The sequence below is a fragment of the Hibiscus syriacus genome, unplaced genomic scaffold (genome assembly GCF_006381635.1).
Source record: "Hibiscus syriacus cultivar Baekdansim isolate YM2019G1 unplaced genomic scaffold, ASM638163v2 tig00004355_pilon, whole genome shotgun sequence".
Classification (NCBI taxonomy): Eukaryota; Viridiplantae; Streptophyta; class Magnoliopsida; order Malvales; family Malvaceae; genus Hibiscus; species Hibiscus syriacus.
The window spans coordinates 962,492-1,106,670 of NW_024062011.1; the positions used below are offsets into that span (position 1 = coordinate 962,492).

Sequence of the window (144,179 nt, forward strand, 5' to 3'; positions counted from 1 at the left end):
CAATCTCACATTGCTAAGAAACATAGAAGCGTATCACAACTAACTTCTATAAATAATAGAGGTAATTTGGCATTCAAAATCATGGAGCCTTTTGGTGAGCATTGAGTGAACTATTCTTTCACTTCAATCAAGCTCGAATTTTAGGCTTCAATCGAGCTTCTAATTTTTATTTGAGTTCAAGCCTTTTTGAGTTCAAGTTTCAATATTATATTTCGAGTATGAGTTGAACTTGATAATTTTTAGCTTGTGAGTTTTGAGTTGAGCTTACTTTTAAAGTTTTCAAGTTCGAGTCGAGCTCAGCAATACTCGAGTTCGACTTGGCTCGTTAACAAACGACGTTGTTTGGTTTAATTTTTTTAAAAAAAAAACAAAAATCCCGGTTTTTTCCGGTTTTCAGCCGATCCTGTTCGAACGGTTTAACGGTTTTGGCCGGTTCACTAATAGCGGTTCAACCGGTTTAGATTAAACCGGAATAAACAACGATTCCCGATTGAACCGGCCGATCCGATTTTCAAAACAGAGCCTTTTTTTTCCAAACCCGAATTAGACTCTTTCTACATGAAGTCGACAAAAAGGAATGGTTTCCAAGTAAATAGCGTGTTAATTACTTTCTGCAGGTTGATAGCTTTAAGATAAGATTGTTGATGCTCTTTTGATATTTTGTTGATCAGACTCGGATTTCTACCGACACTAAATGAGAGATCAGAGGCTGTCGGAGTTTGATCGGTGAGTTTTGTTCCGAGAGTATTAATATTTCGTTTTCTCTTATTATAGTTTAGTGTTCATAAGTTACGATTTTCATTCTCTTTATACAACTGAGCTCTTATTCAATTTATAATTTTTTTATTATCACTCTTTGTTTGTTTCAATTAATTCTCACCGGTTCATTGAATTTTCAAATATTTTGATACAAAATAATCGATTCAATTAGACCAACAATCCACTCACGTGCTCCATATCCATACCTAACAATAAAAGCTTTCTCAAACCTATACCCCAACTTTGAAGTTATGAATTGGCTGCCACGTAAATATGTTGTTATATCCAATGTCTTTTCATGATATTGGTAATGTTGCTTGTATATTAGATCATCCCAATATGATGTTCGAATTTTGAATTTAGTCTTTATATTCTAGCTTGCATAATATGTAATGTTGATCCAATTTAGAAGAAAAAGATCTAGAAAATCAAGACAAAATAACACAAATTAATTGTCCTTTTATTTCCAGGTGAAAAAATAAGAGGAAAAAGGAAACACACTTGGTAACAATAGTTTCTATTATATCTCCCTCACAGTACAAACCTACAGAGCTTTCGACATCATATACCCTACTTTTTGCACGAACTTCACCTTCAGCTGATTGTCCCCCGGAGTTTACATATTGTTCTGCCGCTTGCATTTCGACCCTACAGCTTTTTCTCAGATGTACGGTGAAAGCACGCACGACACAGAGACCAAAACTTTACGATAGCATCTGATTGACTTCGAAAACATTATTGATGATCGTCTTGATGAAGACTGGAGAATGCCCCCAGCTTGAAAACCAGTAGTCTTCCCAAATATACAAGGATCCAGCATATGCTTCTGATATAGGCAACCTCAGATGAACAAAATACAATTCCAAACACTTTACAACAGTATGACTCCGATGTCCCGAAACAAACATGCTGGCACCCAACAGATAAGAAAGGGTACAGTTCAAATTCTGTACGATGGACATAATTTCGGTAAAAACTAAATTAAAACTGATATTAATAATCAACTTACACCGAACCTGTTCTAACAGACCCAATTCAATAAACTAAGCCAATTTCGGCCCTGATGTCTGTTCTGACCAACTTTTGCACAGCAATAGTTAAAAGCAATACAGGTAAGTTAGCCACTCACCTGCTCCCAGAAGTCAATAAAGTCACCTGCCCTGAACCACTCTATAATTCAGTACCAAGTCTTCAGGTTTCTTCCAAATGTAAGCCCGCACAGTAGCTAAGCTCATGTCTGGAGATAAGACCTGGAACATAAAGTAGCAATCGAATGACTGGTCATCACAGCAGGATTGAAGTTGAACTAAACAAGTCGGAATGAAAAATTTTAGTATGTTGATTTGAAACATCACACGGTAAGAGGAAAATGATGAAATAAACTATAGCTTTGAAAAAGGGATCAAGGCTCTTAAGCTGATGGCAGGATAAAATCTAATATGTGATTTACTTGCCTGATTATTGCATAAAATCTCAACAGAAGGCCGAAGCTTTGTCCTAGGTTTCAATCCAGATCGAAAAGATCCATCTCCAATAGCTGAATGCTGCAATTGTCCTCCAAGTGTAGGAACAAATGACCCACCAGTATTTGCGGTATCAATTGGTTTGTCAAGCACCATCTTTTCTATGACATAATTAACAACCTACATAACCGTATAGGAGAGAACATACATTACAATAGGAAAAAATAAAATATTGATATACAAATACTGTATAGGACAAACTGTTCAGCATTAATATACATTGCTAGCAAACAAGCCCTCAAGAAAGCTAATACAGAAAACTATTCAAATTTGTTGATGTATTGTGTCAGCTAAAACAACGTAAAGATACTATCGATGTATATGTATCCTAAAATAGTATTTTCATTAACTAAACATTCTTTTAGCCCTTTTGCAGTCCATGAGCATGAAACAGATTCTAGGGTACTAACCCAGTCGATCTAAATTTTTATAGAATCAAACATTTGCTACTTTCTATAATCACATGTAATGCTAAAAAAGGACCCACAGAAATACCAAACAGGCATACCTTATGTATTCTCAATATACGAGGTGCACTTAACTTCCCTTGAGTGAGGATCTGAACAGCAGTACCTTCACATGGATGAAGGTAGAAGCTGCACCTGAAAATAAACATATTGAAAATACTATCAACATTTTATACTAATAACATAATATTGATATATTGCCACAAATCTAACGGTACTGATATTGAGCTTGAAATCAGGATAATTGCAGAATTCTGACTAGGTCATCATGCACCTTCCAAGCTGATAATACTCATCAAAGGGAGTGTAAAACCTTAGGAACAGTTAAAGAGAGACCCAGACCTCTTCGGTTTTGATAAAATTTTGACTTAGGTTTATTACTCCATTTGTCCTTTAAATAAGGATAAAAATGTTCAACAAAGGAAATAAATTAACTAAAATAAAATCATATTGGGAAACCTATGAAATCAACTGAAATAGAACCGCAATTGAGAAACTTAGGCCTTGATTAGAGAACCAAAATTAGTGCCCTTTCCTAACATTGCCTCAGCACATGTATGCAGTTCCTCCAAAACTTGTTACTTAACATTAAATTAAGCAAAGGAAAGTTTAATGAGGTCACAGAAGTTACTTGGTGTTTTCTCGTGGTGGTAACCGATTGTTTAAAACACAATCCAAAACCCACCAAGGGAAGTCCTTTTCATCCTCAGTTCCATCCAATTCAGTAATTTTCTTTCTCCAAGGACCTCCTTGGGAACCCTGAGTGATAATTGATGGAGGGGAACCTGTGGAAAACTCAAAAGGAGGGTGGACCACGGAGTCATTTTCAGCATTTCCATCTACCTCAATTCTTGGATGAACAAGAATTCTTGCAGTACTATCTTTTCCTGATAAAACATCTCCATTAGCTGAAGCCTGGGAACCAAGTCTTTGCCTTCTTTTGGTCAGCCAATGAGCCAACAGACCTTTAAGGGTTTCACGAGCTAGATTAACCTGTAAAGACAAGTCAACACCAGATGCACATTATAATCAAAGGGTTCTTGAACCACTTCTCACAGGTATATATGTCTTGATTGTCAAAATCAATAGAAAAAAAATTAAAACCTTATCATCCTCAGGCTTGCCAATTATGTTTAGATCAGCAGAATACATCTCCGCAGAAAAGCATTGGGGTGTGTCTAAATGAACAGACAAGCTTCCAAGACGGGTATCCACCGTGAACCATGCCGGAATGCTTACCTAGATTGGTTTCGAAAAGATAAAAAGTAAATTCCTTGAGAACGGAAGTATTGTCTTCAACTGATATAATTTCAAATGAGCAGCTATCTCACCATCTCAAACAACTGCTCTTTTTTCTCGTCAAATGAAACCTGGACAGTGAAATTGAAAGAATAGATAAATACATTCAATAAATAATATAACCATATATACGCAAGTGTCTACGTGTACCAAATTTGTAAGTGAAGCAAAGTGCAAGCCAATTCTACTCAATGAACAAGGACAGAAAAAGGAAACAAAACCTAGTTCACCTGTCCATAGTCCTCGATCACAACACCCCTGGTTATCTCCCAGAGCTTTACGGAACCAGCAGTATCCTGTCAAAGAATAATAATAATAATAATAATGATAGTAGTAGTAATAATAATTTCCCCAAAAAAATATCTTTGAAACCACAAATATGAGTACAACCATATTTACCTTAGTCAATACATGCCTTCTGTTATTTAAAATTTCATGCTGAACTATTGCTGGAGTTCCAGGAATGGAAAAGATTGGTTCTTTATAAACTGCAGCCTGAATAAATGACAACGGCAGCACAGGAAAGGGATAAGAGAAAATGTTACAACAAATTCCAGACATTCAAACTTTGAAGAGGTATCAATAACAAAGCACATTTTGATTATGAAAATAAAACCCAATATTTGTTTTTTCCCTTGGGGTTAGGTGAGTGAAGAACAAATGAATAGAACCACTAACAACTAAATGAGCAGGAAAAATTCACAACAATTAAAGTGTATAAAGAAAAGAAATGCTACTACAATGCAGAGTTCGTATATTTCATGATACTTGACACAAATTAATAAACAAGAGAAAAGAAGGATGCATGATACAAAAGTTATTATGGAACAAGGTGATTGCAGTAAACAATAACATACAAACATATATATTATTTAATCCACATCTTACAGAAGCACACAAATTATACTTACAGGGGTAGACCCTTCTAAGGAAATTCTCGCCCTTGAAAAAGATAAGTTTCCAGCCAAGAACGAACCACCTCTTTGAAAGACCTTCTGAGGATTTTGTCCTTCAGCAGGCCATCTATGAACTGAAGAATCTGTCGTTGCAACCCATATACTATCATCATGCAATGCCAACTGCAAAATTGGGTGTTCCTTTGTGCAAAGCAAAAGACTCTCTCTTGTTGTCAAGTCTGTCAAATATAACTAAAGCACGTGCAAAAAGTAAGTGCAAGTTGAGAGTTAAAGGTAGTTATTGGAAGTTACGTACAAGGATGTCAAGAATTGCCAAGATCACATGGTAAAAAGGCTTGGAAATATTGCATTTGTTTGATATCAGAATGATTCAGACACTAAGTCTTAACATTACCTTTCTTTGAGCTTAAGTTGCAGCATTTTATTTGTTTTCTGTTTCATTCATTTTAGAATGACATACATTCGCAGATAGTTTCATAAGAATTTGATGCTAGGAACCATATTTAACTTTTTTTTATAAGACGGAAACATATTTACTTGAGTTTGTTTTATTTTATTAGGTTTTTATTCATTGCCTAGGAGTAGTTTAAGTCAATTTTGGAGTTTCCTACTAATCCATGTCTTTGTAGGAAAATTATCTACAGATGAGCATGATCTAATTTTTTTTATAGAAATAGGGAAGGCCTCATTAAAAAACCCCTTCTTGACCTCCATGTTACTACAATAACATGAAGGTATTGGAAGGAGGAAAAGAGTGCCTTGAAATTTATTAATATCAGAATAATACAAAGCCTTATCCTAGGTAGCTTCTGTTACAACATAAGACTTAAGAATCCCACAAAGAACATAAATAATCATCTGAATAGCAGAACTACCTAACTTATACCCTATTAATCATCCTATACCTTCTTTAGCTAATGTATTAGCTTCACAATTAGCAGCTCTCAAAATATGCCTAACAATAACATTTCTACTCTCCACTACGGCAGGAATGTCTTCCACCAAAGACTGGAACATAGGAGTACATAAAGCTGGATTTTTAATCCATTTCAGAGCAGTTAGGGAATCCAATTCGAGGATGACCCTTGGAAATGAAGCCAAAGCTTTCTCGTCCATAAATAACAACCCTCTTTTGATAGCCAACAACTCTGCAAGAATAGGAGGGCCACCCCCAATTTTCTCAGAAAACGAACCATGTTGCAGCCCTTCAGAATCCCTTATCAAGCCACCTATGCCTCCTTTATCCCAGTCCTTGGACATCGCACCATCAACATTTAACTTAACTAAACCTGAGGGGGGAGGAATCCAGCAGGTGGAAGAAAGACTACCCTTCTTCCTTCTTACCCCCAAATCAGCAAGTCTAACATCACCCACAAGAGAATCGAAGTGGATCTGAACATCTTTAAATCTCGCAACAAACCATGATGCAATCCTAAAACGAACAAGGAAGAACAATAACGGACCATCCACCTTTCCTTTCCCAAAAATAATTTCATTTCTGCACTTCCAAATCGACCACAACACCGCCCTAAGGATGAACTTCCAAATGGTGGAGTTCGGGACTAGATCATCCCAAACAATTATGAAATCCGACAGTGTCCGAGGAGCAACAAAAGATACATTCCATGATGATAAGAATCTACTCCACAAACACCTTACAACCTCGCAATGTACAAAAATATGAGAAACCGATTTCACACACTTACCGCACAACGGACAAGAGGAGTCTTCAATTCCTATTACTCCTCGCTTTATTAATTCCTCTCTAACTGCCACTCTCTGGTGAGCAGCCTGCCAGACAAAGGTTTCCACCCTTGGAGGAGCAACCCCTGCCCATACAATGCTGTCCCAAATGCCTTCATATACCTCATTACCAGCCCAATCAAAACAACACTTAACACAAGATTTAGCTGAAAAACAGCCCTCCCCATTCCCTGTCCAAACCCAGCAGTCTTCTTGCAAGGATGATAGAGATGTAGTATTCAACAAGGACATAAGCTGCAACCACTGTTCAACCTCCCAGTCCACTAGATTCCTTCTCAATCTTATATCCCAACAACACCCGGAAGGAGAATTGTCTCTAAATTTTGCAACTTTACCATCTTTATTCATTGATAGAGCAAAAATCCTAGGGAACCTAACTTTTAAAGGAATCGAAACCAACCAAGAATCCTGCCAAAATTGCACTGACTCACCGTTCCCCATCTTCAAACATAAGTTCTTCCTCAGACAGTCCCCGAAATCATCATCAAAAAAGAAATTGTTTAAAATTCCCTTCCAAATCCAAGAAGCCCGAGAGGACAATGAGTTCGCAGTCAAGAACGAATTAAATTCAATATTATACACACAACAAACCACCTTTTTCCACCACGAGTCCTCCGTAGCAAATTTTCATACCCATTTACCCAAAAGAGCTCTATTTAGAAGCATCAAATTCGGAATTCCCAATCCCCCCAACCTCTTCGACTTGCAAACCAGTTTCCAATTCACCCAATGAATATTCCTCTTCTCAGACGAACCCCCCGAAAGGAAGGCAGCCATAATTGAATTCAATTCCTTCACCACACCCACTGGAATTCTAAAAAGAGAAAGAAAATATGTGGGAAGAGAACACGACTGACTTTACTAAAACTGCCCTTCTAGCTAGAGATAGGGAATTAACCTTCCAACTAGTCAATTTTGAATGAAATCTTTGAACAATTGGCTCCCATAAGGTTGCAGAATTCCTCTTGGACCCCAACGGTAAACCTAAGTAATCTGTTGGAAAAAGACCCACTGAACAACCGATTTCATTAGCCCAGCCTGCTAACACGTCCGGTTCAACATTAATACCAAAGATTTTACTATTAGATAAATTCAATTGCAAACCCATCAACAATTCAAAAATTAGCAACACCCTTCTAACATTCTTCAAGTCTCGGACAGAAGCCTTACTAAAGATAATCTGGTCATTCGCAAATTGCAAATGTGACAGCATAAATAACCTCTCTTGATTTCCTAACTCGAAGCCTGAAAATAGTCTTTTTTTCCACTGCTTTAGCCAGCATCAAATGTAGCAACTCTCCAACCAAATTAAACAACATTGGAGATAACTAGCAGCCCTGTCGAAGTCCTCGTAATGTTTGAAATTTTTCTGTAGGTGTCCCATTAACTAAAACTGAAATTGTTGTTATAGACACGCATTGATTAATCCAAGAAGACCACTTAACCCCAAACCCCATCTTACACATTATTTTCATCAAAATAGACTAATCTACCGAATCATATGCTCTTTTAAAATCTACTTTGAACACTACCCCCTTCAAACCCTTTTTCCTCCAATAGTCGATACCCTCATTTGCAATAAACGAACAATCCATAATTTGTCTCCCCGGAATAAATGCAAATTGTGAGGGGCTTATTATTTCATTAACGCAAAGACTCAACCTTCTAGCTAGTACCTTAGATAGGATTTTATATAACCCTCCAACAAGGCTAATAGGCCTAAAATCTTATAGCCCCTCCGAATTCACTCTCTTAGGAATAAGAGAGATAAAAGAATGATTCACCTCCGAGTCTCATTCCTTCCCTTAGTGAAACTCCCTAAAAAACACCACCAAGTCCTCTTTTAAATTCCCCCAATTAAAAACCCCAAATTCAAACCATCGGGGCCAGGTGCTTTGTTGCTATCCGAATGAGCAATTGCATCCCATATTTCCTCTTCCGAAAATGTATTTTCAAGAACCCTGTTTTGATCTATTGAGAGTCTTAAAAACTCAAAATCCAAATCTTCAACAACCAAGGTATCCTTTTGATTAAACACCCCACCCCTTTAAAGAAATCCTCCATTGAGTTCTTGATTAAAATAGGATCCGAAATAACATCACTGTTTACTTTTAGAGTATTAATCTTGTTCATCCTTCCTCTAGCTCCTGCACTTTGGTGGAAAAATCTTGTATTCATATCTCCTTCCAAGCTCCACTTCATTCTTGATTTCTGATGCCAAATCGATTCTTCTTTCTTATACAAATCCCATAATTCTTTCTTCGCTTCCACTAAATGCTTCATAGACACCGATGAACTACCTTGTTGCAAATCCAATTCCATCATCTGAACAACTTATGAGAACTATAAGAACTGTTAACCAACCCTTGTCCTAATGCTTAGGTGTGAAGCCAAGATCACTTATTATTCGTCTTATCTCTAATTACCAACCTTGAATACTTCCAATAAATCCAAATACCACTAATATAAATTCGTTATCGAATTAAATCCTTAAACCTTAATTTACCAGTTACAAATACTGCTAAAATTATCAGCATAGCCCAGGATTATCTTTCTATATCTTTTATTAGTTCCATCCAATATCAACCTATACAAATAATTAGAACCCTAATTATTCTAATAATTTACAATCCATTAATCTCAATAAATCCTAAAATACTATAAGCCAATTGCCCTGTATCAACACAGGTTTCTTGGAAAATTCTACGTCAAAGCATTCGCAAAACGATAAAGAATTATGCTGATAAGGTTTGGTATGAATATGTACTCACAGAACGATCTCTACTACCACCACTATAAACATGAGTAAACGTCGGGGTGCTTGCAAGTGCCCAAACAGAATCTGTATGCACAGCATATGAATGCACGCAACGCTGCTGACCAAGATCCCATAGTCTACAGCATAAAATTATAACAATTTAAAAGGCAAGTTCTTTTCTTTTTTTATTGTTGAAAATTACATGTGGTTATGCAACAGTGAAAATCGCACATACCTGATCATGGAATCAGAGGAGCCCGATAAACAATACCTGGGAGAATACAAAATGTCTATCAAACTTTTCACCAATATAATAAATAAATAACAGAAGAACATAGAGAGAAACAAATAAAAGGATTCGCCAAAAGTCGATCAAGGGAAGAACCTAATATGGTCAAATAAGCATACACCCCAATTTGACTTAACTTACAAAACAAAAGTGAACATTTACACATGAAGCCATGATATGGTTTAGACTTTAGTCTCTACACTCATTGTTCTCAAAATATTTTGCAGCATAGGACTGCTGAAAAGGGGGAAATTTTTTTTTCTGAATTTCCAAAATTTTCCTGCCAACTAGTTTCCCCACTGCTACACAAGTGTTCAGCAGTTACAAGAGAAAATAATCAGATGAACATAGCGCATCTTCTAAGGCAAACTAAAGCACCATAATTGTAAGGCCTCCAACTAAATCAAGCTAATACTATATTAAAGACTATGGATCTAAAAATTCATATAGCAACCTGCCAGTAGAATCCAGAAGCAGAGCCCTAACATTGTCCGTATGCCCTCTCAACTTCATAGTCTTCGAGCCTGTTCTCGGGTCCCAAACACGCACAACCTATATAAATTGTGAAAGGTAACTAAAATTGCAACTGAAATTGATAGGAAAAACAAATGACCAACAAAACAAAGGGCATGACCATCTCTGGCAATATGTCATAGGGGGGGAGAAACATGATATTTTCATAAAATCTGACTTCAGAAAGAAGCAAAACTTACCTTCTCAGTTCCACCAGATACAAGAAGGGATCCACTATCATTCATTGCTAATGCATAGACCGACTCTTTATGGCCTTTGGCAGCAATGGGGACATATCCATGACATTGAGTTGTGTGAGCAGTAAGACCGTTATTCGAGCTAATTGTTCGCAAACTTGATATGGGTAATGAATTTGAAGAACCACTGATACCATTGGAACAATCATCTTCCATTAAATCACTAGACTTTGAGACTGGAGTGACTGAAGCTTCAATATCCCATACAAAAACCTCCCCCCCAAGCCCCCCGGAGGCAACCACATTTTTCTAAAATATTAAAAAAGAATCAGAAAGTGACTTCTATTTCTATAATATTAAAAATCAAGCCTTGATGGACAACTTAAGCAGCCAAATTAAACATGAAACGAAATTAGCAATATTACATTGACATGAGCATTTCATCCATGCAGCTAATAAAATCCAAAGAAAATTTGATATAGGAATCAAATTACATTTTTTTCAGCTGCAGCTAGACATGTAACATAGTCCGAGTGTTGGCGAAGTGTCCTGATACAAGTCCCATCAGCCAAGCAATTCCATGTCTGGCGTATCACATGGAAAGAACACTTGTTTAACAAATTAAAAAGAGAACAGCTACATGTCATATACCAATTAATAAAAACCTTCAAAGTGGTGTCTGATGAGCAGGAAACAAGTGTATTTTCACCGGCAATTACAGTATCATTTACCTGCACAAAGAAATTCTCAATCATAATTTACACAATTACAGGGATGTACGTTATATAAGATAATTAGATGGTGAATTTAACAAAGTGAAGTAAAAGAAGACAAAAATACTCTCAACATTCAAATTGACTATAAATGTAATTGAAGTGCAACATGAATACTTGCTCTAGGTGTTACTTTTGGTGAGCAGGTGGGTTAATAAGATAATCATATTGATAATAAATCAAGATACTTGCATTGTAGCATACCAACAGATTAATAATTAAATTATCATATCCTTCCAACAAAAAGTTAGCAATAAAAAGAAACTGTCTAAAGTATAGTGGTCATGCAGATGCTCAGAGAAAAAAAAGAAGGTACCCAATCAACATGTGACTCAAATGTAGCAGAACAAGTGGCAGCATCTTCTCCCAGTGCCCATCTCTTAAGAGTGCCATCACGGCTTCCAGTGAAGAGATAGTTGCACCCATTAGAGACAGATGACTTTAGCACAGCCAAACAATTTATGCCAGCAGAATGCTGCAAATATATATACACATATCAAAGTAGAGAAACATCAGCGCCTAGATTCAACACCCAAAATAAAGTGATACAATGATGAACTAGTCTACAATTCAAGATAATTACTTTTATAATTGAGAATATAAAGCAAATCACAAGCAAAGTTATCCAAGCTTATTGTGAACATGATGGCCCTATATTAATGTATAATGATAGAAGTATGGATAATATAAAGAATTAGTTACTGGAAACACATACCATTACTTCTACAGCATCTAGGGTTCCTCAAACAATGTGATATCTTACACTTGGAACAACCTAGCCCTTCCCTCTTTTGCTAAGATACAATTTTTTTTTGGGTGAATTATGGCCAATCCAAAGGATAAAAAGCATTCAATAATGAGACTAGAAAAGCTGTATCTTGGAAAAGGATGTTTGCAAGCTCCAAACCCAAATAGATTTCAGATACAGTAAGTTTATCATCATAGAAGATATACAATAAGAAGAATTTCTTACTCAATTTGATGAAAAACACATATAGCAATGAATTGTAAACCTAAACATGTAAAGGAAAAAGAAATAAAAAATACTTAAATGACTATTCTATGGATCATTATAAGTTTGAGAGCCTCCTTCAGGAATGCATACAATTAAAGAAATATATAAATAAAATATAGAAAGATTTTGTTTATTATATTAGGTTTGCTTTACTCTATTATAAGTAATAAAAACACAGCAAAAAACAGAGAACAGAATGAAGCAGCAGAAGTGGTGCACTTGTCGCCTTCTCCAAAAACTTCAAAAGCAAGTGCCTTAGAAAGCTTCCCGTTCCTCGCTCCGCCCCTAACTCTAGAGACGTTTTTCATGCGCTCATAAGCGCTCTGGGTCTTAGGCGCACCTAGATGCGCATTTTAAAACTAAGTAAACACCGATAATAAAAAAAAGCAACATCACAGTGAAAAACACAAATAAACAATTAGAATCCTAATAACATGAGTATTCAAATTCCTCAAGATTTCCAAATACCGAGGAAGCCATATTGTTCACTTCAAAAGGGAAAATAATTATATGCAGAAAATACAAAAAGATTAAAAAAAGAGAGGAAAACATACACACACAGAGAGACACACAAAAAAACTTCACCTTTGTGTCATCAGAATCATTCAATACATATGTCAGCCTCTTTTCTTTACGTGGGCGGCTAGAATTAGAATTGTTCCCAGCACTGGGCACTCGATGCATTGCAGCCAGTGACCCCTAGATAAAAAGTGAAATGAAAAATATATATGTCATTGCCCCCTAAATATTTGAATATCAAAAGGATATATTAAGTAAGAATATCCAGCATCATGCAATAAAAAATCATCAACAATAAAAATAATAATAATAATAATAATATATAACTATTGAAATTTACCAAAGAATACAGAATTATCTACCATTTTAAAAATAAAAATCTTTCCACGTGATTTTGCAGAAACTGATTGAATATACACAATTAAACTCTCATTAAAATCATGTTTCAACTAAAAACGCAAGTATTGCAACTAAAATTTGAATTCTGCTCTTAATCGAACATGATTTCTAAAATTGCGATGAACCCGATGAAAATTCAGCCAAAACTTAACCAAAGTTTTCAAACAAGATAAATTAGCATTAAAAAAATCATACGTATAAGCAAGCTATCCGCAAAAAAGGAAAATCTAACCAAAAATAAGTCAACTAAAGAAATACACAGATAAGCAAACCAAAAAATATGGCAGAGAGCTCGTGAATTCAATGATCGGAGGAAAAAACAAAATGAGAAAAAAAAAAGTGAGGAGACTAAACTTTGAACTTACCGAGACAGTAGTTTGAAGAAGAAATCGAGGGTCGATTGAAATTAAACAGTGATAATAAGGGAGAGCTTAATTAAACCCTAGAATATTTTAGTGCGTCTCGGAATTTGATTATTTTATTTATTTATTTCGTTTGCGTTGAAAGAGCTATGAGCAGAAGAAACAGAGATTTAGGCGAAGAGATGATCATTAAATAAATAAATAAATTGAGGAGGAAAAAAAATACTCTTCTCGTAAAAACTGAACTTGAAAGTCAAAAGTGGAAGGTGGGGAAAAATAGGAGTGGGAATGGTTTATCGGTGTTGTGGAAAAACAGGTCCAACGACGCCGTTTAAGAAACCTCAAGACTTTTTGTAGGAGATAATTACTATACATGTTTCATGCCCCGCCCGAGGATTTCGATTAGTAATGCTGATCTTCAAAGTGTTAATTAAAAAGGCTAAAGTATACTTATGATTTTTTAAGTATAGGGTATTATTTTGTTGAGTACTTCAATTATTAAAAGTTATAAAATTATCATTTAATTATAGAGTTTTATTCTTTTGAGTTTTTCGACTATTAAAAATTATAAAATAATTAACCAACTATTGATATATTCCAAAATCATTATTTTTGGTTAAAAATTAAAGACAATTTAAATTGGATATTAACTTATTAACTAGAAGACCATGAAATTTGATCATAGAATCTCAAGCGGTTATATAGCTAAAATGATTTTGAGATTAATTTTTATCATATCTCATTTAGCATGTTAACGTCTAACTCAAACGAGCGTCAATTTATTAACAAAAAATGAAAAAAAAATAGAAAATATAAACAGTCAGATGATCATTTTGTAACTTTAAATAATTAGGGGACTCGATAATTTAATAGTCTATAGTCAAAGGATCATTTTGTAACTTTTGATAATTTGAGACTCAACAAAACAATATTTTATAGTCAATTGACTATTTGTGAACATTATCCTAATTAAAAACAAGTAGGTAAAATAAATAGGAGTAAACTAAATATATAGTAATTAGGGTCAACCCTAGGCCCGAGCAGGAGAGGAGCCCGCCCATAACCTAAAAATTAAAGATATTCTTATTATAATATTTTTTTTCTTAATTTTTGGTAATAAATTTTAAAAAATATTAAATAAAATAATAGTACCTATAAATTTATTAAAGTATCAATTGTTGTTGTTGTATTTTTATATTAACATTAATAAACTATATTAACATTAATAAACTGTTTAACTTTCTATAAAATTCTAATTCAATATTTTTTTCTCAAAATTAAAAAAAAATCAATTAATTTTGTATTTCATATTTCATAGTTCCTCTAAAAATTATTACTCTCACTATTTAATTTCTCATATTTATCACAAATACAAAGTCACAATTATTTATCATCAACTGTAATGCTTAAATCATATTGAAGATTTTTCTTAAAATTATAGGTATATCATGTTTTCAAATTATTTCTTTTGATTTTTATATATTCTCATATTCTATATTAAATCATTCTTTTATTTTCAAATGTTATGTTACATATTGAGAAAAATATGTTGAAAATCATTGATGTTGACACTATCATCGATGATTTTGCATAAAAAATACTTGAATGCAATATTTTTAATAAGTATTTGTATGCTTAAATATGTTTTTTGACATTTTTGTTATTGTAATGAATTATTTTTTGTTTAATTTAATAAAAAATAATAAAAAATTATATTACATTTTTTAATTTCTTTTAAATTAGAGGTCATTTTTTTTATTTTCCTATCGAACCAAAAAAATAGTTAGGACCGACCCTGATAGTCATTACCTATTTCTATAGTTTAGTTTTGGTTAACTAAATATTTATTTTTCAAAACCATATTCGATATTTGTAGACAACCGTTTTTGATCGGGTTTTATATCATTATAATTTATTTATTATTATTATTAATATATATTTTTCATTTTTTTGTTTATAGGTCCAACAAGGATCCAACCACCACCATTATCTCATAACTTCACCCCACTATTCCACTAAACCACTACCCCACAATATGCGCCCACCTAAAACTTCCACTTCATAACTTGGAATATCCAAAGCAGTGGGATATATAAGTAAACCCCAGGTCATATTTGTTAGGGGGGAAGGGGGAATATGCACAAAGGAAAAGCACAAACGGGGGATCGGGGAAAAACGAAAAGAAAAACAAGGGAGCGAGAGAGAGATCAATTGGTTTTTCACACTCTCGACTTATAGTTTTTTCTTGGAACGAAGAGAGTGGAAGAGCGGCGGCAGTACCGGTGCAATGGCCTGGCCACGGCGTCGAAGCCTTTTCCACAGAAACCGCATCCGATCTCTGGTTAGCATGCACCTCCACCTCCGCCATCACCAGAGCTCTTTTACTACAGTCGTTGAGGATTTTGCTACCAGTAAAGATTCAGTTTTCCATGTTCCGAGTAGCGGAGGAAAGTTAGATTGTGATATATGGAGTTCGATAAATGCTGAATTATTTTATGGATGCAGTAATACCAGCTCCAAATTTGCAAACGTTGAAGCTGTTTTTGCATCCCACTCGATATCTGTCTATTGCACTAGTGGAGGCTTGAACCGGCAAAGAACTGGGATTACTGATGCAGTTGTTGCTGCTCGCGTTCTAAATGCTACTCTTGTTCCAAAGTTGGACCAAAAATCCTTTTGGAAGGATGCCAGTAACCTCTCAGAGATCTTTTATGTTGACTGGTTCATATCATCTTTATCAAAAGATGTTGAAATCATAAAGCAAGCTTCCTAAAAGGAAAGGGAAGAGTTGGACTCCATACACCATGTGTGTTCCAAGGAAATGTAGTAGAGAGGCCATTTCATGCGAAAAGAAGATCGAATCCACGTTCACGACGTCAAAACGAAACTTCCCGTGAAATTTCGGCTCGAATAGTGACTGGCGATGAGCATTGCTAGCCCTTGAAAAGTGGAGCTGAGGCGAGCACTTGTCTGTGTTCATTTCGTGGAGAGGGAGGAGAAATAAACCAAATTGAAATTTGGTTTTCAAAACACGTGCACTGTTATAATTTCCAACAGTGTAACATGTTGGTCTTGAATTCCTAAGGGCCAAATTGTTGTTTCAGTCCTTCCAGGTTTGGATAAATTTCATTTGTTTTCTTGAAGTCATTCCTCATTGTGATTTGGCCCCTTAACTTTATTTTTTTTGCAGTTCATCTTTAGTATCAATTTAACCCATCAATTTTAATTTATTTCAATTTAGTCCTTTAAATTTTTAGTTGTTATTTTTTTCTTTTTAAGTTTAACATTTTTAATCTTAGTTATTTTTTCCTTTTAATTTTTGTGTATTTTATTTATTTATTTGTTCTTTCTTATTTTTTTTATTACCCTTAAAATCTAACATTTTTGACTTTTTAGAAATTTCATTCGATCAAAGGTAGGTACTTCGAATCGGGTAATTTAATTTTTTTTATTTTCACAATTAAAGACAACCGAAAAATTAATTGGTACCGAAAGGGCGGTACAAGGGTGCTAATCCTTCCTTGACCGTAACCGACTCCCGAACCCGACGTATTTCTGGTATAACGCAGATCAGGTAAGAAATAGGGTATCCGATCAACCCATTTAAAATAAGTGGTCGGTGGCGACTCCAATCCACATTTTTCAAGTCGAAGCCCAATTCTGGGGCCTAACCGAAAGACGGTTACAACAGCTTGGCGACTCCGCTGGGGACAGGTAAGTGAGTCAGACCAAAATTAATTTTCGGTTGTCTTTTTATGCGAAAATTTTAATTTTAAATTTATTTATTCGATTCTAATTATTTATCTTTGATCATTTTTCAAATAAATAGTTGTACTGACATTTTGTTCAATGATTTCAGATTTTTGAAAAGTTTCTATCTCTGGCTCTATACCCGAGCCCCGGACCCTATTTAAGTGGGGGTGAAAGCGACGCCTTCGTGTGAATTTATTCTCCGTATGGGCCTAGCAAGTAACCTTCGGGATTCATATACCTTATGTCTTCGTGTGAATTTATTCTCCGTATGGGCCTAAGGGAATGTATCCTCCCGAGTTTAACTTAGTCCATACAAGCCTGTGATGGGTTTAGGACTAAGGGTCTGGTAAGCCCAAGGGGGCACCAGAAAGGATAACTCGGGTACCTTTTTTTTAGAACCTAAACCGGGAGACTACAATGAGTTAGAGCCCACCCCAAAACCTCATTCCAAACCCTAGGATGCCGGAATTATTTCCTACTTTACTTTCTGTTCAAAGCATGTGAACTAGAAATTTATGCGGTTAGAACTTGTTCAAAATCAACTTGTGGGATATAGATCATGTTCGGGTAGGAATAATAAGCATGTGAGGTAGATATCATGTGGGGTAGGACTTTCATTTTTATGATCATTTTTTATTATTTTTCACATCACTAACTCTTTTCATCTTTCTTCTATTTTATTTATTTTCATCACTTGCATTATTCAAAAGAGGTCATTGATCCACTAAAACGTGTTTGTTAAAACTCGAATAGTCTGAATCCATGGACAAAGGTGTTGTAATACAAGAGATGAAAATACAGAGGATAGTCTATAAGGCGACTATGTGTCACATTCAATCCAAAAGATGTGGTGCCTACAATTGAAGAGTATATCACTCTGTTGCATTATAAAGAACTCAGAATGAACCGGGTCTACATCAAGCGCAATGAAAGCTTATCTTTGAAGAACTGACTGACAGAGGTTGCAGGGGCAAGATGAAGGTTATGTATCTCGGAAGTCCCTTTGAACACAACAATGTCAAAATGATAGCTGAAATTAGAGACCATTGCTGGCGAATTCAAGAAACAGATTAATGAACTTCACATAGTTCCTATCAATTAAGGGTCCAATGACGAATTCGTTGACACAAGTAAATGCTCGAGATGCGATCATTCGAGACTTCTTGGACCAGTACAAAAAACAACTCAACATTTTCACTGTTCATCCAGAGAGGCCGGAGCGATTCGACAGGTTATTCAACCGATGAAAGACGAAAGCAGAAGACTAGTCAACATGTCAGAAGCTGTCAGGATATTTTTATCTCTTAAAAGATAAAACATTTTTGTCCCCAATAAGGATTATTCATAATAACAATCATATTCTTGGATCAATGCCTCGAACATTTCATGCACATTCTTGCATTTTTTGCATCTTCATCTACATTTTTAAGCATTTTCATAAACATGAAATTAAATCACGGAGGATTCGATGAAGTGGTCTTAACCACATTACACCACATGGAAGCAAGATTTTAATAATTAAAGAAAAACTGAAATCAGTACAGGGGGAGCTGGATCAGCTGATTGTAGGACTAAGCCTGCCAGGATGATCTGAGAAAATAGTACCCATCTCCTAAGGGCTACAATGTTGAAGCTGTTGCCACATAAGGATTCCCAAACATTCTTCTGGAAAACTGTAAGGCGCTTGCCGAAGAAGGGGGCATGGCATATACCATTTGCACTTAGAGGACTGTTTGTTTGAACACATCTTTTAAACGATTGAATTCATGGTACTTCTAAGGTGGAGCAATTGAACAATTTTAATCTTTAGTTCTTTGAATATTAAATGAATTAAGGATTCTTTAATTCTTCAAGAATTATAGATTTTTGACATATGGCAAGATTAGACCTTTCTTACCCTGTCTCAAACCTAGAATAAAACACATTGATTCTTTACCCAAAATCATGGTATTTGAACATGAGCATTCTTCCAAGACATAATTTGGGGCATCTCGCCGGGAGCCTGAACATTGAGACATGTTGGGAGCAAGGAGCAGAAAAAACAATTCATTTGAAATAATTCTATCATGCGTTAATTGCACTGTTTTCATGTGAATATAATTAATCCTGAAAATCTATCCCCCTGGGGATACCTCTTCTGTGAAGACTTCCATGTATGAGATGATGAACGGCTTTCTTTCTTTATCCCTTCACAACAGAGAATATATCCCTTCTCTTCTGTGAAGACTTCCATGTATGAGATGATGAACGGCTTTCTTCTTTATCCCTTCACAACAGGAGAAAATATATATCCCTTGTGTCCCCTTTTGAGCCTATAGTATTTTTCTTCTGATTCAACCCTAACCAAGGATCACCCTCCATACTGGGGGGGAAAGGTGGAGAAAACATGCTCGCATGAGTAAAGACATTGATTTAGATGAGATACCGAAAGGTGAACCAAATGCCAAGTGCGAATATTCAATAAGAAGCAAAAAAGGAAAAAAGAAAAGAAAAAAGAAAAAACAAAAAAGGAAAAAACAAAAGAAAAAAGAAAGAACAAAGATCAAAAAGAAAAGGGGACAAAAAGCACATGCAAAGATTCCCTAAAGACAAATGGTACATCAAGCTTCAAACTCTGAGATTGATCAAGCACAATCATTCCCGAATCACTGAATCACTTCACTCGAAGATCATAGAGCATCAAGAAAGAGAAACATTTTGAGCAAGATTGAAGGCATCAGAATGAATTGATCCTTGGTTCAACACCCTGAAACACTTGTTTGATCCTATTTATCCTTTTCTTTCATAACCATGAACCCTGGCCTACATTACGTGCCTTAAAAGTCCCTTCTAATCATACATGGATTTCTAAACAGAATAGGCTATTTTCAGATTTCATCCCGCCCATCAGGATTAATCTTTGTTTGCAAAAAACAATGTAATTAATGCATGGTAGAGAAAAATAACAAAGGGGGGTTCAAGACGTAAATCCTGAATAACATCTTGAAACCAAAGGAGGGTTCGAGTTGAAAACCTAAAAAGGCGACTTGAATATAAAATTATGCAAACTGAGGCATTCACGCTAATTCCTTGATAAGGCATCGTACAATCCGAGTGTGACAACGAAGGTTGGGAGTCAGAGAACACTTCCGGCAGAGAAGCATGCAAGCTACCCCATCAAACCTTTGAACATCAAATGTCAAACCATTGAGCATCAAATGGACAAAAATACCAAATCTTTGACCAAACACAATAACCTGAGACTTTTTATCCTTTCTTTGCTTGACCATTTCCCAAAGATAGCTTTGATCTTGGCACTAGTCAAATAGCTATAATTCATTGAAGGATTAACATTGTAATTAATTCTTTGATATCCGATGAACTCTAGTTTTATGATTCGTCTCAATTGTAAAACCGTGAAAGTGACAATATTTTCAAAATTTTGGACCAAACATCTTTCAAAACTCTTTTTGATATTTTCAGAACTTTGAAAATAAAAGAAAAAAAAACATTTTCAAACAAGACAGTCTCTCTAGAGTGGATCTTGGTAAATGACATGTGACTCTTAGACACAAAACTCATGCTCAGAATCAATGCTAAAGTAAGAAATGAGGAACATTTGGGGCATCTTTGAAGATTCAACATCAAATATTGGGGCATTTTTTATATTGCGACATCATTTGGGGATTCAACATCCTAATGCAAATTATCAGACCTTTTTCAGGAGATAAAATATAACCAATTCATGTTACATGCATATTATGCATACATTTTAGAACATCATATTATCATTTTTTTTCCCACATACATAATTTTTGCAGCTTTTACAGTCAAGTTTCGACTTCAAGACGAATGATACTCGATTCAAAGCACTTTAAGATTGATGTTGGTTGCTTAACTCAGCAGCAAGAAGCTACACTTCAACCAATTTGACATATTGAAAGATCGACAGATCTTAGAGTCAACTTCAGGTGAGTTCGAGAGCTAATTCAGAACCAATCCAGTTCACATTTTCAAGTTGGATGTCAACTTCACGACGAAGGATATCCAATTCCTGGCTTAACTTCACGGCGAAGGGGCTACCCACGGTTTCAACTTCACAACGAAGGGAATCGTGCTCACCATTGTCTCTCTTGAGACAGTTTCCCTGAAACGAATCCTATCTCTTTCAAGACAACTTCTCTTGAAGCATCATCTGAATCGTTACACTCAGCTCAGGCACATACTTGGGCTGGTCGAGAAGATTTCTCAAATCAAAAAGAATGTGCACATCAGATTTGAACTTTGAAGAATTTGAGATCAGGGATCAGAACTTGAAGATTCCAGAACTAATATTTCAGAAAAGCAACCGAGATTGAGATTTCTCCTGTGCCAAAAATAACATATGTTGCATATGCATTTGAGGCATACCTAAGAGCATTGCATCCATCTCATCACATATATGCATAACTTTTTCAGGTTTTCGCTAGAGTCAATTTCAACTCCGCAGCGAAGGAAATTGGACTCGAAGCGACACAATTTGCTCGAGAGTAGATTTCAACTTCACGACGAAGGATATCTAGCTCGAAGCCAAACTTCACAATAAAGGGGTCTCCACGGTTTCAATTCACGGCGAAGGGATTGTCCACGACGGAGGGTATCGTGTCACTCCAGACAACGCAAGTTCAACTTCACGACGAAGGGACCGCTGGTTGTCAATAAATAACTTCCCAATTGCAGAGCCAATTTCAACTTCACAGCGAAGGATATTGGACTCAAGACAACGCAAGTTCAACTTCACGACGAAGGGACCGTTGGTTGTCAATAAACAACTTCCCAATTTCATAGCGAAGGATATTGGACTCCAAACAACGCAAGTTCAACTTCACGACGAAGGGACCGCTGGTTGTCAATAAATAACTTCCCAATTTCAGAGCCAATTTCAACTTCACAGCGAATGATATTGGACTCCAGACAACGCAAGTTCAACTTCACGACGAAGGGACCGCTGGTTGTCAACAAACAACTTCTCAATTTTAGAGCCAATTTCAACTTCACGACGAATGATATTGGACTCCAGACAACGCAAGTTCAACTTCACGACGGGACGCTGGTTGTCAACAAACAATTTCCCAATTTCAGAGCCAATTTCAACTTCACAGCGAAGGATTGGATGAGACAACACAAGTCAACTTCACAACGAAAGGACGGCTGGTTGTCAATAAACAATTTCCCGGTTCCAGAGCCAATTTCAACTCACGACGGAGGATATTGGACTCGGAACATACTGGATTTCAACTTCACGACGAATGATATCCATTATCAGGCTCAACTTCACGACGAAGGGGCCACATGCGGTTTCAACTTCACGACGAAGGGAATCGTGCACACAAGCAACATCCATCTCTAGATTGGATTTCAACTTCACGAAGAAGGATATCCAATTACAGGATCAACTTCACAACGAAGGATCCATCCACGATTTCAACTTCACGACGAAGGATATCGTGTTCATAGCTCAAGTCGAGAAGGGCTATCTGACAACCAAAGACCTGACGAGTTCGATTTCATTCAGCTCGAAGGCAGCGATGAACTACTTTCTGGAAGAATTTTCAAGACGAAATTTTTTCAGCTCGAAGGCAGCGATGAAACTACTTTCTGGAAGAATTTTCAAGACGAAATTTTTAAACCGAGAAGAAGACAAAGGCCCAATTCCAGGAAGCTCAATCACATTTGAGAAGACCGGACAAAAACTGGTTGTCTTTTTCGTCTTTGCCCTATTCTTGTTAACACAAGAATGTGTAAAGAGGGGCAGCTGTAGACAACCGTTTTTGATCGGGTTTTATATCATTATAATTTATTTATTATTATTATTAATATATATTTTTCATTTTTTTGTTTATAGGTCCAACAAGGATCCAACCACCACCATTATCTCATAACTTCACCCCACTATTCCACTAAACCACTACCCCACAATATGCGCCCACCTAAAACTTCCACTTCATAACTTGGAATATCCAAAGCAGTGGGATATATAAGTAAACCCCAGGTCATATTTGTTAGGGGGGAGGGGGGAATATGCACAAAGGAAAAGCACAAACGGGGGATCGGGGAAAAACGAAAAGAAAAACAAGGGAGCGAGAGAGAGATCAATTGGTTTTTCACACTCTCGACTTATAGTTTTTTCTTGGAACGAAGAGAGTGGAAGAGCGGCGGCAGTACCGGTGCAATGGCCTGGCCACGGCGTCGAAGCCTTTTCCACAGAAACCGCATCTGATCTCTGGTTAGCATGCACCTCCACCTCCGCCATCACCAGAGCTCTTTTACTACAGTCGTTGAGGATTTTGCTACCAGTAAAGATTCAGTTTTCCATGTTCCGAGTAGCGGAGGAAAGTTAGATTGTGATATATGGAGTTCGATAAATGCTGAATTATTTTATGGATGCAGTAATACCAGCTCCAAATTTGCAAACGTTGAAGCTGTTTTTGCATCCCACTCGATATCTGTCTATTGCACTAGTGGAGGCTTGAACCGGCAAAGAACTGGGATTACTGATGCAGTTGTTGCTGCTCGCGTTCTAAATGCTACTCTTGTTCCAAAGTTGGACCAAAAATCCTTTTGGAAGGATGCCAGTAACCTCTCAGAGATCTTTTATGTTGACTGGTTCATATCATCTTTATCAAAAGATGTTGAAATCATAAAGCAGCTTCCTAAAAGGAAAGGGAAGAGTTGGACTCCATACACCATGTGTTCCAAGGAAATGTAGTAGAGGCCATTTCATGCGAAAGAAGATCGAATCCACGTTCACGACGTCAAAACGAAACTTTCCCGTGAAATTTCGGCTCGAATAGTGACTGGCGATGAGCATTGCTAGCCCTTGAAAAGTGGAGCTGAGGCGAGCACTTGTCTGTGTTCATTTCGTGGAGAGGGAGGAGAAATAACCAAATTGAAATTTGGTTTTCAAAACGTGCACTGTTATAATTTCCAACAGTGTAACATGTTGTCTTGAATTCCTAAGGGCCAAATTGTTGTTTCAGTCCTTCCAGGTTTGGATAAATTCATTTGTTTTCTTGAAGTCATTCCTCATTGTGATTTGGCCCCTTAAATTTATTTTTTTGCAGTTCATCTTTAGTATCAATTTAACCCATCAATTTTAATTTATTTCAATTTAGTCCTTTAAATTTTTAGTTGTTATTTTTTTCTTTTTAAGTTTAACATTTTTAATCTTAGTTATTTTTTCCTTTTAATTTTTGTGTATTTTATTTATTTATTTGTTCTTTCTTATTTTTTTTATTACCCTTAAAATCTAACATTTTTGACTTTTTAGAAATTTCATTCGATCAAAGGTAGGTACTTCGAATCGGGTAATTTAATTTTTTTTATTTTCACAATTAAAGACAACCGAAAAATTAATTGGTACCGAAAGGGCGGTACAAGGGTGCTAATCCTTCCTTGACCGTAACCGACTCCCGAACCCGACGTATTTCTGGTATAACGCAGATCAGGTAAGAAATAGGGTATCCGATCAACCCATTTAAAATAAGTGGTCGGTGGCGACTCCAATCCACATTTTTCAAGTCGAAGCCCAATTCTGGGGCCTAACCGAAAGACGGTTACAACAATATTACATTTTAATTTGTTTTGATAATTCATCATTGAAAGAATTAATAGCGATGCTTATAATTTAACGTAAGGTAATATTATGTCATCATTGAAAAAATAAAGATAAATTACATAAATGATCATTAATATTGGAATTAATTTTTATTTTCCATTGAAATTTTAAAAGTAACATATTGATAATTAATGTTATCAATTTGTAACAAAATGATCACTTCACCATTATCCCACTAAATTGATGATGTAACAATGTTAATAAAAAAGTTAATATTTAATTTTATCTTTAAATTACTCTAAATTACTATTAAAATATCAAATAAATTATTAAACAATAATTTTATATCTAATTTAACATCCTCGTATTTCTTTCTTCGTCATCTCTCCCACTTCATTAACGCTGAAACCGAAACGCAGTCATCTACTACTTAAAAAATAAAACCCATCCAAATAGAAGAAAAATAAATAAAAACAACTTTATGACTAGTTTTTTTCTAATGGAAACAACTTTTAGAAATTTAAATAAAAGTAACTTTTTGTGTAATTTTCTATGATGGGTTATATTTTTAAATTAATAATTTTTAGTAGTTTATTTAAATATTTATATAAATATAAATATAAATATATAATTGATTGAGAACGTAGAATTTATTCAATACTAATTCGGTTAATCACTTAATATTTAGATTAGACACATTCGAATTTAACGGATATTAAATCCGAATAACAGAGCAAAAAGTACAAATAAAAGGCGATGAACTAGGGCAGAATGCGAAACACACATTTTGGGGATGAGGATAATGACGCCAGACAGAATAGTGATTATCCTGTAGGCTAGCTCCGACAGACGATTCACAAGAGAAAATTCGCCCAAAAACCAGAGAAAATGTCTCTAGGGTTTAATAAAATATTATAAAATCAAAGCTGTCAAAAAGCAGTCCACAAGCCGGACTGTTATAGCAAAAAAATCGTCTTTATTCGAATTTTGCCAAAAATAGCAAAATCCCGAAAATCACTCTAAATTGAAATTCGAAATAAAATAAGCAATCTCCCAAAAATCCGGCCTAAATCGGATTTAAATTGACTTCCTAATTAACAATCGAAATATTACCATAAATAGTAAAAAATAACTAAATCTAGTGATTCGGAGGGGAAAACGGCAGAATTTGAGGTTGAAAAAAAGGCCACATGGAGCGTAGCTCAATGTGGAGAGCGTGCGCGTCGAAAAGAGCTTTCCGGATTGGGGTCTTATGCGCGATTCTGACACCTGTAGCCAAAGTTATGGCCAAAAGACTGAAACATACTCAAAACGACCCCAATGAGGAACATGTCACAATCAATTCCCGCCTTTGCGCTGATCTGCCAACTCATGGGTATCTCAGCGCCATCAACGTGCAATCTGACAGCTCAGCATCATCTGTCTCGGATCCCCCTGCATCAGATAATAACGCCATCAATGAATGGCCATGTTTTCTGCTTCACGCCTTAGGGATTCAAACAATTCTGACGACAGGTAACGCTCACCGGTACCGGGGGGAAAATTACCTGAGAAAAAACAAAGAACAAGCTCAAGAATCAGGAAAATTAACCAACAACACATTCCAGGATTTCAAAAGAATTATATTTGTTGATGGGTGATACAAGCTTGTGATGTGATGAAAACTATGCAAGTTACCCGGATAATTTCGAGAATTATCATAACCCATTGGAGATATGAAGATGGAGAAGGGAATGCAACTCACAACTATAAGTTTGCCAATATTTTCTGGCCTCTTTGCCAACTTAAATGCAGCTGCTGCAGCAGCACCAGATGATAAACCAACCTGTCAAGATCGATTCATTTTGAGCAAACAAATAAGGAAACACTAAGAACAAGTGATTGAGACTGGTCGTAAGAATCGATTAACGATTATGAACATACCAGCAAACCTTCTTTCAAGGCTAGCAGTTTAGCAGTTTCAACGGCCACTTCACCAGATATCTAACAAGTTACATACGGCAGGAAGTATAAATATACAGGATAATCAATGGATCAGATGATGCTTTTGAGGCTTACCTGGACAACTTCATCGGGAGGCCAACATCCAAAACACCAGGGATAATAGAAGCACCAATTCCTTGGATCAGATGAGGGCCTTTCACATGCATGGAACAGGCAATATCAAAAGAGGTTGAGTGGTTGACAATGGCAGCAAAAAGGTAGACAAGATTAATGCAAGGTTAAAAGAACTTGAAAAACTTACCAGGTTTTCCACCATTCAACAATGGACCTTCGGCGGGTTCAACACCATATACCTATATGTATAGGAAAGAATAATTTTTTCTTACTAACATAAAAACCAGACATTTGCTTTTGTTGTCTGAATTTGAGTCTCAAATGGGGAGCAAACCTTGATATCTGAGTTTTTCTCTTTGAGGAATTTCCCTGTACCTATGATTGTATCACCAGTTCCTACGCCTGCAACCAGTACATCAACTTTCCCTTCCGAGTCTCTCCATATCTCCGGACCGGTGGTTTCATAATGAATCTTAAACAAAGAATTCAGTACTTGTTTTATACATCACCTCATGAGACATTAGAAATGCTATAACACTAGAGATGCTACCTCTGGATTGGCAGGGTTTTGGAATTGCTGTAGCATGTAACCATTAGGTATATCCCTCAGTATCTCATTAGCCTTGTCTATTACAGCCTGAATGCCCTTGGTTGGGTTTGTGAGGTAAACCTCGGATCCGAAAGCTCGAAGAATGATTCTCCTTTCGATGCTCACAGAAGCTGGCATTGTGACAACAACTTTGTAACCCATGGCAGCCCCAATGAAAGCCAATCCAATGCCGGATTACCACTGGTTGGCTCGATGAGGACACTCTTTAGCCAATATTATTTTATATGTGCAGAACAAATGGTAAGTTCATTAGCATTAACCAGAAAGCTAAACCGATTAAAGCATCTTCGAATACGATACTATACCTTCCCTGGTGTAATCAAGCCCTTGTCTTCTGCATCTTTAATCATACTATAAGCAACCTTGTGGATCAATAAAACAACGACAAAAGGTGTTAATTTGCAAGCAACAGTTTGCCAAGATTATGTGAAGAATATGCAAATCGAATGTAAATAAAAAGGCATATATTTAACGTCATCCATTTATACAATTCCAGAAACATATTCAATGACCACATGCTTATATATAAATATATGTTTAACATTAATACATTTCCAAAAACATATGGCCAAAAATCACAGGTTAATGTAAATGATTAGCATCGATTAATCTTGAGCTATTAGTTGGCTATCTTGTCCTTAATGATAGCAGGATATAATGTAAAACAAATCGTTTATGACAAAATAATGATAAAACAACCATGAATTTTAATATTTTCTATTTTTGTAAATTAGAAGTGAAGTGATTGTTGGGCCGAAAAGATTCGGTTTTCACAGGGTTAAGTGGCTGAGTTTAACAACTCATTTTTTGTTTGGGTTCAAAATACAAATTACACTGAACAGCATAGCACATGGTAATCAACATATAATAGATTCACGTAAATAAAGTTTTGGATTAATGATAGTGCACCACTAAACAGATCTAACATGAAACAGATAATGAATCTAATCCCCTACACCCGGTCTGGGAGTTATGATAGAATCTAGACGGTCACATATCGTATACAGAAGTTCTTTTCATATTTAAAACGTAGTTCAAATCCATTTCAGTAAATAAGAACCATGTAACGGTAAAATAATAAAATAACCATAAGAAAAATTCATGCGGTAAATATACCGAGATATCAACGTCGAAAAACAAAATATCAGTAACACAAATACGTGAATATAGTAGTAAAAACATGTATCACTAAAGTATAACAAAAATGGCATACATAAATATATAGTGGTACAAAAGTGAGGAGAAACCAGTTCTTCTGATGTCGGTCTGCTAGCCTACTGTCTCGTACTATCAAAAAAGTTAAAAATTAAACAATGAGCTAAAAAACCCAGCATGCTCCTTGCGGTGTATAAAACATACAGATAAAATACTTCGATAAAAGTCTATTTGTAAAATATGTTTTGAAAACATGAACACTACCCCCATCCAATCATCAGAATGTGTAGGTTCCCCTGAACCACACATTCACCTTATACTGATATCGTAAGGGCCCGCGATAAGGACTTACCTTGTGCACAAAGTAGAGGAGCTTGCGATAATGTTTTACAAGTCATAGACTAAGCTTGAGATACTTCCTCCAATCATATCCCCAATGACAGTAAATATGCATGTGTTTGAGTGAAAACGATGATTTCATACTTTAAAACATGAAATCATGATATTTTCCAGAATTAGATACAAAAATACGGTAACCAGATGTCATGTTGAAAATATAGCGTAAATTAGATATCATGCAGTCATAATATTTAATATAATAAGAAATTTAAATAATTCAGACAAATAGTTCAAAATAGTACTGTAAACACCAATAAGAACATACCTGAATCAGTCTGAGAAGCTGGGTATGGTAGCCTACTCTCGGGTTTGCCTATCATGATCGACGATAGCGCTAGATGCTATAAGTCGGAAAAACTGTATTAAAATCTTAACATAATAAATAATAAACTTTAATTCAACTATTTATAGAAACCTACAAATAACCCTCGAAGAACGTGGACTGTACGAATATGCTAGACGAGAAGCATCAGACCTAGTTAGCCCTCAGTCAGTGAAATCAAAATTACCTTCATAAAAATATAATTCTAGATCAATTTCATAATCAAATCCCAAATAAAAATGCAGAAATGCTAAAAATACTAAGAATTTTCGGATTAACAAGCTCAATTCGGGGCTTTCGGATAAGAATTTAGCGAAACCGATCGCAAAATCTGGCTCAGGACGTAGAAAAATGTCAAGAGAGTGATTTTTGGAAAAAAGTTAACGCCAGTCAACGATCAACGACAGTGGTAAACAATCAACGGTTCGGTTCAACTCGGCTCGGTTCAACTTGACTCGATTGGGCCGATTCGGTACACAGGTCAGGTCAGATGCAGATACGGATGGGACGGGTCAGATTGAGTCAACGGTCAACTAGACAATGGATGATCCCCAAGCACGACGGAGATGCGTGAGGGGTCTTTTTTGGCCAAAAAATCACTGAAAATTTTCTAAAGTTGTATTAAAGCGTTTTAAGACACTTTCCTAGCTCGGTTCACAATTGTGAACGGCGAAGAATCCAATTACGCTTCGTTGGAAAATTTTTTGAGTTTTGCTCGGAATTTAACTAAAAATCTATTTTAGTCTCGAATTTAACCGTAATTTTAATTTAATCCTTGAGATTAAATTAGGGGAGAAAATTGGAATCGGGGTGTGACAAGAAAGTAAATTAAACATAAATATAGCATGAAACATCTAAGGATTAAGATATGATTTACATATCACAAGTCGAATAATAATCATACTTATAACTATGTTTGCATAAAAGATTTTTATAATGGAGTCGTGTACAAGAGATGTCATTACAAATAGAGATAAATTATATATATAACTAATAATTCACGTATATGTGTACTATCATATTGGAGATTTATAACTAATAATAATAATATATATATAATCATAATTAATAGTGGTACATGTGTATCATTGATCGAGATCGTATAACTAATAATTCACGTATATGTGTACTATCATATTGGAGATTTATAACTAATAATTCATTTATATACGTATATTTATTATATATGAATATTCACAAATAGGTTTATACGCATAGGTGTAGAGATATACACCTTAAGACAAGTAATTACATAGAGATCAAACAAAATATTCACCATAATCATCTTATTAGTTTAAGGGTATTTTAGTTAATTATTAAGGTTTCATGTCGGTTTCTAAGATTTTGGTGGTCATGGGCGAATAAAAAATTTAGGCCCTTAATCAAAGATTTAAAAGTTTGTATTTGTATTTTCGGTCTCGTTGTTTTTATCGCTATTGCAGACATAACAGAGGATATTGCAGTCATTGCAAGTATCGTGGTTATGGATTTTTAATAACATTACTATTATAGACATGATAATCGTGGATATTACAGTTTTGGGTGATGTTGTTACCACTGCATAATAACAAGTGTTGAAAAAAAAAATTTAAGGGTAGCTTCATAATAACAAGTATTGAAAAAAAATGAGTCACTAATAACAAATATTAAAAAAAGTAAATTTTAATAGTATATTCATAATAAAAAAATATTAAAAAAATTATAATAAAAAGTATTGAAAAAATTAGACTCATAACAACAAATAAATATTAGAAAAAATTGAATTTTAAAAGCATTCCTCTAATAACAAATATTGAAAAAAAAATGGACCTTTGATAACAAGTATTGAAAAATTGGACATTTAATAACAAATGTTAGAAAAAGATATTGATAAAAATTAGACACTTATACAAATATTAGAAAAAATAAATTATAAGAGTAAGCCCCTAATAAAAATATTAGAAAAACTAAATTCATAGTAATAGATATTGAAAAAATTGAACCTTAATAACAAATATTAAAAACAATTAAACTCTATAATTATTATAAAACTATCAATACATTATAAAAATTTTGGGCCTTAAATATGTGCCCTCCTTCTACTCAGACCCAGATATAGCCTTGCAACGTTTTAGATTTTGAGTTCTAATAAAATGCCTTATTAGTATTTTAATCATTGTCAAAATTTATATAACTTAAAAGTTCAATTAATAAGTTGCGGGAGTATTTTGATCTTTATAGCACAAGTACTTTAAATTAGCTTCAAGAGATCATTTTGGGTGGCTTAGGTATCCTAAATAGGTCTTTTGGGCCACACTAGCTTAAAAAATCAATTTTTTTGGCCCAATAGGGCACCTGCCTAAATTATTTAGCCTATTAGGACACCTCAAAAATTAATTTGGGATTTAATGCATTTTCTACAGTCTAGGGTGAACTCGTCACGTCCATAAGATATAATTTTTATATTTCGGGTCCAATATTTTAATGTTTCCTGTGGAACTTGTCACCTTGAAGTGAGGAGTTCTATTAAAAAGTTATTATTTTTTAGATTATTATGTGAATTTATTATTGGACGAAAAAAATTCACTAGAACTCGTCATGTCGAGGTGACGAGTTCAGTTAGATTTTTTTTTGCTCTCCAAAATGTGGTAGATTATGTTGAAAAGAACAATAAACTATGAACATTAGATTTGACATTCAGAAATGCACATTAAGAAGAAGAAAAACTACAAATTTAATACATTAAAATAATGACGTAAATAGGACTAGCCTTACAAACACCATAAACATTAAATAAAATCATTAACATAGCAATATTGATTAAGAAAATTTAATCTTCGTAATCAGTAGACTCGTCAGAGGTAAGATTAAGTTCTTCAATTTCCCATTCTTTTTGTCGTTCATGTACGAATAGGAGTCATGCTTCTGGGTCTCCATAATCTATATTTTTTCTTGGTCATTTGTCTGTGTTGGTCGGATATTTGAGCTGGAAGCAACATCTTCAATGGTACGGGCAAGGTCGAGATCATCAAACCCTACAAACAAATCAACATTAGAGAAATAGTGATAGTAATATGTCTCAATCATTTTAACAAGGTCTACATCATTGCTTAGATGAAACCTCATGCATGGCAGTAGAAATCTATAATATGGAGTACAAGCATATGGAGTACACGTGGACTGTTGGAGAAGGGGCTTAGATGAAAAATGGGAAACAATCATTCTATATCTATTTGGAATGATTATTGGCTCCCGACAATAAGGCAACATTGTGTTGCATCCTCTCAAATAGACACGATTGAGAGGGTCTCAGATTTATTAGATGAGAGGTCAAAAACTTGGAAGGTGGATCTAATACGACGACGGATTTTCAATGAGGAATAAGAGTTGATTGTGGGGATTCCAATCTCTGGAATCAATCAGGAAGATGTATGGGTTTGGGATGGAGAACAAATTGGTTTATTTAGCGTGAGAAGTGCTTATCAGTTGTTGCGGAGTACTGACAACGTTTCCTAAGATGAAGCAGCAATGCTTAAATATATATGGGAATGTGTATGCCAACGTAAAGTCAACTTACAAATTTGGAAATTCTTGTTTAATTACATACCGACAAACATCAATCTTTTTCAAAAGAGAATCACAAATAATCAATTCTGTGCAAAATGTCCATTGGCTATTGAAAATGGGGTGCATATAGTTAGAGATTGTCCTTTAGCATACCAAGTGTGGCAGGCGTTGGGGTTTTACTGCCCCCCCATATAGCAATTGTTGATTTTACATAATGGTTGTCGTGGTTATTTAAGCAGACTCAGTCAACAAAACACTCAATTATTATGGTAGCCATTTGGGCCTTATGGTTTACCAGAAACAAATACATTTATCAGGGACAAATTACAACGAAAGAAGAGTTAATTACCTTCATTCACGCCCAGTGTTTAGAGTACTCAAAGGCGAATGCATGTTTGCAGGTCTCAGTGTTACACTCTGAGGAGCGATGGAAACTGCCAGTCGCTCCAGCAGTTAAATTCAACTTCAATGCTCGGAATTCTCAACAATTAAAAGAAGCTTGTTCAGGGGTCGTAATTAGGCATAATGAAGGATTTATATTAGGTGCTTGCAGAATATTGAGTTTAAATGTTACCTCGACTTTTATGGCTGAAGCGAAGGCTGCTGTACTTGCGGTGGAGCTAGCGGAGGATCTCGGATTTCGGTGCATTAATGTTGAAGGATATTCCAAAACGGTGACTAATAAATTAAAATCGGAGGAAACTGATTTCTCTGTTGAAAATTGGCGGCATCGAAAGTTGGCCAAACTTTCGGTGATTTTTGGTGCAATAAGTTGGCAACTGAAATTGTTGAAAAATAGGATGGTAAAATTTCTCAATTAGTCCATGTACTTTAAGATATTTATAAGATTAATTTTTAAGCTTTAAGTATAAATACCCTAACCCATTTAGTTTCAAAATCATCCCAAATCATTTTAACTTTCTCCCAATACTATACTAGAGAATTTATAAAGTTTTCTTGAGAGTTGTTTTCTCCTTTTTATCAAAAGAAAATTGTCATTGTTTTCTCCTTGGTAGATCGATAGAAGTTGTAATTCATATTTTCTCATAGTGAAATTCTTCTATCTTTGCCCGTGGTTTTTACCCTATATTATTTAGGGGGTTTCCACGTAAAATTTGTGTATTCTTTATCTTCATATTTATTTTCTCAAATTATCTGTTGCGATTTCGCTCTATCCGATAGTCGAATTCCGCAACAATTGGTATCAAGAGTCAGATTAGAGTGTGTAATGTCTACTTATTGTCTTTATGGTTGCCACCAAAAGGTGGATCTTCCAACATAAGAAAGTAAAAAGGTATTACCCATTCTTTGAAGGTTCCAGAGAACTATATACGATAGTAAAATAGTGGGAGCTATTCCTATTAGAAGCTATGGAAACGAAATTTGATATTGAAAATTTCAATGGGAGAAATTTCTTATTGTGGAAATTGAAGATGAATGTCATCCTGAGGAAAGACGGTTGTCTAGCAGCTATCAGTGAAAGGCCGGTAGATTTCACAGATGACAAATAATGGATAGAAATGGACGGGAATGCTATGGCAAACTTTCATCTAGCATTAGCAGGTGAAGTATTGTCAAGCATCGAGGAGAAGAAGACAGCTAAGGAGATATGAGATCATCTCACCAAACTGTACGAGACCACGTCGGTGCACAATAAAATTTTCATTAAGAGGAAATTGTACACTCTCCGGATTACAGAATCTACTTCAGTGACGGAGCACTTAAACACACTGAACACTTTATTTTCTCAGCTTACATCTTTAAGATGTACAATAGGAGAAAAAAAGCGTGTTGAACTTCTACTTCAAAGTTTACCTAATTCGTATGATAATCTCATCATCAACTTGACAAACAATAATGTCACCAGTCTAGTCTTCGATGACGTTGCAGCCGCTGTTCTACAAGAAGAAAATCGGCGCAAGAACAAGGAAGACAGACAAGTAAATCTGCAACAAGTAGAAGCGTTGACAACGATGATAGGGAGATCAACAGAAGTGGTCAAAGTAACAGTCACAAATATCGTATATCAAAGTCGAGAAGCAAAAAGAATTTAAAGTGCTACAACTGTGGAAAGAATGGTCACTTGAAGAAGGATTGTTGGAGTCTAGGCAAAAACTCTAATCCACAAGGCAATACCGCAACCACTTCAGAAGATGGAGATGCTCTATGTTGTGAAACGTTTACCACCATGGAAGGTAGAAAAAGATTTGTAGATATATGTCTCATTGATTCGGGAGCAACATATCACATGACCTCAAGAAGAGAATGGTTCCATCATTATGAACCTGTCTTAGAAGGATCTGTGTATAGTTGCAATGATCATGCCTTAGAGATCGTTGGCATAGGAACCATCAAATTGAAGATGTATGATAGAACAATTAAAGTTGTTCAAGAGGTGCCTGAAGAAAAATTTATTATCCTACGGATTGTTGGATAATAATGCAAGCAAGATTGAAACACGGAAAGGAATCGTTAAAGTGTTACGTGGAGCACTTGTGGCGATGAAAGGCGAAAAGATAGCAGCAAACGTGTACATGCTGAAGGGAGAGATTTTTCTAGAAGCAGAAGCCTCTGTTGCCTCATGTAGTTCAGATTCTGCAATGCTATGGCATCAGATACTTGGACACATATCAGAACAAGGAATGAAAGTCATTGTGGAGCAAAAGCTACTTCTAGGCTTAACAAAGGTATCACTTACTTTGTGTGAGCATTGTATAACAAGTAAGCATCACCGGTTGAAATTCAACATGTCAAATTCTAGAGGCAAAAGTGTTCTAGAATTGGTTCATTCTGACGAATGACAAGCACCAATTATATCCCTAGGCGGAGCAATATACTTTGTCTCATTTATTGATGACTACTCCAGGAGATGTTGGGTGTACCCACTATTAAGAATAAGTCAGACGTGTTTTCAACTTTCAAAAACTTCAAAGCGTGGGTTGAACTTGATTCTTGAAATAAGATCAAGTGTTTCAGAACATATAATGAAGGATAATACACAAGTGAAAATTTTTGATGACTTTTACAGGAAATAAGGCGTCAAAAGATAGTTCACAGTGGCGAACACTCCTCAATAAAATGGAGTGGCAGAGCGGATGAACAGAACCTTGTTAGAAAGAACAAGAGCAATCTTGAGGGCTACATGCATAGAAATAGCATTTTGGGTAGAAGCATTCAATATCACCTGTTATTTGGTGAATCGAGCTTTATCAACTACAATAGAGATGAAGACACCAATGGAGATGTGGACTGGTAAACCAACTGATTATTCAAACCTCCATGTATTTGGAAATATAGTGTACGTAATGTACAACTCCCAATAAATTTCAAAGTTGGATCCAAAATCCAGGAAATGCAAATTCTTGGGGTATGTTAATGGTGTAAAGGGGTATCGCTTGTGGGATCCCACTGGCCGCAAAGTGATCATCAATAGGGATGTTATCTTTGCAGAAGATAAACTACAAAGAAAAGAAAAAGATGGTAGCGCTGAAAAGTTAGAGACTACACAGATACATATGGAAAAAGAAGTTGAACAAGGAGATTCTTCTGAAGCAGAACCAACACATTATGAACAAGAACAAGTGAGTTCTGAAGCTCCAACAACTTATCAATCAGATCTTGTGAGAAGACGTCCCAATTGGCACTCAGATTATGTTATAGAAGGAAATATTGCATAATATCTTTTAACAGAGGATAGTGAGCCATGAACATACCAAGAGGCAATAAACAACTCATATGCTTCACTATGGATGATGGCGATGCAAAAAAGAAATTGAAGCCCTTCATAAAAATAATACATGAGACCTTATGCCACTACCACAAGGAAGGAAGCCAATTGATAACAAATGGTCTTCAAAATCAAGCGAAATGGTAACGATTAAGTTGAGAGGTATCGTGCAAGACTGGTGGTCAAAGGATATGCTAAAAAAGAAGGTATTGATTTCAATGAAATCTTTTCTCCTTTGGTTTGACTAACAACAGTTCGAGTAGTCTTGGCAATGTGTGCTACATTGAACTTACATCTAGAGTAGCTAGATGTTAAAACAACTTTTCTTCATGGAAATCTTGAAGAATAGATTTATATACTCCAGCCTGAAGGTTTTGAAGAAAAAGAAAAGAAGAACTTGGTTTGCAGGTTGAAAAAAATCTCTGTACGGTCTAAAGCAGGCGCCGAGGTGTTGGTATAAGAGATTTGATTCCTTCATTATATGCCTTGGATACAACAGACTTAATGCAGACCCTTGTGCTTATTTCAAGAGGTTTAGTGATAACGATTTTGGTATATTGTTGTTGTATGTGGATGACATGTTGGTTGCAATACCCAACAAAGATCATATTAAAGAATTGAAGGCACAATTGGCTAGAGAATTTGAAATGAAGGACTTGAGATCAGCAAACAAGATTATAGGGATGCAAATTGACCGAGACAAAAGTAATAGGAAGATTTGGCTTTTATAAAAGAATTACTTGAAGAAGATCTTGTCACTATTCAGCATGCAAGATTGTAAGCCAATTTATACCCCTCTTCCTATTAACTTCAAATTATTCTCTAGTATGAGTCCTAGCAGTGAAGAAGAGATAATGGAGATGTCTTGAGTATCATATGCATTGGCAGTGGGAAGTTTAATGTTCGCTATGATATACACAAGACCATACATTGCACAAGCAGTGGGAGTGGTTAGTCGGTACATGGTGAATCCAGGCAAAGAGCATTGGAATACAATAAAGAGGATCCTGAGATACATCAAAGGGACCTTAAATATTGCATTATGTTACGGAGGATCAAACTTACTTATCAATGGGTATGTTGATTCTGACTATGCAGGAGATTTGGATAAAAGAAAATCTACTACATGATATGTGTTCAAAGTTGCTGGTGGAACTGTAAGTTGGGCTTCAAAATTACAGTTAGTTGTGGCTACATCCACAACAGAGGCAGAATATGTAGCAGCTACACAAGCCAGTAAAGAAACAATTTGGTTGAAGATTCTATTGGAGAAGCTTGGGCACAATCAAGAGTATCTCTCTCTATTTTGTGACAGTCAAAGCGCCTTGCATCTAGCAAGGAATCCAACATTTCATTCAAGGACAAAGCACATACGAGTTCCATTTCATGCATGAAAATGTGGAAGAAATGACGGTAGATATGCAGAAAATCCATACCAAAGACAACATAGCAGATTTCATGACGAAGGCGATCAATGCTGATAAATTTACTTGGTGTCGATCCTCTTGTGGCCTGTCAGAGACGTAAGCAACATGATGGTACAAGGTATAAAGAATGGTGTGAAGATATGATTGTTCCAATCAAATCTTCAAGTGGGAGATTGTTGAAAATTGGCGGCACCGAAAGTTTGGCCAACTTTCGGTGCAACAAGTTGGCAACCAAAATTGTTAAAAAAATGGGATGGTAAAATTTCTCAATTAGTCCCTATACTTTAGGGTATTTACAAGATTAGTTCTTAAGCTTCAAATATAAATACCGTAACACATATAGTTTCAAAATCATCCCAAATCATTCTAGCTTTCTCCCAATGCTAGAGAATTTAGAGAGTTTTTCTGAGAGTTGTTTTCTTCTTTTTATCAAGAGAGAATTGTCATTGTTTTCTCCTTGGTAGATCGAGAGAAGTTGTAATTCTTATTTTCTCATAGTGAAATTCTTCTATCTTTGCCCTATATTATTTAGGGGTTTTCCACGTAAAATTCGTGTCTTCTTTATCTTCATCTTTATTTTCTCAAATTATCAGTTGTGATTTTGCTCTATCCGATAGCCGTATTCCGCAACATTCTCGAATATCACTGCATGGATTTAGGAAGCTAAGAGGAAAGCTGATCAGTTTCGTGCATGCAAGTTTACTTTCATTCCCAGATCGAAGAACAAGGCGGCGCACATCTTGGCAATCGGCGGTGGAGTAGGAGTTGAGGATCTCTTCTAGGTTGAGGAAAGTCCCCAGTGTGTGGAGACTCAAGTGGCAGAAGATAAAAGATGGATTGTGTAACACCCCTAACTCATATTCGAGCCGAATACAAGTCTGAGATGTCACATTGACTTTTCAAACTTTGATTCTAAAAGAAAAACCCTGGGAATTTAAAACTTTCATTAAAACAAAATACTTTAATTTACATAAAAGAGACCACTTAATACAAAATCGATCAGAGCATTCGTAATTAACCACTTATTACATACCAACACTCTATACACAACAAAATACCTACTTTGTCAATTACTTCTGATCTGATTTCTTAGTAATGTTGATGTCCGTGTCACTTCTATTCTGAATCTTCTTATTTCTTGGCACCTAAGTGTAAATCACGTACACGCTAACTCATAGACCTAGTGAGGTAATAAATGAATATGCAACAATATCTTCATGAATATGCATTATTACCATTTCCTTTATGACATTTCAATATGCATGTATCTATTACATAATAACATATAACCATATCATGCATGTACGAACTTACCTTCTTGTACCACTTTCACTTTACTTTGTATTTCAATTGCCCATGTATATTATTGAGAATAGAGATATGTGAGTACATTGAGGTTTTGCACTAATGATGTCACCACAGCTCGAATTAATTCCCTCATGGGGCACCGAACCTTAGTTCAGTATTCGTCCCGAAAGACTGTTATATATGTCCCGTAGGACCACTACATCCCGAAGGACTATTATACCCTCGACTCTTGGCATGCCAATTACACCTATGGCTCTCATATCGTATACTATGGGCATTATTATGATATTTCATATGTTCATGTACTTATGTCATTTCTCTTGTGATCATGTAGCTCATGTCACTTACTTCATGTCATGTTCTCATATCACATGTGTATTTGAATCTATTCATATATATACATCATTTATCCAATCACATGAATATATACATGCCTTAAGCATGTATTATAATAATTATCATGTATGCATGTTCACAACTATTGTACTATGAAAATCAATATAGGGATTAGACTTATCACAAGTCTTATTTCATTATACTATACATATAGTATGCACTCACCTTAGCTTTGCTTTCATTCGATTCTAATCCTTTGATCGTTCCGGAATAAGCTTACTTTTAGTATCTACATAATCACACATGGATCTATATCAGTATTATAGCTAATATACTCTAATGGTTCACTCTTTAGATTAAGATAAATGCCAATTTCCTCTTTTAATGAAGGTATCCATTCGATGTTTTATTATTAATGGAGTGCATCGATGCATGCCTTATGCATCGATGCACTAATTGCATTCGATCTTTTCATTTTAAAATAGTGCATCGATGCACTACCTATGCATCGATACACCTTCAAACAATTTCTGGGTTTTAACCTTGATGCATCGATGCACTCTGCCCAGAATCCTCTTTTTGAACCCGAGAATTCATTCATTTTGGATTAAATCCTTCATGTTTAATCCCCTTTTTCATTCTTAACTCTAGTACACATTATTAAACCAATTTATACTCATTTATTTCATCTTAAACCTCCAAATCCTATCCTTCATATGTAATTCAAGAATTACATCAATAATTCAACATGTTTGAATTCCACTTTTAACAATTCGTATATCTTAACTAAATTGATGACAAGTCAAATTTAACTTTAAATTCTAATTATGAACTCTATTCTATGATTTCATTTAAGAACTTCAAATCTTAAATCTCTCATATCTCCATCATCCTTTGATGTTAAGATAACTTAAGCTTTCCTTAAGCTTAGTTATCATCTAATAATCAAAAACAAATCATAAATTTAACAAGAAACTCAATAATCAGAAATCTTACATTTGCTTTGGTTCACACGCACAAAGAAGAAAGAAGAATAAGAGAACTCTGGAAGCCTTGGGTGTTCTCTCCCCTTCAACCCACGTGTATCCTTATATATACATACTTATCGTTTCTTTAATTATTTTTCCTTGTAATTACTCTATTGTCCTTCCATTCCTTCTTCCTTTTAATTCCATCATACACAATAATTTAATGTAAATCTTTATACTATTCATTCATTTTATTTTAACCACTAAATTATGAGACTTTACAATTTAGTCACTAACCCAGTATTGAGGATGTTACAACTCTCCCCCTTAAGAAAATTCGTCCTCAAATTTTCATTATACAAAGAGGTAGGGGTACTTAATCCTCATGTCCTCTTCACGTTCCCATGTTGCTTCCTCTACTTTGTGATTCCTCCACAAGACTTTAACCAATGGAATAGTCTTGTTCCTTAGTTGCTTGATTTCGTAAGCTAATATTTGAACAGGTTCTTCCTCATAAGTTAAATCTGGTCGAACTTCAATTTCTTCAGTAGTCACAATGTGGGATGGATCAGATCGATATTTCCTAAGCATTGAGACATGAAAGACATTGTGTATCTTTTCCATTTCAGGTGGTAACATTAGCTGATATGCTACTGGTCCTACTCTCTTAGTAATCTCGTAAGGTCCAATGAACCGAGGAATCAACTTTCCTTTCCATCCAAACCTCAATACTTTCTTCCACGGAGACACTTTCAAGAACACTTTATGTCCGACTTGAAATTCAGTCTCTTTCCTTTTTAAATCAGCATACAATTTCTGTCTATCAGCTGCAGCTTTCAGATTAATATGAATTACTTGAACTTTTTCTTCCGTATTCTGAATCATCTCAGGACCAATAACTTCTCGATCCTTAAGTTCATACCAGTTCAAGGGCGTATGACATCTTCTTCCGTATAGAGCTTCATAGGGAGCCATTTTGATGCTTGACTGATAACTATTGTTGTACGCAAATTCAGCAAGTGGTAAATATCTTTCCCACGATCCTTTGAATTCAATGACACAAGCTCTTAGCATATCCTCCAGAATTTGAATAGTTCGCTCGGATTGACCATCGGTTTGAGGATGAAACGCTGTACTGAAGTTCAACCGAGTTCCCAATGCTCCATGTAATGACTTCTAAAACTGTGATGTGAATCTAGGATCTCGATCAGAAACTATGGAAATAGGTACACCATGCAAACGTATAATCTCTCTAATATACAGCTCCACATACTTATCAATGGAGAAATCAGTTCGTACCAGAATAAAATGGGCTGACTTAGTCAATCTATCTACGATCACTCAAATTAAATCATTTTTGTTCGGAGTTAAAGGCAACCCCGTCACAAAATTAATCGTTATGTTTTCCCATTTTCATTGAGGAATTGAAATTGGTTGTAACAATCCTGAAGGAACCTGATGCTCAGCTTTGACTTGTTGACAAGTCAAACACTTTGATACAAATTTTGTAATGTCTTTCTTCGTTCCCGGCCACCAATATCGACTCTTGATATCTATATACATTTTGTTCCCACCCGGATGCATTGTCAATGGACTACAATGAGCTTTTGTTAACAAATCATTCTTTAATTCATCATCATCCAGAATTACCAATCTTTCTCGATAATACAAGTTCTCATAAGACTTAATCTCATAATCCGTACCCTTTCCATTCCTTATCTGTTGTATCTTCTTTAAACACTTTCCATCTTTAGCTTGCAATTCTTTAATTCGATCTAACCATGCTGGCTTGACAGTCAGTTCTGCACAGATTGCACCATCTTCTCTTAACGATAATCTAGCATCAAGAGTTCGCAAAGCTGCAAACGTCTTTCTACTCAAGGCATCAGCTACCACATTTACCTTTCCGAGATGGAAATCAATCACAACAAAATAATCCTTGAGAAATTCCACCCATCTTCTTTGTCTTAAATTCAACTCTTTCTGAGTCATCAAGTATTTTAAGCTCTTGTGATCCGTATACAAGTAGCACTTTTCACCATACAAGTAGTGACGCCAGATCTTTAAAGCAAACACTACTCCAACCATCTCCAACCTTCTTGCATTAATACATATCCCAAGCCATTATGAGACGCATCACTATACACTATAAAGTTCTTGCCTGACTCAGGTTGGACTAACACTGGAGCTTCTGTAAGAATTTTCTTTAACTTTTCAAAACTCTCTTGACATTCTTGAGCCCAAACAAATTTTACTTCCTTTTTCAACAGTTTAGTTAGGGGTAATGCTATGATCGAAAAGTTTTTAACGAACCTTCGATAATAACCAGCTAACCCTAGAAAACTTCTAACTTCTGATACATTCTTTGGAACTTCCCACTTTAGAATAACTTTAATCTTTTGGGGATCCACTCGAACTCCTTCTGTAGAAATTACATGTCCAAGGAATGTCACTTCATTCAACCAAAATTCACATTTAGAAAATTTAGCATAAAGCTTATTGTCTCGTACAATCTGTAAAATAATATGTAAGTGTGAACTATGCTCTTCTTCTGAATTTGAATATATTAAAATATCATCAATAAACACCACAAAAAACTGATCCAAATAAGGTTGGAATATCCTGTTCATTAGATCCATAAAAGCAGCTGGTGCATTCGTAACTCCAAACGGCATCACGATAAATTCATAGTGACCATATCTTGTTCTAAATGCCGTTTTTGAAATGTCTTTCTCTTGAATCTTTAATTAATAATAACCCGAACGTAGATCAACTTTTGAGAACATTGAAGCTCCCTTTAATTGATCAAATAAATCATCAATTCGAGGAAGTGGATACTTGTTCTTGATGATCACTTTATTGAGCTGTCTGTAATCGATACAAAGACGCATTGATCCATCTTTCTTTTTAACAAACAAAACTGGAGTTCCCCAAGGTGATACACTTGGTTTAACAAATTCTTTGTCCAGTAACTCCTGTAATTGAATCTTTAATTCTTGCAACTCTTTTGGAGCCATCCTGTATGGTGCCATTGCAATGGGTGATGTTCCCGACATTATCTCAATCTGAAATTCTACCTCTCTGTCCGGAGGTAAACCTGGCACTTCTTCGCCGACATTACTGAAATTACATTTGCCAATGGATTCCATCCTTCACTAAATACCACCACATCTACCCCTTCTGGACTTTTCAGCGTTACTTTTTTCAATCTACAATCGACAGTGCGTAATAACGATATAACCAATCCATTCCCAGTATCACTTCAAATTCGTCGAAAGGTAATTCCATCAGATTAGCAAGGAATTTAATTCCTTGAATTCGTATGGGACATCCTCGACTCACCATATTTACCCGAGCACTGTGTCCTAAAGGATTCGTCATTATTACCTCATTGCTAGTAGTTTCTAACGGAATGTTCAATTCGTTCACTAACTTACTAGTAATGTATGAATATGTAGACCCCGTATCAATCAATACAATAACACCTTTTTCAAACAATATAAAGGTACCTGTTATAATATCTGGGTCATCATAATCCTCATTGGTCTTGAGGTTGTACACTCGAGCAGTGGAGTGTATCTCCTGTTGAGCAGAGGATTCCGATTAGCTTCTTCCTCTACATATGCCTCTTCCTCTCTGGCCTGCAGAAGTAGATCTCTCTGACTGTGTAGATTCACTGGTTAACATTGGACAATCCTGAACAAAATGCCCAACGTCCCCACATCTAAAGCAGACTCCAGAAATCATCCGGCATATCCCTGAATGATTCTTTCCACAATGTGGGCATTGTCTGACTTGACTCTGATTAGATCTCCCAGCTCCAGATCCCACTGACTGAGTTTTTCTACCTCTCAACTGATTTGATCCTCTAGCGGAGGATGCCACTGACTCTGATCTAACTTGGGGTCGAAAACTAGCATCTCTGCCTCTTTTTGATAGTGCGGAACTCAAAGAAGCACCCTTTCTTTTGACTATCTGAGCTCTCGAATTTCAAACCTCTCGTTCTGAGCTATTTCCAGAGCCTTGGCACGGTTGACTACCTCTTGAAACGAGGATAAATTCAAGACAATTAACATTTCCTTCAACCGAGGACGTAACCCCTCTACAAACCACTCACAAGTATCCTTCTCTGTAGGAACTAGCTCGGCAGCAAAGCGGCTCAACTTATTGAATTCACACTCGTACTCATATACAGTGTGATTTCATTGCTTCAGATTCATGAACTCTTGCTTCATTTGACGAACAAATTGATCTCCGATGTACTTATGCTTGAATTCTTCTAAAAGCAATGACCAAGTTACTTGGGCGTTAGACATCCTCAATGTAACATTGGTCCACCAGATCCTTGCTTGTCCTCTCAACAAGGAAATTACTCCATCCAGCTTCTCAGCATCGGAACAATGAAGTCCCGTAAGCATGACCTTCACGTCATTAAGCCAAAGGTCCACAGTAACCGGACCTTCATCGGCTTCCCCTCTAAACTCTGGAGCTCCTAATCCCTTCAACTCTTTCACAACATTCATTTTTGGAGTTAAAGTAACAGGAGGTTGAAAATGCTTCAATACTGCGTCTAACGTTCTAAAGAATATATCTTGATCATTTACAGCCATTCCAGAGGATGTCTGTTCTTCACTCTGCCTGGCCAGGGCAGGTGAATTACTGCTTTCAGCGGGTCTATCATCTCCTGCTTCATTCCTAGAACTACTTCGTCCGGACATCTATAAAAATACAACCATATAGTTCTATTAGCAAAACAAAATACTTACTATTCCATCAGATCAGAAGTTTCCACTATTTTGTTGGTATGTATATATTATCAGACACTCTAGACTCCGGTTTATGCCGAGAATCGACTAAACCGTAGCTCTGATACCATTAAATGTAACACCTCTAACTCATATTCGACCCGAATACAAGTCCAAGATATCACATTGACTTTTCAAACTTTTATTCTAAAAGAAAAACCCCAGGAATTTAAAACTTTCATTAAAACAAAATACTTTAATTTACATAAAAGATACCACTTAATACAAAATCGATCAGAGCATTCGTAATTAACCACTTACTACATACCAACACTCTATACACAACAAAATACCTACTTTGTCAATTACTTATGATCTGATTTCTTAGTAATGTTGCTGTCCGTGCCACTTCTATTCTGAATCTTCTTATTTCTTGGTACCTACGTGTAAATCACTTACACGCTAAGTCATAGACTTAGTGAGGCAATAAATGAATATGCAATAATATCTTCATGAATATGCATTCTTACCATTTCCTTCATGACATTTCAATATGCATGTATCTATTAAATAATAACATATAATCATATCATGCATGTACGAAACTTACCTTCTTGTACCACTTTCACTTTACTTTGTATTTCAATTGCCCATGTATATTATTGAGAATAGAGGTATGTGAGTACATTGAGGTTGTGCACTAATACTGTCACCACAGCTCGTATCAATTCCCTCATGGAGCACCGAACCTTAGTTCAGTATTCCTCCCGAAGGACTGTTATATATGTCCCGTAGGACCACTACATCCCGAATGACTACGTCCCGAATGACTATTATACCCTCGACTCTTGGCATGCCAATTGCACCTATAGCTCTCATATCGTATACTATGGGTATTATTCTGATATTTCATATATTCATGTACTCATGTCATTTCTCTTGTGATCATGTAGCTCATGTCACTTACTTCATGTCATGTTCTCATATCACATGTGTATTTGAATCCATTCATATATATACATCATTTATCCAATCACATGAACATATACATGCCTTATGCATGTATTACAATAATTATCATGTATGCATGTTCACAACTATTGTACTATGAAAATCAATATAGGGATTAGACTTATCACAAGTCTTATTCCATTATACTATACATATAGTATGCACTCACCTTAGCTTTGCTTTGATTCGATTCTAATCCTTTGATCGTTCCAGAATAAGCTTACTTTTAGTATCTACATAATCACACATGTATCTATATCAGTATTATAGCTAATATAATTTAATGGTTCACTCTTTAGATTAAGATAAATGCCAATTTCCTCTTTTAATGAAGGTATGCATCGATGCACTACTTGTGCATCGGTGCATAAAATGCATTCGATGTTTTATTATTAATGGAGTGCATCGATGCATGCCTTATGCATCGATGCACTAATTGCATTCGATATTTTTATTTTAAAAGAGTGCATCGATGCACTACCTGTGCATCGATACACCTTCAAACAATTTCTGGGTTTTAACCTTGATGCATCGATGCACTATGAATATGCATAGATGCACTCTGCCCATAATCCTCTTTTTGAACCCGAGAATTCATTCATTTTGGATTAAATCCTTCATGTTTAATCCCCTTTTTCATTCTTAACTCTAGTACACATCCTTAAACCAATTTATACTCATTTATTTCATCTTAAACCTCCAAATCCTATCCTTCATATGTAATTCAAGAATTACATCAATAATTCAACATGTTTGAATTCCACTTTAACACTTCGTATATCTTAACTAGATTGATGACAAGTCAAATTTAACTTTCAATTATAGTTATGAACTCTATTCCAAGATTTCATTTAAGAACTTCAAATCTTAAATCTCTCCTATATCCATCATCCTTTGATGTTAAGATAACTTAAGCTTTCCTTAAGCTTAGTTATCATCTAATAATCAAAAACAAATCTTAAATTTAACAAGAAACACAATAATCAGAAATCTTACCTTTGCTTTGGTTCACACGCACAAAGAAGAAAGAAGAAGAAGAGAACTCTGGAAGCCTTGGGTGTCCTCTCCCCTTCAACCCACGTGTATCCTTATATATACATACTTATCCTTTCTTTAATTATTTTTCCGTGCAATTACTCTATTGTCCTTCCATTCCTTCTTACTTTTAATTCCATCATACACAATAATTCACATGTAAATCTTTATATTATTCATTCATTTTATTTTAACCACCAAATTCTGAGACTTTAAAATTTAGTCATTAATCCGGTATTGAGGATGTTACAGATTGAACCACCATATGTAATGAAGATTCAGTCGGTTTCATGCTTTGGCTATATCTAAGTTCTATTTTCTTCTCGGTCTGTTCGTGTAAAGGGAAATGCTTGAAGGCATAAGAGGAAGGGCCAGTTCAAGAGGTTTTAATTTTGTGTTTATTTGCTTTTGGTGAACGCGTGTTATTGTTATCAGGTTAGCTGTCTCCCATTTAGGGCGGGGAACAACTTTTGTTATGTTTTATTTATGTTATGGAATAAAGCTGACGTCTTAAAGTTCAAAAAAAATCTATACTAAAAACCATTTGTAAATTTATGTATTTTGATTGACTTGATATTAATTACAAAAATAAAATAAAGAAAAGCCAAAATGACTATTTGTCTAATTTGTATTTATCCTTTTTTTATTAATATTCTCTTTAGCAGCATCTCTATATCGTTATTGTTTAATTTCCTTTGTTTCCCAACAAGTAAACAGTTCTTAATTAGTTGTGGTTTATATTTTATCAAATTCATCATAAATTAAGATTGAAGCATCTTCTTCAACATTTCACAATTCTGTTCATGGTGGCCCCTGGATTCTACTTTATTGTAAATTTTTTTATAGTAAACATCCAAGCCATAATAATTCAAAGCATTTAATTAATAAAGAAATTTCTATTATTCTACATAAATACGCACTTCAAATCTTCAATTCAATTTCACAATCAAAACCTTGTTAGGGCAAGAGGACGACAAATCACTCGTGAGCTTTATTGATTATTATCGTTGTTGATAGAGACGAATTTTTTTTTAAAAATCAAACATTAAGAGAAATTAAATTATTTAAATCACAAAAAAAAAATTAAAACTAAAAATGATTTAAAATGCTATATACCAAAAAAAATTTAAGAGGCCACCTCCCCTCTTACTAGCTCTGTTTGTCCTTGATAGGTAGCATATATACATTTAATCATATAATTCAATTAATCTAAGACATTAAGTAAATAATATGATTAACTGAATTATAGTTTTAGTTAATTTTTACTTTTATATATGTAATGTTAGTCTTTAATGATAATTCAATCCCAAAAAAAAATGAAATTTTAAGATATGAATGAGTTATAAGATTAGTAAAAATGAAAATAGAGATCCACGTATAATTTTATGTAAAAATAAACTCAAAAAAATTTAGAGGATAAAAATAAATTATTAAAAAATGTTTAAATTATATGATAATTTAAAATTGGTATAATATTAAAATTAGTCTCCAATATTTTTTAAAATTATCATTTTAGTTTCTATTCCTTTTTTTTAAAGTATTTTAGCCTTCAACATTTTATCTTAGAGTAAAAAAGTACCTATTTTTTTAATACTTATTATTTGTTAATTAATGATTTTCATTCACATAAGGATCTTTTTGTCCCAAAGTCCCAAAATGAAACATTAAGAGATAAAATACTCTAACAAAAATATAGAATACAATAACCATTTTAATAAATATTGGACACTAATTTTAATATTATACCTTTTAATTTTTTTTTTATAGAAACGATTCTCATAAATCCTCTCGATTCATCCTTAGATGAAAAGAGTATAATAAATTCAACTGAATTATTTAGATATAATGAGATACTTAAACAAATTTAAAATCTTGACACATTTAATAATAGGATATTACATTTTATTGATAGGAAATTATAAAGTGGGATATTCACATTATAGATAGATAAGGTTGCACACGTGTGGGGTCATATAGGATAGTGACAGTGGGCTTTTGTGGGGCAGAGCATTTCTCACTGTAGAACGGCTAGCGAAGGGCTCTCTTTTATTTCGTTTTGTTTTGGAGCTCAAGGCTTGTCCTTATCATCCTTTCATTTTAGATTGTGTTTAGTTCATGAAATGTAAGATTATAGATAGAAATAAAATTATCGAAGAGAATAGGATTACCGGCGTAAATAAGATTACTATAAATGTTGTGTTTGGTTCTTTAGCAGGAATGTATGATTACAATATTTTATTAAAGGAATAAAAGATTATTAAAATGTATATCTTACCAAATTATTCTTATTATATATTTGTTTTTTTAACAAGTTGAATTCTACTATAATTTTACTATAATTAATTTATATATTTTCTTTAAAAATATTAAATTTATAAAATTTATATAATTTTTTACAAAATTGAAAAGATAAATAGGTTTAATGAAAGGGTAAAATTTTATTTTAACCTTTGAACTTCATATAAAATTCTAATTATGATTTTTTTTTTGTAAATCTAAAATAGTTTAAGTATAAATTTATAATTTAACCTTCGTAGAATTTTTTTATTCAATGACAGAAGAAAAATATTTTTGAAAATTTTTAAAGGTATTTTAGTCCAAAACACCGGGAATGTAATAATATCTAAGGGAAGGGGGAAATCACATTCCCGGTAATATACCCCCAAAATATCATTGTTGTGAATAACTTATTACCGGGGGTTAGGAATGTTTGCAATCCAAACGGGAAAATGACATTTCATTCCCCCGATAATGTGAAATACCCTGAACCAAACGTCTCCTTAATATTGTGTCACATTTTTGCATTGATTAAATTCGAATCTTTATTTTCAAAATAAAAATAAATAAAAAGTTCGGATCTTTGCTTCTTGTTGCCATACACATAAAAATATATAAATAATAATATAAAAATAAATATTATCTTATAATTATTCAGATTATTTAAAAATATATATAATAATTATTACATATTTATTTTATTTATTTTTTTCTTCAGTTTAAAATTAAGGTGGCTGGTGTCAATTAGGTCTTGGTACAAACTAATAAAGATTGAGACTTCAGATTTTACATGATACCATAATAATGTTATACACATTATTTTACGTGTCATAATCACCCGTTAAAATAATAAAAATATTAAAATATTAAAAATTTATTCCTTCCAAGTTCACAGCCTTAAATTAATATATCAAAAAAGTATATTTTGGGCTTAAATGATCCTTCAAATTAATTTATGAAATTCAATGTAAATCATTAATCATGCCTAAAACGATTAATTTAAGTTAATCTTATGTTCCAATTGTGTATCAATATAAGAGTATAAAATCATTCCCACTTGACTGGTTCAAATCAAATCACATGAGATAAAATTAGATTATAATTCTCTATTATAGGTTAAAAATAAACATGAAAGATTAAGAATATTTTGACTTCAATAAAAATCTATTTTTTAAAAAAAATTAAATGAAAAAGAATATGAACATGTGCTATTTAATCATGACATATCTTTATATATTTTTTAATAATTTAAATGTATTATATTTATTACATTTATGTATATTTTAGTTACACATAACAATTAGCCTAGTTGAGACTTGCTTTTAAAGAGGTTGAAAATTAATAAATCTAATTAATTATATTTTATTTGAAGGATTGTATTTAATGTTTTCTTTTGCCTTTTACCATTTTGTTTTTGTGAAATTACAGTGTGCACCTAAATGGGCCCTGGTATTATGAGCTTTTGAACGTTACTACAGAAGTGGGTAGAGTGTGGATAAGTATGTAAAGGATAAATCTTATATAAATCTAAATTTAAATATTTATAATATTCATTTAAGAAATGATCTTTAAATAAAAATTTTATATCATTTTATTTAAATACTATAAAAAATGAAAAGATAAGATGGATTTATATAAAAAAAATTAATTATCATTTATAAAAATAATTTTTCAGTCATTTCGTGATACAACCCTAATCAAATTTATGAAACATTTTATTTTTCTTCAAATGAATTAATAATCAATTAGTTTATTCATTATCGATCATGCTGTAAAAGCAATTAAGCAAGGTTTAATAAAGGAAGTGAAATTAATTAAATTGTTGGTGAAATTAAAAGTATAAAACCAAATTCCATTCTTTTTAGTGCAACTGCCATCATTATTTGGTGGGAGCCTAAGAAAGAAAGTGAAGGCAAGCAGCACCAACTTTGTATGTTGTCCAAATAGAAAATAAAGGTAAAATAGCTTGTTTGTCTGTTTAAGATCCAATCTGATTCGCTAATTTAAATGTTCCATTATATTAAGTAGAAAAATAAATTTTTCATATGCTACGTATGTATGTATATATATGATCAAATTTAAATAATAATTATTTAAATTTAATAAAATCTATATTCACTTGATTTATTATAATAATTTTTCTAATTTAACTAATAACATTCTATCTATTATTGATTAAATAAGATTAAATCTTATAAAAATTCATTATGTGATGACTCTTTCAATTTAATTTACTCTATACACAATATTAAAATTTGAACTTTAAATTGTCTAACGTATCATCTAGTTATAATAATTCTAAATATAACATCATTCATGACATCAACTTCCACGTGGCATCATCATGACCTTTGAGAGCATTCTTAAAACCATATAATTATCTTCCCACAATTCCATGCGGGCCTTCTTTCCCAACATTTTCACATATTCTCCTACCCACTTCATTTGCGATTCCTCAAGAAAATACACTACAAACGAAAAAAAAAGCGAGAGATAGATTCCGAGAGAAAGAAAAGGATTAAAGTTGAAGGTGGAAGGATTTTTCGCGTAAAAGTTTGTGTTCAAGTATCATAATGACCAGCATTATGGGCACGGAGCATGACAAGTATCACACAATTAATTTCGAAGAGACGGAGTTACGTTTAGGGTTGCCCGGAGGCAAGGGAAACGATGGTGAAACAATCAAATATAACGGCAAACGAGGGTTTTCGGAGACAGTTGATCTGAAGCTTAATCTATCGGCAAAGGAGGCCGAATCCGAGGAGCCGGAGAAGATGAAGGAGAAGAGCTCTATTGCACCTCGTTCTACTGACCCTGCAAAGCCACCTGAAAAGTAAGCTACAATTATTTTTCAATTTTTATGATTTTTTTTCGTTTTGTTTCCCCTTTTTAAAAATATAGAAAGAAGGTTCATTGCATGAGGTTTATATTTCCAGTGAAATCAATTTCTTGTTTATCATAGTTTTATTTAAAGAATTTTGTTAAACATTAATTTGAACTTGAAGAGGATGAGTCTTCGTATACTGGATCTTGATCTTGTAAAATGAAAAGAAAAAAAGAAGGTTTAATTTTGACATTTGATGGCTTCGGTTGTTTGTCGGGAAGAAGAGGGAAACATCAAAACATGTGGAATCTTTAGTGCTTTTCTCACCAACCAAACAATAATTCAAAAGGTTTCAACAGGAAAGTGGCTAAGAAAGTCTTGCACTTTCAATAATTCTATTTTATTTCCTTGTAATAACTTAAGGGAATATTTGATTTTCTTTTTTTAGGGCACAAGTGGTGGGATGGCCACCAGTCAGGTCCTTCCGGAAGAACATCATGGCTGTCCAAAAAGCCAGTTCCGAGGAGGAAGGCGACAGCAAAAAGGCTGGAAACATTACAGCCACCGCAGTCGCGGCATTTGTTAAGGTCAGCATGGATGGTGCACCTTATCTACGCAAGGTACACTTGAAACTTTACAAGAGTTACCAAGAACTCTCCGATGCATTGAGCAAAATGTTCAGCTCCTTCACTATTGATAACTATAGATCACAAGGAATGAAAGACTTTATGAATGAAAGCAAATTAATAGACCTTTTGAATGGTTCTGAGTATGTTCCTACTTATGAAGACAAAGATGGAGATTGGATGCTCGTTGGAGATGTCCCATGGGAGTAAGTTATTTTTTCGTTTAACTTTTTTATTAATACTTACTTGATTAGTATTAATTAATTACTTTTTAAAATCTATAGGATGTTCGTTAATTCTTGTAAACGTTTGCGAATTATGAAAGGATCTGAGGCGATCGGACTTGGTTAGTTTTTAACTTTTTTAAAAAAATTATTGAGTTTTAAGTTAGGTTAAAACTTTTTTTAAAGATTTTGTTTATGTGATAATTAACCACTGTTTTAATTTTTCATGGTACTAATGCAGCACCAAAAGCAGTAGAGAAGTGCAAGAACAGATGCTGAAGTGGTTCAACAACAACAATCTCAATCAAAATCAATCCGTATGCCCAACCGGCTTAATCGAGATCAAGCAAGAAGAAAAAAAGATCAAAAAAATATTATGAGAAATGTAATTTGGTGATTTTAAAGTAGAAATATCAAATGTTTTCTTTCAATTGTTTGTTTAACAGTATCTTAAAAATATGTGTTTTTGGTTGTCTGGGTGTTTTTCTTTTCACTCCATTCCATAATATTTTTTAATGTAATGTATGGAAAGATTCTCTGGAATCATTATATTTATATTTATTATTATAATAATTAATTTTATAATACTTTTTGATAATCGAAGGGTAGGGTTGAGCAACGAAACCGAGAAAATCGACATGAATTGAGTAAAACGTTTCGGTTCGATTCGGGTTTACGTTTAAACGGTTCGGTTTCGGGTTGATTTAAAGAATCAATTCTATTGAGGTTTGGGTTTTTTCATATAGAACCCATTTGTTCTATATTGAACCGAATAGACAAATTTTTTTTGAATTTATAGTTTCAAATGAATTTTTAATTGAAAAACCGACTAACTGAATCGAAAAAAACCGCATTATCGAACCGAACCGAAAAAATCGATTTCACATCATTCGGTTTTTTAACCATTCGATTTCGGTTTCGGTTTAAATTTTAAAAAACCGTTTATTTCAATTCGATTTAATTTTTAATAAAAAACCGAATCAAACCGAATACACCCCTTATCGAGGGACAAATAAACAAGATCCATGAATAAGATGATAAGGTGGAGCAAAGGCCATGTGCACTGTGTTGGGAATCATTTAGGAATCAATAATTACTATTTTTTTATTCATCTTCATTGCTGGTCTTGTGAATTTTTATTGCAATTTTCAGACAAATGTGGACCATCGAATTTTATTAAAAAAAAATCAGCTTCTTTTACAATAGAAAAATAATAAATAAAAACACAATTATTTTGAAGCCAAAATAGAATACCATTTTAATAATTAAAAGTTATTATTTTTTGGTCAATGCCTTTTAAATGAATATAATGAACCCTATTCTGCAAACCAAATTTGGGTGGCATATGGTGTGTACGGACTTTGTTTAATTAAAATTATATGGGTTTGTTAACTGAAATTGAGGATTTGGTTGGGATAAAAAAAAGGCATCCCTTTGAGATCTCTCCCAACATGAAATGTGGGATTTGCCGGCACCAATTCCATGATGATCCCTTAAGATGCCACCAATTCCAGCTCTCGCGTAGCTCCCATTTACCGCACCATGCAGATTAAATTTTAGAGAATCCGTGGGAGGGGTACCATCTACTGGGGCAGCGAACGAGTTTTTTCGTGTCCGAGTATTATTGAGTTTGTCTCAATTCGAAAAACTTAAAGTTGAGTTCAACTCATCTTAAAACTTTACGAATTTAAAAGTGTCAAATTTAACTTAAATTCAAACTCGAATCAAAACTTAAATAACTTTCGATATGTCTCATCTCAATTACATATCTACCTTCTATTAACTTTGCTCTACATCACAAAATCAGTGATCGATAACCTTGCATTAGACCATTTTGCTTGACACCAATGCCCCATACATCATTCAAACATCACCATTGTATCAGGATAAAATCCAACTATTACATATTTTTTCTCTTACCCTAAATTCTAAATCTAAGTTTTAAAATTTTACCTTAAGGTGACTAAATTACGTACTACATGTAAGTGATAAATTATTTATTATTAAATCTTCAAATGACACAAATCTCAAATTCCATCATTGAAGAACACTCATCCCCTTCAACTTATTTAAAAAAGATCTTCAATGTCTTAGGTATCTTTTGGGCTACAACTTTTAGGAACAACAACTGTTGACTTGGACCAACTAGCCCAAGATGTCTTCCATTTCGAAACATAACAAAAAGCATGTGGTTTTGTTTTTGTTTTTTAACAATTTTATTAATTAGTGTAATAGGACATATAAAAGTTTATTTTGGGATCTACGATATTTATTACATTGTTCAAGGAACTTGTCACGTTGAGGTGATTAGTTTGTCCAAATATTTTTTATTCAAACTCGTCAAGTCGAGGTGATGAATTATAATAAAATATAATTTTTTATTAAATTTTATCACATCAAGGTAAAAATTTTGAATAAAAAATTATTTTTTATTGAAACTCATCACCTCGACGTGATAAGTTCCAAGTCATTGTAATAAATATCGTACATTCTTAAATAAATTGTTGTGTTGTAAGCTAAATAATTAGCCCACATACGATATTGAGCTAAAATTACCTGTGGTGGTTTTGGGTGGTTTTTTCAGCCCAATAGGACACTCGGTTTTTTTATTCAGCTTATTAGGGCACCTAGTTTTTTACTTTGGAGAATGCAACAAATGCTACATTGATGTTGAAATTCGTCACCTCGAGGTGACGAGTTCGATTAGATAAAATATTTTAATATACCTAAATGGGTGAACCCCACGTGGGTAATTAATTTATTATAATTAATGCGACTCATCATCTCTAGGTGACGAGTCCATTTAAAAGATATTTTTAAAAAATATTGTAAAAATAATTCAAATTTTAAAACTTAAAATTAAAAAAAATTACGTATCACTTTGAGGTGATGAGTTCATTCGAATTAAAAAAAGAGTATCGTTTATAGCCTTTTGTCAACGGGTAACAACAACGGTCCCCATGGAACTCGTCACCTCGACGTGACAAGTTCCGCCTGATTTTTGAATTATAGCTGTTGGGATTGGGGCTATAAATAGGGGTTTGGGGTTTAGGTTTTTTACCATCCTTTGTTACGAACAAATTTGAGCAAAGTTCGCACTTCCTAAATAAATCTTGAAAAATGGCTTTCCAAGATGACATGTTATGCCTCGATAATGTTCATATTTCATCGATTGAACTCCGTCTGGAAAAAGAACAAAGCATTCATCAACACAGGATAACATTGAGAGATCCTCATAAGCGGATGATGATATATCTTCATCAATCCAGTCTATATCCAACCATATGTGTAAGTGGCTTTAAGGTGTACCTGATATTGATTTCGAGTCTGATTGAATGTTGTAGGCCCCAGATACACACTAAAGCGACAATTATTTTGGAAGATATCACTTATCAACTCAGTGTTTCTATGAATGATACCGTCGTCGTCAAGTAGAATGATTACAACTCCATCATGAAGGTCCACGAAGTTTTAGGAAGATTGCCACCATCTGATGTCATGGACGACTATTAGATACAGATGACGTGGTTAGAGTCCGAATTTCTAGTGACAGACGACTCTACTGAGGAGAAGGTTATTTTTGCATCCCGAACATATCTTCTCCAAATGATAAGAGGGATATTATTACCAGAACCGGATAAATCTGATCATTTGGCGCACACTCTATTTCTTCCTATATTAAATAATTTCGATGAGTGTCATAATATCAGTTAAGGCTCTGTGATTTTAGTCTTTTTGTATTGAGAGCTTTACAAGGCTACAATCGTCGCCCGGGGGTTAAAAGCCGATGTAGCAGGTTGTCTAATATTCCTACAATCATGAAATTGATATCAATTATCGTTTTTTACGCCAATTTCATCAGCCTCAATTGAGTTTTCTTTGGCAGGAAGATAATTTTTTAACTTCACTTTTTAACTAATTTTTTAATATATATATATATATATATATATATATATGTTTTAATCATTTTTTTATATTTTTTATATAACGCCATAAAATAACCGATACGAAGTTATCAGCTGCTACTAAAAGTGATATACGGATGAGGATCGACATCATCGATTGATATACGATAAATAATAGTTCTTTTATTATTTTTTTGAAATTGTTTAACTTTATATATACTAACTTTTATAATTAATATTTACAGTTTTATTGGTTTCCATATTGCGATGAAGAGATTTGTCTATTGCCACCGAGATCTTTTTATGGGTTCGATTTATGGTGTGTCGTGACTCCTATATTATATTTTTCGATTATTGAGATGCACCCCGTTGATAGAGTGTTACGACATTTTGTGTTTCATCAACTGATTCCTATGCAAATATGAGATATAGACGTGCTCCATAGAATTGATTTGCGTAGGAAACATAACGAAGATTGACTGAGGAAGTGAGCTGTCTACATTGAGCAATAGAATCATCGTCAATTATCGATCCTGTGAGTTACGAGATTACACCGATGGACCTATATTTTGACTATTCTTCCTATCTTCGAAATTACGAAGCAAGTAATAAACCATATCCCACCATAGCGAAAGAGAAGAGAGAATGAGAACAACACAAGACCATATTTGCCAAGTCGAAGAAATCATTGTCATATTCTTCTTTTACTTTAGCATCTATATTTGATGATTACTATTGTGCATCTCAGGCTAGTTTCAGTTTCTATATTGGATATCATACTTCAACCGAGACTCAGCTGACTTATGTTGGAGCTTCATGGGATGCAATGAAATACACTCAAGCATTTTCGACATAACATGCAGATGAGGGTGAATAAGATCATATCATATGAAGTCAACAAGGTAGCAAAGTCGATTCAGTAACGACAATGGTGATGTCAAATACCATAAGCCCATCACTGTATTCTGAAGGTGGATCTCAGATTGTGTTAAGTACACATTCTTTTGAACAATCAAACCAAGATGAAGATGATGACGATCAAGGCTTACAAACCTGACGTATTTGGTTAGTCCCGTGCCATTATCATTCGACCCCTCCTTAGCATCGTCAAGAACTTAAAAAATATAAATAAATTTTATTATGTACATATTAGTTTGTGAACATTGTTTTTTAATAAAATCATTAATTTACTTTTTAATTAATTAACTTTTTAAAATTTAATTTGGTGAAACTCATCACTTCGAGTTGATGAGTTCCATGTCTCAAGTGACCATTGTTGTTGCTCGTTGACTAATGATTATTACCGACTACTTTTTTTTGCATTTGAAGGAAGTCGTCACCTTGTAATGACGAGTTACGTTGTTTATAAAATTTTAAAGTTTTAAAATTTAATTTATTTTTATAATTTAATTTTTTTTAAATGGACTTGTCACCTTGAGGTGACAAGTTACATTAATTACAATAAATTAATGACCTATGTAGGTTCACTTATCTGAGTCTATTAAAATATTATATATAATCAAACTCGTTACATGGAGGTGACAAGTTTCAACATCACTATATCATTTGTCGTTTTTTTCAAAATAAAAAACAAGTGTTATAATGGGTTAAATAAAAAAAAACTCGGATGCCCTATTGAAAAAACCGGTTTTGGGTTTTATTTATCAATATTATTAGCTCAAATTACTATTATTCGTTTTACCCAAACTGTTGAATGCAATGATAATTTAAGTGAAGATATTTTTTTCTTAGATTTTCAGAAATAAGAAAAGATAGCTTCATTGGGTCGACAGGAAAGCTTTCAAAATCTGCCATGTCTGTACTATAGAATTCATGGGCATCACCTATAATTTCTTTTAGATTATAGCACGAATAGACCTAGTAGAGGACCGGTTTAAAATTATAATATTTTTTTTTAGATTTTTTTATTAAAAACATGTTTCACCTTTTATATTCATTTTTTTTAAAATTTTATAAATTTAAATTTATCTCTTAATATAAAGTTATACTTCCTCCCCTACATAATAAATAAATATGTGACTTAAACTAATCATGCTTATGTCATAATTTAATTTGATAAAATCTAGCGTCAAAAGTAATTTTATGTTCTAAAAATGTCATGTCAGTAAAAAGAAAAGGTAAACTATATCAAGACTAGTTAACTATAGTTTTTTTTATTTTAATCATTATTTTTGAAGTTTTGTTAATCATGTTATTCAACTATTTAAATGTAATAGTCCATTTGCCATTAATATTTAAAGGAAGTACTGACCTGACAGTTAAAAAATTGATATAATTACATATTTAGTCACTATTATTTATATATTCTATCAATTTAGTCATAATTTTAATAAATTAAAATAAATCTAATATTCTAATCAAAACATATCACGTGTCACTAATGTTAAATATCATGACACATGTTGTCACCCGATTGGAGGATTTAATTTATTTTACTTCAATATATTTAATTTTTATCAATCAAAGAGTGACACGTAAATGAAAATTAAAGGTGTTGAAAGGGGACAAGAGGATTCAAACCTAAGTAGTGTGGTTAGCAAAGGAGAGCATCAACCATTGGGCCAAGTTCTTTTTATGATTTTATATAAACTACATATATGTATATATCTTGTTTCTTAGTATAATCTTAAATTCTTAATATTAAATATATCTTAACTTAAAATCTCATCTTAACTTTAGAACAAATATATTTTATTTTTTCTTAACTTATTGAATATATTTTTTCTTATCATTAAAATATATTTTTATTTTTTTATTAATTTTAAAATATTATAAGAATAAATTTAAATATTAAGTTATTTTTCTTAATTTAAATATATATTTAATAATTTATAAGTTAAGATAAGATAAAAATATATTTTTTAGTTAAGATAAGAACTTACATGGAGCGACAGCTGATGACTTTAGGAGTAAAGTTTTGTCTAATACATGTTTTGGAACTACAAATCCAAATAATGCATATATGTTATGGAAAAATATGGCAAATTCCATCAGAGAGGTAGGCAAAAACACCATTGGGTTGTCGACAAGAAAGGTCAAGGAGTATAAAGAATCGTGGTGGTGGAACGACGAAGTCCAAACTAAGGTGAAGAAAAAGCAAACTTGCTTCAAGGAGTTTCTACAATGCAATGTCGACGAAGAAAGATCGAGAGCTAAACAAAGATACAAGGAGACAAATCGGGAAGCCAAGAAAATAGTGGCTAAAGCAAATGATAAGGCATACGAGGAAATATACAAGAGATTAGACACTAAGGAAGGACAAAACTACATCTTCAGGCTTGCAAAAAGCAGGGAGAATAGGAAAAAGGAGCTAGGTAACATTAGGTTTATTAAGGACGATAATGATATTCTTTTAGTGAAAGATCATGATATTAAGAGGGTTTAGGGTAGTTACTTCTTTGGCTTATTTAATGACGGTGCCTCTCCCTGTAGAGATAGTACCGTTGATGGGTCAGTCGACCGTCATACTACGGCTAATGACTGCCCTACAAGTAGAATTGGGTTTGAGGAAGTCAAAATGGCTCTTAGAAAGATGGGGAGGGACAAAACTGTCGGTCCTGATCAAATTCCTATCTCTGTGTGGTTGGCCCTAGGAGAAGAGGGAGTAAAGTAGTTGACCAATATCTTTAATATTATTTTAGAGACTGCCAAGATGCCAGAGGAGTGGAGAGAGTCTACGGTGATACCAATCTATAAGAATAAAGGAGATCACCAACGTTGTGGCAACTACAGAGGTATTAAACTACTCAGCCATACCATGAAGCTATGGGAAAGGGTGATAGAGGCTAGGTTGAGACTGGTTACTAGGGTTTTAAAAAACCAATTTGGCTTTATGCCAGGCAGATCTACTACGGAGGCGATTCATATACTTCGACGTCTTATGGAGAAATATAGGGAAAAATAGAGATCTTCACATGGCGTTCATTGACCTTGAGAAGGCGTATGATAGCGTTCCCCGCGATACGATCTGGAAGACCTTGGAAACGAGACATATCCCATCTACTTATATCCGGGCGATTTGTGATATGTATTGTAGATCTACTACACACGTCAGGACTATAATTGGCGACACCGAGGCATTCCCGGTGGAAATCGGACTCTACCAGGGGTCGGCTCTTAGCCCCTACATCTTCGCCTTGATTATGGACGACATCTATTGTGTGACACCAGACGGTGTTCCATGGTGTATGCTTTTCGTTGACGACATTGTCCTAGTTGTTGAAATAAAAACTGAGTTGAATAGTATACTAGCTACCTGGAAGGCTGCTTTGGAAGAAAAAGGTCTAAGGATCAATATTGAAAAGACAGAGTTTTTATGTTCAAACTTCAGTGGGAACCAAAATGATAAAGATGTAGAAGTATGCATAGAAGGGCACGTTCTCCCCCCAAAGGATTGTTTCAAGTACCTAGGGTCTATGATACATAAAGATGGGGGTGTAGATGATGACGTTACACACCGTATAAAGGCGGGATGGTTAAAGTGGAGGGCTGCTACTGAAGTTTTGTGTGACAAGAAGGTGCCTCTAAAACTTAACGGAAAATTTTATAGAATGACAATAAGACCAGCGCTGCTATATGGATCAGAATGTTGAACAATAAAAAAGGATTACGTAAGAAAGATGGAGGGCGCAGAAATGAGAGTGCTTCGATGGGCATGTGGTAGGACTCTGTGGGACATGACACCAAACTCTGCTATTAGGATGTCCTTGGGGGTGGTGACTGTATCTGAAAAATTGAGGGAGGGAAGATTACGGTGGTTTGGGCATGTTCTTCGACGACAATCGTTGGATGCGGTCAAGAGGGTAGAGTAGATTACAGTCGACAGTGCCAGAAGGGGAGGTCGACCAAGGTGGAAGTGGGAAGACTGCTTGAGATCTTATTTGAAGGATTTAGCCCTTACCGAGGACATGACCTCTGATAGGAAAGTATGGAGACTTAAGACCAGGGTAGCCGAGTAGTACGGGCCACATCCATAGGGTGTATCATCTATGTCTTCTTTTAAAACCTTTGTAGTAATTTCCATGACTTATATTTTTTATACGTTTTATTCATTGGAATTTATGAAGGCTTAAAACTAGGGTAGCGGAGTAGTGTTGCCTTAGTTTAGGTTTTAACCCATTTGACTTCATTCCTTCACTTAGCCTGCTATCATTGATTTATGTGTATCATTCTCTTCATGTTTCCTCTTTTTAATTTTAGTCGGGTCTTACGTTGCTTTCTATATGCACAGAATTTTACACAGGGATTCATTTACAGAGATTTACTTCCAATTACAGATACGCATATGAAGACTGCATATGAAGACTATTCAACCATGCATTTATTTATACATGCATTGCATTTTATCTTTATTTAAAAAAAAATTTGACTGCCGGAGGTCTTGCATGGAAGCTGCTCTCAACCTGGCGTTGGGGGTAGCCTACTACACTAGCTCCCCCTTACCCCATAGCATATGGGAATAGGGTTTTGTTGTTGTTGTTGTTGTTGTAATAGGTTAAAAAAATAAAATATATTTTAAATGTTAAGTTATGATTTTAAATTAACATATATTTAATATTAAGAATTTAATATTATATTATGAAATAAGATATATATATAATATGTAGTCAATATAAACCATAAAAAGAACTTGGCCAGCGATTGATGCTCTCTTTTTCAGCCCACACCACCCAAGTTTGAATTTCCCTTGTCCCCTTTCAACACCTTTAATTTTCATTCACCCAGGTCGGTGAGAATTAAATATATTAAATTAAAATAAATTAAATTATTCAATCGGGTGATGACACGTGTCATGATATTTAATATTAGTGACATGTGGTACGATCTGATTAGAAGATTAAATTTATTTTAATTTATTAAAATTAGGACCAAATTGATAGAATGTATAAGTAACAATGATCAAATGTATAATTATACAAATTTTGTTAACTGCCACGTCAATACTTCCGTTGAATATTAACGATAAGTGACCTAATTGAATGCATTAAAATAGTTGAGTGACCGGATTTATAAAAATTCAAAAATAATGATCAAAATAAAAAGGTGGCCTTTAGTATAGTTTACCCAAAAAGAAAAGTCACCCAAAGACAAGTCTAGAAGTAGATCTCAGAGTTTCTCTTTTGCGTGAAAGACTACGGTTTTTCGCATCACAACAAACAACAAAATTTACTATTAATAGTAAGGTAGCGAAAGTGAATTTTAATACATTTAAATTATCATAATTTAAGTTAATTTTCTAATTTCATGAACTTTGAATGGTCTTGCTAGAAGTTATGATATACAATGAATCACAGTACAAATACTGGAACCATGTTTTTCAAGAAGAAATCCGATAAATGCGGAACAATAAGAAAAATCAAATCAAAGAAACTAAACAAATTTTCAGTCACATCATAATCATCTAGAATCTGTATTAGTCGGCCTAAGAAGATAAACAAAAAGTAAAAATTCATTACGGAGTCGGAATTTTCAAGCTTTCGGTCATGACACGACAATGCCAATGTAACGAACAATTAATTGGAATGAATTCCCTATAAATTCACAACATTTTGAGGCAACCAAAAAGCAAAAATAAAAAAGATGGAGAAATTGAAGCTTTGCATTGTGGTGTTAGCTTGTGTGGTGGCATCGGTGGCTGCCCAAAGTGCATCGAACGTGAGAGCTACTTATCACAATTATAACCCACAGAATATAAACTGGGACTACATGACTGCAAGTGTATTCTGCGCCACATGGGACGCCGGTAGGCCCTTGGAATGGCGTCGCCGATATGGATGGACCGCCTTTTGTGGCCCTGCTGGTCCTCGAGGTCAAGCTTCTTGTGGCAGATGCTTAAGGGTGTGTAAATACTACTGTGTATCTTTTTGAGTTGATTATGTTATTCCAACTCATTGTTTTTATGTCAATTAATTTTGAGGGCATTCCCCTTGTGTTTTTGTGTAGGTGACCAACACCGCGACCGGTACTCAGGCAACGGTGAGAATCGTGGATCAGTGCAGCAACGGAGGCCTGGATTTGGATGTTAATGTGTTTAATCAACTTGACACTAATGGGATTGGCAATGCTAATGGTTTCCTCACCGTTAACTATGATTTTGTTGACTGTGGTGATTAAATGAGTTCCAGCATTGGCTCATTAATAAATGCTTTGTAATAACAAAGAATATCACTGCATAAAATAAAATCAATTCTGGAATAAAGATATTAGTAGCACTTGCTGCTTGCCAGCCACTAAATTTACTTCACGTTTTCGTGCCATATTGATTTTAACACCAGATTAAATAAAATCAATTCTGGAATAAAGGATAAGGCGGAGATGCTTCAATGGAGGGATTTGCCTTCCTTATTCAACCATCCAATTTTCTTTCATTTTCGGTTCGAAGGAGATTACTAACATTGGAATTTTAGATTGGACAGAGTAAACTTGGGGTGAAAAAAATGTTCAAATTCTAAATACGTTGATAGATAAAGGTTGTTTCCAAATTACAGGATGCTACAAACCATACAAAGGCTCTGTTTTAACTGTAATTGTAAATTCTATTTGTTCATATAACTAACAATGGCGTCCTATGACAGAGGTGCAGTTTTCTTTTTTTATTGCATATGTCCCCCAATAAACCACCTCTACTCTACCTTTAATTTCTCCTGAATCTCAGCTACATTCCTGGAAATCAAAAACTAGAATTTCTGGTGTTCCAATGGCTTCCGGAAATGACCACTTTAGCATTTCAGGACCCACATTCCTAACCAGGATTGACTGGACGAATGCTCATCACCGGAGATCTGTGGCCGCCAGTTTAGTCAAGGGTGTTTACATGTTGGAAGGCGACCGCCAGGACGGACGTCGAGGTCCCGAGTGTTTGGCTCTACCATGGTCGGAATTTTTCCATTTCAGGTATATAGCCCCACTTACGGAAAGCGATGAATGTATCTTCGGCGCCATTTTTGAATTTAAACCTTGGGATTGTTCATATCATTTTAATATTCATGAAAGCCCTCGCTATGTAATCGCCTTCCGAGGCACGTTGATCAAACTCGGCTCGCTTGCCAGAGATATTCAGTTGGATATTGACATTATCCGAAACGGGCTTTATCGGACCAGTCGGTCCGCAATCGCCATTAATACTGTTCGAGACACGGTAACTAAGGCGGGGAATTCGAAAGTGTGGCTAACCGGTCATTCACAAGGGGCGTCCATCGCGATGTTGGCCGGGAAAACGATGGCAAAATCTGGGATGTTCTTGGAATCATTCCTCTTCAATCCGCCTTACATATTGGCCCCGATAGAGAGAATCGGAGATGAGACATTGAAACACGGGATCCGATTTGCAGGAACGATAATCAAAGCCGGGGTGGCTTTTGCCAATGCGAAGAATGATAAAAACAAGGATTCAAAGACTGCAGTCGAAAACAAAGATCCATTTGCTGCAATATGTGGATGGATTCCGTGCTTGTTTGTGAATCGAGAAGACCCCATATGTTCAGAATATATAGGTTATTTCGAGCACAGGAGAAAACTGGAATCCTTTGGATTTGGAGGCAAGTCCATTGCGAGGCAAACGAGCCAAAGTTCACTGGGAAATCTGGTTTTGAATGCAGTTGGAGTGCAAGGTGTTGAATCTTCTGAACCACTTCATCTTCTTCCTTCCGCAAATCTGACTGTGAATTTAAGCTCTTGCCCTTCACAAGATTTCAAGCAAGCTCATGGGCTGTGCCAATGGTGGAGGCCCGACCTCGACCTGAAATGCGATGTTTATAAGTACAATTAAAAACTTTATTTTTTTTATAATTTTAAAATGTATATTGACCATATTTGTAAAAGAATTATTTGGATTCCATATGTTCCCGCAAGATGCACGAGTAGATTTTGTAAAAAATGGACAAGCAAAGAATTCATTCTTGCAATCAGTGGAAGCAATTCTGAAAAATTTCTCCCTCTATCTATTCATCCTTCTAGTGTTGCAATACAGTAGAAACAACACAGAAATGGCTCCTAAACTGTACCAAGCTGTAATAAAAGGTGACGCAGCGTCCATGAAGGAATTAGCAGGCCCCGATTCAACACTTCTTTTCCAGCTTACACCAAACGGAGACAGCATTCTTCATGTTGCAGCCAAATACAACGTTAACCAAATCGCTCTAGAGATCCTTAAATTTCTGTCATCGGGGCTATTCGTCAATCAAAAGAACTCAAAACACGACACCCCACTGCATATTGCAGCATGGATGGGGAGTTTGAAAACATGCAAAGTCCTCGTACACTTTGCGAATAGCTTGAGTTGCAAAATCGAGGCAGCAGAGAAGCTGATAAGGATGGTGAATTCCAACAAGGATACTGCACTTCATGATGCCGTGAGAAATGGTTATCATCAGGTTGCGGAATTGTTGATCAGAGAAGATCCAGAGTTAACTCTTTTAACAAATGATGTTGGCGAGTCCCCACTCTTTATTGCTCTGGATAAACGGCATCTTCAAATTGCACTACATATCTTGGATGTTGCTCCAGATTTCTCCACTGACGGTAGGAATGGTACTAATATCTTACATGTAGCTGCTATTCGGTCAAAGCATGAAGGTAACCTTGCTCACTAAGGTAATGGAAAGCTTTTTATTGGCATCCAAGCTAACTGTTGTTTTCTTTGTTTCTCCATTTTTAGTTTTTACAATAGTTGACTATCTCTGGGAGCTTATGAGTTATCAGAATATAATGACCGATTCGTCTTTTAAATACGGGCTCAAGTCAGTTTGCGCTCAAATCTGCGCTATCCGTCGAATATGGGCTGCCGGCCATAATCTAGGTTACAAGAGTAAATTCACTTGCTCTGATCTTTTGATATCCATTTTCAATTTTCTCCTTTACCATGTTGAATTGACCTTTCTTTCTTGGCCTAGATCTTGTTGCACAATAGATGTTGGTCGAAAAAATTCGATCCGCACTCTCGCAAACAGATGAGAGCGGATGGACTCCTCTGCACTATGCAGTACACTTTGGTTCTGTGGACATTTTCGAGCTGTTTTCCGAGTATATATATAAAGGAAATGGTTCGGCTGCTCATGTTAGAGATGGAGAAGGCAGGTCTGTCATTCACATTGCTGCAAGAGAAGGTGAAGTAGTCATATTGGAAAGGCTTTCAAATCTCGTTCCGGAGATTTGGGATTTACAAGATAATAAAGGCCGAACAACTCTTCACCTTGCTGTTGCTACTAAAATGCTTGGTTCTGTCAGGTTCATTCTTCGAAACCGTCTTTCTCACAGCGGACTTATAAACCTGCAAGATAATGAAGGTAACACTGCTTTGCACCTTTCCGTGATCCAAGGATATTGTGAAGACATCTTCGAATTTTTGATCAAAGACATCTTCCAATTCCACGGTTACGACTTCAAGGTATTACCTGAATTTTCGAGTCCTACTCGAGGTTATGAGATCAGCTCGATTACACCCTTACCACAGAAGCTCTTTTCATAAATTTGCAGAAGTGGTTCATGATGAGTGCTTGCAATTGGCACTTTTTACTTGTCAATTCTCTTGCTTTATGAACATTTCACTACTGATTTGGTTGCATTTGACTTATTTTATGTGTAAATAACCTGTTTACTGGAATTGGAAGTAAAAGAGCGCGTTCTGCAATTTTTTGTTGTTTTTTGGTCATGGCTGGAGGCATGGACACGACACGGGTCTGACGTGATAGTTTCTAGAAGGTCCAATCAGCACGAAGTTTCTAGAAGCAGTTCAGTCAGCATTATCTAGAAGAGGATGGACGGAATCTTTAGGAGTATAAATTTAAGGGGATGTTTGTTTGGCTCTTAATTGAACCATTCAGATCTTAACGCTGAATCGAACCGATTCAGCGCGTTTGGTTCGCATAAAATCATGGCTCTGAATGATTTGGAGGGGCTGACCGATTCAGACTTAAAAAGGACGCCTAATCATTCAAACGTAAGACATTACGCTAATACCCTTTTGCTTACCCCTCTCGTTCTTGTTTACAAGCCCAAAACAGAGATCGATTTCTCCTACATTCTGCAATCGATTCATCCTCGTATTTTGTTCTTGTCAATTTTGTGAAATAGATACAAGGTTTGTATAGTTATTAAGTAGATCAATTCATCTGTGGATCGATTAATCCCTGTAGGTTTTCGTATCAAGTGATTGTTTCCCCATATATTTAGGGGATGTTGACATATAAACCTTAATTTACTATTGATGCATGAACCGATTCAATATATGGAGTGAAGACAAGAACTATGTTCATATATTTAGGGGCTGATCACAAATTAATGTTTCATATAGGTTAGTCTCTTGATTTATATATATTTGTTTGTGGGTTCGAAGAGTCAAGAGGAAACACTAGTATTGAAGTGAATGCCTTTTGCTTCACATAATTAATTAATTCTCAATATTTGTCAATCCGTTTAGACATATCCGGTGTTGAAGAATCATCGAAACAAAAAAGGCCTAGACTCAGTTGGAAAAATGAAGCACTAGAGAAATTATTTCTCGATGCATGTATACATGAGGTCAACACTCATGGACGAGAAGGAAACAGTTTGAAGTTTACATCTTGGAAAAACATTGGAGAGAAACTGAAAAAGGAATGTGGTATTGTTGCTGAACAACGCTAAATGAAAAATCGTTATGATTATATTAGAGGAAAATATAACGTGTGGTCAAAGTTATTTAACAAGACAGGGAATTTGTACAATCCGGTCACAAAGTCATTCAATTTAACTGAAGAAGAATGGCAAATCGAAATGAAGGTTGCATTCTTATAATGTATTTATTTATTTTAGTTGCCTAGATTATACATATATACTTATATATGTATTTTTATGAACCAGTGAAACAAACATGCAGAACCACTGAGGAATTCACCCTTGTTGTATCCCGAGTTGTGTATGCAACTATTTGACGGGTCAACTTGCACTAGTATTGATGGTCGGGGGCCTACTTCTAAATCTTCTCATCCAGAAGAATAACTAGATGATCCCGAATTGAATGAAGATGATGATAGCCAACAACCAAAGAATTCCTCTCTTGCGTCACAAGAAACAATGGTTCCAACACAAGAGTGTTCCCTAGGCTCTCAACATAAAAGTAAAAAAAGAAAAGATCGAACAAACACTCACAACATTATGGCTGTTGCGGATGATATATCCAAAATTGCTAACATAATGATTGAAAAAACCAAAGGAGATGATATGAGCGCTTGCATTGAGAAGTTGGAGAAACTTGTGTGCGATACACAAGACCCGATGTATCAGACTGCACTTTTTCTATTTGGTGAAAGTTCTGATTTGAGGAAACTTTGGTTGGTACTAAAAGTAGAGGCATGTGAGAGTTGGATTAAAAATGATGGGCGTAAGTTTGGACTTTTGGGATGATTCAAGGAGATGTCTTTTATAATGTTTTTTTGGATTAGAAATACTCTTTGGACTAGAAATACTTTTTGGATTAGAAATACTTTTTGATGATTAGAAATACTTTGTTATGTTTTAATGATGCCCTTTTATCATTTATCTACAACTTGAATGTGTCTTTTTGATGGTGTCTTTTATATTTTGTTTCGATTAGGTGCTATATGGATTTAAATGACGAGGAGGTGTTTCTAATCATTATATGGTGGTTTTGGATGGTAAATGCATCACCAAGAGTTGAAAGAATTCGAGACAATAATTCAACATTGACCGGACATGCATATACACAAGAATTGTTATTTGGGTCGAATACACAATGCCATGAATTAATGCGTCTATCTCGTGATACGTATATACTGTTATGTAACCATTTAAAACAAAGAAATTGGTTGCAAAATAGTAGGATGATAACCGTGGAAGATAAAATGGCTATATTTCTAACAATTATAGGTCATAATGAACGTTTTCGAATGGTTAAAATAAGATTCCAACACTCTACACAAACCATTCATAAATGCTTTCATGAGGTACGACGTGCAATGATAAAATTTGCAAGAGAAATAATAGTTCCAACATCACAATAAACAACACTGAATATGACGCAAAGACAAAGACACCTACGAGAAATATTTCCAGTATGTTTTTTTATATATTTTTTGTTATCACCCAAAAAATAATGTTTCAGTTTCTTACCATTTATGTTCTTTAATAAAGGGTGCAATAGGTGCACTAGATGGAACACTCGTACATGCAGTAGTTCCCATCGATCAACAAGCTCGTTATAGAGGAAGAAAAATAGGTGCAATTTGTGATTTTGATATGATATTCACATTTGTGTGGGTTGGATGGGAGGGCATAGCACATGATTCTAGAGTTTTGACATAAGTTACATTTAATCCAAACTCAGGTTTTCCTTCCTCCACAAGGTATATATCATTTCTTTCTATCGTATTAAAATGTTTTAATTCATTACATTTATTTATAGTTTTTTGTAACAAAATTTTAATGCTTATATATAAATAACAGATAAGTATTACCTTTGTGATGCAGTATATACCAACATACGTGGCTTTATGACTCCATATCGTAATACGAGGTACTGGCTAGCAGATTTTCGACGTCAACGTGTCGTAACCAAGGAGGAAAGGTTCAATCATGCTCATGCACAACTTAGAAATGTTATAGAGCGTGCCTACGGAGTTCTGAAAGCAAGATTCCCAATCCTAAAGCAAATGACTCCTTATCCTTTTCCAATACAATGAGACATAGTGATTGCATGTTTTGCGGTCCATAATTTTATAAGAAAATGCAAAGTTTATGATCAATTATTTATGGATTTCGACAAGAACAACATGTTTTCTAGTGAAGAACAAGATAATGGAAATGAACAAGACGAGATAAATGGAGTTGAATGGGTCCTCAAGGCAATGAGTATATGGCTAATCTACGTGATCACATTGCTAATCAATTCTTTTTAAATGCTTCAAATTAATATCTTTTTATGGTTGTTATGTATTTTGTTTCGTCAAAAACATAAACCACTCTTTTATGTCTTTTCATATTAGTAGATTTGTTTATTATGAATGTTGATAATTTGTCTAAAAAATGTGTTTTTATGTTAATTGATTTTATATTTTATTATGATTGTTGATAATTTTGACAAAAAATGTGTTTTTATAAACATCAAAAAGTAAAATATTTTTTTAGCATTTATTCACAAGGTAGAAACAAATATATTTTATTTTGGCGCAAAATCATACATAAGGGTAATATATTTTATCAAACAAATTTTCTTTTCAGAACTATATCATACAGAGCCTTTTAATCATTCAGACTGCTAGATCATTCAGTGCTAAACCATTCTGTTTTAACAAACAACCCCTAAGTATGAATTCAAAAACACATGGGATTATCTTTTTAGGATTATCTTCATTTTAATTTCCATGTTATTTTTAGGATTTAGAAGCCTATAAATGCCCTCCTTAGGGCATGGCTTAGTTATCTCTTATCTTGAATTTTATCTTGTAATTTTCATTCTCCGTTTTATAAAGTTTCTTTTTTTTATTAGCCGAAAATTAGCGATGACTCAATTACATATGTGAGAATTGAAAAGCATTAAAATACCTTCGGGTTTCATTCTCGATTTTCTAGAATCAAAGATCGACAATTGTCCATCTTTTTAAAATTAAAACACTTTCAAATAAAAAAATCGACGTTGGTCTGGATGTTGTTTTAATTTATAGTTGGGAGGAAGGATAGACATGTGGCATATTCAATTTCCTGTGAACACACTTAGCGACGATCCACTAAGGGAAATCGAGATCGGGTTCGATTCTCGATGAGACAACATAATCCCAGTCGAGCCTTTCCAGTACTTAATTATGATTGTTTTAACAACAAAAGTTGTGGTTAATCCACTCAAGAATCATCTTTCGAATATAGACTTGAGAAGATTAGTTACTAGAGAGAAAGACAAGTTACAATGGGTTGGATCTTGTAGACTATAATCGACATTAATCCCGGAGCAAAAATCCATTTCGATGATCAAACAGAATTAAATCAAAGCTAGCTTGAGGAGATTTTCTCATTATTATCATTTAATTTTTATTTACCACTTTAATTTATTTTACTTCATTTTTTATTTTCTACTTTTGTTTATTTACTTTTATCTCTCATTCACAAAACCCCATTTTCTAATTTATTTTTCTTGCAATTGCCTGGACTAAAATCGACACTAAATCGCATCAGGAATTTCTAAGTCCTTGTGGATCGACCCTCTTTCACTATACTATATTTATATTTATTTCTTTTATTTGAGAAGAGGTTTTATTTTATTTTGACGAGTAGAGCGACACTTGTCAAAATTGGTGTCATTGCCAGGGACTTAAGCAAATTACTGATCTATTTTTTGTTTTGATTTTATGACCAGGAAGCATCTCGAGCAAAATTTATGGTCTGAATCAAGTCATTGAGCTAAACGACGTTAAAAAAGCGCTTCATGGGTGACAACCCATTTTAATTTCGTTTCGTTCCATTTTTTTCATTTCTTTATTTTTGTTCAAATTTACTTTATTTTGTTATTTGATTTTAATAATTTTAATTTTCAGGTACCAAGTGCATTTATTCGGACTTAAAACTGAGTTGAAGGCGATATTTGCAGTCAAACAAAGCAATTTTCGGATCCCCCAAGCAACAAAAAATCGAAAAAGGGTGGAATGCACCGTTTCATTAAACGACGCACGTTAACAAAGTAATGTGGGTCGCATGTTAACAACCCCCCAATTTCATTACTTTTCTGCCGCCCATTTCAACACAATGTCCCCCATTTTAAAACATTTCCCCAACAGGTTTGACTAACCAACTTTTTCCTTATTTTTCAAATATTTTTGGGCCTCACCTTATTAACTCCCACAAATCCTAAACTCACTCAGTTTCTTTCCCTTTTTATTTTTCTTTATTCCACAAGTAGCTTAACACTTTCACCATTTTTCTTCTTAGTTTCTTTCCCTTACTCGTTTCTTCCTTTCTACTATCTTTTCTTTTCTTTTTCTTTAACCCCTTCCTACATAGCCGAAAACCTTCCCATTCTCAAACGTGCTCAACCACCTTGCTCTTTTCCATCACCACTGTTGCGGTGTCACCCGACTATCAATAATGTTCGAACACAAAATCAAGGTAACGATGGCCATTCCGTTCTATACTTGGCAGATGAGGCCTTTGTACATGTTTTGAGCAATTCTGATCCGACCCCGCCTCCTCCTCCTCGTTGTGGTGGGCATCGATAGTAAGCACACATGCCTCCACCTCCCGCACCCGTTCACGCTCCATTACTCACATGCTCTCGTTGCTCATCGTTCACTACTCCGATCATCGCTTGGACAACGCTGATTTTTTCTTTTCACTGTGCCACTGTTGCTTATTATGTTTTATCTCTGCTCTTTGACTTTCGTCGATTAATCGCGGGCACCATCGCTCACTTTCGAATCAAAAAATTTAAGGTCAATACACAAGCTTATTTTTGTTACCCATTACTAATGGTATTTCCCTTTGGCTATGCAGGGAACTTTGGTATCAATCCATGCTCCGACAATTTCTATTTGAGCGGTAGAACACAATCGAATAACCCATTTCGCTATCATTATCGATAAGAACTAGGAGTATTCTTTACTTTTTCTCTTGCGATTTATATTTTATTTTCGTATTTGGACATTTAAGTGAGGAGGAGGGTAAAGGTTGCATCGAATTCTTTCTTCTACTTGTCTTTTATTTGCTTGATTGAATCTTCGATTGGATTTGTTAATTACTTGATTGCAATTCTTCTTTTTTTCATTGACTATTTCAAGCATGATTGTGGTCATTTGAGCTCATGAAATTGGCTTGAATCTTGACACCCTTGATAGTTGAATGGTATGAGTAGGATGTTAATTTAATGGGTTTCGCAACATCCTTGATTTTGTTGGTTGAATTTTTCGCCTAGCTTGATTCATTAACATACTTTGTGAGTGTTGAACTATGTTTTATAATATTTTGATATAGCAAATTAAGGCAAAATGTTTTTGGACTTGATTGAATTTTTTCAAAGTTTTCAAAAATAATTCAAAGTCCATTAAACTAGAATTTGAGCACAAAATAAATTTTTGGGTATGTAGTATCGATACTATTCTTACAGTGTTGATACTACATGAACAATACCGATACTATTTATGTGGTACCGATACCAAAGGTAAGAGAAGTATCGATACTCTCTAGGTAGTATCGATACTACCAGTTGTTTTCCAAATTGCTCAAATTCCAGAATGCAGAATAGGTATCGATACTCAAGGGATATCGATACTACTTTACATAGTGGCATCGATACCATGAAGCATAGTATCGATACTGGTCAAGCCCAACGATCTTCAATGGCTAGTTTATTTAAATATTACAAAGGTAATACTGATACTCATTAAAGGAGTACTGATACTCCCTGTTCTGGGCAGTTTTATTTTGTAGAAAATTAATTCCCAATGGCTCTAAAACATCCCTAACGGCTATAAACGACCACAAACTCATAACAACATATAAAAACAAGTTGAGGACACTTGAAGAAGTAGGAAAACACCTATCCGAGCAATCGAATACAATAAAAGAGCTTTTCATTCGTATTTTTCTTTCTCTTGTAGATATTAGTGTTTTAGTGAGCTTAAATTTTGTTAAACTCGTTCCTTTAAGAGGTTTTCTTGTTTATATCTTTTATTCCTTTTGTAAAGGGGATTGGTTCTTGCTTAGCCTTTGAAAAGCTAGGAAGTTGTAAATGTTATCTCTTTGTCCTGAAAAAAGAAAGAACAAATTAATGAATTTGTTAGAAAATCCTAAGTGAGGAGCTTAGGTAGTGTATGTAGAGTTGGTTAAGAAGTTGAACATCTATAAATCCTTGTGCAAATTGTTTCATCTTTATACTCCTTACTCCTTAAACTCAAAAGGCCAATTCACCCCCTATTGGCAAATTATTCGGTTGATCATTTTGAGCTTCATCGAATCCTAACAATTGGTATCAGAGCTTGACTCATTAGAAGGTCTAACAACCTTGAGACGATCCTTGAAGAAGCTCTATCCATTTTCGACACAACCGAGAAAATGACTTCCACCTTCGGCTTTTTCCACATGGAAGACTCCTAACCGTTCGACAAGCCTCCATACTTCAATAAAGCCAATTACCATCATTGGATGAAATTAATGAAGCTATTCATCCAATCCAATGATCTTGATGCATAGTAGATGATTGAGAACGTATACTCTTCTCCAAAGAAGAAGATAAAGGAGTGGAGTGCCTAGGAACGGAAGAAAGCTCAACAAAATTCTAAAGCATTTCACATGTTGTTTTTTGTATTTGGTCCCAATGTTTATGAAGGAGTTTCTTCTTGTTCAAATACTAAGGAGCTTTAGAATTAGCTCGAAGAGATTCATGAAAACAAAAGTTGATTTTGAAAAACAAAATGAAATTTTGAAAAAAGGATTTAGAGCTTTCAAAAATGAAAAATGAAAATTTTGAAAAAGAAAGTTTTGATTTAAATGTTAAACTTGAATGCTTAACAAAAGAAAAAGAAATCATTTTAAATAATTCATCTAATCTCAAAAAGGAAAACGTTTTAAAATTAAACAAGTATGGATTCCTAAGGAAATAAGAGGCATTGAAACTAACGTTAAAAGATCCAAAGCAAGTTGTATACCAAAATCTACATAAATGTCTCTTGTAGGTGTGTGTGAGCAATGTTGATGAAAGTGAAGATATTCAAATGCTCTAGCCACATTTGATATGAAATGGGTAACCTCTAAGCTTATTTTGATTATATTGCATAATTGGTTGCTCATTTAGTTTACGCACTCACGAGTTTTGATTTTACATGATTTACGTTTTCTATCTCATGTATGTTAAAAAGAATTGTGATAAACATTTTCTAAATTTTAATGATTTTTCGTGAATGTTTGTTCATCATAATGAATTTTGGTCAAAATTGGTTTAATGCTTTGTTTTTACAAATTTTAATTTTTGACCTTAATTGAAATGTTTATGCATGTGATTTTTGGCAAATGATATCTCTCTAACAATTGATATCAATTTTTCAAATGCATACCATTTTTGGATAGCTTTATGCACATGCACTTAAATACAAAAATTGGTATTGCATAAAGTATATTAGACTTGGATATATTGAATTTAATGTGCTACTAACATGTTTGATAATCTTTGTTGAAATTCAATGTCTTTTAAGTGTCAAGCTTTTGAAGTCAAATTTTTGTTTTGAATGCTTTTATTGTGGAGGATCTTTGATTTTTCAAATGATTTTATGATAAAATTTACCACTTACTCTCCATTATTATTTTTAAACTTTAAAGTTGAATTATTTTTTATATAACAAAAACGAGAGAAGTATGAGTTTGAAAATTTTAATTTCAAGAATGAAAAAGGGGGAGCTTTGATATTTTTCAAATATTTATCTTTTTCATGAAATATTTTATTAAGGGAAAGTTTTGCAAAAAAAATTCAAATAATTTGTTATATCAAAAAGGGGAGATTGTTAAACTATGCTTTATAATATTTTTATATAACAAATTAAGGAAAAATGTTTTTGGACTTGATTGAATTTGTTCAAACTTTTAAAAAAATAATTCAAATTCCATTAAACTAGAATTTGAGCACAATAATTTTCTGGGTACGTAGTACCGATACTGTTCTCACAGTATCGATACTACATAAACAAGATCGATACTATTCATGTGGTACCGATACCAAATGTAAGAGAAGTATCGATACTCTCTAGGTAGTATCGATACTACCAGTTATTTTCCAAATTACTCAAATTCCAGAATGCAAAATAGGTACTGATACTCAAGAGGTACTAATACTATTTTACACAGTGGCATCGATACCATGAAACAACATATCGATACTGGTTAAGCGCAACGGTCTACAACATCTAGTTTATTTAAATATTACAAAGGTAGTACCTGTTGGGATTGCGATGAAGCTTAAATTGATCAACCGAATAATTTTCCAAGAGGAGGTGAATTGGCTTTTTGAGTTTAGGAAGTAAAGAGTATAAAGATGAAACAATTTTCACAAAGATTTATAGTGGTTCGACTTCTCAACCAAGTCTACATCTATTACCTTAACTCCTCACTACGGATTTTCTAAAAAATTCACTAATTTGTTCTTTCTTTTTTCCTGGATAAAGAGATAACATTTACAACTCCCTAGCTTTTCAAAGGCTAAGCAAGAACCAGTCCCCTTACAAAAGGAATAAAGATGTAAGAAAGAAAAACCTCTCAAAAGGAATGTATTTATAAAGATTAAGCTCACAAGAAAACAATTAAAAGATTTACAATGAGCTCAAAAACACTTATGTACAAGAGAAAAAGAAAACTAAGAGTAAAAGAGCTTTTCTCTTGATCTCAATTGCTTGGATAGGTGTTCCAACCTTCGTCAAGTGTCCTTAACTTGTTTTTATATGCTGGAATGAGTTTGTGACCGTTTCTAGCCGTTAGGGATTAATTTTCTACAACATAAAATTGCTCAGGACAGGGAGTATCGATACTCCTTTAATGAGTATCGATACTACCTTTGTAATATTTAAATTAACTAGTCATTAAGACAGTTGGGCTTGATCAATATCGATACTATGCTGCATGGTATTGATATCACTGTGTAAAGTAGTATCAATACCCCTTTGAGTATCAGTACTTATTTTGCATTCTCGAATTTGAGCACTTTGGAAAACATTTCGTAGTATCGATACTACCTAGAGAGTATATATACTTCTCTTACCTTTGGTATCGAGACCACATGAACAATATTGGTAATGTTCATTTAGTATCGATACTGTAAGAACAGTATCGGTACTACGTACTCAGAAAAAAATGTTTTGTGCTCAAATTCTAGTTTAATGGACTTTGAATTATTTTTGAAAACTTTGACAAATTCAATCAAGTCCAAAAACATTTTTCCTTAATTTATTATATCAAAATATTATAAACATGGTTCAACAATCTCCCCCTTTTTGATATAACAAAACATTTAAAAAATTGTTTTGGCAAAAGTCCCCTAAATAAAATATTTAATGAAAAATAACAATATTTGGAAAATATTAAAGCTCTCCCTTTTTCATAAAGAAATTAAAATTTCCAAGCCTATATTTCTCCCTTTTTTTTGTTATATCAAGAATAATTCAACTTTAAAGTTCAAAAATAACAATGGAGAGTTAGTGGTAAATTTTAGCATAAAATTATTTGAAAAAAAATCAAAGCTCACCCTTAATAAAAGCATTCCAAACAAGAATTTGACTTTAAAATCTTGACATTTAAAGACATTGAATTTCAAAAAAATATGAAAAAAACATGTTAGTGGCACATGAAATTCAATATATCCAATTCTAATATATTTTATGCAATATCAATTGTTGTATTTAAGTGCATGTGCATAAAAATATCCAAAATGTTATTCATTTGAAGAAAATTGATATCAATTGTTAGAGAGATATCATTTGTAATGTAATCACGTGCACAAGCATTTAAATTTAAGGTAAAAAATAAGAAAAATTTGTTTAAAACAACATGCGAAACAAATTTGACCAAAAATCATTATAATGAACCAAAAACTTCTGAAAAATCATTGAAATTTTAAAATGTTCATCATAACACACTTTTTAACATACACGAGATGAAAATCAACACATAATCATTTAAGCATAAAACTCATGTACGCATAAAACAAAAAGGTTAACCAAATATCCAAAAATTAATAGCATTAAGCTAAGAGGTTACCCATCTTTATTTTTGAGTGGCTAGAGCATTAAAAAACTTGGCATTTCACTTCATTTGCTCCAACACACCTACAAAAGACATTTATTTTGATTTTGATATCCAAATTGCGTCCCTTATTCCCTTTGGAACCCATACTTGTTTAATTTTAAAACGTTTTCATTTCTTTAAAGGACAAGTATGTTCCAAATGACCATGGAAATGACAATGTGAGCATTTTGTCATTTTTAAATATGATGAATTGGTTTGAGAAATTAATTCTTTTTCCTTTGTTAAGATCTTAACTTTAAAATCAATATTTTGTTTTTCCAAATCATTGATTTGATTTTTGAAAGCTTAAAATCATTTTTCAAAATTTTATTTTGCTTTTCAAAATCCAATTTTACTTTGAAAAGAAAATCATTTTCAATTTTTAATTTTGAAATCAATTTCTTATATTTGGAATTTATGGTTTCAAATTCCAAATACAATTAATCATAAGCATCTTGTAACTCATCAAAAGAATATGAATTTAATTCATTTGAGTTCGAAGATACCTTGAGCTCTTGAAGAGTCATTAAGTACACTACCTTTGTTGGTTATTCTTTCTTGTCACCATGAAGTTCTTCGAGCTTAATCCAAATCTCCTCGGCATTTGAACAATATAAAACTTCTTCATAGACATCAAGACCAAATGCACAAAACAACATGTGCATCGCCTTAGCATTATGTAACACCCCTAACCCGTATCCGACCCGAATATGAGTCCGAGGTGTCATATTGACTTTTCAAACTTTGACACTTAAAGAAAAATAGGGAAATTTTAAACTTTCATTAAAACAAAATATGTTAATTTACATAAGAGAGACCACAAAATAAAAAATTGATCAGAGCATTCGTAATTAACAAATTATTACATGCCAACACGCCAACACTCTATGCATAACCCAAAATACCTACTTTGTCAATTACTTATGATCTGATCTTTTAGTAGTGACGATGTTCTTGTCACTTCTAGTACTGCTCTTCTTGTTTCTTGGTACCTACGTGTAAATCACTTACACGCTAAGTCATAGACTTAGTGAGTCAATAAATGAATATGTAACAATAGATTCATGAATATGCATTCTTACAATTTGATCATGACATTTCAATCTGCATGTATATATTTCACTATAACATATACAATCATGTCATGCACATATGAATTTTACCTCTTGTATCACTTTCACTTTAATTTATCTTTCAATTTCCCATGTACATTATTGAGAACAAAGGTACGTGAGTACATTGAGGTTGTGCACTAACGCTGTCACCACAGCTCGATAAATTCCCACTAGGGGCAGTGAATATTTGTCCCGAAGGACCATTACATCCCTAAGGACCACTGGATATGTCCTGAAGGACCACTACATCCCGAATGACCACTGGATCTGTCCCGAAGGACCACTGGATACGTCCCGAAGGACCACTGGATATGTCCCGAAGGACCACTATAAGCCCTCGACTCTTGGCATGCCAACTATACCTATAGCTCTCATATCATATAACATGGGCTTAAACATGAATACATTTCTCATTTCATATCTCTTTAATCACTTTTCATATAAACACATATAACCATTTCAATTATTCCACATACCTGGATTGTTTCTCTTGTAATGGCGTTCGTTCACATAATATCATATTAAAGCATAATAAATTATGCATGATATCACTATAACAATAATATATGTATGTATGTACATGAGTATAAAATCATGAATTCAACTATCAGAGATAGACTTATCACAAGTCTTGTCTCTATACACTTTAACTATAAAATACACTCACTTTAGCCTTGTTTTGATTCGATTCTAGTCCTTTGATTGTTCCGGAACAAGATTATGTTCTATATCTACATAGTAATACATTGATACATATCAGAATACTAATTGATATATTCTAAACTATTACTCCTTAGGCTAAAAAGGAAGTTATTTTCATATTTTAATGAAGGTATGTATCGATGCACTCTACAGTGTATCGATGCATCCCTTAACGGGTGCATCGATGCACTACCTGTGCATCAGTACACTGATGGCATTCGATGTTTTTATTTTAAAGGAGTGCATCGATACATTTCATGTGCATCGATGCACCTTCAACAATTTCTGAAATTTTATCCTTGATGCATCGGTACACAATTGATGTGTATCGATGCACTATGCCCAGAATTCACTTCTTGAACCCGAAAACTTATCCATTTTAGCTTAAATCCTTCATTTTCATTCCCTTTTATATTCTTAACTCCAATACACATACTTAAACCAATCTATACACATTTATTTCATCTTAAACTTTAAAATCCTATCCTCCTCATGAAATTCAAGAATTATACCAACTTTGCAACATGATTTAATTCCACTTCTAGTACTTAATATGTCTTAACTAGATTGATGACAAGTAAAATTTAACTTCCAATTCTAGATATGAACTATATTCCAAGATTTCATTCAAGAACCTCTAATCTTTAATCTCTTCTAACTTTATCATCATTTGATTTTAAGATAACTTAAGCTTTCCTTAAGCTTAATTATCATCTAATAATCAAAACCCAATCTTAAATTTAACAAGAAACTCAATAATCAGAAAACTCACCTTTGTTTTGCTTTACTCGTACAAGGAAGAAAGAAGAAGAAAAGAAACTCTGGAAGCCTTTGTGTTCTCTCATCTTCAACTCACGTGGATTAATATATAACCATTCCTTTCTTATTTTATTGTAAATGACCTCTTTGCCCTTCCATTCATTCTTCATTTCAATTCAATTCAATTCAATAATTTACAAATAAATCTTTATACTATTCAATTATTCTATTTTAATCACCAAATTATAAGACTTTACAATTTAGTCACTAACCTGATATTGAGGATGTTACAAATCTTTCCCCCTTAAGAAAATTCGTCCTCGAATTTTCATTACGCAAAGAGGTAGGGGTACTTAATCCTCACGTCCTCTTCACATTCCCATGTTGCTTCCTCTACTTTGTGATTCCTCCACAAGACTTTAACCAATGGAATCGTCTTGTTCCTTAGTTGTGTAACCTCATGAGCTAAGATTTTAACCGATTCCTCTTCATAAGTCAAATCTGGTTGAATATCTATCTCTTCTGGAGTCACAATGTGGGAAGGATCAAATCGATACTTCTGAAGCATTAAAACATGAAAGACATTGTGAATTTTCTCCATTTCAGCTGGAAAATTTAACTGATATGCTACTGGTCCTACTCTCTTAATAATCTCATAGGGTCTAATAAACCGAGGACTCAATTTTCCTTTATGTCTAAACCTCATAACCTTCTTCCAAGGAGAAACTTTAAGAAACACTTTATCTCCAACTTGATATTCTATTTCATTTCTCTTTAAATCTGCATACGATTTCTATCTATCAGCTGCTGTTTTGATATTACTCTGAATCACTTGAACCTTTTCTTCCATTTCTCGGGACCAATAACTTCTCTATCATTAAGCTCAAACCAATTCAAGGGTGTATGACATCTTATCCCGTATAAAGCTTCATAGGGAGCCATTTTGATGCTTGACTGATAACTATTGTTATATGTAAATTCAGCAAGTGGCAAATACCTTTCCCACGATCATTTGAATTCAATTACACAAGCTCTAAGCATATCCTCCAGAATTTGGATAGTTCGCTCAGATTGTCCATCGGTCTGAGGATGAAATGTTGTACTAAAGTTTAATCGAGTTCCCAACGCTCTATGTAATGATTTCCAAAATCGCAATGTGAATCTAGGATCCCGATCAGAAATTATAGAAATAGGTATACCATGCAAGCGTATAATTTCTCTAACATATAGCTTGGCATATTTATCCATGGAGAAATCAATTCGCACCGGGATAAAATGGGCTAATTTAGTCAATCTATCTACAATCACCCAGATTGAATCCGTTTTGTTCGGAGTTAAAGGCAACCTAGTCACAAAATCCATTGTTACATTCTCCCATTTCCACTGAGGAATTGATACTAATTGTAACAATCCCGATGGAACCTGATGCTAAACTTTGACTTGTTGACAAGTCAAACACTTTGATACAAATACCGTAATGTCTTTCTTCATTCCAGGCCACTAATATCGACTCTTGAGGTCCATATACATTTTGTTTCCTCCTGGGTGCATCGTTAATGGACTACAATGAGCTTCTGTTAATAAATCATTCTTTAACTCATCATCATTTGGAATCACCAATCTCCCTTGATAATACAAGTTCCCATCCAACTTGATTTCATAATCATTTAGCTCTTCATTCTTAAATTGTTACAATTTCTTCAAACACATTTCATCTTTTCTTTACAATTCCTTAATTCGATCAATCCATGATGGTTTGATAGTCAATTCTGCAAAAATTGCACCGTCTCCTCCAAATGATAGTTTGGCATCCAAAGCTCGTAAGGCTGCAAACGTCTTTCTACTTAAGGCATCTGCTACCACATTTTCTTTTCCGGGATGAAAATCAATCACCACATCATAATCCTTGAGAAATTCCACCCATCTTCTCTATCTTAAATTCAACTCTTTCTGAGTCATCAAGTACTTTAAACTCTTATGATCCGTATACAAGTAGCACTTTTCACCATACAAATAGTGACACCAAATCTTAAGAGCAAACGCTACAGCCACCATCTCCAGATCGTGTGTAGGATAATTCTTTTCGTGTAGTTTTAGTTGCCTAGAAGCATAGGCCACTACTTTTCCCTCTTGCTTTAACACGCATCCTATACCGTTATGAGACGCATCACTGTACACTATAAAGTTCTTGCCAAACTCAGATTGGACTAACACTGGAGCTTCTGTCAAAATCTTCTTTAATTTTTCTAAACTCTCTTGGCATTCCTGAGTCCAAGCAAATTTTACTTCTTTTCTCAATAACTTAGTTAGAGGTAAAACTATTATCGAAAAGTTTTTAACAAACCTTCGGTAATAACCAGCTAACCCCAGAAAACTTTGAACTTCTGACACATTCTTTGGAACTTCCCAGTCCAGAATAGCTTTAATCTTTTGAGGATCCACTTGAATTTCTTCTGCAGAAATTACATGTCCAAGGAATGCCACTTCATTCAACCAAAATTCACATTTAGAGAATTTAGCATAAAGCCTTTTGTCTCGCAAAATTTGCAAAACGATCTTTAAGTGTGAACTATGCTCTTCTTCTGACTTTGAATACACTAAAATATCATCAATGAACACCACCACGAACTGATCCAAATATGATTGGAATATTCTGTTCATTAAATCCATGAAAGCAGCTGGTGCATTCGTAACTCCAAATGGCATCACGATAAATTCATAGTGACCATACCTCGTTCTAAATGTCATCTTTGGAATGTCTTTCTATTGAATCTTCAATTGATGGTAACCCGAACGCAAATCAATCTTCGAGAAAACTGAAGCCCCCTTTAATTGATCAAATAAATCGTTAATTCGGTGGAGAGGATACTTGTTCTTGATGGTTACTTTATTGAGCTGTCTGTAGTCGATGCAGAGACGCATTGAACCATTTTTCTTCTTAACAAATAGAACTGGAGCTCCCCAAGGTGATACATTTGGTCTAACAAACCCTTTGTCCAGTATCTCCTGTAATTGAATCTTTAATTCTTGCAACTCTTTTGGAGCCATTCTGTATAGTGCTATTACAATGGGTGTTGTTCCCGGCATTATCTCAATCTGGAATTCTACTTCTCTGTCCTGAGGTAAACCTGGCAACTCTGCTGGAAAAACATCGAAGAACTCTCTCACTATAGGAATTTCTTCAATCTCTTTGTCTTTGGCTCTTACATCCAACACATTAGTAATGAATCCTTGACATCCTTGTAGCTGTAACTTCTTTGCAGTAATTATTGATATCACATTCGCCAACAGATTCCATCTTTCATTAAATACAAAGAATTCTACTCCTTCTGAACTTCTTAACGTTACTCTTTTTAGTCTACAATCGACATTAGCATAATAATGATATAACCAATCCATTCCCAGTATCACTTCAAATTCGTCGAAGGGTAATTCCATCATATTAGCAGAGAATTCAATTCCCTAGATTCGTATGAGACACCCTCGACTCACCATATTTACCTGAGCACTGTGCCCTAACGGATTCGTCACTATCACCTCATTGTTAGTAGTTTCTAACTGAATATTCAATTCTCTCACTAACATACTAGTAATGTATGAATATATAGACCCCGTATCAATCAATACCATAACATGTTTATCAAACAACAGAAAGGTACCTGTTATAATCTCCAGATCATCCCGATCCTCATTGGTCTTGAGATTGTACACTCGAGCAGTGGAACATATCTCTTGTTGAGCAGAGGACCCTGACTGATTTCTTTCTCTACCTCTACCCCTTTGGCCTACAGAAATAGACCTCTCCAGTAGTGCAGATTCACCGGCTCCCCTAGGACAATCCCGAACAAAATGTCTGGTCTCCCCACATCTAAAGCAAGCTCTGAAAATCATCCTACATATCCCTGAATGATTCTTTCCACAATATGGGCATTGTCTGACTTGACTCTGATTAGATCTCCCAGCTCCAGATCCCACTGACTGAGTTTGTCTACCTCTAATTGGATTTAATCCTCTTACGGAGGATACCACTGACTCTGATCTAGCTTGAGGTCGAGAACCAGCATCTTTGCTCCTTTTTGATGGTGCAGAACTTGAAGAAGTACCCGTTCTTTTGACTATCTGAGCTCTTGAATTTTCAAATCTCTCATTTTGAGCTCTTTCCAAAGCTTTAACACTATTGACTACCTCTTGAAACGAGGATAGATTCAATACAATCAAACATTTCCTTCAATCAAGGACGTAATCCTTCTACGAACCACTCACAAGCATCTTTCTCTGTAGGAACAAGCTCGGTAGCAAAGCTACTAAACTTATTGAATTCACACTCGTACTCATATACAGTGTGATTCCATTGCTTAAAATTCATGAACTCTTGTTTCATCTGTCGAACAAATTAATCTCTGATGTACTTATGCTTGAATTCTTCTAAAAACAATGACCAAGTTACTTGATTACTAGACATCCTCAATATAACATTGGTCCACCAAATCCTTTTTTGCCCTTTCAACAAGGAAATTACTCCATCTAGCTTCTCAGCATCGGAACAATGAAGTCCCTCAAGCATGACTTTCACGTCATTAAGCCAAAGGTCTGCAGCAACAGGACCTTCCTCAGCTTCCCCTCTAAACTCGGGAGATCCTAAACCCTTCAACTCTTTCGCAACATTCATTTTCGGAGTTGAAGTAGTAAGAGGTTGGAAACGCATCAATACCGCGTCTAACGTCCTAAAGAATACATCTTGATCATTCATAGGCACTCCAGAGGGCGTTTGTTCTTCACTCTGCATGGTCAGGGCAGGTGAATTGCTACTTTCAGCATATCTATCATCTCCCGCTTCATTTCTAGAACTACCATGTCCGGACATCTATTAAGACACAATATAATATCATTCTATTAGTAAAATAACATACTTACTATTCTATTAGATCAAACGTTTTCACTATTTTGTTGGCATGTATACATTATAAGACACTCTAGACTTTAGTTTATGCTGAGAATCGACTAAACCGTAGCTCTGATACCATTAAATGTAACACCCTGACCCGTATCCGACCCGAATATGAGTCCGAGGTGTCACATTGACTTTTCAAACTTTGACACTTAAAGAAAAATAGGGAAATTTTAAACTTTCATTAAAACAAAATATGTTAATTTACATAAGAGAGACCATGAAATACAAAATCGATCATAGCATTCGTAATTAACAACTTATTACATGCTAACACTCTATGCATAACCCAAAATACCTACTTTGTCAATTACTTCTGATCTGATCTTTTAATAGTGATGATGTTCTTGTCACTTATAGTATTGCTCTTCTTGTTTCTTGGTACCTACGTGTAAATCATTTACACGCTAAGTCATAGACTTAGTGAGGCAATAAATGAACATGTAACAATAGATTCATGAATATGCATTCTTACCATTTGATCATGACATTTCAATATACATGTATATATTTCACTATAACATATACAATCATGTCATGCACATATGAAACTTACCTCTTGTATCACTTTCACTTTAATTTATCTTTCAATTGCCCATGTACATTATGAGAACAAAGGTACGTGAGTACATTGAGGTTGTGCACTAACGCTATCACCACAGCTCGATAAATTCCCATAAGGGGTAGTGAATATTTGTCCCAAAGGACCATTACATCCCTAAGGACCACTACATCCCGAATGACCACTGGATCTGTCTCAAAGGACTACTGGATACGTCCCGAAGGACCACTGGATACGTCCCGAATGACCACTATAAACCCTCGACTCTTGGCATGCCAACTATACCTATAGCTCTCATAACATATAACATGGGCTTAAACATGAATACATTTCTCATTTCATATCTCTTTAATCACTTTTCATATAAACACATATAATCATTTCCATTATTCCACATACCTGGATTGTTTATCTTGTAATGGTGTTCGTTCACATAATATCATATTAAAGCATAATAAATTATGCATGATATCACTATAACAATAATATATGTATGTATGTACATGAGTATAAAATCATGAATTCAACTATCAGAGATAGACTTATCACAAGTCTTGTCTCTATACACTTTAACTATAAAATACACTCACCTTAGCCTTGTTTTGATTCGATTCTAGTCCTTTGATTATTCCGGAACAAGATTATGTTCTATATCTACATGGTAATACATTGATACATATCAAAATACTAATTGATATATTCTAAACTATTACTCCTTAGGCTAAAAAGGAAGTTATTTTCATATTTTAATGAAGGTATGCATCGATGCACTCTACAGTGTATCGATGCATCCCTTAACGGGTGCATCGATGCACTACCTGTGCATCGGTACACTGATGGCATTCGATGTTTTTATTTTAAAGGAGTGCATCGATACACTTCATGTGCATCGCTGCACCTTCAACAATTTCTGGAATTTTATCCTTGATGCATCAGTACACAATGGATGTGTATCGATGTACTCTGCCCATAATTCACTTATTGAAACCGAAAACTTATCCATTTTAGCTTAAATCCTTCATCTTTCATTCCCTTTTATATTCTTAACTCCAATACACATACTTAAACCAATCTATACTCATTTATTTCATCTTAAACTTCAAAATCCTATACTTCTCATGAAATTCAAGAATTATACCAACTTTGCAACATGATTTAATTATACTTCTAACACTTAATATGTCTTAACTAGATTGACGACAAGTCAAATTAAACTTCCAATTCTAGATATGAACTATATTCAAAGATTTCATTCAAGAACCTCTAATCTTTAATCTCTTCTAACTTTATCATCCTTTGATTTTAAGATAACTTAAGCTTTCCTTAAGCTTAGTTATCATCTAATAATTAAAACCCAATCTTAAATTTAACAAGAAACTCAATAATCAAAAAACTCACCTTTGTTTTGCTTTACTCGTACAAGGAAGAAAGAAAAAGAAAAGAAACTCTGGAAGCCCTTTGTGTTCTATCCTCTTCAACCCACGTGGATTAATATATAACCCTTCATTTCTTATTTCCTTGTAAATGACCTCTTTGCCCTTCCATTCCTTCTTCAGTTTAATTCAATTCTATACAATAATTTACAAATAAATCTTTATACTATTCAATCATTCTATTTTAATCACCAAATTATAAGACTTTATAATTTAGTCACTAACCCGGTATTGAGGATGTTACACATTGTGTTGAGTTTTCTTCCGTTCTTGGGCACTCCATTCATTTGTATTTATCTTTGGAGAAGAGTAGCCATTCTCGATCATCTCTCATGTATCAAGATTATTGGATTAGATGAATAACTTCATTAATTTCTTCCAATGACGATAGTTAGTTCCATTGAAGTATGGAGGCTTGTCGATCGGTTGGGAGTCTTACATGAGGAACAAGCCGGAGGTGGAAGTCTTATTCTTGGTTGTGTCGAAAATGGATAGAGCTTCTTCAAGGATCGTCTCAAGCTTGTTAGACCTTTTAATGAGTCAAGCTCTTATACCAATTGTTGGGATTGCGATGAAACTCAAATTGATCAACCGAATAATTTACCAAGAGGGGGTGAATTGGATTTTTAAGTTTAGGGAGTAATGAGTATAAAGATGAAACAATTTGCACAAGGGATTTGGGATTGCGATGAAACTCAAATTGATCAACCGAATAATTTACCAAGAGGGGGTGAATTGGATTTTTAAGTTTAGGGAGTAATGAGTATAAAGATGAAACAATTTGCACAAGGATTTATAGTGGTTCAAATTCTCAACCAAGTCTACATCCACTACCTTAGCTCTTCACTAAGGATTTTCTAACAAATTCACTAATTTGTTCTTTCTTTTTCTAGGATAAAGAGATAACCTTTACAACTCCCTAGATTTGCAAAGGCTAAGCTAGAACCAATCCCCTTTACATAAGGAATAAAGATGAAAACAAGAAAAACCTCTCAAAAGGAAGGTGTTTACAAAGATTAAGCTCACAAGAAAACAATTAAAAGATTTGCAATTAGCTCAAAAACACTTATGTACAAGAGAAAAAGAAAACTAAGAGTGAAAGACCTTTTCTCTTGATCTCAATTGCTTGGATAGGTGTTCCAACATTCTTCAAGTGTCCTCAACTTGTTTTTATATGTTGGAATGAGTTTGTGGTCGTTTTTAGCTGTTGGGGATGTTTTAGAGCCGTTGAGGATTAATTATTTGCAAAATAAAACTACATAGGACATGGAGTATCGATACTCCTTTAATGAATATCGGTACTACCTTTGTAATATTTAAATAAACTAGTCGTTAAAGATCGTTGGGCTTGACCAGTATCAATACTATGCTTCATGGTATCGATACCACTGTATAAAGTAGTATCGATACCCCTTTGAGTATCGGTACCTATTTTGCATTCTGAAATTTGAGCAATTTGGAAAACACCTTGTAGTATCGATACTACCTAGAGAGTATCGATACTTCTCTTACCTTTGGTATGGTACCACATGAGCAATATCAATATTGTTCATATAATATCGATATTGTAACAATAGTATCGGTACTACGTACTCAGAAAAACTGTTTTGTGCTCAAATTCTAGTTTAATGGACTTTGAATTATTTTTGAAAACTTTGAACAAATTCAATCAAGTCCAAAAACATTTGGCCTTAATTTTGTATATCAAAATATTATAAAACATGGTTCAACAACCGATACTCATTAAAGGAGTACCAATACTCCCTGTTCTGGGCAATTTTATTTTGTAGAAAATTAATCCCGCAACGGGTTCAAAACATTCCCAACGGCTAGAAACGGTCACAAAATCATTCCAACATATAAAAAAAGTTGAGGACACTTGAAGAAGTAGGACAACACCCATCCAAGCAATCAAATACAAGAAAAGAGCTTCTCATTCTTATTTTCCTTTCTCTTATAAATATTAGTGTTTTAGTGAGCTTAATTTTTATAAACACCTTCCTTTAAGAGGTTTTCTTGTTTACATATTTTATTCCTTTTGTAGAGAGGATTGGTTCTAGCTTAGCCTTTGAAAAGCTAGGGGATTATCTCTTTGTCCTGAAAAAAGAAAAAACAAATTAGTGGATTTGTTAGAAAATCGTAAGTTAGGAGCTTGGGTAGTGGATGTATACTTGGTTGAGAAGTCGAACCACTATAAATCCTTGTGCAAATTGTTTCATATTTATACTCCTTACTCCCTAAACTCAAAAATCCAATTCACCTCCTACTGGAAAATTATTTTGTTAATCATTTTAAGCTCCATCGAATCCCAATAGTAAGATTTTGAGCTTGAACATGTTTATCTTCACTTTTATGCTCTTTTTCTTTCTTGAGCGTGTGTTAAATTGAATTTTGGAAATCTAGAACTTGTGGCATGATGCATTTTGAGATTACATATGAAATAGGTTGCTTGATATGACTTAGGCGTTAGGATTTACCCCCATTTTTACCCAAGAAAAAAAAACTACCCATTTTTTCTTTTTCACTAGTGAACCAAGTTGAAGCCTATGCCTATTTCCTTGTTTTCATCTTCATTAAAAAACCACAAACCCTTTTTGTTTTTTTTCACCCTTGAGAAGACAAAAAATTGAACTTTATTTGAACCTTTGTTTCACGAAAAAAATTCGAAAAAAATTTGAAAAATTCGAAAAAAGTTTGAGAAAAGAAAAATAAAAAAATAGAAAAATCGAAAGAGAAAAAAGTTCGATTCATTTAATTTTGTTTGTACATGTTTCTTTTGTTTCATTCATTTTGTTTCGATCGTGAACTTAGTAATATTATAGGAAATTCTTTGTCTTGCTTTTTAAACTTTCATTTTTTGGTTTTTCCCCTACCTTTACCTAAGCCTCATTACATTCCTTCTAAAGACCTAATGATCGTGCATCCTATTTCTTCTAAGTAGTGGAGAATTGAAAGTGTTGCAAGCTTATGGAAATCCTTATTTTATTTTGACTTTGAGCGTAATTTTTGCACCCGAAACATATTCGAGTGATTTGAGTGAATCTTGGTGAGGAATTAAGTTAGGTTGAATATATGATTGATGAATGATAGAACGTTGCATGGTTGTTTGATTTATTCTTACTTATGTTTATTCACTTGATTGGTTTTTATTTCATGTGATTATTGTGGGCTTTCTTTCCATGATTTGTTTAAGTAAGAAACGAATTGAGAGAAGGTAATTAAAGTTTTTAACTAGTTTAATCCGAGCATACTTGAGGGAAAGTATGAGACAAGTGAGGGGGAATTTGATGAGTGCTTGCAATTGACACTTTTTACTTGCCAATTCTCTTGCTTTATGAACTTTTCACTACTGATTTGGTTGCATTTGACTTATTTTCTATGAAGATAACTTGTTTACTGGAATTGGAAGTAGAAGGGTGCGTTCTACAACTTTTTGTTGTTTTCTGGTCGCGACTAGATGTATGGGCACAACACTGGGCATGACGCGGGTCTGACGTGACAATTTCTAGAAGGTCCAGTCAGCACGATGCTTCTAGAAGCAGTCCAGACAACATTATTTGGAAGAGGATGGACGAAATCTTTAGGAGTCTAAATTTAAGTTTGAATTCAAAAACACTTGGGATTATCTTTTTAAGTTTGAATTCAAAAAACACTTGGGATTATCTTTTTAAGATTATCTTCATTTTAATTTCCTTGTTATTTTTAGGATTTAGAAGCCTATAAATACCCTCCTTAGGGTATGCCTTAGATATCTCTTATCTTGAATTTTATCTTCTAATTTTCATTCTCCGTTTTATAAAGTTTCTTTTTTCTTTATTAGTTGAGAGCTAGCGATGACTCAATTCCATATGTGAGAATTGAAAAGCACTAAAATACCTTCGGGTTTCATTCTTAACTTTCTGGAATCAAAGATCGACATTGGTCTGGATGTTGTTTTAATTTATAGTTGAGAGGAAGGATCGGCCTGTGGCATATTCGACTTCCTGTGAACACACTTAGCGGCGGTCCGTTAAGGTAAATCGAGATCGGATTCGATTCTCGACGAGACAACATGATTCGAGTCGGGCCTTTCTAGTATTTAATTCTGATTGTTTTAACGAAAATAGTTGTGGTTAATCCACTCAAGAATCATCTTTCGAAGATAGACTTGGGAAGATCGGTTACTAGAGAGAAAGGCAAATTACAATGGGTTGGGCCTTGTAGACTGTAACCGAGATGAATCCTGGAGCAAAAATCAATTTCAATAATCAAACGGAATTGAATCAAAACTAGCTCGAGGAGATTTTCTCATTATTATCTTTTAATTTTTATTTACCACTTTCATTTATTTTACTTCAGTTTCTATTTTCTACTTTCGTTTATTTACTTTGATCTCTCATTTGCAAAACCCCCTTCTCTAATTTATTTTTCTTACAATTTCCTGGACTGAAATCAACACTAAATCGCATCACGAATTTCTAAGGCCTTGTGGATCAACCCTCTTTCACTATATTATATTTATTTTTATTTCTTTTATTTGAGAAGATGTTTTATTTTATTTTGACGAGTAAAACGGCGCTTGTCAATTCACAATGAATGCTGCAATCAATGGTGGTCTAGAAAGTTGGGAACTTGCAATCAATAAGCATGGTAGAAAAACAAGATCAACTAGAACAAGAAAAACATACCAAGCACAGCAACCAGAGAGGAAATTAGAACCTGCAATGGACGATGAAGTCGTAGGCGGACAAGGATTAAAAAATCTCAACTATGACCAACTTAAGAACATAAGCAACACAAATGCACTTGTAGCAACACTAGTTGCAACCGTGTCGTTTCTGAGCGGGATATATTCTTTCAGGGTATCTGTTATAGCAAACGTTATAGCATTTACCTTGTCCACCTTATCAATGGCGTTCCATTTCTACAGTTCATTTATGGAAAAGCTTAATTGTCTTGCTTCCTACACAATCCTCAGCACATTGTTACTGATCAATGCTATTATTGCAATGGTCATATCCTTTTTCTCAGGCACCTATGCATCGTTATCTCATACTTCCGGCCTGGCCGATGCAGTTCTAGCAATTGTTTGTTGTACCGTCTGTGTTCATATCTGTTGTCTTGAAGTATTGAGTCAGCTCAGCACAAACAAATTGAACATATTAATATAAACTATTGGTTGATTTTTTTTTTTCATTTGCTTTTGTATTATTTAGACTAATTCAATTTCTGTTCACAAAATAAAAGTTTATTTAGACTTGGTAATATATTATTTATTCAAAGTCCATGATTTCCCACTTGATTCAAGTCTTTTGCCGCGGCATTTTGAGCAGTCAAGCCATCAACCAAAGCTTATATAAAGCTACGAACCCTAACTAAATTGTTCATATCAAACACACACAAACTGATCAATTCATTCAAAATCTTATAATTTTTCTTTTCGCAGATCCCAAAGCTAATGGCTTCTTTCAATGTTACTAATAAGTTCGCCGTTACATTCATTTCCGCCATTGTTTTGCTACTGAGTTTTCAACATGTTTTGGCCACCAGACCTCTAGATGAAGAAGATGATGTACACTCATTCAACGAGAATCTTATAGTTCAATCACTTCAAAGGGGTCCAGTTCCGCCGTCTACTGGGAATCCGTGCACTAATATACCCGGTCGTAGCCGCGGACGGTGCACGTTGACTGAAATGAATACAATAGGTGATGGCGGCGTCGCTGCTTATCATGCTGCACAACCGGTGTTTCCCGAGTTCGTCGTGAAATTTGCTTCAGCAACGGCCGGTAGTAATGGAACTGATAAAAAATAAGATTTTTTTCCCGTAGCTTTGACCGTTCTCATGTAAATTGTATTTGTTGTAAAAATCATCAAAACTAATGTATTCATCAACCCATATTATTTAATTTTTATTTTTTTATTATTCTGAATATAAATTTATGGTTAGGTTAGAGATTATATATATTAATTAATATAACTCAAATTAAGAATCAATAATAATCTCCATATGATATGTGAAAATTTTGTTACGATTGTAAATATTTACATTAGCTAGTTCAAGTTGGTTAGTTAGCTATAATCTCTTGTTATTGTTAATTTTGTTAGTTAGCAAGATAGTTACAATAATTATATATATCATTTACTTGTAAGCTTATTTTCAATATATGAAAATTCAAAGTATTCCTTATTTCTCTCTCAACATGGTATCAAGAGCCAACCATTTTGGCTTGGGTTTTCATATGCGTTTGGGCTTGTGAGTTGTTAAGGCCCTCATTTAACAAGTTAATAGATTATGTTTTGGGTTCTTTCTTTCTCCAATTTCTCAAAATGAATGTTGGTGTGACGAGTGCTTGTTCGATCGCAATACCTCAAATCATGGAAGAGTTCACCGTTGATTTCAATCACCCGCTTTTCTTACATCCATCTGACACTTCGGGGACTTTGCTGGTGTATCGTCAGCTCACTAGCTTGGAAAATTATAACGTATGGAGTCGTTCGATGAGGATTGCACTCCTAGCAAAAAACAAGTTGGAATTTGTTAATGGTGAGTGCACGAAGGAGAATTTCAACATCTCGTTGCATCCACAACGGGAACGTTGTAATGCTATCGTAATCTCGTGGATTCTCAACACGGTAAGTAAAGATCTATCTGCTGGAATTGTGTTTACTTCAAACGTGGCGATTGCGATTGTTTAGAAGGATCTGCACGAACAATTTGACAAAATCGATATCTCTCATGTGTACTTTCTTCACCGAGAGATTGCAACACACAATCAAGGAGATTCTTTAGTTTCGGTGTATTACACACGGCTCAAGTTGATGTGGGATGAGTACAACTCATTGGTTCCTTTTTCAACCTGTGATTGCGAAGTGTCACAACAAAATTCTGCTCATCTGGTGCAACATAAACTTTTTCTAGTTTTTAATGGGGCTGAATGAGTTATACTCTGCAATGAGGAGTCAAATCTTGCTTATGCAACCTCTTTCCAGTGTGAATCGTGCCTATTCTATGATTTCTCATGAGGAGGCTCAACGATTGCATCTTACGGGGTTTTCGCCTCATTTAGATTCAACTGTTTTCTACACTCAAGCTTCAGGAACCACAGATTGAAGGCGCTTAACTGGAATATGTGATTATTGCAAAGTGAAGGGGCATAAACGAAAAAATTATTATCGAATAATTGGATTCCTTGCTGACTTTAAGTTCACCAAAAAGAAGGGTGCTATGGTGAGTAGTTCTAAGGTCTTTATTGATTCAGATAAGGGATTAGAGTTTAACAATACTCATGGTAATTCAATTAGTTTTAGAGATGTGTCTTCAAAGATTATTGTTGGTTTACCAATGTTCACTCGTGAACAATATAATCAGATCATTAAATTGATGCACAAGGCTCCAGCTCATGACACTATGGTCAATCTTGCAAGTTTAATTTCGAACTTATTACCTAGTCCCAATTCTTCAATTTCTTGGATTATAAACACAGGTGCAACAGATCACATTTTGTCTGATTTCAAGAGTTTGCAGTCTCCACGTTCATGTGCTTCCCTTTCACGTATTGTTCATTTACCAAATGGTAAAGCAGTTCCTATAACACATGTTGGTTCTTACCATTTAAACTCATATCAATCTCTGCACGTTGTCGTAACCGGTTTTCGTCCGGGCACGAATTTTTTACTTGGCGGGAAAAGTGATGGGAATAAATGTTTTTTATTTTAAAAAATAATTTGAGAGTCGCCATCGACCTTTTGGGTCAGGTAGGTCGAATACCTAAAAATCATCCTTTAAAAGAGTTTTTAAGAAAACATCGATTAAAAGATAAACTGATCTGCGTTTTAACCAAAACTTCTTTCTTTTTAATAATAAAAAGGGATTCGTGGTCAGTTACGTTTAGGGAAGGATTAGCACCCCTACAACGCCCAAAATTGGTACTTTTTAATTATAAATTGTGTCTTATTATTAGAAATTTAAAAATTCAAAATATATTTAATTTATAATCCTATTATTTCAAAATTATAATTATGAAAAAAATATTAATTTATATATTTATAAATAAAATATTTATTTATTTAGAAATATCAGAAAAGGACTTCTAGGTGCCTTAAGACAGCTCTTTTCTTCGATATTAAAAAATAAATAAATAATTAAAACAATTAATATATAATTTATAAAATAGGATATTTATTTATTTAAAAATATCAGAAAATAGACATCCAGTTATTTTAAGACTGACATTTCTTAATATTGAAAAATAAATATTAAAACATGATTAAAATAAGTTAAAAATAATTAAATAAGATTTTAATAAATAAAATACATATTATTTATTATATAAATATATATATTTATGGCTAAATAATAATAATAATAATAGTAATAATAATTAAAAGTAAACATATTAACATATAACTAATAATAAATAAAATTAAAACTATATATAAAACTTGTAAAAAACATAAATAAAAATTGAAATTAGTGACTAAATTATAAACTAATAGAATTAAATACCTAATTCATAATTAATTATTTAAAATTACAGGGATTAAAAATGTTATTTTACTCATTTATTAATTTACGGACTAAAATAAAATTATATTAAATTCTAATGTTAAATTAAAAGAAATTAAAACATGTTATTCAGGGTTTAAAATATTAATTAATAAAGTTACGAGGACAAAATTGGTTATTTACTTAAAATATTTATTATTATGCAAAGGACTAAAATAAATAAAATTAAAGTTATTAAACCGGATTAAAAAGATTATAAATTGATTTAGTGACTAAAATGTAAGTATTACAAACTAGGATGGCTGCGGAAAGGGTTTGGCCATGCACGAAATTACGGATATACCCCTCCCAAAACGGCGTCGTTTGGGAAGGGGTATTTATACCCGAAACGGCTGGCCCTTCGGGCCAGCTCTCTCATTTCTCTTCTCTCTCTAGAGAAGAGAAATATCATTTCTCTCACTTCTCTCTAGCTTCCCTCACCGGAGGGAAGCCGGTCACCGGGCGGCAGCCGTCTGCCGCCGCCTTCCTCGCCGCCGGCCACCGTTATCGGTGGCCGAAAAATTCTAAAATCTCTCAAAACATAGATCGGGATGATCTACAGTCGAATCTGACCACCCTTTCCCACAAAACATCTCCTATTTACATAGATCTACAAAAAAATACCTTCGGTATTTTGCTTCTACGGTGGCCTATGAACTCTGATGGCGTCGCAGCTTCTTCGGTAAGGCTTCTCTCAATTTTTGCTTCGATCTTTTGATGGTTTTGGGTTCTGTGTTCTCTCTGTCTCCTCTTTTTTTTCTTCTTTTTTTTTCCAGGTTCGGTTGATGGCTTTATAGCCATCACCGGCGCTTGTCTCGGACCGGGTAAAAGAGTAGAGTTTGGTGAGTCACCGGACTTCCAGTGGTGACTCACCGTTGAGGGCGACGTGTGCGGCTATGGCTAGGCCTTCTGGATCCTTCGGTTGGCGTCGTGGCAGCGTGGTAGCAGAGGTTGGCGAACGGCGGCCGCGTGGTCCCTAGGGTATCATCACCCTAGGGTTTGTTCTGGATGCGTGTGGGCCGTTGGATCTCTCAGATCCAATCCAACGGCTGTGATGCTGAGGCGGCTAGGGTTAGATGATATAAACCCTAAATTGGGTTTAGGGTTTCCTGAAGGGTTTGGGCCAGTTTGGGTCATCTGGATCCATTTTTAATTGGGCTCCGGTTTATGTACTTTGGACCTGTAATAAAATTAATAATAAATAATAATATTAATAATAATAATAATAATAAATAATATTAATAATAAAAAAAACCAAATATAAAAAAACTAGTGTCTTCAGCTGCCCCTCTTTGCTCATTCTTGTGTTAACAAGAATAGAGCAAAGACGAAAAGACAATAAGTTTTTTTTCATTTGACTTTATTTGGAAATGTTGAACAAGTTTTTCTTTGGGATTAGTTCTTCTCATTATGAACTTTTCCACTGGGGATGACAATTTATCTCCTTCTGTGATGTAATCTAGCAAAAAGTTGAACAAATTCTCCTCCTTATGAACTTCTTCTTCAGATGAGTTCTTCTCATTATGAACTCCTTCTGGAAATACTGATGATGATATATCTCCTTCTGTGATAGAGTTATGCAAAAAGTTGAACAAGCTCTTCTCAATATGAACTTCTTCTTCTTCTTCAGATAAGTTCTTCTCATTATGAACTTTCTCTGGAAAAGTTGATCCATCGAGTGATGAATTCAAACAAAAAGTTGAACAAATTCTTCTCATTATGAATTTCTTCTTCTTCAGATGACGAGTTCTTCTCATTATGAACTCTACCTAGCAATGTTGATCCATCAAATGATGAATTTAAACAAAAGGTTGAACAAGCTCTTCTCATTATGAACTTCTTTTTCCTTCTTCAGATAAGTTCTTCTCATTATGAATTTTCTCTGGAAAAGCTGATCCATCGAGTGATGAATTCAAACAAAAAGTTGAACAAATTCTTCTCATTATGAATTTCTTCTTCTTCAGATGACGAGTTCTTCTCATTATGAACTCTACCTGGTAATGTTGATCCATCAAATGATGAATTTAAACAAAATGTTGAACAAGCTCTTCTCATTATGAACTTCTTTTTCCTTCTTCAGATAAGTTCTTCTCATTATGAACTTTCTCTGGAAAATCTGATCCATCGAGTGATGGATTTGAATCTTTGCTAAAATCTTTGAAATTCCTGTTAACCTTTAACATGTATAAAATGAACGAAAATGCACCTATTTTTGCAAATGCCTAAATATGATGCATGAATGTTAAGTTTATCTTTATTTGATTTCAAATTGGTGAACTTAGTATTTCTTCAGTTGTGTAGAAATTCAATAAATCTTTCTTCTTCAAATCAGAGAATCTATCATCTTTGAAAAATGTAGATGTAGATATAATGTCAAAAACCCCTTGAGAACAAAACTCAATGGCACAGGCTCTTGAAAAGTTTGTACCCATGTAACATGTTGATTCTGATAACTACTCATCTAATTATGAAGTGGTCTTTCAAGATGATTTCATAGATATTGATAGTTCTTCTGATACCGAGGAAATCCTGAATTCTGATTCTGATGAGGAGAGTAAACTGTTATACTTGCCAAAAATGGGATACTCAAATGCTAAGTCTTCAATAGTCATAGAGATGTGATCCTGATTCATCAATTGCAGAGTTGACAAATTTTATATGTGCTGTTCAAATGGCTAAGGTTGCTGACACACTTCTTCCGGTAAAAGATAGGAAGCCATTATGCAATAATCCCAATTACAAGGAAAGGCAAAACTTGGGCTATGATTTTCTTAAAAAAGAAGAAGCATAGGTAGCTTGGAAATAAGCTTCTTGATGAAGACAATCATGCAGTTCATCTTCCTAATCCAATGATTAGTTTTGGAATTCTTACCGAACCAGATCAGATAACTCAAAGAACACTTCCAGGAGATACTATTGAGTCTCCTTATTTATACTATGATAACGTGGTGGTTGCTTCAGTTGGTGTTTGGGCCAAAACATCACAGTACTTATATGATATAGAGCCAGAATTTGTAGATTCAAAGCATTTTTGTACTGCTGTATGGAAAAAGGCTATATTCATAATCTGCCAATTGAGAACATATTTCTTCTTGTTCCGCTTCCAAATAACTCTATGATGGTAATAATTTGTTTTCTTTTTAACAATGATTGCAAACATTGATAAGATTTACTATGTTTTCCATGCCCTTAAAAGTATTAACATAAAGTGATATTCAGAAATCTTTAACTTATTTCAAAATTATGTTAATCCATTTACAAAATAAAATAAAAGCTGAATTTTCGAAAATAAATTGAATCTCAAATAAATTGAATTTAGAGAAAATAAACTTAGAATTTATTAATATATAGATAGAATTGTATTCAAAGTTATGGCAAGCATAGATAAAAATTCAAATGACTCAACAAGTTATTAGCATAAGTATTTCTAAATTAATCAAATTGATATAATTTAGAGTACTGATGTAAGCTTTTGTCTGAAAGATCTCAAACGTTGTCAGAATGCTTGTAGATGTGAAGTTCCTCCAAACTATCAAATCTTAAGAGGGTTCAATTGCCAGATGCCTAATATCAACATGCATTTGAGCCGCCCTTTCAGGTTTTCAACTCAAATCCTTCATTGGTTACAAGATGCCCTTTGCGGTTTTCATCTGACCCCCTCTTTTTTTCTTTTTTCTTCTTCTCTTCTTTTTTTTTTTTTTCTTCAAGTATAATATTCTGACAGAATCTGAGTTTATTGGGTTTCTCAGAATTTTTCCATCCATTTCTGCCAAGATCAACGCTCCTCCGGAAAATGCCTTTTTTACAACGTATGGCCCTTCCCAATTAGGCATCCATTTCCCACGGAAATCTTTATGTATAGACAAGATCTTTTTTAATACTAGATCACCCTCTTGGATGTACTTTCTTGTCATGAGACTTCATCATCCGTTTCTGATACATCTGTCCATGGCAAATAGCTTTCAATCTTTTCTCTTCAATAAGGTTCAACTGATCAAATCTAGCTTGGATCCATTCAGATTCATCCAATTTTGTTTCTCTCAAAATTCGAAGCGATGGAATCTCAACTTCAATTGGTAAGACTGCTTCCATCACATAGACTAAAGAAAAAGGTGTTGCCCGCCACTGAGTTTGCATGTTTGATCTTAAACTGTGCACAAAGTTCGGTCATCATCTTGTTGTTCAGGTTCAGAGCATTATCTATAATGATCCTTTCTGGTAGGCCGTACCGACAAATTATTTATTTCTTTATGAATTTGCAGACTGTGGACCTCTTAATATTGGCATATGAAGCAGCTTCAACCCACTTGGTAAAATAATCAATTTCCACAAGGATGAAACAATGTTCATTCGATGCTTTTGGTGTGATTGCCCCAATGACGTCTATTCCCCACATAGAAAATGGCCAGGGTGCTGTCATTACATGTAAAGGAGATGGGGGTACATAAATCTTATCTGCATATATATGGCATTTATGACATTTCCTTGCATAATCAATGCAATCTGTGTGCATGGTAGCCCAATAATATTAATATCTCATTATTTTTCTAGCCATGGAAAGACCATTTGCATGTGTTCCACATATTCCACTGTGTACTTCTTCAATGATGCTTCTGGCTTCGTTGGTATTTAAACATCTCAATAGCATTTGATCATTGCTTCTTCTATACATAGTCTCGCCATCCAGAAAATATCCAGCAGCCATTCTTCTCAAGGTTCTTTTATCAATTTCAGATACATTTTGTGGATAACTTTGATTTTTGATATATTGCAGGATATCATAATACCATGGTTTACCATTTACCTCTTCTTCCACACTATAACAATGTGCAGGAATTTCATATACTTGCATTTTGATTGGCATCATATCAACTTTCTTAGTTGCCTAAAACATAGCAGCTAATGTAGCCAAAGCATCTGCCATTTGATTTTCTTCTCTAGGGAGATAATTGAAGGTGACTCTCTCAAATTCTTTCACTAATTCGAGGGTAAAATTTCGGTATTCCAACAATTTAGGATCTTTTGTTTCCCATTCACCTCGTAATTGATACACCACTAACGATGAATCTCCATATATCTTGAGACATTTAATTTTTCTTTCTATGGCTGCTTTCAATCCCATGACACAAGCTTCATATTCCGCCATGTTATTGGTGCAAAAGAACTCCAGTCTACTTGTAAAGGGATAATAAATATTTTCTGGAGAAATTAACACTGCCCGGATTCCTCGTCCCAAGGCGTTGGATGCTCCATCAAAGTAAAGCTTCCAAGATTCATCATTTGTTATGAATTCTTCATTCATGGATATACATAACAAATCTTCATCTGGAAACTTAAAACTCAAAGGCTGATAATCATTTGATACACGACTGGCCAGAAAATCAGCTATGACACTTCCTTTTATATCGCTTTTTGGTTGACATATACAATATCAAACTCGGATAATAACATCTGCCATCTAGCCATTCTATCTGTCAAAGCTGGTGATTCCATTAAGAATTTCAAAGGATCAAGTTTGGATATCAACCAAGTAGTATGATATAACATGTATTGTCTGAGTCTTCGAGTAGCCCACACCAAGGCACAACATAATTTTTGTATTGGTGGATATCGAATTTCACAATCAGTAAATTTTTTGCTCAGATAATAAATGGCTTTTTCTTTTCTTCCAGATTCATCATGCTGTCCCAATACACATCCCATCGAATTTTCAAAGACTGTCAAGTAGATAATTAATGGTCTATCAGGCATTGGTGATACTAAAATGGGGGCATTGGATAAATATTTCTTAATAATATCCAAAGTTTGTTGACATTCATCATTCCAGACTTCAGGATTGTTCTTTCGAAGTAATTTGAACACTGGATCATATTTTTCAGTTAATTGAGAAATGAACCGAGATATATAATTTAATCTTCCCAAAAAGCCTCGAACTTCTTTTTTTGTATTGGGTGGTGGAATATTTTGAATTGCTTTTACTTTATCTGGATCAATCTCGATTCCTTTTTTACTGACCAAAAATCCCAAAAGCTTCCCGGAAGTTACTCCAAAAGTGCATTTAACGCGGGGTTGAGCTTTAATTGATACTTCCTCAATCTCTGGAAAAGCTTTCTCAAATTTTGAATATGTTCTTCTTCGGTTCGGGATTTAGTAATCATGTCATCCACATATACTTCAATCTCTTTGTGCATCATGTCATGAAACAAAGTTACCATGGCTCTTTGATACGTTGCCCCTGCATTTTTCAATCCAAATGGCATTACTTTATAGTAGAATGTGCCCCACACGGTTACAAATGTTGTTTTTCCATGTCTTCAGGGTTCATTTTTATCTGATTATATCATGAAAAGCCATCCATGAATGAAAACCATGCATGTCCTGCAGTATTGTCCACCAAGGTGTCTATGTGGGGTAATGGAAAGCTATCTTTCGGACTAGCTTTGTTGAGATCTCTGTAATCCACACACATTCAAACTTTCCCATTTTTCTTTGGTACTGGAACAATGTTGGCTACCCATTCTAGGTATTTGGCTGCCTTTAGGAAACCTGCATTAATCTGCTTCATCACTTCCTCTTTGATCTGCAATAACATTTCTGGCCTCATTCGCCTGAGCTTTTGTTGGACCGGTTATATTCTGGATTGATTGGAAGTTTGTGCATTACTATATCTGTACTCAAACCAGGCATATCTTGATAAGACCAGGCAAAGATATCTTTGAACTCTTGAAGGAGATTTATCAATTCTTGTTTTATCTGGATTGTCAGAGTAGTACCAATTTTTACCTCCTTCATTTCTTCATCTGTTCCCAAATTTACAATCTCAATCTCTTCTTTGTGAGGTAAAATTTGCTTATCTTCTTTTTCTATCAGTCTTAATAATTCAGTAGGAACATCACATTCCAGTTCATCCTCACACTCATTGATTTCCTTCAGACATATGGGCTGCTCTAAATTTATCTCTCGATTAAATTTAGGAATAAACATGCTATTAACATTGTGACACCTGCAAATTTAAGTTGGACATATTTCCGAAAGAATATAGCAAATTTATGAAATAAATGAATGTAAAAATGTAAAAAATGTAAAGAATGATTGCCATTTGAAAATTTTAAAGAAAATTTCTTATATTTAATATTAGGTGAACTTAACATAATTTCCTTTACAAGATGACAAAAAGTTTTCATACTCTTAGGCTAAACATAAAGATTAGTTCTGAATATTACTCTGTGTTAATATTAAAAACTACAGGAAGGTCTTCAGCGGTCTAATTGTTGAGTGTTTCTCCAGGAAAACAAGGGCGAATCCTAGCCAAGTATTTGCCAGACTTGTTGTCATTCATGATCATGTTGATAAATAATCATTTCATAGGTTCTCCAACTATGCTTTGATCTTTCATCCACTTTTCTTCTTTAAAGGCCTCAACAAGCTGTTGTTCTACATTAATTGTTCCCCCTGATCTGAATGTGGTCTTCAACTGTGGGAAAAACATGTGTTCCCAAATGATTTCTTTCTCCTTTCAACCTTTCCTTTCTATCTTCACATCTTCTTTTCATCTCTTTGTTCTTTTGCTGAAAATTGGGCTTAAATCCAAGCCCAAAACGATCTTTCTTCATCTTCATACTTACAGGAACTGAATTCCCTTGAAGATTCTTTCCTAAACCTTTCCCAGTTTTAGCTCCGATGCCTAAAGTCTGTCGTACAGTCATCTTGGTGCAATTAGACAATCTGGGATGTGGAATTTTTCTTCCCTCTGCAATAAAGGTTGCATTGACAAATTCAAGAGCTCAGAAAGAGCATTCGAGAGCATCATCATTGGTTTCAATATACGGAACATCACTTGTTATAGACGCAATGATTTCTTCTTCAGCTCCTACGCATATTAGTTGTCCATCAACAACGAATTTCAATTTCTGATGTAATGAAGAAGGAACAACTCCTGCAGAATGAATCCATGGCCTCCCTAATAAACAATTATATGTAGGGTGAAGGTCCATCACCACAAAGTCAATATTGTACACGACTGGTCCGATTAACAACGGTATTTCCATTTTTCCAAGCACCTCTTTTTGAGTGCCATCAAAAGCTCGCACTATATTCTGATAACTTTTCATGTGTGATTTATCCACAGGCATTCTTTGAAGTATGACTAGAGGCATCAAGTTAAGAGCGGATCCATTGTCAATCAATACTCCTGGCAAAACATGACCATGACAATGTGTGGTAATATTCAAAGCTTTTACTGACCCCATTCCGCCTTCAGGTATTTCATCATCCGTGAAAGTTATGTAATTGTCAACGGCTATATGTCCCACAATGTGTGGTAATATTAAAAGGTTTGATTAAGCATTCTCATCAAAGCATTTCTGTGTACTTCTGAATTCATCAATAGATCAATAATAGAAATTCGCGCTTGTTGTTTATGTAGTTGTTCAACCACACTATATTCACTATGTTTCAGGAATTTCAAAAATTCTTGCGCTTGTTTTTCTGTTACAGGCTCATTGAATGCTGGAGGGGATTCATCATCAAATACTTTTTGGGGTATTACCATGGCTTTTCCTTTTTCTTTCACCTGTTCTGATGCATTGGATGTTTTGGGAGAGTAACATCTCCCACTTCTTGTAAAGAATCCGACTTCACTCACTGCTTCAGACGTCGAATCCAGACTCTGTATTTTATCTTCTATTTTTTTTCAGAGAAACAGATCCTGCTACCATTGAAACATTGGTAGTATAATTCCAAGGTACCCTGCGGGTATCCTTGTATGGGAATGGTAAAGGAGTTATGATAACTACTTTCGGCTTTGTTAGTGCAGGAATCACTGTAGATGATTTCACATTAATAATCACAGGATCACTTGTTCTCTGATTAGGTTTAGAATCTTCTGATGAGCAAACATCATTTTCTTTTTTCCCTGGTTCTTCTTCAAAGAATTCTATCTCTCTGTTATTCATCAATTTTTGCACTAAATCCCTAAATTCAGGACATAGTTGAATTTCATGCCCCTTCTCTTGATGATTTTCACAATAATTCTTGCCTTCATTATGCTTTGGCCTGAATTCTTGTGGAATTATACCGGCTAAGGAGAGTTGTTGAAATATCCAAACAAAAGGAGATTTAATTTCAGAAACGTCAGTTTTTGCTTTCTTTCTGTTCTCTTCCTGAATTGCATTCACGTTTTTATCTCCATGATTTGGCAGTGGATGATTTGATGTAGATGGTGAATTGAATTCCAACTTTCCAGTGTTAATCAAATTTTGAACCACCTTTTTGAATGCCAAACAATTTTCAATAGAATGACCTGTAATTTCTTTATGGTAAACACAGTGTGCCTTTACATCGTACCATGGAGGGAATGGTGGTTGTATGGGAACCAAAGGATAGGCCGTATGACATCTGCTTTTAATAGCGAATCATAGATCTCAGCATAGGGTACTGGTAAAGGTGTAAAAGACAACCTTTCATTTTTCTTTCGAGATCCTCTGGACTCTACTCGATTAGTGTTTGTTTCTTCTTTCTTAACCCTTGGCTGGGTTATTGTAACACTTTTAGATGAATCCTTGTTGTAAGAGTTTGCATTGTTGACTTCATTCTCCTTTTTTTGGTACATAGGTCTTTTAGAACTAGACCCCTCATTTGATTCAATTTTTCCACTTTTCAAGACATTTTCAATGAGTTCTCCAGAAATGACCAAATCTGCAAAATTTCTGGTTGCATTCCCCATTAGATGACTTAAATAAGGAGCTTTTAACGTATGGACAAACATTACTATGGCCTCTTTTTCTGATAGAGGTGGTTGAACTTGGGCTGCTGTGTCACGCCATCTCTGAGCATACTGTCTGAAAGTTTCGTTATTCTTTTTCTCCAAATTTTGGAGAGTCCATCTATTAGGGACCATGTTTGTTACGTGGCGGTACTGCTCTAGGAATGCCTTAGCCAGATCTTTCCAGGATCTAATGTTGGCTTTGGTCAATTGAGTATACCATTTTAAGGCTGGTCCTGTCAAACTATCTTGAAAGCAGTGAATTAACAATTTCTCATCTTTCACATATCCTGCCATTCTGCGACAAAACATAGTAATGTGGGATGAAGGGCATGTGGTACCGTCATATCTATCAAATTCGGGAACTTTGAACTTGATGGGGAGGATTAGGTCTGGAACCAAACTCAACTCACTAACGTCAAACCCATAGAATGATTCAATTATTTCCACGGATTTCATTCGTTCTTCTAAGCTCCTAATCTGTCTGGTCAATTCTTCATTTACTTTTTCTTTCTCATTCAGCTCATTCAAATCTGGGATTAGATGCTCAGCATTAAAATCCCCTATTTTCACATCTGATATAAGTGGATTTTTGCTTGAAGATGCAGGATCCACTTGTCGATTTTCATGTGGTTTGGCTTCTTGAAATGCTGATGTGCGGGCATTGATTTGTATAGGTGTAGTACCAGAGTGATAAATTGGTTTTGGTGGGAAACCTAGATGATACATAGGTTCTTGGTCGAAAGATACAGGATTTTCATGCATTTTTCCAATGATAGCCTACTTTTTAAACATGTCTTCTATTTTCTGCATCATGCTGTCTTGTGAGTTTGCAATACTGGCTTCAATTTTCTCTAGCTTCATTCTCATCTATGCTTGTTCTTTATTAGATGTTCCTCAATACGTTGTATTTTATCCTCCATAATTTTCTTAGTAGCTTGTCTAGTACCGTAGTGATGTTGTATTTCTCTTTTGGCCAGAATAACTGCGATTGAAAATTCTTTTGATATTATTTTTTCAAAATTTAATTAATGAATGTTATCTTAATAATAAAAATTATACATAAAGAAAATAATGCAATGAATAATGAATGTATGCAAAATGCATGCATGAAAAAGGTATTGATCCCAAAAAGTTAACTGTCATAGAGCAACTTTCATCGACATACAAAAGTTTCATTATAATAGTTCATAACTACAGATAGGCGTAGCTTTCCTATTAAGCTCTATAATTTCTTTCATTAGCCATGAAACCTTCTTTCCGAATTTAGAAACTGGATCAACGTGATGCTCAATTATTTTTGCTTCAACAGCTAGTTCCCCAACATATCTAGCAACTTCGCTCATTTGTACCATGGCCTCGAATACCATAATACTTCTTTCTTCACTTCTTTCTACATAGAAATCAGTTGATTTTTGCCATTGTTCATTAGTTCCTTCAAGAGTTTGCTCTAACTCAGTGATTCTGACTTGACAATTGTGCAGAGTTTTTTCAAGATCTCTAATGCGTCTTCGCAGTGAAGCACTTTCCTCATTACTTTCTTTAAGATCACTAGGTCCTAGATGAACTTTTTCTTGAAATAATGACTCTTCAAGTTGCAAAATGTAAGCATTAAACTCTGAGTTTTTGTTTCTAGACTGATCCAGATCTTCTTCAAGTTTTGTTCGTGCTTCTTGCGTCTTTTGATTAAGCTTATGGATTTGAACATTCTTGTTTCTGAATCTTTGCATCAAATTTCTAGCCACTTTTTGCTCTACCTCAAGTTTGGTGTTGAAATTCTTTCTTTCCAGCTCCCATTTTTCTTTTTCAACATTGAACTCTTCAATCCTTTGGCCCCTGAATTCAAGTTCGGCAATTAGATGGTTTATTTCAGATTCAAATTCCTTCAACATGATATTTTTATCACCTTCAAATTTATCAATGATGTCATTCTTCATCTCTTCTAAATCTTTGGCTCGATCCCTTTCTATTTGTATTTCATTCATGATCTCGCGGTGTTCAGCTTTGTGTTTTATAATTCGCTCTCTTCTGTCAACCTCAAAATCTTCCATTTTCTGTTTTCCTTTCTCAAGGCTTTTGAGTAGACGGCTATTCTTTCCTTTCAGATCTTCAACTCAACTTTTCTCGATGTTAAATTCTCTGGTCATCTGTACTGTTGATCGGCTCGGTCCTGATGCTTTCCGGGATTTATATAACTCATGGTAATTTTTCTTTAATGTTCTGAATTCACCATCACCTTTTTCTTTGTTTTCTCTCAACATTTCATAATATGATGAATGAAAGTCAATGTCAACACCTAACATAGCTTTATCTCGTCTCATTTGCTCTAATTCTCTTGACCAACCTTCTCTTTCTGCTTCAAACTCAGCTCTCGGGATTTCAATCTCTGATGGAACCACCTTAATGCGATCTTCCATAGAGATATCCTCATTTTGGTCTGGTAGAGGGATATTTTCATTTTTCCTGACAGATCTCCATTCCTCATAATCAGGAGATACAAAAAGTTGTTTTCCAAGCTGTAAAGGCCTCCATGATATTTCTTTTATAATTTTTGCTATGGAATGCGAACTCAGACGAATGTAATCCAGCAGTGACAGGTACAAATTGACGACCTTCATACTGTCTTATGACCAGAAGTGGTGCATATCCAATTCCTCCCCATAATCCAAGCAGCATTACCCAGTTGTAATCACCACATTTGTAAAAGAATTCCCTTTGGATTTTCCACGGGGCTCGCCAAACAATGTCATCGCTTTGCAGATTTCGAAAGGCATTAATCCACATATCTTTCGTAATTTCTTTCGGTCATTCTTGCTCTAGAAATTTTTTTAATGGTTAGTAGTCCGTATTAAAGCGTCGATATGAAACCTTTTCTGTCCTCCAGAAATGGCTACGGATCCAGACATATAACAATTGGGTACACCCTGAGAATCGTCCACCTCCTAACTTTCTACAAGCGTTTAACGATCTGAAAGTCTCTGCTAGAATTGCAGATGCAGGATTAATCTTTTTTGGTAGCTGCTCAAACAAATCTACTACTGCAGCTTCAATATATCCCAATACTTTTGGAAAGATGACCATACCATACATATCCAGAGCAAAGAGATTGAATCGTACTTAAGTGTCTGGATGACTCTGAATAAGTTCTTTAATGTTGGTCCAAGCAATGCCTTCGCTTTCGCCTTTTTGTTTTGTACGGGATGCCACCCATTCCTCTCGTACTCCAACAATCTTTGCTAATTTAACTCGAAAAGGTTGAGTTTTAATTGACCTTGAATAAATTCGATTCTCCAAAGCCCCTTCTATATGTAGCAAAGTTCTGTATTCTTCAATAGTAGGAACTAAGTCCTCCTTATTGAGAGTGAAGCAATTGTACCCTGGATTCTAGAATTGAATTAGGGCTCGAAGTAAGTCATCATCAACTTCAACATAGATCAAATATGGGATGTCTCCGTAAGTCTGATAAAACTGCAACTTTTTGTTTGAGTCCCAACTCTCCCAAATGCCTCGCAAATCTTGCATATCATTTCTTTTAGCGAAACTGGAGCATAACTGGCTAAGTCAGATACATAGTCATCCTGCAGACTGACTCCTCCTTGTCTTTGTAAGTCCTCAGCCCACTGTCTTACTTCTGAGTTTAGAACTATTTGATTTGAACACTTTTTATCCATGGATAAAGGTTTTCCAATGAGACAATTAACACGAGGATCAATGCCTTTTATCCTGTATGATGCTATGCAAAAGAAGAAATAAAGACACAAAAAAATGAATTAGTTTACATAATAAGGAAAAATAATTTGATAATAATGTCCCCTAAATATTTATTTAAACATGCTTCTTCATACTTTAAATTCACTGCAATTTATTCAGTAAGAAAATAAATAAATTAAAAGAAAAGTTAGAATTCATTTCTCCTGTGTATACACCTATTTTGGACAAATTTCGGCATGACTTCAGATCGGAGAGTTTATTGTCCTTGTTAGTGCCCCCTTGGCTGTTAACCCTCAATCCTAGTCCATCACAGACTAAAGCGGACCGAGTTCAATTCGAGGGGATACACTTCTCTATGCCTGACACGGAGAATAAATTCTCACGAAGACATAGAGCATATGAACCCTGAAAGTTACTTGCTAGGTTTGACACGGAGAATAAATTCTCACGAAGACGTCGTTTTCACTCCCACTTAAAAGGGACAAACTCAATTATAGAGCTTTATGTTATGCAATGCAAGTGTTGTGTGTGAGGAGAAATGTTCAAACCTCTGACAGAAAAATAAATAATGAAATTAAATACTTGCAAGTAAAATGAAATATTAATATAAATACTATAAAAATAATAAGTATATAAAAATTTGAAAAGAAAGAATATAATTAAATATATAATTTTTAATTTATAATTAATAGAGACAATTTATAATTGATTTTAAAAGCTTGAAAAGGTCCCCAACGGAGTCGCCAAGCTGTCGTAACCGGTTTTCGTCCGGGCATGAATTTTTTACTTGGCGGGAAAAGTGATGGGAATAAATGTTTTTTTTTAAATAATTTGGGAGTCACCATCGACCTTTTGGGTCAAGTAGGTCGAATACCTAAAAATCATCCTTTAAAAGAGTTTTTAAGAAAACATCGATTAAAAGATAAACTGATCTGTATTTTAACCAAAAATTCTTTCTTTTTAATAATAAAAAGGGATTCGTGGTCAGTTACGTTTAGGGAAGGATTAGCACCCTACAACGCCCAAAATTGGTACTTTTTAATTATAAATTGTCTCTCATTATTAGAAATTTAAAAAATCAAAATATATTTAATTTATAATCCTATTATTTCAAAATTATAATTATGAAAAAATATTAATTTATATATTATAAATAAAATATTTATTTATTTAGAAATATCAGAAAATGACTTCTAGGTGCCTTAAGACAGCTTTCTTCGATATTAAAAAATAAATAATATTAAAACAATTATATAATTTATAAAATAGGATATTTATTTATTTAAAAATCAGAAAATGGACATCCAGTTATTTTAAGACTGCCCTTTCTTAATATTGAAAAATAAATGTTAAAAAATGATTAAAATAAGTTAAAAAATTAAATAAGATTTTAATAAATAATACATAAATATTATAAATATATATGGCTAAATAATAATATAAATATAATAATTAAAAGTAAACATTTACATATAACTAACAATAAAAAAATTAAAACTATAATAACATAAAAAAAATAAATAAAAATTGAAAGTAGTGACTAAATTATAAACTAAGAATTAAATACCTAATTCATAATTAATTATTTAAATTACAGGGAACACATGTTATTTTACTCCTTTATTAATTTGACTAAAATAAAATTATATAAATTCGAATGTTAAATTAAAAGAAATTAAAACATGTTATTCAGGGTTTAAAATATTAATTATAAAGTTACGAGGACTAAATTGGTTATTTACTTAAATATTTATTATACAAAGACTAAAATAAATAAAATTAAAGTTATTAAACCGATTAAAAGGATTATAAATTGATTTAGACTAAAAAAGTATTAAAACTAGGATGGTTGCGGAAAGGGTTTGGCCATGCACGAAATTACGAATACCCCTCCCAAAACGCGTCGTTTGGGAAGGGGTATTTGGTTATTTACTTAAATATTTATTATTATACAAATGACTAAAATAAATAAAATTAAAGTTATTAAACCGGATTAAAAGGATTATAAATTGATTTAGTGACTAAAATGTAAGTATTACAAACTAGGATGGTTGCGGAAAGGGTTTGGCCATGCACGAAATTACGGATATACCCCTCCCAAAACGGCGTCGTTTGGGAAGGGGTATTTATACCCGAAACGGCTGGCCCTTCGGGCCAGCTCTCTCATTTCTCTTATCTCTCTCTAGGGAAGAGAAATATCATTTCTCTCGCTTCTCTCTAGCTTCCCTCACCAGAGGGAAGCCGGTCACCGGGCGGCAGCCGTCTGCCGTCGCCTTCCTCGCCGCTGGCCACCGTTATCGGTGGCCGAAAAATTCTTAAATCTCTTAAAACATAGATCGGGATGATCTACAGTCGAATCCGGCCCCCCTTTCCCACAAAACATCTCCTATTTACATAGATCTACAAAAAAATACCTTCGGTATTTTGCTTCTACGGCGGCCTATGAACTCCGATGGCGTCGTAGCTTCTTCGGTAAGGCTTCTCTCAATTTTTGCTTCGATCTTTTGATGGTTTTGGGTTCTGTGTTCTCTCTGTCTCCTCTTTTTTTTTCTTCTTTTCTTTTTTTCAGGTTCGGTTGATGGCTTTATAGCCATTACCGGCGCTTGTCTCGGACCGGGTAAAAGAGTAGAGTTTGGTGAGTCACCGGACTTCCAGTGGTGACTCACCGTTGAGGGCGACGTGTGCGGCTATGGCTAGGCATTCTGGATCCTTCGGTTGGCGTCGTGGCAGCGTGGTAGCAGAGGTTGGCGAACGGCGGTCGCGTGGTCCCTAGGGTATCATCACCCTAGGGTTTGTTCTGGATGCGTGTGGGCCGTTGGATCTCTCAAATCCAACGACTGTAATGCTGAGGCGGCTAGGGTTAGATGATACAAACCCTAAATTAGGTTTAGGGTTTCCTTATGGGTTTGGGCCAGTTTGGGTCATCTGGATCCATTTGTAATTGGGCTCCGGTTTATGTAATTTAGGCCTGTAATAAAATTAATAATAAATAATAATATTAATAATATTAATAATAATAATAAATAATAATAATAAATAATAAAAAACCAAATGTAAAAAAAAAAAAACTAGTGTCTTCACACTTCTTGTTTGTTCCTCATTTTACTCACAACCTCTTATCTGTTTCTTGATTTACCAAAGATCTCAATTGTTTTATTACCTTCTATCCTATTTATGTGTTTTGCAGGACCTCTCAACTGGACCGATGAAAGGGATTGGTAAGGAGTCTAGAGGGTTGTATTTCTTTGAGTCTTCTGATCTTAGTTCTGGTTTGTTCTTTACTACACACTGTAATTCTGTTTTGTCAGATGTTAAGTCACATGCTGATATTTTTTCAATCAAGATGTATGACTTCATCTATACAAAATAAAAGTTATATTTGGCATGTTTGTTTGGGACATACCTCAGTGTTTATTATGCATAAAATATCTCCTTTAACCTCTATTTAGTTTGATAAAAATTCAGATATAGATAAATGTTCTATTTGCCCTTTAGCCAAACAAATTAGGTTGTCATTTTCTATTAGCCAGTCTAGAGCCTTAGCACCTTTTGACCTTGTTCATATGGATCTTTGAGGGCCATATAGGATATCTATACATAGTGGTTGCAGATTCTTCGTTGTCATAGTTGATGATTTTACAAGGATGAGTTGGGTATTCTTGCTTAAACTTAAAAGTGATACTGTTGTTTTTCTTAAGAATTTTCTTACCTATGTCAACACAGTTCTCTATAAAAATTAAAATAGTGAAGAGTGACAATGGTGGTGAGTTCTTCAGTAATAAGTGTTCTGGTTTTTTCTTCTTTGGGAGTTATTCATCAAAGTACATGTGTTAATTCTTCCCAACAAAAACAAAACGTGGTAGCTGAGCGTAAGCATAGACACATTTTGGACGTGGTTAGAGCTCTTAGATTTCAGCCAATGGTTCCTTTAAAATTCTGGGGAGAGTGTAGAAACAGCCTGCTAGCTCATCAATAGGTTACCAACTTCTGTTTTAGATTGGAAAACTCCTTTTGAGATGCTTTACCACAAGATTCCAAACCTTTCTCATATGAGAATTTTTTGTTGTTTAGGTTATGCTACCAATACCAAATATCAAGATAAATTCTCACCCAAAGTCATTCCTTCTATTTTTTGGGGATATTCTAGTACTAAGAAGGATTACCTTTTGTTTAACTTGTCCACTAAGATTTTTTTTATAAATAGAGATGCCATTTTTTATAAAGACATTTTCCTTTTAGTTTTTCACAAACAAATTCACCTTTCTTTCCTTCACAACCTCGTGTTTCATATCTTGATTTTTTGGTTATCAATCCTTTAGTTTCTATTTTACCTGCAGCTTTCCCCTCACATCATTTTTCACCAGTGTTTGTTCCTGCAGTTTCAACTCCACCTTCAGACCATTTTGATTCTTTATATATTTCCCCCGTTGATAACTCTCCTGAAAATTTTATTGAATAGTCTGTCCATTCTATCCCTTCACTTGAAACTCGGTATATTGGACAACCTAATATTCCTCTTCAACAGTCTGTTAGGCATTTTCCCGTGTGTCAAAATCGACTAATTAGTTAAAAGACTTTGTGTGTACTTACCAATTCGCTTCACCTCCAGTGGCTCTTCAATCTAATGTTTAGTATCCTATATCTCATCATATTGCTTATTTAGATTTACCTTTACACACCCAATCCTTTATTTCTACCATTTCCTTCGTAATTGAACCTACCACTTACCATGAAGCCATTCAGCATTTTCTTAGATAAAAACCATGAATAAGGACATACGAGCTCGAATCTAACAACACTTGGTCTATTATATATTTATGTAATGCCCTAAAATTTCATTAGGGACTAAACTGGTAAATAAAATTATTTTGAGGATTAGTTAGACAATTTATGTGTTGTGGGATTGAATTTGTAGTATGAGATGGAGAATTAAATCTTAGAATTTAATTTGTGAGAGATTAGTGACTAAATTTAAATAAAGGAATTACGCATCTCTACAGTGAAAACAAGGGAAGTCTTGGACTCTTTAATGAATTAATTATCCCAAAAAGTTATAAGATATTTTACATGGTTGATTGTGGACCATTAGATTGAATGGGGGTTTTCCATCTTCAATTTAAACCCTTGGATCTAAATGAATTGTTTGGTTGTCATTTTGTTAGAAAATAAGTTTATATATTAAACTAAAGAGATAAAGAAAGGGAAAGGATTATCCTCTTCTTATCCCTTAAGCAAACTTAAGGAAGAGAAGCAAGATAAGTTCTTTTCTTTTTCCTTCATTTCCTTCATTTCTAGTAAGATTTGAGGTTAGTTTGTGATAGAGAAAAATGTTCACCTCCTCATTTCCTTCAAGATGAGTACAAGAATGAAGATTTTGAATAAGTTATGTTCAAACCCTAAGTTTATCCATGAAAGTTCTAGTGAGAGAGTTTATGGGCTCAAATATTTCGATAGAATGAAGAGTGATGAGCGGTTTTCTTCCACCTTTAAGGTTGTATTTTCTTAAGACAAGTGAAAATATCAAGTTATGGGAAGAGTAACTCTTGGAGGTTAGAGACCAAGGGTAAGATTCTCTATACTTCTCTAATTTTTTTCATGTTTTATCCTTGTATTTTAAAATGTAGAATATATTTAGTGACATTGGGTTAATTTTGTACTAACAGTCTTGTGGAAGATAAAAAAGGATTAGGAAAAAGGTTATTCTTTTAAAAGACAAGTGTAAGATATTTAATGAAGATATTGGATGCTTGCTTAAGGTGAGCACCCCTCGAACTCCGTATTGTTTCATGATTTTCATAATTTTGATGCCTTGCTTGTCAACGTGGACACTCGATTTAAGGTTCAAATAGTATAACTATTAGGAGCATGCTTAGTTTACCTTGTTATATGATAATTTCACTACTGGAATTAAGTGTTGGAAACCAGATTTTAGGTTGGCAACCAGATTTTAGGTTGGAAACCAGATTTTAGGTTGGAAGCGAGATTATAGGTAAGCAACCATATTTTAGGTTAGAGGCCAGATTTTAGATTGAAAATCGAATTTTAGGTTAACAACTAGATTGATGGTTGATTATACCAAGGTAAGTGCATTGCATGCATTCTGATATTGGTATTACACAAGTAAACTAGTTAGAGGTCGTTGGTACAATGGCATGCCTAGGGTCGAGCAGTTGTGTCTTGGTCTCTCGAGACCATTTACCTCAGCGGAGCAACTTTTTGACGGTATTAACACTTCAGTGCGTTTGGAACTACGAGTTTGTAGCACTTCGGTGCATTTGTACCTTCGGGTTTGTCTACTATAGCGGAACGATTTTGCATCAGTATAACACTTTGGCCCACATCACCTAGATAGACCCTATTAGAGTTTACTTCGGGTGTCCTTGACAACTTCCATGATGAGTCATAAATATTGATGTTCCTATGCATGATATGCATGCACCTGCTACTGATGATTATATGCATGATATACATGTGTTTGCTACTGATGATTATTTGCATGATATACACACGCTTGCTACTGATGATTACATGCATAATATACATACGCTTGCTACGGATGAACGTATGCATGATATACATATGCTTGCTATTCATGATAATATGCATGATATACATGTGCTTGCTACTGATGAACATATTTATGATATACATGCATTTGTTATTGGTTGCGTGTAAATAGATAGTGTTATGTCAAGCAATTATGTACAAGTATACATAGTCAACCAAGTAATATAATAGTGAGAGAGTATCATCTCCACATGGATTAAAGGGTTTTTAAAAATATGTTATAGCAAAAGGATGTCACTAGGTAAAAATATAAAAGGATATGCACAATGAGGAAATTTATGTCATGACAAGAAATGGTATGAATAAATGGAAAATTATGTCGTGGCAAGAAATTATATGAAGTGAAGTGATTAGGAAAAATGTGTCGTGGCAAGAAATTATGTAAACACTAAAGCAAGTAAACTAAAAATATGCTACAACAAGAATTTATTTGAGTTGTGGAAATAGACTAATAGCCTTACACAAACAAGCTTATATGGAGTAAATGGTTGGACTTGTTATGGAGAGAAATTATTCTATGCTTGGATGACCGAGTACTCTATTCCTATGTTGCCCGACATGATTTACTAAAGTGTTCCTAGGCTATCTCTAGTAAGGAACCTGATAACATTTTGTCACGGCAATACCTCTCGGCATAAACTATGAACCTAGCCTATCAGTTGAGTGTTATCCCTTTTACTTGATTAAAACCCTCTCCTTATCTCTAAGGTGGATTAAAACCTCATCGTCCCAGATTAGTTCCTTTATTCACAAAGATCTAACCTAACTTTCTTGATATTAGGTATCAACACTTAGAAAACAACTATATCTCGAAAGCTCTTACAATGACTAAGCATGTTAGGCTATGGCAAATGACAATCTCTCAAAAGCTCTTACATTGACATGGCATAAAGTTACAATAGTGAACAAAATAACATTAAACATACTAAAAATCATCCATTAACATGAAATAAAATGTTAATCATAACAAATTCTACACCAAATAGATTAGTTCATGGTGTGGCTAAGTTCAACCAAGATAATCCTTAAAAATAAGCCCAACAAAGATAAGAAAATGAAAAGCAAAGAAGAAAGAAACTACCAAAACGGGGTTGTTGCCTTGACCCACCATCATGATTGCTCCAGTGGGCTAGCCTCTGAACCTCAGCTATGGAGGTTACCACCAAAAAGGAAGGAAGAAGAAGATAAAGAAAATTGTGTTGTTGGCTCCAAAAGCTCAAACTATGGAAATTACAGGGATCCATAAAAATGTGGGCATCATTTTCTATTTATAGTAGGGGATTTCTAGGGTTTAGTGCCCTTGAAATTCCCTCATTTACCCTTGTAATCAAGCCCAAAATGTGATTTTAAGGCAGTTGGCAGTGGTCCCAAAATATCCCAAAATATCAGTAGGGGTAGGGAATTCACGTGAGGTTTTTTGGATAGCTGGTCGTGCAGCGTCAACTACTTTGTCTTGTAATGCGTCCAGACTTACAAGAAAAACTTACCGCAGTAAAAAAATCCTCAAAGTCATCATCATAAGTTCCTTTGGCCCTCGCTCTAAAATTTTCATGACAAATAATTCTCTCATCGATCATTTTCATCTCTTGCCCGATCACAGCCAACACACAACTCTTCTATCATCAACATCAGTTTTATGAAGAAAAACTAGCCAAGGCAAAACTTTTCTAGCACATGCAATAAATGTCCTAAATGCAACTATATGCAACTAAAATGTTATGAAAATGACTTTTAGATAATCAATAACTTAAGTAAAAATATCCAAAATATAGTTTTTTTACGGAGTTATGACACCCCAAACTTAAGATATTACTTATCCTCAAGCAATGGTTAATGATCAATAGAAAATTAAAATGATATGACCAAGTCTAAATCAGGCAATCAAGTGGTATAAAATTTCAGCCCTCAACAAAAAGCTTAGCTTCAACATGCTAGACTAATTTAGAAGTCAAATACTTTTCCCTAGGCCAAGATCCTTTATAAGTGTGTGTGTGATTGTATCTAGTCTATGTTTAACAAAATTAGAAAGTCCCTAAGTAAGTTGTTTTGTTTTGCCGAGGCATAAAATTATTTATTAAGCACAAAATTATTCCTATTTATTCAACACTTAAACTTTTTAATTTTTTAGCATTGCACAAAGGGAGTCAACCTATCATAACTACCATCCCACACACTTTGAATAGGAGCATACCTTCCATCCTCAAGCTAGTCAAGCAGAGTCATCCCGTGACTACTTTCATTCACCCATGTGCTAAGGCTACCATTTTTTCAAGGGTTTCCAGGCAATGCCGTCACACGGAGAAGTGTCCCTCTACAATTATGTCGAGGGCATTTATTTGCAATTCAATAAAATTCAAAATATTGATGAGTTTAACTTAGCCTTTCAAACATTGATATAACCGTTTAGTTCATTACCAAAATTTTATGCCAAGGTATGCAAAAGTTCTTTCATAAAAATTTTCTAAGTTCCTTAAACATAGAAAACATACAATCGTGCTCAAAGAGTCACAAAGAATAAAGTCCTAGGGTTGGTTCTATCCTCTTCAACAGTCATGTACATTAATTTCCAACCATGGCAAAAACAATTATCATCATCGGGTATCATTATCTTATTCTAAATAACTAGCCTAATCCTAACTAATGTCATAACAAAAAAAATCTACTAAATATTATCAATGCAAATGACTAAGTATGAATAATACCTCCCCCAAACTTGAGGGATATATTGTCCTCAGTGCATGGAAACAAAACTAAAGATGAAATGCAATGCAAGGTATCTTGACTAACATCTACTTTGATGGTGGTGGGGTTGTTTTGCGCAGATTCCTTGAGTGGAGAAGTCCAAACATGATTGGTTGTCCTCTTCAGGCGATGCTTGGTCAGAGGTGTTCCAATCCTAATCAGCAATGTCATCATTTGTGCCAACACTAATTGAGTCTTCTTTCTAAGTGGGTGCAACATCCATAGGGGCTTTACCCTTGTCCACATGCTTGGGAGCCTATTCTTATAAAAAAACTAATATTAAAAGTAAATAAAGAAATAAAGCAAAGAAAAACAAATACACAAACACACAACAACAAAAATATCTTTTCCATGAAAAATATTAAAAAGTTTTGAAGGGATGCAAACTTCAAACATCCTGAATTGATATGGTAGTTTTGTCGCGTTCGATTGGAGCACTAATATAGACCAAAATTCCCCACACATATAACAGTTCAACCTTCAAAATATTTTGCCCCGACATTTTGTGTCTTATACATTTGAATTGTAGGACCTTTGCAGTAGTCCTCTCTCCTTTAAAGTGTTATCTACATGATGCTGAATGGTAGTGGAACGTGATCTCTTTTCGCTCCTCTTTGCTGTGGCAACTTTTAATCATTTGGACATCAAATTTTTTGAAGATATAGTGGTCATCCCAATGAAAGTAGCCCGCATCGTGTATGACCTTGTTCTTTCTCTAGCTATTCAAGTAAGGAAGCCAAATACCACTAACGAGAAAATTAACAATGTTAGCATACCACAAAACTACCGCAAAAAAAGTATAATTTCTCATCAAGGAAATTTTCCTTAATCTCCATTTCATTTCTTAATTCTTTCATAACTTTTAGCTTACATAGATGGGTAATTACTTAGGGTTTAGGATGAGCAAATTCAATGAAATCTAAAAGTTCAAATTTTGTACCTGGTCTAGCTATGAGTAAGCTAGACTGACTCATCTCCTTTGGAATATCCTTGAGTTCCTCTTCGGCTTCTTTATCGAGCTTCAAGTGATCATTAGTGCATAAAAATTTACCGCGGTAAAATTCTGCAGCTTTCTCTTCCATTATAGATTTCACATCTTGAAACGATTGACACTCCCTAAAATATTCAACATTTTTGAGAATGTTGAAGACATTGAAAGTTACCATCTTCTCATTCACTCCTGTTGGTGGGGGTTTATCTTTTGTCGTGGCAATATTTTTCTTGTCTTCATTGGTTACACTCTTTGAACCCTCATATTTGCTCTCTATGGAATGTGAGTCTTCTTGCATCTTCGGATCTTCGTGCACAATCTCATGGGTAGGTTCTTCGAGTGTCTCCCTCCAAACTTAGCTTCTTTGTAGATGTGGGTACTACTCATTATGGTGAACGCACTACAATACTCCTTGCCTTGAGCTTTAGTGACTTCAGTATAACTAGGTAGAATGCCCTGTGGATGTACAAGTATTGCCGCGATAATTTTTTCACTTGGATTTTCAAGGCTCGCAAAGATGAACTATGACTTTGCAAGAATGCCCCTTAGCACTGTAATAATGCTCATTGGCTCTCAATAGACGTGGCATGATCTTTCAATAGAGCATTGGTAGTTTCCATGAAGTCTTGAAGAATTACTTCCAAAGAGTTGGTATTCACTAAAGATGCTACCCCCTTAGAAAACTTTTGCCACGACAAGTTTTGTTGAAAACCTGGGGGTTCAGTCATGTTATAATGCCAATTCGAGTTGTTGGCATTGTTGGCTCATTGATTCCCCAAAGAAAAATTTGGATGCTGAGGCCATCCTAGATTGTAAGTGTTTAAATAGGGTTGTTGTTTCCTCGATTAAAGTTCCCCACATAGTTGGCTGAATCATGGTTGTCAGGGCATTCACTATTATGATGATTGCCACGATACAAAAAATTGCAGAATTAGCCGCCTTCACTTCCTGCACTTCACTAGGGAACTATAGATTTTTTAACATATTTGTTATGGCAGATAATTGTGCTGACACGGAATCCTTGGCATCTAGCTCAAAAGTCCCTTGGGTTCTCCTACTAGTCCCTAGTCTTGTGGATGAAAATTGATAATCATTGATTATTATCCTATCAAGGATATCAAATGCTTCTTTAGGTGACTTGCTCATCAGACTACCATTTGTCGTAGCATCTAGAATCATCCTTGTTAGAGCATTCACACTATGGTAGAACATAACAACTTGCATCCAATCGTTGAATCCATGGTTGGTACACTTGCGTAGGTGTCATTTGTATCTATTCCAATACTCAAACATAGACTCGTCATCAGCTTGACGAAAAGAAACAATGTCATTCCTAAGATGGTTGTTCAGATTGGGTGGATTATGCCACAGCAAAAATTTCTTGCACAAGTATGCCCAAGATTTTATCAAGCGAGAAGGTACTCCATTAAGCTAGAAGGTACTCCATTAAGCCATGCTCTGGTGCGATCTTTCAAAGAATATTAAAATAACTTCAATTTTAGCACATCTTCATACACACCTTGTTGCCGAAAGGAGCTACACACCTCTAGAAATTCTAAAATATGTTGCCTTACATCCTTATGAGATGTACCACCAAATTGCCCAATAGAGTTCAACATGTAAAACATCAACGTTTTGAGTTTGAAGTGAGATTCCTAAATCTCAGGAGCTACAATAGCATGTTTTAGGTCATCAAAGGGGGGAGCTAAGTGATATTTAATAGTTTGTAGTCTTACATAATTATTTGCATTTTTATTTGCCACGACATTTAGTTCTTCAGGTTCATCCACTTCATTTTGAACTTTATATATATAATTCTTTGTGCTATTTGAACACCTCTTTTTTGACAGAAGAGTTGCTCGATTTTAGGTTCAAAATGATATAATGGACCCTTGGGTCTTCTACAGGTCAAACAACAACACAACACCTGAAAAGGGTAAACAAAAACAGTAAATAAATCCATATAAAAAATAAAGAAATAAAATAATTCTATAACAAAAATTTTAAAAACACCAATTGTCACTTCCTGGGGATGGCGCCAAAAACATGATCGCGTGTAAATAGATAGTGTTGTGGCACGCAATTATGTGCAAGTATACACAATCAACCAAGCAATATAGTAGTGAGTGAGTTCTATCTCCAAAAGGGATTTGAGGGTTTTTAAAAATATGTTATAACAAAGGGATGTCACTAGGTAAAAATATAAAATGGTATGCACAGTGAGGAAATTTATGTCGTGGCAGGAAATGGTATGAATAAATAGAAAATTATGTTATGGCAAGAAATTATATGAAGTGAAGTGATTAGGAAAAATGTGTCATGGCAAGAAATTATGTAAACACTGAAGCAAGTAAAAATATGCTACGACAAGAATTTATCTGAGCTTTGGAAATAGATTGATAACCTCACGCAAACAAGCTTCTATGGAGTAAATGGTTGGACTTGTTATGGCGAGAAATTATTTTATGCCTGGATAATCGAGTACCCTATGCCTATACTTCCCGACAGGATTTACTAAAGTGTTCCTAGGCTATCTCTAGTAAGGAACCTGATAAAATTTTGCATTAAAATACCTCTCAGCGTAAACTATGAACCTAGCCTATTGGTTTAGTGTTATCCCTTTTAGTCGATTAAAACCCTCTCATTATCTCTAGGGCGGATTAGAACCTTACCATCCCAGATTAGTTCCATTGTTCACGTAGATCTAACCTAAATTTCTTGATATTAGGTATCAGCACTTAGAAAAAGACTATCTCTCGAAAACTCTTACAATGACTAAGCATGTTAGGCTTTGGAAAATGGTAATCTATCAAAAACTCTTACACTGCCAGAACATAAAGTTAAAACATTGAACAAAACAACATTAAACATAAACATACTAAAAATTATCCATTAACATGAAATAAAATATCAATCATAACAAATCCAACGACAAATATATTAGTTCATGGTGTGGCTAAGTTCAAACAAGATAATACTTAAAAACAACCCCAACAAAGATAAGAAAATAAAAAGCAAATGACAAGGAAACTCCCAAAACAGGGCTGCTGCCTTGACACCTAGACCACCACCATGACTGCTCTAGCAGATTAGCTTCTCTTGAGGGCTTAGTTGCTACACCAACGAAGCTCAGATATAGAGGTTAGCACCAAAAAGGAAAAAAGAAGAAGATAAAGAAAATTGTGTTGTTGTCTCCAAAAGCTCAAAATATGGAAATTATAGGGATCCCTAAAAATATGGGTATCATTTTCTATTTATAGTGGGGAATTTCTAGGGTTTTGCATCTTTGACCTCATTGACCCTTATAATCAAGTCTAAAATATGATTTTAAGACAGCTGGTGATGGTCCCAAAATATCAGCAGGGGCAGGGAATTTAAGCTGAATGAATGAATTACCTCAAAATCTGATTCACGTCTGTAAGATTTTTGATATGTGGTGAATCGATTACATGGGTCCTTTTACTTCTTCATTTGGAAATATTTATATTATTCTTATTGTTGATTATGTTTCTAAATAGGTAGAAGCTAAGGCTACTTGAAATAATGACGCTAGAACCATTGTTAATTTTTTAAAAAATTCTATCTTTTCCAGGTTTGGCACACCACGAGCGTTAATAAGCAATTGAGGAACCCACTTCATCAACAGGATAATTGAGGTGTTCATGAAGAAGTTTAGAGTGACTCAAAGAATTGCCACTACTTACCATCCGCAGATCAACAAACATGTGAAAATATCAAACCGTGAAATTAAAGCAATTCTTGAAAAAAATACAAATCCGGATTATAAAGATTGGATTCTCAAGCTATCCGACGCATTATGGGTATACCAGACTGCTTATAAAGGTCACATTGGAATATCGTTGTATCGATTTATTTTCGGTAAGCCATGCAATTTGTGGGTTAAATTGGAGCATCATGCCTATTGGGAGGTTAAACAATGCAACATTGACATGGAAGCGATAGGCGGCGTGAAATTTAAATATTCAAGAATTAGAAAAAATCTGAAGGAACGCTTACGACAATGTCAGAATATTTAAAGAAAAACTAAAAGAATATCATGATCGAAAGATTTCTTTTAAATAATTTGTTTTCGGGAAAAAGGTTCTTTTATTTAATTTCAAAATTAAACTTTTTGCAGGTAAGCTAAAGTCAAAGCGGCTTAGACCTTATAAGGTGACTCAAATATTTCTACATGGTGCGATAAAGATTGAAGACAATACAAGATATGGATTCAAAGTAAATGACCAAATATTGAAGCCTTGTTAAGATAATGCTTCTGTTGGATTAATTGAATAAATTAAATAAGAGGAGCCTAAGATCTAAGGGAAACAGGTCGTTGAGCTAACGATGTTAAAAAAACGATCATGGGAGGCAACCATGTTTTTAATTTAATTGATTCTAGTTTAATTTGTTTTCGATTTTAGTTTTTTGGTAATTTTATTTCATTATTTTCATAATTCTTAATTTTTAATTTTGTAGGTACCTCGTTATTCCTACTTGAAGTTTAAGCAAGATGAAATCAAGAATTGATCGAACCAAAAGCGAGAAAATGGCGAAAACTTATCCAATGTGTGAGAAGAGTCGCGCGGTAGCAAGCAATTTTTGCTTGATTTGGTGTAGTGCACTTTTTCATTAACGTTGCATGTTATCGAAGCCCTTGTGAGGGCCGACGCACCTTAGTTAAACCCATACCAATTTTTCTTTTCAATTTTCGCCTACCTCACACCATTCGCCCCAATTTTCAAAATTCTCTCCTTTGCCCCAGTCGTGCGCTAATTCATCTCTATCATTAAGAACCACTATCGATCATCATCGTCGTTTCAAACCAACAATTTTTAGTTTTTTTTTTTTTGCTTTTTTCAATGCTTCTTTATCATCTAAATTATTTCTTTCCATCAAATGTAAGAAATAGAAATCAAGGAAACCAAGGAAGCAACCCGCTGCCATTTAACCTTGGAGGTCATCGGCGTTTCGTGGCACCTGCCATTGTGGAGATACGGAGCAGTTCTGACTCTTTACCAATACCCTCAAGCCTTCCACCACGACGAGGTGGCCGAATGAGGCAGCCCATTGGGCCTCTATAAATCGTGGCACCGAAAGAACACCCATAATCGGACGTGCCTAATGAAATTCATGAAGTGCACGACCGCTTGGATTGCATCGAAACCAACCTTGCGGAGATTCTATCCTACCTTTACCTGGGCTTATCATGATGCAGTTGTTGTCGTTATCGTAACTAGATTGGGGAATATTTTTCCCTCTCTTTTGCTTTAAATTTGAATTACATTTTGAGACAAAACGAATTAAGTGAGGGGGAAGGATATCATGTTGAATTTCACCTTTCTTGTGGGATGGTTGAAATTGAGTTATTTTGATTTTTATATGTTGGAATTGTTTGTTGTCTATTCTTTATTTTACTTGATTGTTTTAATTTTTCACATGAATTTTTCATCTTGCTTTGAATTAAACATTGGATGCATGATGGTTAGTTGGCATAGCTAGTTATTTTTTCATGAAAGTTTTGACATTCCATGGTTTATTGGTTGAATTGATGCTAGACTTGATACATTGAGCCTATTCTTGTGAGCTTTGAACCTAATGAGCATACCCTTTTCATTCTTGCTCTTTGTTTCTTTTTGTGTGCCAAACTAGTCTTAGCATTCTAAAACTTGTGGTGTAATGCTTGTCGAGAATACATGCATGAATTTGATGTTTTTAGTATGATAGAGGCATTAGGATTGAACTTTTTCTCTTCCAAAAAATAAATGGCCTACCTTTTGTTCATTTTTCCTTAGATAGCCAAATTTGAGCCTTAATCCCTTTCTTTGTTTTACCACTTTAATAAACTGAAACTATTTTTATTTTTGCCCTTTCTTGTCACCCATTTTAAGAAAAATGTAAGATTGTTCCTTCGGAAAAAAAGAAAGAAAAAAAAGTATAAATTGTACTGTTTGAACAGTGTAGTTTAGTTTGAACAGTGCGGAAAATATTGTGCAGATTCGAATAGTGCAAAAAAATCAGTTTTGGTTTGAACTGTGCAAGAAAAATATATATAGTGCAATAGAAAAAAAAACAGTAGACTCGAGTTAAAGAAAAAAATGAAAAAGAAAAAAAGAAAGAGTTTGTTGTATCTATTCGCTTGCTTCCTTTATAATAAATTGTGGAATGAGCTTCTCTTTTTCCTAAAACTTAAACCCAATTTTTTGCCTTTATCCTACCCATACCTTAGTCTCGTTAAAACCAAGTATAAATACCTCTTGACTTTTGCATCATATTCATTTTTAAATAGTGGAGATTGGATTTAATTACAAGCTTATGGTAATGTTTTAACTTGTTTTGGCTTGAGCATTTCTTTTTCCTTAAACACTTTGAGCGGAATGAGTGAATCTTTTGTGAGGGTATTATGTTTTGCATCATGAGATTAGTGAGTTATTGGAATGTATTGTTTTGATTAAACTTATTTCTTAGCTTTACGACTTACTTGATTGTCTTCTAGTTTCAATTAATTGCTTTGATTTTGGTTCAATGGGATGATTAGAGTATGATGTAAATTAGATAATTACAACTTATGATTTTGGCATGTTGATTGAGAAATGCTTGAGGACAAGCATTGGATAAGTGAGAGAGAATTTGACTAGTGTTTATTTTGTGCTATATTTTGTGATTAAATACTTCTTGATTGTTCATTATTATTGATGATTTGGGCTTTTTTACATGATTTCTGTGAAGAACAATAACTTATGGAAAATGTGCTTAAAAGACATGAAAATTGCACTTTTTGTTCTGGAATTAAGGCTAGAACAGTGGGCACGAACCTGGGCATGAAAAGGCTGACGTGGCAGTTCATCAACAGCTTCTAGAAGGTCTAGTCAGCAGCTTCCAGAAGGTCCAGTTAGTAATTCTAGAAGAATGACGGATGATTGGAGCATTTCAAAATTCAAGTTTTTAGGAATTATCTTTTTATTTTTAGAATTTAAATTCAAACAATTATCATTTGTATTTTTAGTTTTTTTTAGGATTTTTAGAAGGCTATGTTTAATATCCTTCACTTATTATTTGAGAAGAATAAATTATTTTGACGCAAAAATGATGTGTGTCAATGTGCTTGCTATTAATGATTATATGCATGATATACATGCGTTCGCTACCAATGATTATATACATGATATACATGTGCTTGATATTAATGATTATATGCATGATATACGTGTGCTTGCTATTGGTGGTTATATGCATGATCTTTTACTCTTGTTGATGATAGGGTTAAATACATTACTTTGGATAAGACAATTGTCGGATAAATAGTTAACGATGACACTATTATGATGGAACCACTTTATTAAATTAGAGAAATATCCTAGATTGAATCATTATTGTGCCATTATATAATGAATTTAAAGTTACTAAAATCACAAATATATTATAATGAGTAAGGTAATTTGATGAGAAAAGACATGGTATCTTCTAGACCTTAGGTAAATATAATGAACCTGACTAATAATGATAAGACTATGAGAATCATTGATTAATGGCTTATGTTCATAAATGGCTAGCATGTTGACTTTATAGGACTCGTGATCTGTAGTAGGGTTCATGTGTACTCACTGGTCTTAATAGACCACCCTTTTAATTATTACCTTTCTAGGTTCAAGTTTTGGAGACCACAATGAGACAACGATGTCATCAAATGAGTCTTAGTGGGAGTATTTGTAACATCCTCAATATCGGGTTAGTGATTAAATTGAAATATTTTAGAGTTTGGTGATTAAAGTGGAATAATTAAATAGTTAAAGAACTTATTTAGAAAATATTTTATGAATGATTGTTAGTAATTAATAAGTGAATTAAAGGGTAAAATAGTCATTTGACAAGAAAGATTTTTATTTCCCTTTACAAGATAAGGGAACCACGTGGGAAATGAGGGAAATGGAAGATTTCTCCAGAGTTCTCTTCATCCTTCTTCTTTCTCTCCACCGTGAACCAAGGTTGCAAAGGTGAATTCTCTTGTTAGTCAATTCTCTTGTTAGTCAATTTCTTGTTGAATTCAAGGTTAGTTTATGATCATTAGATGATAATTAAGCTTAAGGAAAACTTAAGTCATCTTAAAAACAAAGGATGATGGAGTTAGGAGAGATTAAAGATTAAGAGTTTTTTAATGAAATCTTGGAATAGAGTTCATTACTCAAATTGGAAGATAAATTTGACTTGTCATCAATCTAGTAATGACGTATGAAGTGTTAGAATTGAATTTAGAACATGTTGAAATTTGAGTATGATTCTTGAATTTCATAAAGAGAAGAGGATATTGAGGTTAAAGATGGGATAAATGACTATTAATGAGGTTAAGAATATGTATGTAAGTTAGGAATATAAAAGGGATGAAATATGAAGCATTTGAGTTGAATTGAGTGAATTTTCGGGCTCAAGAAGTAATTTCTGGGCAAGATGTATCGGCACACATTCAATAGGTACCAATACATCAAGGATAAAGTTTAGAAAAATATTCAAATTGTATCGATACATAGGTAGTGTATCGATACCCCCTTGAAAAGAGAAATTTCGAATGTAATTTGTGTACTGATACATAGGTAGTGTATCGATACACCTGTGAAGGGATGTTCCGATACCCTATAGTGTGTATCGATACACTTCAAAGGGAAAATAGAAATAGATCTTTCCTTTAGTCTAAGAAATAAAAGATTAGAGTATACAAATGGAATACTGATATGTATACATGATTGTGTAGATATTGATCGAGAGCAATGTCCGGACAAGTGTACAAGTAATAGGCATTGAGAAAAGATAGAAGAACGGTATTGACTAGTGAGGACATGTGAGTGCACATTATTTAGTAAATGGTGTTCAATGGGAAATAATACTCAATGGGAAATAAGACTTGCGATAAGTCTATTTCCAATAGTAAAATGCATGAATTCATAGATAAAAGTATGTGTTTGTTATGATTTATGTGTGTGCATGAGTGTATGTGTTAACATGTTATTATGTATGTTACATGATTTGTATAAGTATATGTGTTGAAAACATTTTGATATTTCGATATAACAAATTAAGTTAAATGAATTTTAAGATTTTCCAAAATGATTTTCTAAGTATATTCGATATAATTATTCGAATATTAAAACATTACTCTAAATATTTCAAAAATCATTTTTAATCCTTACTTAAGTGTAAAATTAAGTTTTAATCTTAAAACAATTTCAAAATAATCTTTCAAAGTATTTCGAACCATTTCAAAGCCAAAAATTCCAGATTGCTCAGAGTGAACCAATTCCCCCCCAAGGGGGTACCGATTCCCCCTGAATGGTTTGGCTCCGAGATTTCCAGAATGCTCGGAGGGAACCGATTCCCCCATAGGGGGTACCGATTCCCCCTGTTCAACGGTCGAAATATTTGAATTTTACACTTAGGGAACCGATTCCCTATGATGAGGAACCGATTCCCCCCACGCTCCAAGCTGTTTTATTAATTGTTTTCACACTAAAACGGCTATATTATCTTCATTAATTATCCCCAACGTTCAGAAGTGATTCAAGGTGTATTTAAACAAGTTCTGAAGCCCTTGATCAACAAGAAATCATAGAGAAACAAGAGAGAAAGCATCAAACACCAAGTTTGTGCAAATCAAGCCAATTTTCCTTTCAATATTCATTTTGCTTTCAAGAACACCATTTGTGCTCATTTGTAATTATCTTTGAGTGTTCTTTTCTTGTTCTATAATTGTGCAAACATCTTACCTTGTGAGGTTTTCCTTGTAAGTTTGCAAATTTGTAATCTTCTCTTTGGGAAAAGAGTGTTTTCAAGAATTGGGATATATTCTTGAGGGTGTTGTAAGGTTATCTCTTTGGCCTCAAAAGAAAGAACAAATTAATGAATTTGTTGGAAAATCCTTAGTGTGGATAGCTAAGGTAGTGGACGTAGACTTTGATTGAGAAAGTCGAACCACTCTAAATCGTTGTGCAAATCTTTTCAATTTTCTGCAAAAGCTTCCACCGAATTTTTAATTGCCAATTCACCCCCCTCTTGGCTAATTCCGTCGATCGATTAACTCAACAATTGGTATCAGAGCCTAACTCATTTGAAGGTTTAATCGCCTCTTGAGTCGATTCGGGAAGAGTTATATCGATTATCAAAGTCATCAATGGCCTCCGCTTCAAACTTCGACTCCGGTCTCGATTCGATGCCCGTCAACAAGCCTCCTTTCTTCAATAGAGCTAACTATGCCTATTGGAAGAATAGAATGATGTACTTCATTCAAGCAAGTGACATGGGAGCATGGAATGCTGTAGAAGAAGGATACATCAAACCTCTCACTCATCCAAGGTTGTGGAGTGAAGGAGAGACAAGAATGTTCCAGCTCAACTCCAAAGCCATCCATATCATTTTTTGTGCTCTTGAACCAGATGAATACGGAAGAGTTTCATCGTGTACAACCGCCAAAGAAATATGGGACAAACTTCAAGTCACTCATGAAGGTACCGATGAGGTAAAGAAATCTAAAATTAGTATTCTAACGCATAGCTATGAAAATTTCAGGATGAAACCAAATGAAGATATCAAAGCTATGACGGATAGATTTTCAACGATTTTCAATGGTCTCAAATCATATGGAGAGATCATTTCAAATGAAAAGCTTGTGAGGAAGTTAGTCTACTCCCTCCCAAAATCGTGGCAATCAAAGAAGACGGCAATCATCGAGTCTAAGGACTTAACGTCCTTAACTCTTGAAGAGCTAATTGGGTCACTCCTCACTCATGAAATGATGCTCGAAGATGAGGTGGACCTCGACAAAATTGACGAGACACCAAAGGAGAATGAGAAGAAGAAAAACATTGGAGTTGCTCTCAAATCCACAAAAGATGAGAGTGATTCGAATAACGATGACGATGACGAGGAAATGGCATTGTTTGCCAAACGGTTCAGAAAAATGATGAGACCTTATCGAGGAAGAAAATTCAAACGAAATGAAGGCCTCAAAAATGAACCGAAAGAGAAGGACCCAATCATTTGCTACGAATGCAAAAAGCCAGGGCATGTTAAATATGATTGCCCACAATTGAAGAAAAAGGGTCAATCAAAGAATAAGCACAAGGCTCATGTGGCTACATGGAGCGATGAAGAAAGTTCCGATGAAGAGGAACAAGAAGTAGCTAACTTGTGCTTGATGGCATTTGGGGAAGATTCTAAGGTAACCTCTAACTCATCCGATTTTGATGATTTATCCTATGATGAGTTATTAGAGGAATATAATGGGTTGGCTTCGGATTATGAGAAATTATTTTTAAAATATAAAAATGATGTTTCAAAATTGAAAAATGAAAACAAACTCATATCCAAAACCAACAACGATCTTGAAAGTAAAATCAAATACTTGCAAATCAAACTAGAAGAGTTTGAAAAGAAAAATTTAGATTTGCAAAATTTACTTTCAAAGATCAATGATGATCATCAAAAGAAAATTGATGATCTTAAAACTTCTTTTGATAAAGTTGGAACAAAACATTTTGAAAAAGGTGGAAATTCAAAATCCAACTTTGTTAGAAAAAGTTTTAGAAACTACAATCATAGAGGTCCCCAAAGAACCTCTAATGGAAAAATCGTTAGAAGTATGTGGGTTCCTAAAGAACTCATTACTACTAAAGATAAAAATATCCTACACAAATGGATACCTAAGGGGACTAGGATTTTGGAAACTAATGAATATGGACCCAAAAGAATTTGGGTACCAAAAATCAAAAATTAATCTATGTTTGTAGGGAAAGAAGCATTGCTACAAGGCACAGGAAACAAATTCAAATTCATGGTACCTTGATAGTGGATGCTCAAGACATATGACCGGAGACAAAAGCCGGTTCATTGAGCTTAACGCCAAAAATGGAGGAGAAGTGACTTTTGGAGACAATTCAAAAGGTCACATTGAAGGTGTTGGTACAATAGGTAATACCTCTTCCATACAAATTAAGAATGTTTTATATGTGAATGGATTAAAGCATAATCTATTGAGTATTACTCAATTATGCGATAAAGGATTCAATGTCTTATTTGAAATTAATGGTTGTAAAGTCATTGACATTGCATCTAATCGGATTATGCTTGTTGGTCATAGAATAGGGAACATTTACATGGTGCATTTAGATTCTTTTGATATGACTAATTTATGCCTAGTTGCTAAAGATGAACATGATAGTTGGTTATGGCATAGGAGACTAGGACATGCTAGTATGAGTGTTTTGCAACGGCTAATTCAAGGTGATTTAGTTCGAGGGTTGCCTAAGCTTAAATTTGATAAAGATAAAATCTGTGATGCTTGTGCTAAAGGAAAACAAAAGCGTGTTTCTTTTAAATCCATTAATGACGTATCAACTAGTAGAGTATTACAATTGATCCATGTAGATCTTTTTGGGTCAACTAGGACTACTAGCTTGGGTGGAAAACAATATGCATTTGTCTTGGTAGATGACTATTCTAGATATACTTGGGTTCTATTTTTAAGTACTAAAGATGAAGCATTAGAACAGTTCATCAGTGTTAGGAGTGATCATGGCACTAAATTTGAAAATCTTGGATTTATTGAATTTTGTAATTCTAATGGTATTAGTCATAATTTTTCAGCACCTAGAACCCCTCAACAAAATGGAGTTGTTGGGAGGAAAAATCGAACTTTAGAAGAAATGGCTAGAACCATGCTTTGTGAAAATAATTTGCCAAAATATTTTTGGGCGGAAGCCACAAATACCGCTTGTTATGTTGTAAATCGAGTAATGATTAGGCCAATTTTAAAGAAAACTCCATATGAAATTTTCAAAAATAAAAAGCCTAACATTAGTTATTTTCATCCTTTTGGATGTAAATGTTTTGTTTTAAACAACGGTAAAGAAAACCTTGGCAAATTTGATGCTAAAAGTGATAAAGGAATTTTTCTGGGTTATTCCTTAAATTCTAAAGCCTATCGTGTATTTAATAAAAGAACTTTAGTTGTAGAAGATTCTATACATGTTGTTTTCGATGATAATCCCCTTCCGAGGAAGGATTCTTGTGTGAATGATGATGTAGGTATTATAAATACAAATGACGTTAGACATGAAGTTGGAGAACCAACATCAAAGGAAGAAACGAAAAATGAGGAAACTCATGATCCTCTTGAGAATCCAACCATTGAAGAAAGGGAAGTATCTTATCCAAGAGAGTACAACTATGTCAAGGATGGTGAAATTATAGGTGATCCAGCAAAAGGGGTAACAACTCGATCTTCTCTTAGAAATATTTGTAATTATGTTGCATTTATCTCATGCATAGAGCCTAAGAATATTAAAGAAGCATTAAATGATGAACATTGGATTATGGCTATGCAAGAAGAGTTAAATCAATTTGAGAGAAGTAAAGTATGGACATTAGTTTAAAGGCCTAGTAATAAATCTACTGTAGGTACTAGATGGGTATTTAGGAATAAGCTTGATGAGAGTGGTAATATAGTGAGAAATAATGCTAGACTTGTTGCTCAAGGGTATACTCAAGAAGAGGGCATAGACTATGATGAAACATACACTCCCGTAGCTAGGATGGAAGCAATTAGAATGTTATTAGCATTTGCATGTTTTCATGAATTTAAATTATATCAAATGGATGTTAAAAGTGCATTTTTAAATGGTTTTATAAAAGAAGAAGTGTATGTGGAACAACCTCCAGGTTTTGAAGATTCAAAATTTCCAGATCATGTTCTTAAATTGACAAAAGCTCTTTATGGTTTAAAACAAGCTCCTAGAGCTTGGTATGAAAGATTGACAAATTTTTTAATTGAAAAAGGTTTTTCAAAAGGAAAGGTTGACACTACATTGTTTTTAAAGCATAAAGGTAAAGATTTATTAGTAGTTCAAATTTATGTTGATGATATAATATTTAGTTCTACTAATGATGTTCTTTGCCAAGAATTTTCTAAGCTAATGCAAAGTGAATTTGAGATGAGCATGATGGGGGAGCTCTCATTTTTCTTGGGACTCCAAATCAAGCAAAGAAAAGATGGCATCTTCATTAATCAAGCTAAGTACGTCAAAGATATGCTCAAGAAGTTTGAACTGGAAAATGGGAAACCTCATGACACTTCAATGAGCTCTTCAACAAAGCTTGACTTAGATGAATGAGGTAAATGTGTAGATGTTAAATTATATAGGTCAATGATTGGCTCTTTGCTTTATCTAACTACAAGTAGACCGGACATTATGTTTAGTGTTTGCTTATGTGCTAGATTTCAATCATGTCCTAAGGAATCACATTTACTAGCTGTTAAGAGAATTTTTAGATACCTTAAGGACTCTCCTAGTTTAGGACTTTGGTATCCTAGAGACTCTAGCTTTAGCTTGCATGCCTTTTCTGATGCGGATTATGGAGGATGCAAATTAGATAGGAAAAACACCTCCGGTACTTGTCAATTCCTTGGAAATATGCTGATTTCTTGGTTTTCAAAGAAGCAAAATTGTGTTGCATTATCTACCACTGAAGCGGAATACATTTCAGCCGGTAGTTGTTGTGCACAAGTTTTATGGATGAAACAACAACTTTTTTGATTATGGAATTGAAGTAGGTACCATTCCTATCAAGTGTGACAATACTAGTGCTATTTGTCTCACTAAAAATCTCATCCAACACTCTAGAACTAAGCATATTGAAATAAGACATCACTTCATTAGAGACCATGTCACTAAGGAATATGTAGTTCTAGAATATGTTGATACTTTGCATCAATTAGCGGATATCTTTACAAAACCCTTAGACAAGGAAAGATTTTGGACACTTAGGAGAGAATTAGGTTTGACCAACCTATCTTCACTTAGTGTTTAGAAATATTTTTTAACACTTTTAATAAATACTGAAAAATGCTCATAATAGTAATTTTTTTGATTGCATTCATTGCTATTAGTTAGGGGGAGTTTATGATTCTTGATGAAAAATTAATTTTATGTTCAAATATCAATTAAAGATTAATTTAATTGTTTGAACATAATTATTTTTCAATATATGAGTTGCCAATACCACTAGAGAAAATTAATTTAGCATTTTGGGTGTTTAAAATCGGATTTTAGCATTTTGGTGCAGAGGGAATCGATCCCCCCATGAGGGAACCGATTCCCCCTTTGAAGGGGAACCGATCCCCCCCCACAGGGGAATCGATACCCCCCTAGGGTTCTATTAAAATCGGGCAGAACCCTTCAAAACACGCAAAAACCCTCCATTTTCTTCCTTGCCGACCAAACTCTCTCCCTATCTCCTTTCTTACCTCAAATCAACGATATTAATCGGAATTCGCTTCAAATATCATCTTCTAAACCTGTTGGAGTCATTAAAATCGTGCAAACAACATCTAAATCCCCTCAATCTTCATCTTTCAAGGTAAATTTTTCTAAACTCTCTATTTCATTGTTTTTGAACATAGGATTAGTTTTAATTAGTTCTAGGTTGAAATAGTGATCGGGCATTGATTGTTTAGTGATTAGAAACTAGATGTTACAACTAATTTCATCAAAAACACAAGAATTTTCCAAAAAAAAAATTAAATTTTCGAAATAAAAAAAAATGTTAATTTTCAAATTATTGTGTTTTGATTAAATTATGTTGTTGTTATGAAAACTATACATATATTGTTTCTCAAAACCATATTTTTCAAAAGTTTTTCAAAAACTTTGCCCATTAGGATTGATTTAGAGAACCTTGAAATATTGAGGACTCAATTGAGTTTTGGGATTAATTAAATTGCATACATTTGTTTTTAAAATTGCAGGTTATCCAATCAATTCTGATTTCCTTCACCATGTCTAATCCTAAACGTGCTAGGTCTTCATCTAGTCGTTCTAGTCGTCAACCAAATCCACCTCCAAATCCTCCTCCTATTCCTCAAAATCCTATTCCAAATCTTGATCCTAACTTGACTATCCAAAATTCTTGTTTCAATCAACCGGGTCCTAAAGTTTATCGTTATTGGTTTTACCAATATTTTGACTCGTATAAGATTAGGGAAGAACGTATCCCATCTCTTCAAGCTATGGTTGCTATTAACTTTAAATATCTCCCTATCTTGCACGAATGGAAATTTGATAAACTTTTCGAACTTGAACCCGTTGTCTATCATCAACTTGTTCGTATCTTCTACTGTAATGCCGTTTGTATCAAAAATCGTGACAAGACCAAAACCATAGGAGTACGTTCCTACCTCCTATGTCAATATTTCCATCTTGATCCGGATTACATAGCCAATGCCTTAGGCTTGGATAATGAAGGTTTATCAAATGAAAAACAAGTTTTAGGCTCACGATATAAACGGAATGATAGTGCAAGTGTTCTAGATCTTCATGAGCGTTTTCTTCATCTCATGATCACTTGGTGGTTTCGACCATCCGGGGGTCGTTATTCTACTCTTAGAGCTTTAGACCTATGGTGGTTGCATTGTTTTGAACACAACATAAAAATAAACCTTTCCGAGATTATCTTTGTTGAGATCGTTGAAACCGTTAACCTAGTGCCAAATAAGAAACTCTGTTCTTCACTAGTTTACGATTGTATCCTTAGTAATCTCTTTTCTAAAGCCGAGCTTCAAGTTGGTCTAGATGTCGCTTTTCCTCTTAAGAAACAAATCAATCTTCTTTCTTTAACAAGAGCGGGATGGGTCAAAAATAAAGAAACCGGTGAATGGGTTCGACCTTCTGCAACTACTCCGGGAGCTAGTTCTTCACAAGCTCCACCCGAAGCTGACGAAGATCTTGAGCAATTAATGTGAGACATCGATGAAGCTGAAGATGAACCTGAGCAGCCCGAAGAGCAAGCACAACAATCGACTCAAATGCCTCCATATTTTCAATCTTTTATGGAGACATTTGATTACCGATATGCGACCATGGATTCGCGCTTTAATTCTATAGAGTCCCATTTATCCACAATGGGAGAGTTCAACAATTAGAAATTCTTAGGGAAATGCGTGCAAATAATGAAGCAACCAACGTACGTATTAATGACCTCACTAACGAAATGGCCGCTATGCGAGCTCGTTTTCCTCCTCCTGATCCGGATATGTGATTAAATGTTTTACTTTCCAAACTTATTGTTTTAACATTTTGAATATTTTGGAATGTTTGAATTTGTGGATTGTGAATTTGTTTGGATTTATGGATGGTGTGAACTTATATGTTTGGTGTGATTTATTCATTATTGCATCATTTACATCATTATTAGCAATATGACCAATTTTACCATATCACATTATTTATGAATATTGATTATGGAACTAATAATGGCTAACGGTTCTCTTGATTGTGATCTTAGTAGCTTATGCATACATATACCTAATCAACTAACTACATATTTTTCACGCTTATTTGAATCTTTTTGATTTAACAAAAAGGGGGAGAAGTGTGTTTTAAGTGTGTTTTAAGTGTGTTTTTAAAATGATAAATGGGAGAAGTGTTAAAGTAAGGGGGAGTAATTTCAAAACTTGATTTCAAAATCTTAAAATTACTAAAATGTTTTGTTATATCAAAAAGGGGGAGATTGTTGAAAACATTTTGATATTTCGATATAACAAATTAAGTTAAATGAATTTTAAGATTTTCCAAAATGATTTTCTAAGTATATTCGATATAATTATTCGAATATCAAAACATTACTCAAAATATTTCAAAAATCATTTTTAATCCTTACTTAAGTGTAAAATTAAGTTTTAATCTTAAAACAATTTCAAAATAATCTTTCAAAGTATTTCGAACCATTTCAAAGCCAAAAATTCCAGACTGCTCAGAGGGAACCGATTCCCCCCCAAGGGGGTACCGATTCCCCCCTGAATGGTTTGGCTCCGAGATTTCCAGAATGCTCGGAGGGAACCGATTCCCCCATAGGGGGTACCGATTCCCCCTGTTCAACGGTCGAAATATTTGAATTTTACACTTAGGAAACCGATTCCCTATGATGAGGAACCGATTCCCCCCACGCTCCAAGCTGTTTTATTAATTGTTTTCACACTAAAACGGCTATATTATCTTCATTAATTATCCCCAACGTTCAGAAGTGATTCAAGGTGTATTTAAACAAGTTCTGAAGCCCTTGATCAACAAGAAATCATAGAGAAACAAGAGAGAAAGCATCAAACACCAAGTTTGTGCAAATCAAGCCAATTTTCCTTTCAATATTCATTTTGCTTTCAAGAACACCATTTGTGCTCATTTGTAATTATCTTTGAGTGTTCTTTTCTTGTTCTAGAATTGTGCAAACATCTTACCTTGTGAGGTTTTCCTTGTAAGTTTGTAAATTTATAATCTTCTCTTTGGAAAAAGAGTGTTCTCAAGAATTGGGGTATATTCTTGAGGGTGTTGTAAGGTTATCTCTTTGGCCTCAAAAGAAAGAACAAATTAGTGAATTTGTTGGAAAATCCTTAGTGTGTATAGCTAAGGTAGTGGACGTAGACTTTGATTGAGAAAGTCGAACCACTCTAAATCGCTGTGCAAATCTTTTCAATTTTCTGCAAAAGCTTCCACCGAATTTTTAATTACCAATTCACCCCCTCTTAGCTAATTCCGTCGATCGATTAACTCAACAATATGTTAGTGTGATAAGTCATGTGAAACAATACAAATGATTTATATGATTATATAAGAATATGAAATAAGCTATGTGATAAATACATAAGGAATGAAATGAACATGTGACATAAGCTACAAGTTAAAGAATGATTGATATATATATATGAACATAAGATAACCAAGCATAAGTCATATTATAGGGTATAAGTGATTACATGAGAAAGGTTAGGAGACTCTATGAGGATAGTATATAAATTAGGGGACATAAACATAAATAATGATACATAAGTGATATAGGGAAGATTTATATACTTAAAGGAAACTATGGTATATGAGTATAAAGTGAATTAAGTTCAATGATGTTGAACCCTATGAGTAAAAGTTATGTGATTATAAGTGACATGATTACACAATCACAAGATAAGATATATAACATGAGATATGATATATGACATGAGATATAAGAAAGAGAAAGTATATATAATATGTGAAAGTGAATCATATGTCTATATGAATATGGGAAATGATATGAAAGAGAATGCCCATGTTATGTGTCATGAGAGCTAGAGGTATAGTAGGCATGCCAAGAGTCGAGGGTTACCTATGTCTTTCGAGACATATGGATAGTTTACCTATGTCCTTCGGGACATATGGACAGGATTATATATGCCCTTCGGGACATATGGACAGTTACCTATGTTCTTCGGAACATATGGATAGGTCCTTCGAGACACAGATTTCATATGCCACTTAGTGGATTTTATACGAGCTGTGGTGACGGCATATTTGTGCACAACCTCACAGTACTCGTATACCTTGAGTTCTCAATAATGTACATGGTCTAATAAAGAGATAACCCTGAATACAATGTATGTAATATATATATGAAGTGTGATATAAATTGTATGACATGATATATGTGTGTTATGGGTGATTACATCTGTTATAAGAATTTGTTATAAGATACATGATATGAACATAAGAGATTATATGAACCAGAGATAAGAAATATGAATGATAATAGTATATGAGTATGATAAAAACATAAATGATGACATGTATGTATGCATGTATGTATTTGTTACGTGAAAAAGTATATGAGTTGCGTGATTTGATAGCATAAAATAGTCATTCATGGTTAGTATATATAAATTACTTTAGATGTGTTTTTATGCCTCACTAAGTCATAGACTTAGCATGTGAATGTTTCACACGTAGGTTTCGAAGAGCTTATGGATCGATGAGAAGCAAAACATGTCAGTTCTCCTTACCGAAGGTCAGATCAGAAGAGGAATGAATAATATGTATTTTATTAAATAAAATCTAGTTGACATGTATTTAAAAGAGTAAATTGTATAAGCGTTTTGAGTAGCTATATGTAAATTATTTAGTATGTTTTAAATTGAGTTTGAAAATTTCTCTATTTTTGATATAAGAAAATGGTTTGAAAAGTTGATGTGACATCTCGGACTCGTTTTCGAGTCGGATACAGGTTGGGGGTGTTACAGTATTAGAGTACAACGATAAGGACATGAGTAGGCATGTAGCGATTATAATTTTATTTGAGTATATTTTAAATTATTTATTTATGTATTTTGGTTTTCAAATAAAGAAGCTCTGCCTTTTCTGAATGTCTATTTTTTATACTTGCATTATTGGTTTTGACTTGTAAGTAAATTGTATTTTCTGAGTCTTGATTTGTAGGATCACGTTGGTGGTCTAATGTGATATCGTCAATTTAGATCAGATTTTTGGATTGGGTTTAGGGTGTTACAATTTACCTAATGGGAAGATTTCTATCGGTTGTAAATGGGTCTATAAGAACAAATACAACGCCTCAGGTGTTGTGGAGAGGTTTAAGGTACGACTCGTAGCCAAGGGCTATAATCAACGAGAATGAGTTGATTTTGTTGATACCTTCTTTCTTGTGGCTAAGATCATAACTATCAGGTTCATCCTTGCTTTAGCTCCATGTTTGGTTGCCCTTTGTGCCAAATGGATGTGTATAATGCCTTTTTACAAGGTGATTAATTGGAAGAAATCTATATGTAATTTCTTGAAGGTTTTTACAGCTAGGAGAGCGTATGATATGCAAACTTCAAAAGTCTCTCTATGGATTGAAACAAGCTTCTAGACAATGGAATGCCAGGTTGACAAAAGCACTTTTGGCTACAGGATATTGTCAAATCAAGTGTGATTATTCTTTGTTCACAAAGAAGAATGGTTCTAATGTGGTTATTTTGTTAGTTTATGTAGATGATCTTATAATCACAAGAAGTGATTTTGGAATGATACAAGAGATAAAGGAAATTCTTAACAGCAAATTCAAGATGAAAGACTTAATAGAGCTGAAATATTTCCTTGGATTTGAAGTTTTAAGGTCGAGAGAAGACATTGTGTCGAATCAACGTAAATATGCCTTAGAGGTAAATGAAAGTTTTGGTTTAGGGGGAGCAAAGTCAACATCAACTTTATTAGAATATAAATAGTAAGCTTACTATTGTGGTGTATGATAAAGCTATTCAGTAAGGAAGTGAAAAATATGTCTTGGAGGATGTCTTGGTTGACAAAACAATGTATCGTAGGCTCATTGGGAAATTGATCTATTTAATTAATATCATACCTGATATTACTTTCTCTGTTCACCACTTAAGCTAGTTCATGCACCCATCGAAGAAGACAAACTTTGAAGTAGCACTTAGGGTGATAAGATACATAAAGAAAGATCCAGGACTGGGAATCTTATTAAGTGCAAAAAGGGATTGTCAGCTTATAGGATATTATGATTCCAATTGGGGCACTTGTCCTATGACTCGTCGACCAATGACTGGTTTTTGTATTAAGCTAGGAGAGTCTTTGATCTCGTGGAAATAAAAAGAAAAGCTATTACAACACGTTCTTCTGTTGAGACAGGTGCATGAGTATGGCAATGGCTACAACAGAAATTGTATGGTTGAAAGGACTGATGAATGAGTTGAATGTTAAACATGGGTTGCCAGCAAAGTTTTTATGTGACAGTAAAGATGCTTTGTAGATAGCGGTGAATCTGATATTCCATGAGAGGACTAAACACATTGAAATCAATTTTCATTTCGTTAGAGAAAAAATTGAAGAAGGCTTGGTTGAAGCTCGACATATTCGGATCAAAGTGCAGGTGATAGATATAATGACAAAATGATTGGGGTTACAACAACATGAATATCTTGTTTTCAAGTTAAGGGTTAAAGATGTTTTTCACCCTCCAACTTGAGGGGAGTGCTACGATTGTAAACAATTAACTAGTTCAAGTTTGTTAGTTAGTTAGTTACAATCTCCTGTTATTGTTAATTAGGTTGTTAGCGGGATAGTTACAATCTGTATATATATCCTTTATTTGTAAGCTTATTTTCAATATATGAAAACCAAAAGTATTCTTTATTTCTCTCTGAACATACTCTTTAAATTCAATACATGTTGTATAGAAATATTAAACCCATTAAAATATATTTAAAATTAAAATATAATAATTTATAATTGATTTGTGCTAATGGATGAATTTCAATGTTTCATTTTTCTTATGTATAATTTTGTGAAGTTTTAGTGGTAATACTATTATCTATAACAATTATAGAAAGAAGATAAAGCTTCTCTGCGGTAGATATGCACAACTATAAAAAAGGGGTTTTTAATTCAAATATCATCTAAATAAAAACTAATAATAATAATAATAATAATAATAGTTTAGAATATTTTTATTGATATTTTTGGTCACCTAAAGCAAAGATATTTTTTTGCATAAAAGACCTTTGAAGTATAGGCATAAATTGAATTAAAATGGTATAAAAAAATAGGTAAAATATAAAATAAAATAAATTTTATTTAAAAAGCACGTATCAACATAATATAGGATTTGAGAAATTCATAATTAAATATGTTGATTTTTAGCTGATAATAATATATTTTGAACTTAATCACACCTTTACCAATATGATAATTATATACAATTTTTGATATTGTTTCAGAAGATAATAATTGATAGAATCTAAAATATGATCGGATCAAATTCATGACTTATTGACATCTCAAATTTGGCATGTGTAGTCATTAGTTTATCAATTCACATGTTACTTAGATATAATATTTTTATGTATTAAAATATAATATTTTTCAAATATACATTTAGGGATGAAAAATAGGCGGATCGAGTGCGGATACTCCTCCTCATCCCCATCCTCACCTAATATTTTTCAATCCACCACCTGTCCACCACTCATGATGGGTAAAAATTTTCAAATCCACACCCGCCCACACGGGTACATTCTCAAATTCATCCCCACACTCACTATCCAACTGGAGATGTACCCGGCTATATCTGTCTAACAGTTAATTGTGTGCAAAAAAATCCGATCCGACCAATCCGATCTGTTGACCCATTGATCTGATCTAAAAATTTGGATATCCAATCTGTTCTTCAATTTTTGGATAGTTCGGATCGGGTATCCGAATTTTTTTCTAGAATATCGGATCGAATAGAATCGATACGAATAAGAATCGATAAAAAATCATGTTCGGATTATCCGAAAACCCAAAAAAAAATTGGGCTATATTCGAAGACCATAGGAGGTTTTCGCATAAGGCATGAGCACGGCTTATTCAT

At 34.3% G+C, this 144,179-nt stretch overlaps 5 protein-coding genes and 1 pseudogene across 5 annotated transcripts; 4 read left to right on the plus strand and 2 right to left on the minus strand.

Moving 5' to 3' along the window:
* Positions 1-1,198: 1,198 nt before the first annotated feature.
* On the minus strand, positions 1,199-13,792 carry LOC120193873 (WD repeat-containing protein 48-like). The gene is made up of 19 exons (XM_039196300.1): positions 13,554-13,792; positions 12,860-12,973; positions 11,576-11,734; positions 11,152-11,217; positions 10,981-11,070; positions 10,490-10,795; positions 10,231-10,328; positions 9,723-9,758; positions 9,501-9,624; positions 4,960-5,196; positions 4,448-4,543; positions 4,279-4,344; positions 4,081-4,119; positions 3,854-3,988; positions 3,381-3,742; positions 2,791-2,884; positions 2,214-2,402; positions 1,891-2,009; positions 1,199-1,673 (listed from the first exon to the last, which is right to left on the minus strand). The coding sequence occupies exons 2-18, from the start codon at positions 12,956-12,958 to the stop codon at positions 1,911-1,913; spliced, it is 2,295 nt and encodes a 764-aa protein (XP_039052231.1). The 5' UTR covers positions 12,959-12,973; positions 13,554-13,792; the 3' UTR covers positions 1,199-1,673; positions 1,891-1,910.
* Positions 13,793-26,917: 13,125 nt separating this feature from the next.
* On the minus strand, positions 26,918-27,910 carry LOC120193349 (annotated as a pseudogene).
* A 24,309-nt stretch (positions 27,911-52,219) lies between these two features.
* On the plus strand, positions 52,220-53,902 carry LOC120193883 (auxin-responsive protein IAA16-like). The gene is made up of 4 exons (XM_039196311.1): positions 52,220-52,640; positions 53,080-53,463; positions 53,542-53,603; positions 53,723-53,902. Exons 1-4 carry the CDS (start codon positions 52,381-52,383, stop codon positions 53,758-53,760), a joined length of 744 nt encoding a protein of 247 aa, XP_039052242.1. The 5' UTR covers positions 52,220-52,380; the 3' UTR covers positions 53,761-53,902.
* Positions 53,903-63,957: 10,055 nt separating this feature from the next.
* Positions 63,958-64,564, plus strand: LOC120193892 (pathogenesis-related protein PR-4-like). Its single transcript, XM_039196318.1, has 2 exons — positions 63,958-64,244; positions 64,350-64,564. Exons 1-2 carry the CDS (start codon positions 63,987-63,989, stop codon positions 64,518-64,520), a joined length of 429 nt encoding a protein of 142 aa, XP_039052249.1. The 5' UTR covers positions 63,958-63,986; the 3' UTR covers positions 64,521-64,564.
* Positions 64,565-65,037: 473 nt separating this feature from the next.
* Positions 65,038-66,174, plus strand: LOC120193357 (GDSL esterase/lipase At4g10955-like). The gene has a single exon (XM_039195870.1). The coding sequence runs from the start codon at positions 65,104-65,106 to the stop codon at positions 66,172-66,174; it is 1,071 nt and encodes a 356-aa protein (XP_039051801.1). The 5' UTR covers positions 65,038-65,103.
* Positions 66,175-66,391: 217 nt separating this feature from the next.
* Positions 66,392-67,872, plus strand: LOC120193367 (protein ACCELERATED CELL DEATH 6-like). Its single transcript, XM_039195880.1, has 3 exons — positions 66,392-66,980; positions 67,063-67,212; positions 67,355-67,872. Exons 1-3 carry the CDS (start codon positions 66,392-66,394, stop codon positions 67,870-67,872), a joined length of 1,257 nt encoding a protein of 418 aa, XP_039051811.1.
* The last annotated feature ends 76,307 nt before the right edge of the window (positions 67,873-144,179 follow it).

What these genes read in the sequence shown, in the direction of transcription:
- LOC120193873 (XM_039196300.1), bottom strand. Translation starts at nt 12,958, where the DNA reads ATGCATCGAGTGCCCAGTGCTGGGAACAATTCTAATTCTAGCCGCCCA. An exon ending in TGATCGAGGACTATGGACAG is followed by an intron (nt 4,120 to 4,278) that starts GTGAACTAGGTT and finishes TTCACTGTCCAG; the next exon opens with GTTTCATTTGACGAGAAAAA. An exon ending in GCAAGCCTGAGGATGATAAG is followed by an intron (nt 3,743 to 3,853) that starts GTTTTAATTTTT and finishes TTGTCTTTACAG; the next exon opens with GTTAATCTAGCTCGTGAAAC.
- LOC120193367 (XM_039195880.1), top strand. Translation starts at nt 66,392, where the DNA reads ATGGCTCCTAAACTGTACCAAGCTGTAATAAAAGGTGACGCAGCGTCC. An exon ending in TATTCGGTCAAAGCATGAAG is followed by an intron (nt 66,981 to 67,062) that starts GTAACCTTGCTC and finishes CTCCATTTTTAG; the next exon opens with TTTTTACAATAGTTGACTAT. An exon ending in CCATAATCTAGGTTACAAGA is followed by an intron (nt 67,213 to 67,354) that starts GTAAATTCACTT and finishes TCTCGCAAACAG; the next exon opens with ATGAGAGCGGATGGACTCCT.
- LOC120193883 (XM_039196311.1), top strand. Translation starts at nt 52,381, where the DNA reads ATGACCAGCATTATGGGCACGGAGCATGACAAGTATCACACAATTAAT. An exon ending in CCTGCAAAGCCACCTGAAAA is followed by an intron (nt 52,641 to 53,079) that starts GTAAGCTACAAT and finishes TTCTTTTTTTAG; the next exon opens with GGCACAAGTGGTGGGATGGC. An exon ending in ATCTGAGGCGATCGGACTTG is followed by an intron (nt 53,604 to 53,722) that starts GTTAGTTTTTAA and finishes GTACTAATGCAG; the next exon opens with CACCAAAAGCAGTAGAGAAG.
- LOC120193357 (XM_039195870.1), top strand. Translation starts at nt 65,104, where the DNA reads ATGGCTTCCGGAAATGACCACTTTAGCATTTCAGGACCCACATTCCTA.
- LOC120193892 (XM_039196318.1), top strand. Translation starts at nt 63,987, where the DNA reads ATGGAGAAATTGAAGCTTTGCATTGTGGTGTTAGCTTGTGTGGTGGCA. An exon ending in CTTGTGGCAGATGCTTAAGG is followed by an intron (nt 64,245 to 64,349) that starts GTGTGTAAATAC and finishes GTTTTTGTGTAG; the next exon opens with GTGACCAACACCGCGACCGG.